The sequence below is a fragment of the Chaetura pelagica genome, unplaced genomic scaffold, assembly GCF_000747805.2.
Source record: "Chaetura pelagica isolate M959 unplaced genomic scaffold, ChaPel_1.0 scaffold150, whole genome shotgun sequence".
Taxonomy (NCBI): Eukaryota; Metazoa; Chordata; class Aves; order Apodiformes; family Apodidae; genus Chaetura; species Chaetura pelagica.
In genome coordinates, this window is record NW_009952052.1 from 1,961,510 (window position 1) to 2,062,950 (window position 101,441).

A 101,441-nucleotide genomic window follows, 5' to 3' on the forward strand; every position below is an offset into this window, starting at 1 on the left:
ATTCTGCTGTGAGCCGCTTGGCGCTTCTCCGTCCAGCTGCGGCTGCCTTGTCCTCAGGGCAGGAGTCCCCAGCCCGGGCTTTGTGCCGCGACTGGCCTAGCCCTTTCCTGAAGTTTCACTGCCGCGTCCTGTGCTGGCGCTGCCAGGTATTGATCGGGAGTGTCCCTGTGCCTTCGGGAGGGCACTGGCCGGTGCTGGGGTAGGTGCCGGAGCAGCTGAGTGTCCGAAGCAATGAGCTTTCGTGTTGACTCAGCTGTGTAAATGCCAGGCGCCTTGAGCCTGGATGTCTGTGTCTAATTAAACGTATCACAGACGAGTGGTGATGAGTGGCATTTTTAAGATTATATTGGTGTCAGGTCTTACCTCTGTTTAGTCTAATAGTTTTATTCCATGCAGGAGTAGATATATACTTGGATTTGTGTTTACTTTGGTTCTGTAGCTTTGAAATGGGAAAATATAGCATGTCCCTCTTTCATCATCTAGAGTCGATTCATGAAGGTGTTACCCTATATGGGATGATTACACAGCAAGTTTTTAAGTGTAATACTTTCTGGATAACAACCAGGTCTTCACAGCGTACGATTAGCTCCAGAGCTGCCTGGCTCAGCCCTCTTCCACCTCAGGTGGATGTGGTGGTGAGCTAGTTCCAGCAGCTGTGAGTGCCCTGTCTTTGTGATTTTCCTCTCCAATCCGCGCATGATGCTTTTTTCGCCTTGGACATAAATTGTGCAGTGCCTTGCACAGTGCTGTTGTTTGATACATTAGAATCACAGAAATGAGACTTTATTTTCCTCATATATAACCCTAGGAAATACATAATATGGATTACACCAAAGATAATAGATCTTTGCTATTTTGCAGGTAACTCTTGGCCATTTTCGAGCGCAGCTATTTGTACCCCCAGACTTATGTAAAAGACTGGTCTTTTACGTAAAAAGACTGGTCATAAACAGTGGTTTTCTGGAAAAATCATGCTTGTTTTGTGCATTATTGGCACTTGGTATTTCCATGATGAATACTGCTCCGAGTTGCTTGCTGATGGAATCCGATATGAGTGTTGTTCCATAATGTAGGCCTTGGGCCTGGGTTACTCAAGATCAGTCAGGAATTCTCAAAAAAACTGTTGTTCTGTCATCTGAGTTCCCTCTTTCTAACCATCACCTGGTCAAGGTATTTATAGGTATCCATAGTCCACAACTGAAACTGTGTGGATTTCTTTCCTTAAGTTGAGAAAGTTTCCTTCTAGGAAGAAGAGTTGTGTGAACCATGTTGAGATGCTTCCACTATACCCTGCAGTCTATATTTCCATATACTTCCAGAAGACAAGTGGCTCAGAAGTAAAAACAAGATTTGTTCTCTGCTGAAAAATTAAGCTTGCCATGAGTACAAAATGCCACTGTTTAACTCTTCCTTGTCATGTCAGTCTTTGTTGAAGCTTCTTTACCAAAAGAAGTTGCAGTTCTGATAGTCCTGGTATGCAGAGATGTCTGAGGCAGCAGTTTTTACCATGGCACTATTAGCAAAGCAGAGTCTGTGAGCTATCTGCTTGGCTTTCCCCAGACTGAGACAGTCTTCTTCACCTCTTGCATCACTAATAGCATCCCTTTCATCTCTAGATGTGTTTGTCTCTACAATCTGGAGATCCCTATTGCCAGTTCCACTAGATAATATCTTCATCCTGGTTCTGTGGACCTGAACATGACAAAATATGTTGGATTTCTCTGATGTCACCCTAGTTCAGGATGTGTGTATTTTGTTTTGCTGTGTGATTGATACTTCTTTCTTTGAAATACTGTCCGCTTCAGTTTCTGTTACTTTCTGCTTTTGTGGGAGCTTTCCTCCTTCATCTGTGATCCTCCTTTCTGCTGTTCAGTAGGATCCCTTGAGTTCTATTTTTTTGCTTTTTTCCTGCATGTAATTGTTGGGTAACATCATCTTCCTTATTAACTCTGGGTGTGTTAACTGAGTTGTAGTTGTATATTGGGTCTTATTTTGGCAATACTTTAAACCGTTGTTTTCAGTATAGTCTTTCAGATAGCTGGCACCAGCCCAAGTTCAGCATGGGTTCTTAATTGAAGCTAAGAGGCTGTCATCACTAATTCCTTACTCTCAATGTGGATGTCATAGTCTCTCTTAAACCTTAGGTATTGTATTTACCCTAGGCTTCTGTTCAGATGGTCACATCCAAGGGATTTAGAAATGTTGCAGGCTGTCCTTGTTTATCTGTTAACTGCTAGTCATTGAGGCTCTGAGAGTTCTTAGGTAGCTAAGAACATCCTTTTGACCCTGAAAAATGTAATGTCTTTTTTGTATTTTTATCACCAATCGCTTTGATTGTATCTTCTGTAATGTTACTTTTGATTTCTTCCTTCATATCATTAAGGCTTCTCTGCTGGCTTTTACTTCTTGCATCAAAAAGATGATCATCAGAATTTATTGCTGTCTACTGCTGATTCACACCTAAATTACTGGATTAGCTCTCTTTGCTCTCATTGTATGACCAACATCTGCATTGCTTATGTTTGAAGTTTCAAGTATGCACCTTTCCTATATTGCTGCGTGCTTGCTCTGTGTAATAATTAAAAAAGCTGCGTCTTGATCTTCCTCAGAGTAATCTTGCTATCATTAGTAGTGGTATTGTATCAAGAACAAACCCATCCTTTGGTTTCTGGCCCACTTTGTCAAGTACGAGGTATGCAGCTTTGTTCTGCAAGTCTTTTGGAAGGTAGAGAGTACAGCTGAGGACACATCTGCCAAAGTAAGCATTAAGCAAAAATTAGGATTGCTGACTCTGGCAACAGTTTTTGGAAGTGCTTTTTATTCTGTAGTTGCCTTTTGCTTGTAGAAATAGCTGCTGTGAATCTGACTGTCACTGCTAAAATGTGTTGGAAACTACATGCTGTAGGGCCATACTGTAGTCACCATATGTCACTTTCAAACTGTAAGTCTACAGCTGCTGGAAGAACCAGGTAATGCCTCTGTGGGTAAGAAGCCTAAAAATCAAAGGTTATGGAATTGTCTTTGCAATCACAGAGATTTATGAAAGAGAGAGGAGTTTGGTATGACTTTTGACAAGGCAGTGTTTGTGTCCTGACTTTTTTTTTCATCCTTATATGAACAGCCATCTATGTAAGGCAGTAGATGTCTTCCCAGTGTTACACTACTGTTTCTAACATTTGTAGGAAATAGACATGTCGATAGTAACTTAAGTCATCCTGAATTTTTTGAAAGAGAAACTGAACTTCCCTTGTGATCCATTTGTGTATATAACTAGGTAAAGCTAGCAGGAACTGGAAGGATCTAGGAGACAGAAATAGCTGTAGATCTGTCCATCTGTTTCATGTGTAGACTATGCTAGAAGCTGCTGTAAAGCATGTGATTATTTTTTTTTCCTTTCACTGTAGAGGGAGACTAAATGCCTTTTTATTGTTGCAGTGATGATATTTGAATCTCATATAACAACTCTTAGAGATCTGTGAAATGGAGCTAAAATCAAAAGCTGTTAACTTCAGTCAGCAGCTTGTACAGGCCATAATTTGCTATTTCTATGTACTTAGTACATAGTTGTAACATGCCAGAAGACTTCTAGGCTTGTGTTATTGCTTGGCAGCAAGGCTGGTATTATTTGGGTGCTGATATTAACACTGAATTTGAAGAGTGTGATGAAGCACAAGAGATGTTTCTGAGAAGGGAGCAGGATACTCAGCAGTATGAATCTAAGCAGACAGGCCTGTAAAGTAAACCAAAGGCAATCAGTCTTGCTCTAGCGTGACCATCTCTGTAAATGTGGACCATAAGTCTCTGATTACTGTTCCTAACAATGTTTGAACAAAAGATGTATGTTTGAAACCCATGTGAATGTTCTCTAACACACCTTTTCTGTTTGTTATGCTTGCATTGGATGTCACATTTAGTACCAATGAACTGACTACTGAAGTCTGCTTGTAAATTAATCTGTTAAGAAGGCAATTACTTGAGCTGTCAACTGCTTTAGAACTTTAACTGTAGCAAAATTAAAATAACATAATTGAAAGCTTGCAGATCTTTGTATAGACAATTGCAGATGTCTTGAGCCTCCGGAAGAGGTGAATAAAATCCTTCATCAGAGGAAGTGTTTGGTTGTGGTGGTTTTTTTAATGTTTGCTTACTTAATGCCTGATAGTGCTCGAAGCCTTTTTGGATGATTTCATGATCTCTCAGCAGAACCCTAGTACAGAATGTCACATTGTCGTGATTGCTTTTTCAACCAGAATTAAGTTTATTTCCTTTTATTATTATATGAATCAAATGCTTTTCAGTATTTACAGTTGTACTGTACAGTCCTTGAGTACCTGTATATGACTGAGGATTTGTTCTTTTATGTGTGAAAAGTAGCAGGTACACGCATGGTCTTAGGAGTGCGGGGAGAGATTGAACAGGAAAGATTAAATTCTGAAATTTGTGTAGCCAGAACAAATTTATATTTCTGGCTTCAAGTAAGCCTAACTTCCCTATCAACTTGCCAGTGTCAAACACAAAGTCTCTTAGCAGTGGGGAAGAAAAAAAATCTAGTTAAAGTTGAGGTGGGCAAACTATGTATCAAAACAAATCAGGAATACTGCAGATATGTTTATAGCTGTTCAGACTGTTGTTTTTTTTTGTAGACAGTTAAGTTTTGCATATGATCTCTTCTGTGATTGGGAGACCAACTTCAAGGTGAATAATAAACCTTATTTTTTGTGAAGCTGCTTTTTTTGTTGTTTGTTTTGATGCCTGGTCTTCTCGCTGTCTTAATCTTGCCTGTAGACTTTAATAAGTAGTTTAATTCTTCCTCCACAATGAACCCAAAGCAAACGGCTAACTCTGGTAGCTGACTGCCTTCAGCCTGAACAAGGCTTCAGCTTTTACCTCTGACTGTCAGTGTAAAAATGCCTTGGGGTCAGCTCATCAACAGTATTAGGATTCTCTAGGTCAGGGCACTGTCTGTTACACCTCCTCAGGTGAAGACCTTCCCTGCCTGTCCTACGGTGGAGGAACTGCTGAAGTGGGATTCTAGGGTAGATTGAACAGAGTTAGATTATGTTGAGGTCAGTTCCATGCATCAGCTTATGTGCAACTTCTAGCCCTATACTGAACTTCAAACGCAGAGTGGTAACCAAGAAGTAGCTGATTACTGCTCTGTTATCTTGTACCAGTGAATATAGTTGCAAATGTAAGATATAACTTCGGATTACTGGGATCAAAATATTGCTAGTAATTTTCTGTGATCCTGTTGCCAAGTTGGTGTGTGAGGTTGGATTGGTGAACTTCATACAAACATAACAGACTGGAGTATGAATTGGCAGATACAACTTGATTCTCATAGCTTCCTAGTGAGGCTTCACAATATCCTTCCACAAGGAATAATGAAGGCAAACCACTTTGATTCAAGGTGGGTGTCCTGGTTTCAGCTGAGATGGAGTTAATTTTCTTTCTAGTAGCTGGTATAATGCATTGGTTTGGTTTTAGGATTATAATAATGTTAACACGCTGATATGTTAGTTGTTTTTGAGCAGCGCTTAGTCTGTCAAGGACTTGTCAGCTTCTCTTACTGCCCTGCCACTCTGGGGCTGGGGGTGCACAAGGGGCTGGGAGGGGACACAACTATGACAGCTGACCCAAACTGGCCAGGGGGTATTCCATAACATAGGATGTAATTCTGAATAATAAAACCCGGGAGTAGCTGGCTAGGAGAGCAGTGGTGACGGCTGCATGAGGACTGGCTGGGCATCTGTCAGCAGGTGATGAGCAGTTGCACTGGGCATAACTTATTTTGTATATTCTTTTATTGTTGTTTTCAATCCCTTTCCTGCCCTATAAAATTGTCTTTATCGCAACCTATGAGTTTTACCATTTTCTCAGATTCACTCCCCCATCCTTCTGAAGAGTTGGGGGGGGAATAAGTGAGCAACTGTGTGAGCTAGCTGCCTGCTGGGTTAACCCCCAACAGTGGGTCTTGATTAAGCTTAGCAACTGGAATGATACATCTTCATAATAGTAAGGAACTGTGTCGCTAGAAATAGTGATCATCTGGTACTTACACTGTTATTTTTCTGGCTTCCTTGTGAAAGGTAGCACCTTCCAAGACCTTAGGGGATCAGAGACTCCAGTCTCTCCTGGCACTATCTCCAGGACTTTTTTCCCTGCTACTCAGCTACCATGATGCTCTGTTTTTATACTATACCCTTTTTTCTGTTGCTTAAACTGGTTGCATGAGATTGAAACCTTTTAGGAAATAGTTGCTGTTGTAGCCCTGAGAGCTGCAATTAGTTGTCTCACCTGAGAAAAGCACTCTTTAGAAGACAGCTCTCTTGCTGGGAGGAGCGTGACAGCTTTTGCTTAAAACTTCTTAGTGGGCAGAGTGCTGCATTATTAGGTGACTCTAGTGGTAATTTTTCTGTAAGCAAGGGATTCCATTCCATCTCCTCGCTCTTATAGTGCAGAAAAACGTTCTGGAATAAGTCACAGGAAATCTGTTTAGCTTCTAATATAACTGGGTTGTTTGCAAATACAGGTTCCTGCTATTGTTGAAACTGTGTGCACACCCTGAAGGCATTTTACCAAAGTCCTAAAAAAGGTTTTTGTGGGTGCAGTCTCTGTTCTTCAGGGTTTACCTGAACTTGATTGGATGACATCTAAAGTGGCATGATGTGAAGTTAGCATTGCTCCAGAGGCTAGATGACCTCTGAAGGTTCCTTTCAACCTGATTTTTTTTTTCTGTGTCTGGTAATAAAAATATTTATGAAACTTGTTTTGTTGGTTTTTTTTCACTGCACTGTAACTTTTTAGGTTCTCTGGAGTGGATTATGCAGATGCAGAAATTCTTATGTCCTTAGTTTGCTGCCCTACATTTAGTATAGGCCATGGCAGTCTAAGCTGTTTCCTTTTTGTGGACCATAATGGTGGGACAGTTCCTGAAAAACTGGTTATTGGTATTGATAGTATTATTAGTATTGATAAGACAGTCTAGTTCTTTTTAGTTAGGGGCTACTGGTGTGTGTCTGCTGATGGTACCTAAGCTGTGGTTCTGCTGTTCGTTAGTGACATGAGAGATATGCCACTGCAGGATGCCCTTAATACCAGCTGTTGACCTTTGCTTTGTTCCTAAATTTCCTTTTGCGGAGCTGAAACTGATGCTGTCATGTGAATCTTCCCTCTTTGGTCTGAATGGTGCGAAGAAAGCACAGCTGTACTGCAGCCCTCAGAAGTCCTTGTCAACAATACAGAGGAAGCAGTTAGTTATGTTCATGTGATAAGCAGACTTTTTGGGAGGTACCTTGTCCTTGGAGGGGTGGCTCCCTCTGTAATCCATGCCACTTGCAGGATTTGGGAGTCAATTATCAGCCATTACTCTGGGTAGTCAGTAGTTAATTTAGCTCAGGTGTTACATTGTCCTAGGTGGACTCACTAAAGTTCAGTTCAGTACATTACCAATTTAGATGCTTTGTATTGTTCTCTTATGGCCGCAACTAAATTCCACAAGGCTTAATGACTTGGCTTTGTGAACAGGTAAAGTTGTCCTGTGATAACTTGCTTTCCTGTTTAGGTTCTTGAAGAGTAATGCTTTTGAACCCATGACTAGTTGAATCTATCTTCACTGAACTGTCAAGAAAAAATTGCTTTCTGATGTTACGGAAGAGCTATGATTTTTTTTACTGGCATCACAGAGGGAGATAGTTTACACAACTGGAGAAATGCAATGCATAGGTATAGGTTCTTTAGGGAGAGTAGGCTGGGATGGTGATATGGGGCACTGCTGTTTCTGTGTGAGCAGTGAAGCTGCATGCAGCTTTGCCTCAAGCTGGCTCCCCAGCCACCTCTAGAGTTTATGGGTCAGGATTAGAGGACAGACTATCATGGGTGTTGATGTGAGTGTCTGCTTTAGACCACCTGATCAGGAAAGGTGTAATGAGGCCTTTCTCAGATAACTCAAGCCTGATGTTCGTGGGGTTTGGTGATCATGGGGGAATTGAACCACCTTGATATTGCTGGAGAGAGAGAGAGTAGAAGGGAACAAGTTATGTAGGAGGCTTCCAGCATTCATTGATTACCACTTCTCAATACAAGCAATTAAGGACAATGGAAGATGCTCAGATAGACCTGTTCCAAAAAAAAAAAAAAGGCAAGACAGGTTTGGAATGTAAAGGTTAGGAGTACTCTTGACTGCAGTGACCATGAGATAGAAAAGAGGTCAGGAGAGAACTAAGCAAAGAGTAGAATCATAACCATGATCATGATGAAAGAATACTTTTTTTCTGTTCAGACCTCTGCTTGGAAGAATCACTTGGGAGTTGGTTCTGCAGGATAGAGAGGTCCAGGAGAGCTGGTTGACTGTTTCCTGAAGCTGTAGTGTGTAACATCCCAGTAAGTAGGAAAATGCACAAAGGTAGCAGAGGTCCTGCTTGAATGAACAAGGAGCTCCTGACAAAACTCAGACATAAAAAGGAAGCATATAAGAGGTGGAGGCAGAGACAGGTGACTCAGGGGGAGCATGGAGACACTGTCTAAACATATAAGAATGTTTTTAGGTGAGAAAGCAAATGTTCCCCATGGAGTTGAGGCTGTGAAAGCATACATGAATGGCAACAAGAGGGGCTTTTACAGATAATCAGCAGCAAAAAGGGAGATGGAGAAAATGTGGGCCTATTGCTGAATGGGACAGGGACCAAGTCATAAAGAATGTGGGAGAGGCTGAGACATTCTATGCCTTCTTTACCTTGGTCTTTACTAGTAAAACTTGCCTTCAGGAATTCCAAGCAAGGAACACTTAGTGGTAGAGAAGGATGAAGGTTGAGAGTGCTTAGAGCAACTGGATTAGCACAACTGGGTGGGGTCTAATGGGATGCACTCATGAGTGCAGACAGCTGGCCAATGTAATTTTGAGACCACTCATGATCACTGTAAGGTTGTGGTGACTAGGGGGAGTCTGGAAGACTGGAAGAAAGTAAATGTACTTCCTGTGTCTGAAAAGGGCAAGAAGGAACACTTAGGGACCTTTGCCTGGGTCCCTGGGCAGGTCACAGAGCAAATAATACTGAAACTATATGAATAATATATCTTTATTATATATAAGGAGATATATATATATAATCCTTATATAATATATCCTTATGAAGTGCAATTTGGATACAAAGAAATGGTGAGGTGGGTTGAAAATGGCTGAAATGCAGGGCTTGGAGTTGTGATCAGCAGCTTAAAGTTAACCTGGAGACCAGTCACTAGCGGCTGTTACGGATTTACACAAGCCAGCAACCATAACAGGGTCTGACCCCAGGGTCCTGCTGATTAATGCAAGCTCTGAGTGAAGGTTTCAAATTCCTCTTTTATTAATATACAGCTTGAGCTAGATACCTTCAGAGAGGGACCCTTACCACAGATCACACCTCTCAATTATATCCATACTACCCAGCACTTGATCCCCAAGTCCAGGTGCTTAATTCTAATCTGTGGCCTCTTGATTTCTGATTGGTTTTCACTATCACTGGGTTGGCCTTCTTCTGAAGTTACCTCATTCTTTTGGAATTCTTTCTTTGGTCCTCATGTTCTTCATTCCATTCACATCTGCTGGATTAAGATCTGTTTTAGTGGCATTAGTTTTATTAAAAAGTTTTCTCTTGGTCAGTTCTTGCAGCCTAAGGCTTCAACTACTTTAGCTGCTAGTGCTAAGCTACTAGTGCTAAACCAGACTATTCAGAGAGAACACAGTTAATCAAACTTGCTCTGTACCATTGGTGTACCTCAGGGGTTGATACTGGAGGCAGTGCTGTTTAACATCTTCATTAATGACCTGTGTGATAGGACAGATAGCACATTTGGCAAGCTTGAGGGCATGCAGAACTGGGAGGAGTGGTTAATAAACCAGATGGATGTGCTGCTACTGGGAGCAGAAAAATTGTCAGGCTGATGAAAGTGCTAACAGAAACCCAGTGGATTTAAAGAGAAATGCAAAGCCCTACCCCTAGGAAGAGGGTGCTGGGAATGCAGAAGAGGTGCTGGGGGTCCTGTACATCACAAATGGGTCATTAGCCCATGATGCACCTTTGCCATGAAGAAGGCAAACAACATCTTGGACTGAATTTCAGGAAGAGCATCACCAGTAATTGGAAATAAATGATCCTTCTCCTTTCCTCAGCACTGTTGAGACTGCATCTGTAGTGCTGTGTCCAGTTTTGGGCTCCACATGACAAGAGAAACATGGACAGACTGGAGCAAGTCCAGAAAAGGGAGCTAAAATTAAGAGGTTAGTGTGCCTGGCATAGAACGAGAGGCTGAGACAGCTGGGATTGTTCAGCCTGAAGGAGAGAAGGCTATTGGGGAGATCTTATGAATATGTGTAAATACCTGGTGACTGAGAGCAAAGATGATAGAGGCAAAATTGTCTGTCGTATCCAGTGATAGGACTAAGTGGCAATGAACACAAACACAAAATTCCACTGAAACATAAGAATAAATGTTATTTTTGCTGGTTGAAAGGTTGAAAATTGGAGCAAGATAACCACAGAAGTTGTGGAGTCTCCATCTCTGGAGATAGTGAAAACTTGACTGGGAAGAGACCTAAGCACTCTGCTGCATTTTTTCTCTGGGCAGAGGGATTGAACTAGATGATCTCCAGGAGTCCCTTCCAGGGTCAGCTACTTCAGATCCAATTCAGCTGTTACAACACTGGCAATGGTATCTCTGGTGTCTCACTGCAGATACCCTGTAAGTTTTGTGTTTTGTTGGGTTTTTTTTCCACCCCCAGTGCCTGCTGACATAGATTAAAACTACGTTCTTTGTTTAAAGTTGTGGTCTGTTATGCAAAAGGGTAGTCATTAAACAACAGTAAATACACACTAGTATTGACTTTTCTTGAAATAACTGCTAACACAAATCTTCCTTTTGGTTTACACATGCATAGGTAAAAGGGACCAAATGTAGCCATTTGAAGCAAGTGGGAATTGAAAGACTGTGTGTAGAAAGGTTACTGATGTCTTCTGTTTGGCTGAAATGCTGTTCAGGTCTAGCTAGGAGAATACCTTCACAACCTAAACTGCCTCATAGAGCTGGTAGAAAGTTGCTTAGAACTTTTGTCAGAAATCTCCTGGGATTTTAAAACTGTTAATTCAAACTCTTTGGTGGGACTACAAATTATGTTCCTTGGAAGACTGAGGCAAAACAGAAACTACTGCAGATTCCTGGTCTCCTTTGGTACTGGCCTATTATCTGATGTTTGCCGAGAGATTGAGCAATATTACTCATGTTACATATTTTCTCTTTTTTGGCTTTTGTGTGAAGCTATTCACACAAAACTGCTTTATTTTCTTTCTGAAAACTTGACTAACTTGGATTTGGATGGATATCTACTTCATATTTATCTTTGTTCACAATAGACTGTTGCTATATGATGTAATGCTAATCTTTATTATCTTTTCCTCTCGTCTTGATCACTTGTTGCTTTCCAGTAGGTGATAAACTTGCATGTCTGAGAACATACTGTGAAGGAGTGAGTTTCTGCTTGGTGCGGTGAAACTCAATTCAGTCAAGAGAACATGACTTCCCACTTTGTTTCTAATTTATCTAAAATGCTTCCATGAGCATATCTATACTGCTCTGACCAGAGAAGCCAGATGCTTTTTTGTTCTGTGGTCATCATCTGAAGAGGAGAAAGAACTTGGAGGTTCAGAGAACATCCTAGTGCTGCAGGTCTGTGGTAGAGAGCATGAATTCTGTAGCTTAAGGAGATGATAGCATTTTTTTGGGGAAAATGAAAGCTGCATAGATCAACATGCTGCCTATGTCAGTAAAACTAGACTGTCAGTTGCCCCTGCCCTCTTGGAAAGATACTTGCTTTCCATAGACAATGGAGGACAAAGAGGTAGAGGTTGTAGCTCAGTCCCTGTCAGTGGAGCTGTGGACAGCAATGCGGGTTACTTAGAGGCAGTGTTGCCAAGCAACTAACTTTGCAGCTGTGATTTGTTAAAAGAGCAGATCTGTTTCTCAGAGCTATGCCTGGCTATGATTTTTTTGTAAGAAAACTGGTATGTTGAGGAGTAGGGATCTGTCCCACTTACCAAGGATGAGAAAAATTATACATTTGGCCATCAATTGCTGTACTCTTCTTGTGTACTGACTCTTTGGTAGAGAGCAGGGAACAAGAATCTGCAATTTTACTAAAGTGCTTGAATGAAAATGGGTAAATCTTCATAGTACAGGACTTCCTTAGTAGGATTAATGGCACTAGTAATCTTGTAGGAATTTCTGCAAAAGATGATGGAAGTGATTCATTGTATGTAACCTGCTGTTCCTGAATGCAGCTGGACTTGCAGGTGGATTCAAAACATGACAAAGTGGCAACTGAAACTGAGTGATCATTTTAAATCTCTTTGTAATATGTGGTCAGATAATTTACATTTGTAATTTATAACAATTTCTAGAAGCAGCCAGTGCATTGATAAGTAATGATGCTTTTAAGTATACAGCCTGATTTTTCCCTGTAGAGTATGTACCTATGGGGCAGTTGGTCCTGTAGATGGTGGGAAAAACATCCCTTCAAACATGGCAAACGCCAGATGTTCACGCTTGACATCTTCAGCAGAACTGTCCTTCTGCATTTGAGTTCCCCTCCCAAGCAGTGGTTAAACCAGATAGGAATGCTAGTAACGAGTGTAGGTTTTTTGGTCTTTCACTGTCAAGTGGTATGTAGGTGGGTTATTCTCAATTCTAAATGTACTGAGGCCCTGTTTCCCAGGACGTGAACATAACCTGCCGATAGAAGTAGAGAATGAATCTTTTTCTTTTGCTTCTGTTCGTAGTCTTTGTTTTTCTGTATTATCTTAACCTGTGGGTTTTTTAATCTTATTTTTCCCCCCTTGGTGGGCATGTGGTGGCCAACCAAGGTTAACCCACCACAACTGCTGAGGGTTTCATCTTTGTTCTAAGTAAAAAGTAACTATCATTCCCCTTAAAGATTGTGAAACCTTGATTCACTTTTCTGGGTGTTGTTTAACCCATAGCAAGGAGCCTCTGAAAAAAGTGATGGTTACTGACCCTTCACATTTGTCTAGTTCTCTACAATTTCCATGGAGTTGGAGTGTTCATGGAACTCCTGTTTAAAAAGGTTACTCCAAAAATATGTTTAAACAGCAAAAAAAATCTGTCAAGTGTTTTTTCTTAAATGAAACTTTAAAAATACAGTAGATTAAAGATGACATGCTAGAGAAGCCTCAAGGTTTTTAGAAGTACCTTTTGAGAAGCGATGCTTCTCAAGCAATTCCACTCTGAGTCACAGAATCGTCATGGTTGGAAAGGATCTCTGAGATCAGAGTCCAACCATCAACACAAAAAACCCACAAACAACTGCACACTGCACCAAAAAACACCCACCCTGAAGTGCCATATCACATTTCTGGAATACCTCCAAGGATGGTGACTCAATCACCTCCCTGGGCAGGCTGTTCCAGTGCCTGACCCCTCCTTCAGTATAGAAATTGTTCCCAATACCCAATCTGAACTTCCCCTGCCACTTCAGGCAATTTCTTCTGGTCCTATCATTATTTACATGGGAGGAGAGGCCAACACCCACCTCCCTACAACCTCCTTTCAGGTAGTTGTAAAGGGTGATGACATCTCCCTTCAGCTTCCTCTGCTTCAAACTAAACATCCTCAGTTCCCTCAGCTGCTCCTCATATGACTTGTTCTCTAGACCCTTCACCAGCTTGGCTGCTGTCCTCCAGACATTCTCCAGCATCTTAATGTCCTTCCTGTAGGGAGGGGCCCAGAACTGAACACAGTACTCAAGGTGTGGCCTCACCAATGCCAAATACAGGGGCACAGTGACTTTCTGCTCCTGCTGTCCACACTATCTCTGATACAGACCAGGATGCTGTTGGCCTTCTTGGTCACTTACCTGCAGGCTCATGTTAAGATAGCTGTCTACCAATACCTCCAGGCCTTTTTCTGCTGTACAGCTTTTCAGCCACTCCTTTCCAAGCCTGTGTGGGGGTTGTTGTGACCGAAGTGCAGGACCTGGCACTTAGAAAATTATTTTGTAAGAGCTTAATGTTGCCCATTTTCCTTTTATTTCTGTATATGGAAGGAATATCATTTGTATACTTAAAACAGTAAGCCTTTTAGCAGTTCCTTGCTAACAAGGGTAAATTCACAGCCAAGGCCAGCTCCAGAAGCTTCCTACTGATACTGTAATATCCTATGTAACCTTATCTTTTTTAGAAAGTACCAAATGCTGCTAACAGGAAATGACAGCTTGCACACCTTATTCCTGTAGCTTGAACTCTGACACAAGCTGTGCTTCTCTTTATGAGTGAACAGACAGGATAAAATTAGAGCATCACTCCTTAGCCAAATCCAAATTTGATTTCTGAAGCTGTTAGGTAACAGCTTCACTGAATGTGTTAGGGTTGGCACCTCTGACATTTCTGATTTGTAGAGCAGTGACTTGACTTTACACAGGAAGTGCTGTAGTGGGCTGGTATCCCACAAGGCTGATAGGAGTGCTGTGGTAATGTCCCATGGACTCTGCATATGCTCTCCTTAATTATACACTCTGCATTCATATACATGTGCTCTGAGTGAGTGTGCTTGCAATATGCATGTTTGCAAGCCAAGGATCAGGAGCTGGTCTCTGACAGTTCAGCAGCTGGTTATGATCCTGCCTATGTGGGCAGTGTAAGGATGGTTGGGGAAATCTGTGGTGTGAAATACTTCTAAGTCAGGAATAGAAACTTTCAAACTGTTTTAAAGGAAGTTTCAGTACAAACTACTGAGTTTAACTGATACTGTGTTAGAAATTAAGTGTTAATGAAGGTGTTTTATTTAAGTCCTGTCACCTTAGAAATAAGATTAATAGGAGGACTTGGAGATATCTTGACAAACAAATCCCCCAAAACCATTCTTGATCTTTCTCTTGATATTACTTTACATGAATCATGATCAACCATGTATGTATATAGCTTTACAGAGAACTCTAAATACTGTATTTTTATTTAAGAACTTAGCATTTGCATCATAGCATCATCACCTAATGTTTAGTCAAATTATTTTTTTAGTTTGGAAAAACAAACTTGGCTTCTCAAAATCTTAGTCAAAATTCAGATTTTTAGTAACTGGCTGTTTCTTAATAAGTCCAAAAGACTTGAATTCTTTCACTTTGTCACTCTACAAGACTGTTTTTGCCAAATGGGTACATTACATGAAAAAGTCTTTATCTAAAAAATAAACTGACATTACCTGTATATCTCCAACAGCTGTAACTAATCAGCCCTCTGATTTACAAACTCCAGTTTTTCATATTCCTAACTCTGTTTCCTGTACAAGGCTTTTGATGTTTGAAATGTTGTGTGACTTGAATGTATTCCAGAATTATAGTAGTAGCCAGCCATTTAATTGTGTAAACATAAAACTGAATAAATGTTATTTTCTCTGTGCTTCCTTTCTAGTTGAGGCTTTATACAGGCCTTGAAATAGGGATCCTGTAATAATTTCCTTGAAAGACTTTTAATAATTATTTATGCTATTGAAGCAGAGGGGTCAGCTGGAGTAATGGTTGATAGGTATTTCTTTCTGATTTCTAGAGGTGGGACAGATGGTGCAGGGGAAGTTTCATTCAAAATACTTCTGCACAGCCCCGTTGAGGTTATGAATAGAACTGAGCTGAATAGATTATTATTATTATTATTATTATTATTACAATGACAAATAGTTATACAGATAGAAGAGAGAAACTTGGAGGAATTCTGTTCCTGGAATTCTACCACTTACCAGGCATGGGCCAGAAGTAGCCAAGTAACTCTTTTAAGACTTGTCTTCCCAGTGTTGTTCCTGTAATACACTTTGAACCACATGTATCTCAGTTGTAATAGAGTTGGGCTCTAAAACAACATGTTTGGTTGCTTAAATTGTCTGCCTTCAGTGCAACTTCATGCTGTTAAGTTCGATTTTATTTAAAACTACTCAAACACCTCCTCTTGTTTGAACTCCCCCCACACTTTTTTTAATGTGGTAAATTTTTAGTTCTCAAGTTCTGGCCTTGATCATCAAAACACAAGCTTGCTCAGCTAGCTATAAGGGACCTCTAAAAACTAGAGAACTGTACTTGTGTGGCTTACCTAGTCTTTGGGTATGGAAGTAAAGGAAGCGTCTACTACTGTAGAGGAAAAAAAATCAAGCTTAATGTGGGAAAGATGTGACACAAGAACTTGCTTCTGGCTATTTGTTTTCCTTAATGAGAAACTATTTCAGTAGATCAAGTGAGTAAATAGTCTCACATCAGTAGTCTCAAAAGACTAAAGGTTTAAGGTCTCTGAAGAACATTTTGATTGAGAATAAAGATATGTGTACTGTTGCATAGTTTCCTTTGCTTCAAGTTCTTTATGCATGTTCTGCAAAATCTTTTATTCTGAGAAGATTTCTTTAATTCACCAAGTCTGATTCAGTGGACATGATTAACATTGTAGTTAACCTTTTTGTGTTGTAGGGTGTGCATATGTGTTGGATTTTTTTCTTTCTCTTTCCACCCCCCCTTTGAGAGTCTATGAATTAAAAATGGTTGGAGATGGTGGGTGTAGTCCTACCTTTTTGGAGGAGAACTAAGCAGCCTCCAGTTAAGTTGAAATGGTCTTTGAAGCAGCAGGATTAGACTGAAAATGACCAATAGTAATTGTATTGCTTTGAGCAATCCCTGTTTAATCCCTGTTTCTAGTGTCGTGTTGCATGAAGAGGAACTTGGAGAAGGCGCTGTAATTCTGCCGTGTTCTTTTGTTCTTCCCTGGCTACTCACTGGAGGAGGGACTATTTTGTGTTACCTGGCTGTTCTTGTGTTGAATTACACAAAATACAACAGCTTCTTTCTTGTTTTCCTTCTGTTCTTTGTATCTGATATATAAAAGTACTTGTCTTCTGTTTGTGATCTTTACCTGTATCTCAGCTTCAAGAAATTATAGGTGTTTCTGGAAAATACACATGCACAACTTGACTGAAATCTTCAGTAGCAAGACCACTTGTGCACTATGAATTGCACAGGGGAATAATGCAGAGAGAGTGAGCACTGCATGGGCGTGCTTACACTGAAGTATCCGCTGAGGTTTTTTGGTAAGTTTTTATCCTGAAAGTGATGTTCTTTCAGGAACTGGCCAGCAACCATTCAGGATGAGTCAGAAGAGGTGTAGATTTTCTTGCAGTAATTCGCTATTCCACAAGATGGAGCCAGTTATTTGACAAATAAAACCTATCAACGGGCAGCAGAGAAACAGAAGAGAACTGAAGTCACCTCACAGTGCTTTGTGGTCAAAGGAGACAGGCAGGGTTCAATTGAGTGAAAGGAAGAACTGTAGTCTGTCAGAAGTCTTTGAAGATCTTGGCCCAAGATAAATTTGCTACAGACTGTATTGAGATGCAAAGCAGTTAGTGCTCTGTTACTTTAAATACTTGGCATCCTTTCTTGTAGAATTGTTAAGTGGTAACTGCAAGAATTCAGAATGAAAACTTTGGTTTTAAGTGCTTCTGTAATACAAACCCTATTTAAACTTCGTCTTGACAATCTGTTCATTGTTTCTTCATTTAAAACTTTGTCTCAGACTTACTCTTATGGCTAACTGGTTTTATGCACATGGTGAAGGGTTCAGAGTAGTTTGCTGAGATGTAAAAGTCATAATTTCCTTTGATAACAAATCAAAATTGAAAGGCTGTGTGTTTACTTCTTTTATCCCACTTCTGACCTCTGTTTGCTCTCTGTAAGTTGAGAAGTTTAGTACAAGTGTTGTTTAGTACAAGCACCTGTGTTGCAGCAAAAGAAGTGTTTCCGTTTTAACCAGCATTTACACTAAGCTGAGCATACAGTAGTGGACTGATGGAGGGAAGGAAACTGAGCTATTGTGGGTAAGAGAGGCAGCCATCATCATTCTCCTACTTTGTAGTCATATCTGCACTAAACATATGCTTCCTTCATTGTGGACATCTCCCAGTTCTGTCATATCCAACTACTTTTGTTTCATTCTGCCTCTTTTTAGTTTGTTCTAGTCTTCACTGCTTTACTTTTTTGTTTAAACTTGTGCAGGACATACACCTACTCCTGCCCAGTCTTGTCTAGTAGTTTACAACCTTTCTCACAAGCTGCTTTCTCCAGCTAGAAGCTGAGTAGAGGATGGAGTGTTGACTGAGAGGTTCAAAGCAGTACTTTCATACAGACTAATCAAAATAGAGCTAAAGTAATGTTTCACGCTGTACTGACTGCTTGAATTCATATACAGTTCAGATATGAGGCTTCCATGTTTTTCATAATGCAGGTAAAAGCACTTTTCCCCTGAGCATGTTAAGTGGTATCTTATAAGTCTTTTTTGTGTGTAGGGTACAGGCCTGTGCCTCCACTGATACAGAGTGAAACTCGAGGGCTTTTTAATAAACCTTAGACCTTGGACTTCTAGAAAAGAACATACTTTGGCTGTATCAGCTTTAGCTTTATCCATTCTTGTCGTCCCTCTTGCTGTAGATCAGCTGTACTCGTTAAAAATTTATTGTATCCGCTGTAATTTCTTCAGTAGGATGCATGAGCAATGCTGTGCAAGTTTACTGAAGCTTCAGTCAGCTTTCTGATATAATGGAGTAGAACATAGGGTCCAAACTGCGTGAGTTATGGGGGTGGGGAAGAAAGGGATATAAGGGAGTATATGGACACACATTAAATATGTGCTGTGTACTAGTCCAGTTGAAATAATACAGAGAAGAGCTATACTAAAAAACTTAGGTCCTGAAGAGAAGTGTGTGGAAAAGTGGGAAAATTTTTGAAGTTGGGAGAAAAGCTTTCAGCTAGCCAGAAAATATATTAAAAGGATGTGTTTTCACAAAATTCATACTTGGAAATACATTTTAGAATAGAAGAATGCTATGTGAAGATGGATGGCTTTTTCAGTGTTTTAAAAATTGGCTTGAAATCAACCTATGTAAAGATTTATGTCTAAAATTGTGTACATTATTTTCAAGCTCTTCATTACTTCAGTTTTAAACAGCTGAAGTCAGTTTTTGAAATGTTCTGAGTTTTTTGACAGTCACATTTCTGCAGCTAGGGAGAATGTTCTGTAGAGTAGCTATACTGGTATGGAAGTTTACTGTTACTGGAAAAAACTCTTTAGGTTGCTTCTTAAATTCGCAAGTTATCTAGCAATTCTAAAAACTGAAACGACATACCAGGAAATGTTGTCTCGTGGCTACATATTTCTTTTGCTCTTACATTCTAGATGGTCTCTAATAAGAGACTTCTTAAATACTCTTAAATATGTCACAGTTAGTGTTGTTTCTACACATCTAATTGCGTTCTAGTTTCTGTTCAAAACTTGACACACAATTCCTGAACACAATCTAATGTAGTACTGGGTGTGGTGGGTTGACCCTGCTGAGCAGCCGAACACTGACCACCCACCACTGCCCTCTTTTGTGCTCTCTTCTCCTGTGGAATGGGAGAAAATGGAAGGAGCAAAGACTTGTGGCTTCAGATTGTGACTGCTTAATAAGGAGAGCAAAAACTGCACATGCAAGAGAAGCGAAAAGAGAAATTAATTCACTACCCATCAGCATCTAGATGTGCACCTATGTCTTGGAAAGCAGGAGCTTGGTGTTCTTAATGGCTGTTAGGCAGGCAGATGCCATAACCAGAAATTTCTCCCTTTCCTCTGCCTTCTTCCCTGCACCTTTTGTTTCTGAGGATAGTGTCATATAGTTCGGGATGTTCCTTTTGACGGCTGGGGTCTGGTGTCCCTGACTGTTATACCCTCCTGGCCTCTTACCCACCCACTGCCTACTAGGTGGGAGTGGGAAAGCCTTGACTGTACAAACACTGTGCAGCTGTAGCCAAAATAGCAATGTTATCAATGCTGTTTTAGTCACAAATCCAGAGCACAGCTCAGTATGAGCTGCTCTGAAGCAAGTTAACTAAATTCCAGCCAGGCCCAGTACAGTGGGAAATGTTGGTTGATATTCTCTGTTTAACATGTAATAGCCAAGACTCTTGAGTTTTTCTGAAGCCATATGGCAGCTCAAATCCATCCTTCTCTTTAGCTCTTAACAAGAACTTTGAGCTTGTGCAGTGTTTAAATTTCAAATAAAAACTTAGTTACCTTCATAAAAGGCAGTGATTAAGTTACACTTGCCAATAATACTGAATATGCATAATAAAGCTTGTGGGGTTTTATTCAAGATTATTTTAAGGGTTACTTAAATTGTTAATGTCACACCATCCTAAGAAAGACTGTCAGGTCTTCACAAGAATGATCTAGCACATTCAAGATCTTGTCTAGAAAATAGCACGCACCTTCCCAGATGACCTCACCTAACTACCTGTTAAGAACTGAAAGGAAATTTAAGTGTAATCAGTAGGAAAATATAGGAAAGAAAGAAATTTAGATTGAAGAAAAGATAAATAAATCAGATTCTCATCTTGGAAGCACCAATCTGTTTCAGTATTGCTGAAGCTTTTTCCTTGATTCATCCAGGCAGTGTTTCAAGGGCTTCATACTATAGTAATATATAGTCTAGTATAAACATTGGTCATTTTCAGGACAGTACAAATCCTATGGTGCTTTTCCTTAAGTTAACTCTAGCAAAAGCTGAAAGAGGAAGGCAATATTTTTAAGCAGTTACCTGTATCTTAAATGACTGAAGAAATTACTGGAAACATATTTTTACATCTGAGTGATGCATTGATAGTGAGTGCGGCAAGCGGCTGAAGTGCATCTCAGCTCTTCTAGTAAAAGGCTTGCATTGAAATGCCTTCCAAAAGAATAAAATTACAGCTGTATTAAAACTTAGTCAGACAGTCTTTCATGTTAATATTGGCTGATAAATAAAGCTGGGGGACTTTTCATAAGGGTGTGTGTAGCAACAGGACAAGGGGTAATGGCTTTAATCTGGAAGAGTAGATTTAGTTTAGATATTAGGAAGACATTCTTGATTGGGAGGGTGGTGAGACACTGGAGCAGGTTGCCCTGAGAGGTTGTGGATTCCCCCTCCCTTCAAGTGTTCAAGGCCAGGTTGGATGGAGCTTTGATCAGCTTGGTCTAGTGGGAGATGTCCCTGCCCATGCAGGCGGGGTCAAACTAGATCTTTCGGGTCCCTTCCAACCCAAACCATTCATGATGCTATAAATAAAATAAAATAACAGTCATCAAGATTCTTCACATTCAGTCTTCATTTCTGAAGCCAAATGTCTGTTTCTTAACTGGTTGGCAAAATATGTACAGCCGATAAGCTAGGTTACTTTTGTTAATTTTGCTGAAGAAAAACAAATGTATCTCTAAGGACTCCATGAGAAAAAAGCTGTGAATAGTTCTAATAAGTACAAAATGTTTCCTGTATACAGAAATAAGAATCCTGACTTCATACAGAGTTGAGATAACTGTGAATTGCTTATTGAATCAGGCCAAATTATTGTTAAGTATTTATTGCACAGGAAGGTTTGCAGACTAAGCTTTAATTGACTGTTTAGCAAAGTCAAGCACAGCAGAAAACATTTTGTATCTTCTTTTGTGTACTGTTTTAACTGTGGCTGTAATTGATCAATTTGTATTAACACATTTTTCATTTGGAGTGTTCAATATTGAATATTGTCATTATTCTGAAATAAATTGAGATACTATATGTGAACATTTTTGCCTGGCATCAGGTTTCTGTTATTCCACTGTTTAATTTGTTTCTTTATTGCTTAAACATTTGAATTCCCAAAGTTATTTCAGAAGTACAAATTAATGAAATCTGAGCTTCCGTGAAAATGTAAAACTGTTCTGTTCCAGGAGAAAACCAACTAATCCACAAGTTGTTATGATCTTTCTTTTTGTTAAGAAAATTTTAAGTTAAAATGTTAAACTATGAGGTTACTCTTTTTCCTTTAGGTTTATTAGGATGGAATTTAGTCATGAGAAGTCCTCATCCCAGACTTATCTCATTAATCTAGAATTTGCCTATTTGGGATGTTATAGCTGAGGAAGAACTGTAAGAATAGGAAACACAGTGGATGTGTAGTTGTACAAATTCTGTGGTAAAAAGTTTATAGTGGCTGTGTAAACACCCATATAGGATAAAAATAGGGACAGCATATAGATGCTACAGATAAACACCTCTCGTCCCTATTGTAACCTGACCAAAACTAGGGGAAAAAAACTGAGCAAGCTGTTAGGCATGCAAGACCTTGCCTTACCTTTTTGTTTCCAAACTATCATGGGCTACATTAAGCAATTGCAAATGCTGAAGTACTTGATCTACATGGAGTGGCTAAGGAGGATTTTGGATTAAGCTTCTTCTGGTGTACTACTTCAACTGAAACTTCATTAGTATGTTGAGGCAACTGGTCTGGAAAACTGCACATGGTGGAGCATTAATTTTGAAGTGTGTAAACTGTAAGCAGGCTCTTCCTGTACTATAATTCTATGCAGACTGTAAGTACAGGATGAGTATATTGCGTCTCTAGTGTTTCATGGGGCCAAGGGGCAGGAAAGGCAGGTCAGCAGGTTGCTAGTTGTTGAACTATTTAAGACACACATTGTAAACAGGTTGACTGTTTGTTCTTACCTGACAAGTAGTCATTTTAACTTACAAGTGCCATGTGAGAAATTATGTGTTTGTTTCACTGAATAACTATTAGATCTTTTGACCTGTGAAATCTAATTTTATGATGGTAGCAGTTATTTTGAAAACTGCCAGTCATCTTAAAAATTTTGGTCTTAAAGGTCAAGCAGTGGACATTAGGTGGTCTGACTTCTTGAGATCTTGAATGAAGCAAATTGAAAGCAAGGTGGTGACCCAAAATATAAACCGTATTTCCAGTAAGAAGAGGAAAGTTTCTTGCAAGAAGGCTGGGAAGCCTTGAACATGTCTTGGGATTTTCAAATACCAGCTCAAAGGAATGGAGTCTTCTTTCCTGTTCTGTCTGTTGCTGAACAGTGCTAGCACACTACTTTTTTCTTCTTCTTCTTCTTCTTCCTCCTCCTCACAGAGGAGTAGGCTGGGGTTAGGTGGGCAAGAAATTGGGATGAGGCATGGATAGGACTCTTAATTGATCATAATAAATAAACCTAATGATCTTAAAGGTTTTTTCCAACTGATGTGAATCTGTCATTCCATACCATATGATGATGTGCTCAGTGGCAAATGCTAAAAAAAAAAAAAGAGGGAAAAAGGACATTTCTGGTTATGCAGTTGTCTTCCAAAGTGTTGTGTGTGCTTGCTAAGGCCCAGCTTTCTTGAAAGTGGCTGGACACCTGCCTGCCAATGGGTAGTAGTGAAGAAGTCTTTTTTTTCTCTCTCTCTGTTGGTTCTGTGCGGTTCTTGCTTCTTTTATTAAAACTTGCTATTTCAGTCTGCCTGTCTTTTCTCACCTTCCTTCTGTTCTCTCCCTGTCCTGTGGGAGAGGAGAGTGAGTGAGCATCTCTGTAGGTGTTTGGCTGGGATCAACCCAACACAGTCCTAAGATAAAGATCAGGAGAGGGAGGCATAAAATTGCTTTTTAGGCCCCAAGAAAGCATCCGTACAATATATTAATACTGAAATGCAAACTGCTGCAGTTGCATGAGTGGTCTAGATGCACACCTGTCATACAAAGGCAGAAAAAAATTGTTTGAAATGTATTTCAACTCTTCAATGCATCTTCTTGCTTTTGATTGTTAGTATATGAATACCTTAGAGCTCAGAACTAGATGGACTTTAAAATAGAGTGCCTTTAACAGTGATGGTGTCCAGAGCTCTAATGATATAAGTAAGAGTTTTTATTTTTATTTATGTGATAACTTCAAGACAAACATCCCAAGTGTCACTATGGGAATTTAGGCCAGTGTCCTTTAGATCTGCCTCATTATGCCAACACAGCAAAGAAACAGTGCTAAGGTTCATAAATCAACCCAAATCTGTATGAAAATTTTGTTGTGAATGGCAAACCATACTGTAGCTTTGGAATCAAAGGCATTGAACACATTCAGTTTTCCACCATTCTTAGTCATTAATATCTTAATCAGTTGGTTTTGCAAATCTCTGTGTAATCAATCTCTAAGAGCTTGCATGCTACTGTTGTGAAGTCTGTGCTGCATGAGGTATTAAAGGATTTGTTGTATTAATATAAGATTGCCCTACATTTAATTTCAAGCTAGGTGCAGATACATGTCTTAGGAAGCTTTTAATTGGAGAAAGGTGCAATTTCCGATTTCTGCTGATGCTTGCATCTGATGCATAGCTGTAAGGATTATTCACATTGTAATCAAAGTCCTGTTGTTACTACTAAGCCAGCTTCCTAAAATATGTTAGGAGTTTTTTTACCAGGGGGAAGGTGATGTACACAACGTATGACTTCCTAGCTTAATCTGGCTAACTCAAATATTATGTGAGTTTTGAAAATACTTTTTATCTATTCCCCTTAGGTCCAAGATGGGCCTCTTGGAACACCGGTGTTTTTATTTGCATCAGATGTGCTGGAATACATAGAAATCTTGGGGTCCATATATCAAGGGTCAAGTCTGTCAACTTGGACCAATGGACACCAGAGCAAATACAGGTAAAATATCATACAATGCCTTTTCAATTTGAAGGGAATACTAGGAATCCTTTTGAAATTATTTTAGTTTGTCATGGTGCCCCAACATAAATGTTTTACAATCAGAGTGGTTCTTGACGTGTTACAATTCTACTGTAATGAGTTTGAGTTTGGAAAACTCACTTCAGAAATTGTTCTAGCTATCTTTATAGTTTTAGACGCATTGTACCTTGCCACAGAAACTCTGAAAGCTGCTTCTTTGTTGTATCTGTAGAAAATGTGTTGTAAGGCATTTCCTTTTCAGCAAGGTAGCATTCACACATCTGTCTGATGCTTGATTATACTCTTTTGGTGTACTAAGCACCGACTTTTCCAGGTATGCTCTAGTCTGAGACATCTTTCTGCTGTCAGACAAATGTTCCTTCTGTTCTGAAGAGCAATCCTGAGAGAGGAAAGCTTGTATTTCACTGGAGGGGCTAGTTTACATTGTAAGCAGCAATCGTGGTGTTAGTTTTTGTCCAGCAAGTCTTGGCAGGCAGCCTTTCTATGTCATGGGGGCATTTCCCAAGACACATATGCCAGCAGAGAGATCTCCAAGTTAAAAATCTGCTGTGTCATTTAAGCACAGCAATAGCATTCTGACTGTTTCAGTATTTAAAGTATTGGTGGACTGATGAGCTAACTGTTTGCTACCACTTTCTCAGTGCATGCAGGAAATGGGAAATACTAAAGCAAGACTACTCTATGAAGCTAACCTACCAGAGAACTTCCGAAGACCTCAAACAGATCAGTATCCTTTTTGGTTTAGTTTTCACATTGAAATGACTTTTAATGCAATTTTTGTGTTATGACTGTTTCAAGGAACTGCTACATTTGGCAACTCACGTTATTTCTGTCATTGATATTGTTGTATAAGAAGTGACAGTGGAAGTTGGGAATGGTTCAGAAAAAATTTAAATTACTTCAGAGATAGAGAATCTACCTAGTAATGAGATTTGGCAAGCCCCATTTATTTTTGCATTCAGAAGTGACTTCACAAATTCCCTATATGTAGGAAGTTAGTGATACTAGAGAGCTCTTGAATATTCTGTCTTTATCTTGAGTAACTGCCAGCTAAAATTAGAAGCATTTGAGAAGGAAATAATGAGATGGATTGTAAAGTAAAATAAGCCATTGGATCTTACTGAAGTATGGATGTCCTCTAGATTAAGTCTTCTGTAATTTTTTGTATTTTTAAATATTAAGTTGGCACTTCAGTATTTTTTGGTGTTAAAGGGTATATGTTCTGTGCAGTGTGCAGCACAGATGACTAGCATGGGAATATCTAAAGAAACCAAACTTCCTGATGGCCATGACTTATGCTGATGTGAGGTTATCACCACATATTTGGAAGGATAGGGTTTGAAGAGAAACCACCAATAAATAGCTTCCCTCAAAAAATATGCTTTTCAAATGTACTGATTTCTTAGCATAAGGTATAATGTAATTAATTTAGATTTTTATTAACTCCTTGTTTAGTGATGTTATTCCACAGGTAGGTTTTGCTTCTCTTGATCTTAGTGAAGCTCTAACTATAATGAGATCTCTTAGCATGATACAGGCTATGGAGGCTGATAAACAGACTTAGTTGTAACAGGATCTGAATTTCCTCCTATATCCAAAAGTGATTGTGGTTGTTCTGTTGTTAGATGCCGTGATCAATGTGCTGCGTGAAGGGTTAAACTCATTATAAAATGCACTTGAGCAAAACAGATACATTTCTTCAGGTTCCAGTACCTTTTAAATGAAACATACATACACATAAGAAAAAAGCAACTGGAACCAAGTAGCACTGTAATATTCCAGCTGTAATATTCTAGAACTTTATTTTTGCCATAAGACTGAAATACTTTGACTAAAACTTACTCAAAAGTGAATCTTAAAGGTGTATATTTTGTTATTCTGTTGACAGTGTATACCTTGAAATAATTATATTGCTTTTTGAACCGTTGTCAATTTTGTAAGTGGTGGACTTGGTCAATTGAGTATATTTCATTGCATGTGTTCTTTTTACTAAAAACACAGTGCCAGGGGAGAGGAAGCCAGCATTTTCTGTTTTATTTCTTAATTTCCCCACAACTTTTGCAACTACTTACCTATTTGGCATTCATTACAAGCTGTTGTGTTACAGGCTTTTTTTGCCTTTTCTCTTTGCCCTTTATATCACTACAAAATAAGGATTGTGTCTCATCAGCATTCTGGTTCTGAATATTCTCAAGATACTGATATTCTTTTGGATGAACTTCTGCACATAATGATCACTTTTGTATGTTAGTATACTCTGTTGGTGTTTAACTTCCTGTGGCACTTTAATACACTTATTTCTGCTTTTTAGATAGTTGAATGGAGTCATGGGAGAAACATGTGTATGGAATCTGTTCAAACTCTCCAGTTGAAGATCCCCCATCACTTAATCACAAGACTGACCTTTCTGGGCAGTTTTTTATTCTTCTCTTTTACTTGGCAAGGATGTTCTGGCAAAGAGCCTAACTTTGAGAATAATCTTTGTGGTTTTGTATATGTCAACTTTAGTTTTCTGTTTGAAAGTTGTTTGTTTTTTTCCAAGAATAGATTAAATCTTTTTCTGTCTCTTCATTTTACTTCCTAAAACAGTTTTGACATCTGTTCAGGTTGACTTGAATTCACACAGAATCACAGAGAATCTTGGGGGTTGGAAGGGACCTCAAAAGATCACCTAGTCCAACCCCCAGTTCTTTTGTTAACAGGACACAGTAGGTTACTGATCTAAAGAAAAGTAGATGCAATCAAAAAATTCACACATATTGAAGTGGACTCTTTTTGGACACTGCTGTTGTTCTGTATAGAGCAGTTTGTTCTGTAGTTTTTAAAACTGCCAAAGGAGGTGGAGCAAGAATCTGGTGCAGTTCTTTAATTTGAATAATCTGTCAGCTTTTTAGGGCAATGTTGCTATTTATCTGAATGCATATTTTCCTTTAACTAGCTAATTCCAGAGCTGTGGAATTTTTCATCAGGGATAAGTATGAAAAGAAGAAGTATTACGATAAAAATGCAATTAATGCCTTCAATGTAAGTAAACAGTTTCACCAAGAATTTTGTCACTTTACTTTTTTGAAAGCTACATAAGAGAAATGTGGAAAATTATATATATGGAAATATCTTTTTGGTACCAAGCTAAATTCTATCTTTTGTATATCTTGAAAGCTATTCCTAGGTTCTGTAAGTTCAGCATACATTGTATATTACATTTATAACAGCAAAGTATTATGATCCAGCAAATAGCTTGCTTCTGACTCATAATCTTGTGTTTTTCTCTTTCAGTGAGGGGTAGTTCTTCAACAACTCACTTTGAGCCCTTTTTGAGTATCTTTTTCCATGTTCCAGGGAAAAGATAGGATTACTGTTCCTGGTGATTTTGTCTTCCCCCATTCTGTGTAATGCCTTGAGAGGAAGCCTAGAAATTCTAGACCTCTTCTGCAGGTCTTACTCCTGTGCTGAATTCCAGACTATGCTTGCTGCAAGGTGGACTGTTAAAGGAGGACAGGGGCAGTATGACAAACCAGATGTTTAATCATGTAGCTACATGTTCACTGCTGGTGAGATCATTCTTGGCAAAGCACTTTTAACAATGTCAGCCTTTACTGAAGCCTATTAGGTTATTTGAATGCAGCTATTTTGGGGACATACAGTCTGATTATATATGTATTTATATGGGTATGTGTATTCTTAAACACTTGCTACTCTATACCTACATTATTTAAGTAACTTCCTCTGACTGGACAGTGAACTTTGACACGGAAACATGTGCAAGGGGGGACATAAAGAGTAGGAATTTATGCTGCCTTTGCTGTTATTAAAACTTGTGAAGATAAGAACTATGGGGCAGCTGTGAAGAAAGGGGGAGATTGCTGCTTGTAACCTGCAGCCCTCTGCTGTGAAAGCTCTTGCTAGCATGATACTTTCATCAGTAGTAGTCTTGTGAACTATTTTCCTGGGATGTCTGTGCTATGTCATGGCAAAATCTTTTCTTCTGGAAAATTTCTTCACTTTTGTGGAGCACTGCCTGTGTCCTGTTTTTAATGGAAATCAGCTTTGCTGGGTGGTCTGAGCTTTTAACACGCTTTTTGTTGCTACTTTTAAAGCAGCACTGCCTTCTGCACAGATCACAGAAATGCAGAAACAGGCTTGCTGTTCCCTAAGGGTCGCTTTCCTTAACCAGTAATTTTGCTGAGGTGGCATGAGAGGATTTCCCACGTTTGGTCTGCTGTCTGTGGTAAAAGCTCCCTGTAATATAAAGTTGTTTTGAATAGATTATCTTAAAATATGCAGTACTATATTTCTTTTAGCCTAATTTTGGCAAGATCATAGTGTTTTCAGGTTTGTTTGACAGGACAACATCTGTGTAATGTATCCTGTCTGTTGGAGCCCAGGAGTAGGAGCACCTCTCCTATGAAGACAGGCTGAGAGAGTTGGGGCTGTTCAGCCTGGAGAGGAGCCTTAGAGCAGCCTTCCAGTGCCTGAAGGGCCTACAGAAAAGCTGGGGAGGGGCTTTCTTAAAGGCTTGTAGTGAGAGGACGAGGGGTAATGGCTCAAAACTGGAAGTGGGGAGATTCAGGTTAGACATTGGGAAGAAATTCTTTAGTGTGGGGATGGTGAGACACTGGATCAAATTGCCCAGGGAAGGTGTGGAAGCCCCCATCCCTGGAAGTGTTCAAGGGCAAGTTGGATGGGGCTCTGAGCAACCTGATCTAGTGGGTGATGTCCCTGCCCATGCAGGGGTGGTTGGAACTAGATGATCTTTAAAGTCCCTTCCAACCCAAGCCATTCTATGATTCTATATGATAGAATATATGATATATGTCAAAGTTTAGTTCTTGGTTCTGTGATGCTCATACAAATTATTTATAGCGGTTGATTATGAGTAGTTTTGTTTTCTGACACACTATAATAACAAAATTAGCTAGTGTGGAGCCCTGTATTGTTATCAAGTGTGCAGAATTTAAAAAGGCAAATATGAAAAATTAAAACCTTTTTCCCACAGTTTACTGAAAAGCAATGCAGGGTAAAGCTATGGGCAAAAAAAAACAACATCTGCAGTTTAATTGGCTAGTTACATTTTGAATAGAGTAATGCATTTAAATAGAAATAAAATATACATTACAAAAATCTGATTCTGACTGAAAGCAGCCTGACTTTAAGAAACAATTAAAATTATTAAAATTCATAGATCTTAAAGTTTTCTCATGCATCACTTTTGGGAAAATGTGAAGTGCTGGTTCTGTATCAGTGTTCAGGCCTAAATGAATGATAAAATTTACTCAGCTGTTACAAGGCAGCATCAGTAAATAGCTGCCCTCTTGTTTTCTTGCTCAGACTCAGAACAGGCTTGTGACTTGTGTATAGAAAGACCTGAGTGGCTGACACCCTTGAATAGTGGTGTGTTTGGTTTGGATTTGGTGAGGGGTTTTTGTGGTTTGGTTTTGTTTGGTATTGGGGAAACATTTTGAAATCAGTTAAGACTAATTCTTAACTACAATCTTAGGCTTTAGCCTTGAGAAAAATTATTCTGGAATGTAGCATCAGTGGTAGCCCCAGGAAGGAAAACTACAGTGCTCTTGGTCAGGTTACCAGATGTAGGTAGGGAATTTCTTAAAAAGATCACACTATACTTGTCTCTTTTTTTTGTAGATGTACTTCCACATGTACTTCAGGTGAAACAAAAAGCAGGAACTCCAAATCAGAACAAGCAACATAGCTGTCAAGGAGCCTTGGTATAAAGTATCAATGGAAATGATGTGTTTGTTGGGTTTTTTTACTAGCTCTGTGGAAGTGTTCAAGGGCAAGTTGGATGGGGCTCTGAGCAACCTGATCTAGTGGGTGATGTCCCTGCCCATGCAGGGGTGGTTGGAACTAGATGATCTTTAAAGTCCCTTCCAACCCAAGCCATTCTATGATTCTATATGATAGAATATATGATATATGTCAAAGTTTAGTTCTTGGTTCTGTGATGCTCATACAAATTATTTATAGCGGTTGATTATGAGTAGTTTTGTTTTCTGACACACTATAATAACAAAATTAGCTAGTGTGGAGCCCTGTATTGTTATCAAGTGTGCAGAATTTAAAAAGGCAAATATGAAAAATTAAAACCTTTTTCCCACAGTTTACTGAAAAGCAATGCAGGGTAAAGCTATGGGCAAAAAAAAACAACATCTGCAGTTTAATTGGCTAGTTACATTTTGAATAGAGTAATGCATTTAAATAGAAATAAAATATACATTACAAAAATCTGATTCTGACTGAAAGCAGCCTGACTTTAAGAAACAATTAAAATTATTAAAATTCATAGATCTTAAAGTTTTCTCATGCATCACTTTTGGGAAAATGTGAAGTGCTGGTTCTGTATCAGTGTTCAGGCCTAAATGAATGATAAAATTTACTCAGCTGTTACAAGGCAGCATCAGTAAATAGCTGCCCTCTTGTTTTCTTGCTCAGACTCAGAACAGGCTTGTGACTTGTGTATAGAAAGACCTGAGTGGCTGACACCCTTGAATAGTGGTGTGTTTGGTTTGGATTTGGTGAGGGGTTTTTGTGGTTTGGTTTTGTTTGGTATTGGGGAAACATTTTGAAATCAGTTAAGACTAATTCTTAACTACAATCTTAGGCTTTAGCCTTGAGAAAAATTATTCTGGAATGTAGCATCAGTGGTAGCCCCAGGAAGGAAAACTACAGTGCTCTTGGTCAGGTTACCAGATGTAGGTAGGGAATTTCTTAAAAAGATCACACTATACTTGTCTCTTTTTTTTGTAGATGTACTTCCACATGTACTTCAGGTGAAACAAAAAGCAGGAACTCCAAATCAGAACAAGCAACATAGCTGTCAAGGAGCCTTGGTATAAAGTATCAATGGAAATGATGTGTTTGTTGGGTTTTTTTACTAGCTCTGATAACAGAGTTAAAATCAATCTGGTATTTTAAGGAAGATGTTATGATAATGTGGATGGTGCCTTTAGATCTTACTTGGAACATAAACCTTTTTCAAATAATATATTTTTTAACAGTTACATATGCAATTGGTTCTTCATAATGTTGTAAGACAAGGACAAATAGTTTTAGAAAAATGTGCAACAAAGTGTTTATAGAAATACTTTATTTCGAAAGTACTGGAATACTTGAGGTTTTTTATATCTGTTTAGCTGCTGTTTAAGTAGTATTATTTTAAAGGTTTATTCTGATCAATGTAAACAGGAGAATTTTTGCCTACCTAGGGAGGCAAACTGGGTTTTTTTGTACCCCATGGAAGTATCTGCAGATATGTCATCTCTGAAAAACTCCTATAGTTGAAGTGAACTGTAAATGTTCAGACACAGTTATGGGGTTGTGATATTATGACTAAAACTTGTGAAGATGGTTGTGTATTCTTCACAGTATTTGGGAAAATATGTCCTTATTATCCAAGTATATGGGTAATGTATTCCAACAGAATGGATTGAGAACAGCCTTGAGGAGAAGGACCTGGGGGTTTTGATTAATGAATAGCTCAACAAGAGCCACCAATGTGGGGTTGCAGCCTGGAAAGCCATCCGTGTCCTGGGTTGCATCAAAAGAAGTGTGATCAGCAGGTCAAAGGAAGTGATTCTGCCTGTCTACTCTGCATTTGTGAGACCCCACCTGGAGCACTTTGTCCCGTTCTGGAGCCCTCAACAGAGGAGGGACATGGAGCTCTTGGCATGACCCCACAGGAGGGCCATGAAGATGATTCAAGGCCTGGAGCACCTCTGCTGGGAGACAAGCTGAGACAGTTGGGTCTGTTCAGCCTGCAGAAGAGAAGGCTCCAAGGAGACCTCATAGTGGCCTTCCAGTACCTGAAGAGGCCTACGGGAAAGCTGGGGAGGAACTTTTTTACAAGAGTGTATAGTGATAGGACAAGTGTAGTAATGGTTTTAAGGTGGAAGAGGGTAGATTTAGGTTAAGACATTAGAAAGAAATTCTTTAGTGTGAGGGTGGAGAGACACTGGAACAGATTGCCCAGGGAGGTTTTGGATGCCCCCTCCCTGGAAGTGTTCATGGCCAGGTTGGATGGGGCTTGTAGCAACCTGATCTAGTGGGAGGTGTCCCTGCCTATACATAGGGGTTGGAACTAGATGATCCATCCCTAGCCATTCTGTGATTCTATAAAGGTATATTCAGTTTAAACAGTGTAGCCCATGATGGAGTTGGAAGTATTATTTCTCAAGCCAGTGTCTATTGTAATTCTCTACCAGCATTAACAAGAACTACTGGTCTATAGTCTTCTTGGCAAGACTTCGGTTGGTCAAGACTTCTAAAAGACCAGTCTATCTGGCCAGCTATTGTTTTCCTTTGGTATGATGCAATTTTGAAACTTTCAGGACTATGGGTTTTTTATTTATGCATGTTTATTAGGTTAAGACATTAGAAAGAAATTCTTTAGTGTGAGGGTGGAGAGACACTGGAACAGATTGCCCAGGGAGGTTTTGGATGCCCCCTCCCTGGAAGTGTTCATGGCCAGGTTGGATGGGGCTTGTAGCAACCTGATCTAGTGGGAGGTGTCCCTGCCTATACATAGGGGTTGGAACTAGATGATCCATCCCTAGCCATTCTGTGATTCTATAAAGGTATATTCAGTTTAAACAGTGTAGCCCATGATGGAGTTGGAAGTATTATTTCTCAAGCCAGTGTCTATTGTAATTCTCTACCAGCATTAACAAGAACTACTGGTCTATAGTCTTCTTGGCAAGACTTCGGTTGGTCAAGACTTCTAAAAGACCAGTCTATCTGGCCAGCTATTGTTTTCCTTTGGTATGATGCAATTTTGAAACTTTCAGGACTATGGGTTTTTTATTTATGCATGTTTATATTAAAAAAGAGGAATAATACAAGTAAAAACACTTGAAAGTGACAGGATGTTACTTGGGAATATATATGTAAACTGTGAATAAGACCTGATTTGGTATTGTTTTTGGCAGAAACATTTTTTAACCTTGGAGTAATCAATTAGGAGGAGCAGTAGCTGTTACCAAGTCCATTTATTTTAAGTATCTTCAGCATAATACTGGCTTCCTAGAATTAACATTCTGCCAAGGCCCCTTCTCAATTTTTAGGCATACCTAAGCTATGAATGATGCCAAGGATAGCATAGAATCCAATGAAACAGATTTCACACAGTAGTGAAACCATTAAGCCATCTTTATGAATGTGGTGCATCCAAGATATGGTAACATGAGCAATTTACTGTGCAATCCTCTGTGCTGTTTTACTTGATTTATCCCTGAAAACTTGTACAATACAATCAAGAGCTTGCATCACTTCTGTAGTTAACTACCACAGTTACCTTTGGTCAAGTGGTGTCGAGGTAATTTTGTATGTTAAAACTCTCCTTCAGGTAAGATCTGACATGAGACTGTTACGGAGTATCATTCCACTTCAGTCTGACACCTGTTTATCACTTTCAAGCACAGGCAAATCCTTTCATATTCATCATAGGGTTTTTTTCTACACAACAATCCTAGAACTATAAAGTATACAAAGCAGTTTCTTCTCTACCTTAGTTCTGAAGGTTGTTACATGTTGAATATATTGTTTGCTTTGGGCTGTCATTAAACTCTTTGTGCTCCTCAGCTTATGCACTAGTTTACTACCTCCTAGAGCACTCTTAGAAGAGCACAGCTTACAGTTAAACACCTTTCCTCAAGAATCTGAACTTGCATGCTTAAATAAATGACTGGGGGGTTTTCAGAATTGTTGCAGTAAATAACTTATAACAATGCATATGGAAATTGCCTTACTCAGGGTGGATGGTGAATCAAGTTAAGCTTATTCCAGATACTTTCCATAATATGTTTACCACACTTAAAATATGCCACATGGGCACCTTAAGATAGATGAATTTGGAGTATGATAGGATACATGAACAGTAAGTTTTTATCAGCTAGCATTGAGAAGCTTTCAGTCATTGGCTTGGAGAGAGGTTACCAGTCATCCCTCCTAGAATTAGACACCGACTGAAAAATGTACTTTTAATTTCACAAAGTGCAGTTACTTAGGAGAGACTTAACTGAAAAGTAAAATTACTAGAAAGAAAACGCTTTTGTCCTGTCTCAAACCATAGCACTAGAACAGGTTACATCCATGTGCAGTTTCATTTTTAATATCTCCAGGGCTGGAGACTCCACAACCTCTCTGGGTAACCTGTTCCAGCATTTATCCAGCCTTGCAGATGAATAAATATTCTTATGTTTCAGTGGAATTTCCCTTGTTTCAATTTACGTTTACCATAGGCAACAGCCTGTGTCAGTTGTTGCTCCATCCCTGCCCCAGCCATTAGCTTTCTCTCCTCCAGGCTGAACAGTCTCAGCTCACTAAGCCTGTCCTTGTCTGAAAGATGTTCCAATCCTTTAATCATCTTGGAATCCCTTTGCTGGACTTGCTCCAGTCTGCCCATGTTGCTCTCATACTTGTGAGCCTAGAATTGTCCACATGGATAGTTAATGTCCAGCTTGTCTGCCAGGACTTCCAGCTCCACTTCTGCAAATCTGCTTTCCAGCCAGTTGACACCCAGCCAGTACTGGTGCATGGGGGGTTATTCCTTCCCAGGTGCAGGGTTTGACACTTCTCTTTGAATTTCATGTGGTTCTTGTTGGCCCATCCCTTCAGCAGTGCTCTGAACATCAGCACACCTATCTAGTGTATCACATAATCCTCATTTTTTTTATCATATACAAGCTTGATGATGATATGCTCTGTCCCATTGTGTTTGGGTATAAGTGAAGAAGTTAAATAGTTGGTCCTACTATCAGTGCCTGAATGTACCACTAATGACTGTCTTGAGCTGGACTTTGCCCACCAGTGGTGAAATGAAGAAGTTAAAGAAACCAGGGTGTGGATTTTCACTCTGCTGCTTGCATTCCCAGTAGCTCCCATATGCAGGGCCTGGCTTTCCCCTCTTCCTTAAGTACCTTAATTTGAGTAGTAGTTCGCACAGCTCGACTGCCTAGCTACAATTTACCATGTAAACAACTTCTTTCAGCCAAAGCTGAAATCTGCAGTGACTGTGTTGCCAGTTTAACATGAATCATGAAAATGGAATTGATCCTACATGCAGCAGGGCAAGCCACTTAAGATGAAAAAAGGTGTTGTTTTGAAGTGTTGGAAAGTTCTCATTAAAGCAAATTTTCCCAGGAGCAAATACAGAAAGTAACGGTTAGGTTGGACAGGGGAAATGGAGAGCACTCCAGTGAGAGATTAAAAGCATCTGTTTTGTTTATCCTGTGTCTGCCTTTAATTAAGCCATGGTGACTCACTGTAATATGTCAAGAGGTGATTATCTAAAGGAGAAGCTAAATAATTTATAGACCTCTATACCTCTGCGCATACCCAGAACTATTGCTAGCTTGTGCACAAGCTTTGCTTTGTTTCTGGAACGAGATATGGGCACTCTGGAGGGATGGGGGAGTGGTGACTGTGTTCAGAATACGGAGAGAAAAGCACTACTAGCTTCTTTGAAAAGCCAACTACTGCTGCGTTTTGTGAAACACAGGACACTCAGTCTTATTAATGTGATGGTCAGTGGTTAGAGCAGTGAATGGGGGAGACTTGATAAAACGCCTTGCTAGTTAGCCTCAAGAACTTCTGCAAAAATTCAGAGATAAGTGTTATTAATAGTATATTAATATTCTTACACTATTTTCAATATTTCAAGAATAGGCCTTTTTAAAAACTGAAAAGCAGTTGGTTGTGTTTTATGCAAATGATAGCAGTCTGTAGTTGCTGCTGCTTTAAAAAAAATTACTAATTTTAGTGTTGTCAATGTTTCTTGGAGATGTGCAGTCATAAATTCAAAAGTCTGCTGAAAGAAGAAAAACACATATAGTAGCTTAACATAAAACTTGTAAAATAATGTAGACTGGTGCTCTTTGTTTAGGTTAATCCCTGAATATTGTGTGCGTGTAAAACAGCCACTCGGGGGCACCTTTGTATTTGGTTCAGCTGTTAATATCCTGAGTATATTGACATGGTTTGCTAACGCACTCATTTTTTAATCTCTTGAATCTTTTGAGTGACACCCCGCATTTCGTAGTTAAATACAAGCTTGATACAGGTTTCTCTGTTGAGCATTCATTTGAACCCTTTCTAATGAAAGGCTAAATAACAGCACACCTTACATCAAGAACAGAATTTTGGAAAAGCTACAAATAGAAGATGAGAAAAGCTTTAGCTTAATGACCATAAGTGTTTGTATGACTTACTTACCATCAGAAAATTGTTTGTACAAACTGTACTGAAGTAAAATAATTCTTAGTTTTTATATGTTATGTTCTCTGATAACTTTGTTTAGTCATTCACTTTTTTCACTTCAAATCATAGTCTGGTACACAGACTACTTCAGAGCCATGGGGTCAAATACTGTTTGTATTTATGCTTTTACCTGAACTATTAACATAGCATTTATTTGGATAGTGCTACTACTAAGTAATGACTTACTAAATACTATAGAAGTTTGTGATGGGCAAAATAGGGACAGCTAACACATGGCCACGTAAGAGGGGCAGGGCACTGGAGTAATACTGTAAACCTCGAGATCTTTTCACTTGTGATCTTAATTTTTCTGTGAACCTGAGTGTCTCACAGAGCTTAGGTGAAAATGAAATCTTGCAGCACTATTGTATGTGTAAGCATTTTCTTGCTCAGCACTGAATGTACATGATGCTTTAAAGACAGTATTGATTTTTTACTATGCAAAATGGTTATTTTTAATTTACTAGATTTCTAAAAACAAGTCTCAAAACACAAACAATGGAAAGAGATTCAAGAACTGGTAAAAATTAAATTACTACAAGTCTTTGTTCTGAAATGCAATTGAAATTGTATGGGTATATGAGTATAAATCTGGAAACTTAAGAAACCGCTCCTTGTTTTCATTCCTTCATTTAGGCAATTCTGAATTAGCTTCTGAAGACTGGTTGGGTCTTTTGATTAAATTTAAAACTAAAATGAAATATTCACATGCTCATTGTCAGTTTGCAATAAGTTCTTAGTGCACACAAGCACCTCAACTTTATTCTCTCCTAACAGCATGTATGGTGGGTTGCTGCTGGTTTCATTGGGTACTTTCAAGTGCCAGTAATCAAGGATGACTTAGTTCACAAGTTTCCGGAGTGCAATGCTAACATATATTTTTAAAAGTCTGCTTCTTTATCTGAGTTCTGGAAAATGACTGGAAATAGCTTTTTGGATTTTGATTATTTTATTGCTTTACATATGTGGCCAAAAGTGGGGGAGGTTTTGATTGCTTGTCTAGTGGTTTTGATGACAAATCTTACTATCTTCTTGCTTAAATGCCTTTTTCCATTGGATCTAAATTAAGAAAAGTTATTATCTTCTGTCTGCTCTTTGGACTTTGTAATGTATGTCAGTATTGGGCAGTTTTTCTAGAAACTGATTTTTTAGCTTTTTTCTTTGTTTCCACTGAAATATAACAATTGGATTAAAATTGACAAGTTAGAAAAGTTATGAGGACAATTAATGCTATGAAACAGTGTTTTAATGCAAAACTGTTTGTTTATTTTAATCTACACTAAAGAGGGAATGTCTGCTGGTAAACAGTATTTTCAGGTACTCAGACTTGGACCCAAGCATGGAGTAATCTTCCTTTACTTAAGCTCCTGATCAAGCTTATAGGAACCAGTTATTATTAATAAAGGCTGACAAATACCATATAGAAAACCCATGTGTTACTTTGACGTACAAATGCATAACAGCTTTTCAGAGATCTCAATCTCCTAAAAAATAGTTTTAAGATTATTACTAAAATCTTGCTTGGCAGTCCTGAGTAGTGGTCAGGATTCTGCCATAAATATTTAAAGTGCATTTGTGGCTTTCAACTAATTAAAGGCAGTTTCACCAGGACTGAGAGCAGCACTTACTCTGAGAGAGTGGGATGCATTTACCTGTCATGGGTGAGTGGTTTGATGGGGGGTTAGTCTAACCTCAGCCCTCCCACTGCTGGCCACCAGTGTAGAAGTAGGTCACTGAGCAGATGCTGTCTCATTTGCCATTTGTTCGGAAACTAATGAATCTCTTTTGACTACAGACGGGAACAGCTCTGTCAGCCGCTTTATCACTGTAGTAGTTTTAAAATCAAAGATTTACTGGAAATAAAAGCCAGGAGCACACTTGTTGTCAGCAACTGTTTCTTATTGGTGTTTTGTCTATTCAACAACTAATGTCTCCCATAGCTGTTGGTATTTCTGCTCTGTAAACAGGACGTAGAATGTGTATTAATACGAACTTCGAATAGTCTAACCTGGCTTTTGGCAACAAAGTAATCAGAATAGCATCAAAATAATTTAGGGCTGACTTGTACTAATAAGAATAATTATTTGTTGAGGTATTCTACGCTTTGAAAATATGAACATACCACAACCTTTCAGAGTAATAGTTGAGGGAAGGTGCAAGGCAGAACAAAAACAGTAAGGTTTTATTGGCATTTGAGAATATTAAACAACTTCACTGGTTTGCTAAAATATGGGGTTAGTTCAAATTAAAAATGAACGCTGAAATGTCCTGAAAACCAAGCACTTGATGAGACTAAGGTGTTTATTTTCTCTTTGTGCTTGGGGAAGGTATTAGTATCCATAGTGATGTCTTGGATATTTGTGAAAATTCAGTCTTCTGACTGAAAAAGTCCCCAGATAATAAGAAAATACCCTTACATTGTAGTGTTATTATAGATTTTAGTTTTATTTGGTGCTAGTTCTGGTATATGGATGTGATGATGAGCAGAGCAGTTGGCACTGCAAGGACTGGATTCTAGCTGGAGAGCTCTATGTCTCTCTGAGGCTCCTCTGCTCTGAGCATGGGCCATGCTAGATTGCTCTGAGTTTGGGAGGCAGCTAGGAACCTTAGCAGGGTTAACAGGTCACCTGTCTGTTACATATCAGTTTTTCTCAATGGCAAGTAATTTCAATATTCCCTGATACCCTGATCAGCTCTTGATATGCTGCCTGCTTAACCAGTCTCTCTTCCAATCCTATTTTATGTTTAGCTTTATCCAGCCATTCAATTTGACTTGATTGGATTTTTTCATTCTGATTTCCTTATCTGGCACAGCATAGCTGATAAAAATTGAACACGATGGAGCGGTGATAAAGCTGTTCAGCAGCCCATACTCATGCTATTGCTTTCATTATATAAACTTAATCAGTTCTTTATGCATTGTAATGTGTCTTCTCTTAAAGATTAGCTCTAGTTATGCCTTTTGTACTCCTGCTTGGTTGAATATTTGCATATGTGAAGTGTGCTTTCAAGTGCTGTTTTTTAGCCTGAAGTGAAGGTAGTGCTGCTGTTTATTTTTAAACATTACCTTGGGCATGTCTCAGCTTTTCACTCTGTTACCTGCTTATAGCTTGCCTAACACTTTGTAGGTTCTATGATTCCATTACTTGATTGACAAAACTATAATAAATATTTTCATGCCTTCATAAATTTACCATATCCTAGCTTAGATAATAATTTAATTTATGAATATGATATGCTAATTGAGAAGAACTATTACGGAAGGATGGAAATATGATGCAAACATCTACAGTACTATTCTCCCCAAGCCCCCAGATGAAATTCTGCTTACCTGGTTCTGTGTGTTGGGTAGCTGTTACCTGCTGCTCACCTGTGAGAGCTATCAAGTTTAAATTCTCTTAAAGTCTGAAGCATACAAAAGAATGAGAAAAACCACAAACCCCAACAAATTAAAATCCCACTTTATCCTCAGAAACTTGAAAGTATAATTGCATTTAATTGAAGTCTTTGTAAGGAACATGGTGTTAGCGCTCAAAGGTTAATACATGCAGTTACCTAATAATTTTTTCTGATGCCTTTATTTGGTTACAATGTCATGTAAGTAGAATAAACAGGATCCCTGTGTTCCTATAGCAACAGAATGCTACAGTTTGAGAAGCAGCTTCATTGCAGCAGATGTATCCATAACTCTTCTAATAACCGGAGGATTTTAAAACAGTAAATTTAAAAATGCAGGTTCTGTTTCATATTTCTGCAGGTAAAATATGGTTTAAAAATTTGCATCTTTCTTGAAGCTCTCCACCACCTTCCAGGATATGACAGTTTCTGAGTTTGTAAAAATACAGAATTTATATGTTCTATGAATATTCCAGCTATATTAGCTATGGTACTGGCAGGATTTTCTGCAAGAAATATGGGGTATCGAGAAGTGAGGTAGGAGGTTTTTTTTCAGCTTTCAATTTCATTTTAGTGTAAGCTGGTTTGGGTTTTGTTAAACTAAGTAAACACATGTCATCTGTATTGGTTATTTTGTTCCAATGTAATGACCTGCACTGTAATAGCTTCATCTGGTTTTATATTTTCCTTTTAGGTAGCAGAGGTGATACAGACTGTAGAAGTGTCAGCTTTATAGCTCTGATGATCTTATACATACTTGTTAAATGTAATTCAGTTGTATTTCTGTAGTAATGGGAACAGAAAGATAATGTTTCCATTAAAGTGATCAAGTATGCATAAAGATATAGGATAAGAAGATATATGAAAATTGCATTTAGAGGAATGCTGTTTTCTTGAGCATACGGCATCTGTTGTGTATGTAACTTATACCTTTTGGTTAATTCTGGAAGACTAGTGGTGCTAGTAGCAATTTTACATACTGATTCCTAGCAAAGAAGTATAACCTGTCTGGAAGGTCTGGCATCCTGCTGCTAGTTTGAAGCTATATGTTGACCCTAAGCTCTTTACTCATTTGAACTGCTCGTAGAGAACAGTTAATTAGAACTTTCAGAGTTATTTTGCATTCCTCTTAAAAATGCTCTGTTACAGTGAACAAGAACAAAGGCACTCTCTTCTCTGCCTCTCCTCTGGGACAGTGTGCCTCCCTTGCTTCAGGACATAAATATTTCAAGTCACACTGGATAAAATTGAACAATGGATGGAACCTAATTATTTTTCTTAGGCTGTGATATGATCTTATCCAGGTTCATTTTGTTATATCCTACTCTACTGAATTTCGTTATAAGTCACTCATTTCTACCTGACAGGTTTCCTTTAAAAACAAACAAGAAACAACAAACAAATAAAAAACCCCCAACAAAACCAAAACAAAAAAAACAAACCTAAGAGGAAATACTTTGTGTCCTCTTTTTGTTTTTTTCTATGTTGTACTTTTTTCCTCCATCCTCAAAATTATTGAAAAAAATAATGAAAATCATGTTTCTCATCTGCCTCTGCTCCCTCCCTTCCCAGCTTTTCTTGCTTATTTTCTTTCTCATTTCTTTCCTTTGTTTCTACAGATATCCTCTTCTGATGCTGCTCAGCCTTTGGCATCCTCTCCTTCTCTGCAAGCTGCTGCTGAGAAGAGCAAAGCAGAGGTATATTTTTTGGGGGTGTAACTCTTGCCAGGTTACTGCTTTGCACAAGTGCTTAGTTTTCTGTAGAATTATTTCACTGAGCTAACCAGGGAATTTGAGTTGCTTGTAATACTTCAGGCATTTAAACTGCTTCTCTCCTTGCTTTCTGGAATAGATAAATGAAAAGAACTGGCAGGACAAAGCACACACATGGTGATTGTTACCTCCTGCGTGTTTGTATGTCAGAATTCTGGTTCTGCTCTGGTTTAATGTGACAAAACAGTAGAAACACCATTTCATTCTCAGCTAATGGGCATGAGTGACATTGTCCTGTCTTCTCAGGAATAATTTTTGGTATTGTTTTTTTATAACGCTTGCTTGTTTCAGAATCTAAATTATCAGTACTGTTCCAACCATTTAGTTCAGTCTTCTTGGAGATAAATATAGAATTAATTTGGTGATACTTGTGTTAACTCATGGCTGTTTTTAGTATCCCTTCTGGCTGGCATGTATGTGTATGTACTGATGTTATGTTTACTGTTTAGAACATCCTTTGCAAAACATAAACTAACAAACAAATAGCAGATGAGGCATTGTTTCTATGAACTTTAAGTAAGTGTCACAATTTGCAACAATAATGAAATACTTTGGTTTTTAGAATGTGTTTGCTTAATAATAGGCTCTTTTGGATACTTCACTGTGAATTGAGACTGTATACAGTATATGAAATAGCTTATTATTTAAACATAAATCATGTTTTTTCTTTTAATTACGCAAAATGTGGAGAGATGCTATAAATTATTTTAGTTCAGCTATACTTAAACATTAATAAAAATGTAAGCGACAGTGTCATGGACTAGACCACAGCCCTTGGTGAATTTGACATGTATTTTAAATTGTACCAGGAATAGCAGCAGCCACTTGGAATGACTTGCTTTTCTTTTCTTACTCATCTCTCTTGATCCATTCAAATTTGAAAGTTCCTCTGTGTAACTGGTATGATATGTTGTTGGAAATGAATCTTGGAGAAACAACTGAATAATTTTTGCTTAGAACTGAAAACCAATATGAAGCCAATTTCATTTTATTATCTTCATAGTGCTTTTTGACTGCTTTTGCAAGTAATGAAGCACTTGAGTTGAAGTTCTGGCATGAATATACAGCATCCAAGAAATGTTTTTATTTAGTCTGAATTCATTTTTATCTAATGGAGCTGAAGCAGAAAGCTTGTATATTGAAATTGTGAAGTGTGAAGATGAAGGAGTTAGGGTTTTTAAGTCCACAGTGAAAATGAAGTGAATGAAAATGAAGTCACTGGGATTCAAGAGAGTTCCTGTGCGCTTTATGAGGTGTGGAGGCAGAAACACTGGTCAACCATTTAAGTGCTTATATTTTCACTATGAAGGTGCTCTCAGGGATTTGTTAAGGGAAATGAGAGGCATTTATGTATATTTGGTAACCTTATGGAGTATTCACCATATGAATCTTACTTGAAGCCCTTCTCATTCTTGAAGTCCTGAAGTATAAAAGTTTCCAGATACCTTTTCCTCTAGAAGCAAGATTTCTCTAATGGAACATGTTTTTTAAAAAGTAGTAGACAAACTGGAAATCATAGAATCATAGAATCCTAGGGGTTGGAAGGGACCTCAAAAGATCATCTAGTCCAACCCCCCTGCCAGAGCAGGGTCACCTAGATTACATCACACAGGAACGCATCCAGGTGGGTTTTGAATGTCTCCAATGAAAGAGACTCCACAACCTCCCTGGGCAGCCTGTTCCAGTGCTCTGTCACTCACAGTAAAAAAATTTTTTCGGATATTCACCTTGAACCTCCTATGCTCCAGTTTGCACCCATTACCCCTTGTCCTATCACTGGTCATCACTGAGAAAAGCATAACTCCATCTCCCTGACACTCACCCCTTACATATTTGTAAACATTGATGAGGTCACCCCTCAGTCTCCTTTTCTCCAAGCTAAAGAGACCCAGCTCCCTCAGCCTTTCCTCATAAGGGAGATGTTCCACTCCCTTAATCATCTTCGTAGCTCTGCGCTGGACTCTTTTGAGCAGTTCCCTGTCCTTCTTGAACTGAGGGGCCCAGAACTGGACACAATATTCCTGATGTGGCCTCACCAATGCAGAATAGAGGGGGAGGAGAACCTCTCTTGACTGACTAACCACACCCTTTCTAATGCACCCCAGGATGCCATTGGCCTTCTTGGCCACAAGAGCACATTGCTGGCTCATGGTCATCCTCCTGTCTACCAGGACCCCCAGGTCTCTTTCACCTACACTGCTCTCCAGCAGGTCAGCCCCCCAACCTGTACTGGTACATGGTGTTTCTCTTCCCCAAATGCAAAACTCTGCACTTCCCCTTGTTGAACTTCATCAGGTTTCTCCCCGCCCAACTCTCCAGGCTGTCCAGGTCTCTCTGAATGGCAGCACAGCCTTCTGGTGTGTCAGCCACTCCTCCCAGTTTAGTGTCATCAGCAAACTTGCTGAGGGTACATTCTATACCCTCATCCAGGTCATTGATGAAAATGTTGAACAACACTGGTCCCAGTACTGACCCCTGAGGAACTCCACTAGTCACACACCTCCAATCAGATTCTGCCCCATTGACTACAACTCTCTGACTCCTTCCTTTCAACCAGTTCTTGATCCACCTTAATCAGGGCATACTGAACGTGATTATATTCAAAAACTTTACTTTCACTTAAACATATGCAAGTAAACTTAAGGTACTGTATTTGAAGAGTAAGTGTACTGCTATGACACTTCCAACAATTTTTCCCAGAAGAGTAAACAAACACAGCTGTCTAAGATATAGAAAAGTTTCCACAGGAGAAGAGTTTAGGTTTATTTTAATTATTCAACTTCAGAAGGTTGGAGTGGAGACAGGGAATGAAAGACACTTGGAAAACTTGTTGCTCTGACCATATATTTGTGTGCAGTACCTGATTATGGTCACAGGATTTTGAGAGTTTTAAAATGCAGCTTAATGTCAGGATCCAGGACACAGTAATGAAAGGTTAAGCTTCACTTAAAAGGCATGGCTATGCATTTGGAGTCTTAGTTCAGTAAGCCTGCAAGTGTTAGGTTATGATGGCCTCTTAATAGAATGTTACTCTCTATACTTGTCCCGGTCATGCAGACTGTTTCTTGAACACTTGGCACTGCCACAGGTGAGATACTGTTTTGGCTGGACCTCTGCTTTGGACTACTAAGCTCATTTTTGTGTTCCTGATGTTCACTTAAATTTAAGTTGGTCTCTGTTTCTTTACTTCGAAACAGACGTTCCAAATTCCCCTTTACTGCAATTTTGTAACTGTGGTCGTTGCTTCCTGTGACACCCACATCTAAGAAGGTGCTTGGTGTGGTAGTCTCACTTTGCAGGACCCGAATATTCAGGTTAATGCCTGATGAAATTTTTCAGAGGGGTTAGTTTGGTCTTGAGTAACCTCAGTTGAGTAACCCCAATCCATCTGGTAAATATGGTGAAAGTTTTGAAAGTAGATTATTTGAAGTTGTAAAGAATGTGCTACTTGGGCCCCCTGTGCCCAGTGCCCTTCCCAAAAACCCAGAAAACCCTTCATCTTAGTGTTAAAACTGATTTAATCAAAGGTCATATTACAGAGATAAAAAATTATATATATTGGATGTTAAGAAGGAAGATAAAATAACCCTTCTTGGCACAAACCTGAAGCTTAGTAAGCTGTATAATACTGGAAGTGCACAAACAGTTACCTCATCTCTCAGCCTTCCTCATGATATTGGGAAAGTTGCTAAAAAATTGTGTTTTGTGGAAAAAAGCTGTTTAGAAGCTTTGAACAAAGGGATCCAAATCTAATGACTGGAATAATATTTAGGAGCTACTGTCTTATCTCCTTGATTACAGATGGTAAGTTCTTGTTCCACCAATTTTACAGGTCAGGTATACTCACAAGTACTGTAGTGTACAAGGTAAATGCAGACAGATGACTAGGTCTAAAAATCACTACTAACATTGTCAAAGCAGTTAATGATGTAGAAAGTCCATATCCTCTGTATGTTATGATGCTTTAAGGAATATTTTATGCTTTTCTTCAGTCAGACTGGGTCTCTAATATTGCACCATTTATTCATTCAAAACTAAAATGAAAAAAATTTCTGTAATGTCATTAAGTTGCATTCAAAGTAAAGGGATCTCTTATGTTTTCTCTTTCTGGAACAACTTAATTCTCATGACTCAGCAGTTCTGTTATATGGCCCAAGTCAAATTTTTTATATTCAGGAGTATGTTTTAAGACTACTAGATTAGCTTTTAAAAATTAGTAACTCTCTGCGGAAAGCTGTCAAAGAAACTGGTGTCTGTCCTAATGACAGAGGTTATCAGAGTTAATGGGGTACTCGTAGATGCTTTTCTTTTCAGATCTGCTTAGCTTAGAAGCAACACTAGTTCTTTCTCCTTATGCTTATAAGCAGAAATGCAGACAAACAGGTGAAATAGTGAATATCTTGAATTCTCAAAGTTACTATATTTTTAGAAGTTCTGTTGGAGCAAAATGAGTCACCTCTGGGAGCAGAACAGATAGAAGCATAAACTCCAAATTGGAAGGGAGTAACTGAAAATCTCTATCTTCTATATGGCTTCGGACATTCAGTAACTTGCAGATGTGTTGATCTTGAGGACTAGCAAAATGCCTTTTTTTTTTTTTCTTTTCAGAAGGAGAAAGAAAAAAAGAAAGAAGAGAAAAAGAGAGAGAAAGAATCAGAAAAACCGTCAAAGCAATTGGCAGTTGAAAAGGTGAGAATAGTATTTTTTCCCTTTATTTAAAAATTATACATAGTATTAAAAGTGTACAAAGATCTGAAAAAAATGGTATTTTTTATGTGTATGTATGTATATGTGAATAATAATCCAGGTAATCTACATGAATTATTTACTTGTTACGTTGTTTGCATACAGAGGTTGATTTACCACAGCAGAAGCTGAGATGGTTAAGGTTTTTGAGATGTACAGTTGCTATTCTTGCACACAAAATTTTCAATTTTATTGAGTGCTGTATGATCACTTAATGCTGTTTGTCATAAATTAATCCATTTTAAACAGAAGCTTGTAATTTATGAAACTAAATTAACCCTATTCTGGGTAATTTGAAAATACTCAACTAGATCATGTCACAAAACATGACAGACAAACCGGTTGTTTCTTTACACAGCTATATTAAAGCATAATGAACAGCTTTAGCAACATAGGTGTGATTAAAATATCTCATGCACTGCTATATAGAGTTAATATTAAGCACAAATTGAATGAGTAGTTTAAGTATTAAATGCAATAATTTCATCTTAGACAGATGTCCTCTGTCAGATTATGTGAATCCAATAGTATGTTCTGATCTGCAGTGTAGTCCACAGAATGCATTGGAGTCTCCATCTGTCAGTTGATTCCTCAGTGGTGCTGTGTGACAATTATGAAAAATGTTGTTTATTCATACATTATAATTGCAGATGTATTTCTATTTCAGTTTTCAAATAGAAGTGGTTTTTTTTGCATAATAAAACAAGATACAAAAATATATGCGCACTTGGATGGGAAAAAAGCCCCTTCCCCCCACCCTGAACAAATAAATTTTTCTGACACTGGAAAGCAATTTTGGAATATGTTAGCACAGAAGAAAACTTTGTTATGAAAATTTGTGTAGCTTCACTGAGCTATTGAAAAAGGATGTCCTTATTCATATGATAGGAGATTAAAGCATATTTATGGGTGACTAAAATGTAAAAATCTTTGATTATTTAAGTTTTACAACCATTCAGGCTAAAAACATTGCTGTGGTTTGGAAGCCTTAATGTTCTAAAGCCCAAAGGTCTAGTTTTTGGGAGAGAGGGTTTCCCTTTGCAAGGAAGTCTGGGAATGCTTGGATAAGTGAGAAGGAAAGATGGCAGGGCATAATTACACTGAGGGATTACCCTAACACTTGAAATAAAAAACAATTCAAATGCCACTGATCAGATTTACATTTGAAGTATCAATAGATTACCAGTTAATGATTAAGCAAGTAATAAAGAAGTATTTTGATTTTAAATGCTTATACTACAAAATGTGGAATTTGATAAATACATCATCTTTAGATAATAGGGCTGTTGTAACAGCTGCAAAATGTTTGAAATACTGCACTGTATTTTATTTCATTATTAATGTGTCAGCACTGATTGCTCAAATTGAACTCATCTATGTGTCATCTTTTTAATTGAAGAGGTTTTTTCAAGCTCAGGCTTTTCATGACTGTTAGGCATCATTCCAAATAAACTGTAAACTTGACATATTAAAAAATCACAGTTGCTTTCTAGAATCCAAATGAAGGATACCTGTATCAGATGTCTGTATTTCCATTGGAAAGTAATGGTGAGATAGAGGATCAAAAGTTTTATTTTTATATATGGAGTAATATATTGCTGCTTTTTTTGGTGTGATTCTGCTTCAGGGAGCTGATAAACATTAATATTCTTCTTGGTTTCATGGATAATGGGTACACTTCACATTGTTTTAGAGACTTGTTTATTGAATATTTAAAATATTGCGTGTTGAGTCCATAGGGTAATGCTGGTATCTTGACCATATCATGTTTTCAGCAACCACGTCAAGCAGTAGATAGCTATTTATGCCAGTTCCCAGCTGTCTGGAGAGGGAAACAGAACACAGGAATACTTTTGACACTTCATGTATGAAGTCACTGGTTACCTTCATTGCAGGCATGATTTATCTCCAGTCTAGACATTCCAGGCTTGGGAAGTTAATCAGTTAAAAATACGTGACCAAGTAATTGGCTGTTCTACCACATTTTTCAGACTTCTTTTTTATTAAGGTAATTCAAACGATGTTTTAGCCATCATGTGGGAGAATCAATATTAAGATGTAAAAAATGGCAGGCTTTAAACCAGGGAAAAAGTTGAAGCTGTAGAAAATTTCAGATCTCTACAGGTGTCATGTACTCCTGCGAATCTTAAGTTCATAAGGTCTTTCTTTTTTATATCTTGTATTAAGTTTCTTGGCTCTTAAAACAAGAAGTGCATCCAAAGAGATTAAAATGTTCACATTCAGTTATCATGTTCTGATCTCTGCTTCACAGAACTGACTGATCTGCTCCTACATCCATGTAAGAGCTTTTTCTCTGGTGACTGATCTTTAGCCTTCAACAGGCTGAATGTCTGGCATGATTTCTGTTGCATTTTGAAACATTGCTGAAAGCTTGTAGCATTGATTTAGTAAGAGCAATATTCCAATATTGTGTTAATGTGTCACATAATTATGGCAGAAAAGATATTTTTTTAATTAGCATGCTTTCATAAGTAAAAGAACAGATACTAATCTTTTAACTTATTAAACAATACTGGGCTTTCCTACTGAAATTGCTTTTCAGTAAGAAACGTCTTGTCCTTCAAGTGAGTTTCGTGGGAAACATTTTTTAATGAGCTTTTGAGTTGGAGACAGTGATTTTGATGTAGAGTAGAATTTCCTCAAGATCAAAGAAATTTACTACAAAAGAATGAGTAGCAGGGATACTTGTTAGACTTTTTTTTGTTTGTTTGTTTAGGCTGTTCTACTTTCTTTGACAAAACTACTGAGTAAGGTGTAATATAACAAGATCTTACTATGTCAGCTCCAAGTTTAGTCTAGTTCAGTGATTAGCATTTTACTGGAAACAGCCAACAAGTGTTTCACATCAGATCTGCAGAATTCTTAGTAAAATAAAGTAAGTGACATTGTCAAGCTACTAGCAGCCTGTAACATTTTTTTTAGACTTATTGAAGAAAGGTGAGAAACTTGCAAAACTTACTCAGGGTCCTTCCTCCTCTTTTCCCTGTGCCATTTCCGCAGTTACAGTCCTCAAGTTTCCCCAGTGCTCATGCTTAAAATAACCTTATCCTTACAGTTACTTTGGAGAAAAACAAAAAAAATTGCAAGAAAAATACAGAAACAATGATACAGTTCTCCATGATGTGAGAACTGGAGCCTGGTTGTGTGGAGGTAAGATGCCTGAAACTCAGCTTTTTTGCAAGCAACAGAAATGCTAATTTTAGCAATACAAAACGTGTTGGATTGCAAGAAAAAGTGATCAAACTGAGCTAATTGCATCTTCTTATGGCCCAATAGCAAGAGTAACAGCACAAGCCAGACTGTAATGCAATGAAAGCAATTTTTACATGTTCTGTACACACAATTAAGAGAGTTTATATTCATTAAAAAAATAAATCTGATACTTTAAGAGCCTTTTTCAGTAGTGAGGAGGGAAGAAAGTTGGTAATTCAATCACCAAACTTATCTGTTCTGTTGAAGGCAACATATGAAAAATTTTAATTTGTAGGTGAGGAAGACCAGCTGGGCTTTTAAGAGCCATTTTTTAAACTTCATCATACTGTACACCCTCTCATCAACTGCTGAGGAACTTTCCTTTCTTACTGTTTACTCCCTTTGCATGGATGAAATTGGTGAAATTTCCCAAGTCGGTCATGATTTTCTTTTGGAACAGAATAAAATGCTGAATTCCTTCTTGTTTCTGGTATGTGTACTGAGGTTTTTTTGTTCATTCTTAAGTAAATTAATGTGCTCAATTTACAGTCATTTGATGACTTTAAAGAGAATATGTAGCCTGCATATTCTCACCAATGTATGAGGGAGGTCCCAAAACCTCAGTAGTTTTCTGAACTGAAATTTAAACTACCTACAATTAAAGTTTTAGGTAGAGTTTCTGCTCATAGCACAGAGGAGCACTTAAGGTAAGCTCCATGCTGCTGCTTCACACAGCATGTTGGAGCAGGCTCTGTGTGCACCCCATCCACCTTGTATCTGTTTCCCACTGAAAGGAAACATGGAAAGAGAAAGAGATGGGATGCGGTCCCATCTAGGCTGAGGCATCAGGACTGTGAGGGAAATGGCCAGTGTGTGAGCTGTAAAGTTTAGGTACCCGAAGAATGAATCAGGCCATTAGAGCTGCAAAGAATGGAGTGAGGAAAACTGTTTGGGGACCATCAAATGGTCTGTCTACAGACTGGGCAGGAAACTCTTCCTGCATTTGGCAAGACTGTTAATAAAAGTGGATTGCATTAAGTTCTTAATTTAGTGAAGTAGTCACATTGCACAATATTTGATTTAAAAAAGAACTTGGATTGAGTTGTATGAATGAGACTTCTTGAATTTCAGAGCAACTAGGACAACTGTAGGTTTTTTCAAAATGTATGTTTTTATGTCCACCTGCAGTCCAAATTCTGATTAAAGAAGGCATAACTAGGTATGACATCTTGTGACTTTGATGTACTCCAAAAGTAAAGAGGGAGAGAATTCATTTGCCTGAAACTCAGATTTTGTATACTCTCTGTATAGTTTTAATTTTTAAATAAAGAAAATCTTGACATGCTTTGGTGCTAGTAATCCAGAATTAAGCACAAATTATTTTGAAAAATTGTCTCTGGAAAACTTGACAAGTATTCCTGATATCCAAAGTTATAAGTCTATGACAATGGATGCTTTCATAGTGATTTGATTCAGCACTGTGTAGCTTGGTGTGGTGTTTGCTTTAAAAGTTTTGCATCACTTGAAGAGATTAATGAAGCATTGTGATAGTTTCACTGTAAAGTGCTGAATATTGAAGGCTGTAGATATCATGAAAACACATCTAATTTATTGAAAATAAGTATTTTTAAGACTGATTGTGTTGCATTGGTACAGTAAAGTAAAATGGTTAGGATGTAAAGAGGAAACTTACTTTTTCTTCACACTTTTGCACAGTAATACTGACATTCAAAGTTAAGACTTTTTTCATTCTGCTGAACATACCAGGATGATGAATGTTTCTGAAGGATTGCAGCAGTTAAACTTGATTAACTGTTTGACTTTGTAAGTTTAGTTTGTTTTGTTATATTGCATTTTGAGTTTGAAAATGGCTCTTTTTTGTGTATGGAGTTGATCTAAGTGACAGGAATGGGTCAGTTAGAGGTTATCTTTGATGGTAGTATATAAAATGCTGCTTTTCTTCCACATGCTGTACATTAAATTGCCATTTTAAACTCAGCAATAATAGTGAGCTGCTGCCTCTCAGCCAGCATGTACCAACGAGTACCAGATGGCCAACATTATGGAGGTCCTGACATAAGTTTATTTGCATTTAAAAAGTGTAGAGAGCCCCTCAAATAAAAGCGAGGGCAAATCATATTAGCAGCTTTTCCCCTTCATATAGGAAAAACAATGTAAAATGCTCATCCAACCAAACAGTAAAAACTTACTGTAGTTTCTTAGGGTGAAACAGCTAAAACTCCCACAGAAATCAACCTGTCTGGGCAAGGGAAACGAGGAAAGAGTATCATAGAATCATAGAATGGGTAAAGTTGGAAGAGACCTTAAAGATCGTCAGGTTCCAACCTCCCTGCAATGAGCAGGAACACCTCACACTAGACCAGGCTGCACAAGCCTCATCCAGCCTGGCCTTGAACACCTCCAGGGAAGGGGCATCGACAACCTCCGTGGGTAACCTATCCCAGTGCCTTAGTACCCTCATGGTGAAGAATTTTGTCCTTATGTCTAACCTAAATATATAGCAAGTGAATTGGTAACAATTCAACCCAAACCTTTGGCTATCAGCTTCAGGCTCAAGAAAAGACCTACTAAACTGCATGGCCAGAGGACTGTCAGATCTCCCTTCTGCCAAAACAGAGAGGGAGAGGGCAGGCTGTGCAGCCAAGAGTCCCTTGACCAAACTGGGATTTCAGATTGCCTGGAGACTCCTCTGAAACACACTGAAGTCGTAGCTTCTTGTGCAGATCTCTCCTAGCACATTGTGGCCTAAGGAAAGTGATGAGCATCATGTCTTGTGAATGTGAAGCTGCTCCTACCTGTAGAGTGCCTTGTCTATACTGTCCTCCTGATCAGGCCTGTAGCAGACCCCCATTGTAATATCCCCTGTGCCTGCCTTCCCCTTCATCTCAACCCATAAACTCTTGTTGGCTCCTAATTTGTCCCCAGGGAGAGCTCCATGCACTCCAGCTGGTCTTTGACATAAAGGGCAACACCCCCACCTTATCACCCCTGCCTGTCCTTCCTGAAGAGTCAATAGCACTCCACTCTTAACAACCCAGTCGTAGGAGCCATTACTAGTCCCTGTTAGTTCTCTGGGGATGTTTTTTACCTACCCAGGGTATTTCAAATTATTGTCCTAATAATTTTGTACAAGGAGAAGTTAAGTTGGAGCAAGTAGTGCTCTAGTGTTCTCTAAAACTGGGTAGTCTTGTGAAAATGTGTGGAAGAATGAAAGCATGCAAAATTATTGGTGTCCACTGAAACACCAGTTTGGTGGAAGTGATGCATTTAGGTATTTACTTTTAAGTTGCAGCAATACGTTGACTCACAAATACTGACTTGAATGATAATTTAAATTCAGAATGATGTAATACGCATCCTAACTGTAATCTTTATTTTGATGCCATATTGATGATTTAGTTGCTAAATCAATTGAACAGCTGTTAATGATGTTTCCCTAGACTTCCAAACACTATTTGCCTTTTTGAGTTCTTTCCTTTTCAAATGTTTCTCTCTTTATATATTTGTAGAAAATGTGATATAAATTAAAATTGTAATGCATAAGCAACCAAATGTTTATCACAGGAACAGAATAATAAACATGGCTTGCCCTCTGGTTGAAAACATTTTCTTATTTACACTCTTAGTCCTTGTTTTCCCAAATTCAGAATAAGTAGATATGAGTTAAAGCTCAAGATTTCAGACTATGTGATAAGACATAGGACAACCTGTTTCCCTGTCTCCTACCCCCACAGAGGGTGAAGGATTTTAAGGCTTCTTCTTTTCTCAGTCTGCATTTTAGGGACCTGTCCCAGCCTGGTTTTACATTTCTAATCATACCTTTTCAGTCTTATGGAAGAGATCAGATTATTTTGGGTTCTTCAGTTGCTTCTAATGCTAATCTGCAGAACGACAAATCAAATTAGATTCTTCACGAAACTCTGTGATTCATTCCCTCAGCAGGTAACAAAGGACTCCTTATGTTTAAGGATTGCCTTGAAAAATAGTCTTACTTAATGAAATTAATCTGTCGTGGCTCTTATTACGTATTGGGAGTTGTAGACAAAGCAATTAAGAAACAGATATTGCAGTTAGAAGCAATGGAAAGAAAACCTTTTTTTGTCAGATGGGAAGAAAGGTATTTATCTTCTTAGTGTTGGAAAAGGAGTCAAACTACAGGAAAGGTATCCTGTTTTTTTTTCCTCATCCTCAGTGTGTTCTCTGTATTGGCTTGATCCTCTCAACTCTGGTCTGCACCAGAACAGTATTTTAATGTTGCTATTTTTTTAAAATGTTACAGAAGTGGAATCTTAAAACTATGAGAACAAGCTTGGGTTTGAGCTGATTTGGTTGAATTGGCCTTTGTTGAACTTGCCAAGCTATTTTTTTTAAAAAAGCATTATTAAGTGTGCTTAGTTTGAATTGATGCTCGGTTATTTGTTTGCTCAATGCAGGGTTAAAACCTGCAACTGCCATGGGTTTCCAGTTGCTAATACTTATTTTAGCAGATGGCATTGACTTTGAGGCAATTAGGAAGGCAACATCTACGTACACTTATACATGAACAGAACAAAAAAAAATGGGCATGTCTAAATGAGCATGAACTTAATCAACCTTATTCATGGATGAATGATGTCCTTAGGTAAAAACATTTATATGGCCAAGACTTACCCATTCTGAGACATTTGAAACCACAGGAGCATGCATGACTGGAAGTGTAAATTAAAATCACAGTATTGGTTAGGAGACTGTGCACAATGAAATATGCAAGAACAAAAGGCAAGACCTTTTTACAGAAGTGATACTTGTTTGAAAGTATCACTTTACAGAAGCGATACACGGATCTGAATGTCCAGAAGGGTAAGCATTGGAAGAGATGAAGTTGATAACAGGAAAAAGACATTTAATTTAAATAATGTCACTCAAAATAATAAACTTATATTGTTTTGAATACTAGGCTTCCTTTGCTTTACTAAAATAAAGCAAGTATTGATGCATGAGCAAAGCAATTAAGTTTCTTTGTATGTTGTGTTTCATATTACTGTTCTTAAGGCAGAATGTGCTTGAATTCCTCAGGAGAGATGGTCTCACTTCAGAGTGTGACCATCCATGTAGGGCAATTAGGGCAGTGGGAGGCACTGTCAGATGTGCAAATTTTAAAGATGGTAACTTTTTTCCATTAAAATTATTTTAGGTGCAGTGACAATACTAAAAGCTCCAACATTAGCTAATGCTTTTGATTGCTTAAAAAAAAAGCACCTTGTTTCAACAAATTTCGACAGTGTCATGCAACTTTCAGTGTCTTCCAGTTTAAATCAGTAGTTGACTTAGATATTAATTTCATGGTTTTTTATTGAAAGGAATAGGCATTTCTTTGGACTTTTAAATTTATTATGCTTTGATAGTTGCTCATGGCACTAGAACAGTTGCACAGAAAATGCTACTGCACTGGTGTTCATCCTGTTATGTCATTTTGTCTTCACAAAATTAACTCAAACTTAATTCAAAGGTATTTGGAAGATAGCACTGTAGCTGTGGCAGAGGCATGATCTTTTAACACAATTCAAATAAAATGGACAAAGTTTCTCTCTCTAGAAAAGAGATTATATGTATAGTACAAATCACATCACCAGTTACCTACTTGTTCAAATAACTAGTATTTAATGCTAAATTGTTTTCATAGCAATCGACACTGTTAACCCATCTGCAATCAGTTGCCTCCTTTCTCTGTTGAAAAAAGGGTTGCAACTGGATGAGCTTATCTTTCAATTTTATTTTAAATCTTTCTTTTATAAAATTGACACCTGCAGCTAGAAAATGGCAATTCTGAGGTTGGTCCCTGTGCTAGCTGTCAGTGTACTATTGCAAACTAAATCTGTCCACCTCTGTGCTCAGTAAGTAGGATGTCTCTCAACTTGAGAGTATTGTACTTCATGTCATAGTAAGTTACTGCAGGCTTGTCTGCTAGACAGATAGTGTAAACTTCTGCTGAAGACAACTTTGTCTTTCATACTTAATCCTCAGTTTACACTGTAGATATCAATGTATCTTTTTCCTTTGTTGAAACAGTCTATTTTAGTAGTGTAAGAGAAGTTGGTTTGGTTGAATATCAGCATAAATGCTGAAATGGGTGCCTGAACAAGCAAGTCAAAGCCCTTGCAATATTGCTTTGAAGTGTCAGCATGTCTAAGATCACCAGGTACTGGAGACACCCATATTGTGCTCACACACTTGTGTAATGGTTAGCAAATTTCACAATGGACTATCCAGTGAGTAGGATATCAGCATGTGGAAAGGTCATAGAGTCACAGAAGACAGAGGGAAAAACTTATTTATATACCCTTTTCCTATTTTGTATTATCCTGTCATGGAACTTCATTTAGATAAAATGCAAGCATTCTACTTTTAATCCTGGACAGCTGATGGATCAGATGTTTGACAGTGACTGATACCTCACTTCAAAGTAGAAGAGATAGTTACAGTAGTAACTTATGAGTGCTCTGAAGAAGTTTTTCTACTTCAGAGCCATTAGTCACATGGCTTCTGTCTTACACCATGGATGCTGCCCCTTCTAATGCTCTCAGGTAGTTTAACTAAGAATAAGGTAAATGTTAATCCTAAACTCTGATGCTGAAATGTGCTACATTATTTGCGTTAATATATTGTAGTAGGGAATTCTGCAAAAGTTCCACTTGCATTTAAAGTATTTGGAGGTGGGGAGGGTCATATTTCTGTTGGTTGTCATGTCTTTTAGAACTGTTAAACTCTTAAAGTTTGTACATGTGAAGATAATTGGCATAAGGTTACAGACGCAGAAAAGGGAAACTTGAATTGCATAAGATTATTTTTTTTTCTCCAAGTCACTCACTTACAATGAAAAACAACCACAGTGTTTTCATTGCATGCTGGCACTTTTGAACCAGGCCTCACCAAACAAGCTTGTTTCTCCATTGTCAACTCCAGTGCAAAATGCCCTCAGCTCCTTCTGTCAGAGGAGAGTAATGTGGTGAAGAGCAGTGTGCAGAAGAGTAGTCCATAAACGCAGTTTAGACTGTCCATAGGCTCTGGAGTGTATGGTCATATTAAAAAAATGTTCTGAAAGGATTGCAGTGTCCTTAATAATTCACAGACTTGTATTATTTTCCTTTTTTGCTACAATAATAATTAAAAAGGAAAATGGGGTTAACTGAAGAATAATATGGTTGCTACTAGATATGAATTTTCTGATCTTTTTCTCCTTCAAAGTCTAACACTTGTCAGAAGACCTCAAGTTTGTTGTCTGTTCTTGTCAATCGAGTCAGCTGATGTAAAGCCTTCCACTTCCCTCTTGTCTTCCCCTACCCATCTTCTTCTGAACTTGGAAGCCAAACGTGTGTATGGGCACAGTGCTGAGAGTCAGGGAGAGGGCAAGCTGTTGTTTCACAGAAAAAGGGAGCATGAGTAACACCAGCAATAGATCTCATAGCATCCTCTTTTGAATGTGAATTTAACAGGCTTGTGACTGTCAGTCATGTGGTACTGACCCTCCTTTTTGTCTTGCCTTGGTAGACAGCACTGTGTGTGCTGTGCTGTAATCTTTGTACAGAGGAACGAGGAGGATTGACTTGGCAATGCTCTCCATATTTTTTCTATTTTTCTGAGGCAGAATGAGTTACTCATTTAATGGGTATCTCCAAAAATAGCTGGCAGAACAAAATTGGATTAAATGCCTGGCTGACACTGGACTGCCTGCAATATGCAGCTTATGCTTCAGGTGTTGGTGAAAGTTCTTCACACTTCCATCTCCTGCAGACTTCCTAAGTCTCTGGGAGAAAACCTAGCTACCCATTCTAGGGAGTAGGAGTTTACCTTTAGATGACTCTACTGCAAAACTATAATGCTTAAGTTCAGGGCTTCGAAGCTTGTGTACACTGACCCTCAATGGGAAGACAGAGATTTGTAGGGTGAGGTCCCTAAATAGGTTGATTCAGCTGGCTGATGTGCTCCTTTTATCTGCTTGGCAAAGTCTGTAGAGCATAAGAGAAAGGGAAGAGAAGGTGGATATGAAGATGGACCAACAATAGTGTTGTATTGCTGTCTGTATGTGTGTGTCTAGTCCTTGAATTTACTAAACAAGAGATGCTTAAAGGTTGGCTTTTTCTAACTAGCAAAACAAAGGCTGATGGATTATCTTAAGTATTATATCAGTATTGCTTATGTTGATAGGATGTGTTCATGAGGCACAACATGATGTGGTATGAGACATCCCTCTGCTCATTTCAGGCCAGCTGTCTGGGTATATTCCCTCCTAACTTCTTACTCAACCCATCCTACTCACTGTGGGGACAAAGTGGGAGAAAAAGAATAAGCCTTGATGCTGTGCAAACTGCTGAGCAAGAGCCAAAATACTGGTGTGTTACCACCACGGTTTTATACACAAATCAAAACCATAGCAACTGCTGTGAATAAAGCTTGACTCCATCCCATCCAGACCCACACAAGCAATTAATTTGCAAAATATGTGATATAAAGGAGATTTCACTTTTCTTGTCCTTGTCAAGGAAACGTACTTATATACTAAAATTTTATTTAGAGTAACACTTAAGAGAGAAACAAATCTGTAAAATGGACCCGAGAACTTGATGTGTGCCTAGAGTAATTGTTAGTTGCTGATTTATTTTGTTTCAGCTAACTCAAGAAAAGTGTTTCACATAAATTAGATTGAACTAGAATGATGTTATTAGTGGCATATTGAGAGTAATGCATTGCGAGTGTTCAATAAAAGATAATATTGATTTGTAGAAAACTGATCTTTGTTTTTTAAATTGAGACCTAGTCGGAACAATTTTTTTTTTGCTTACCTAAACTAGTGTTCTCACCTTATTTTTCAAATTAAACCTCAGGTAACTTTTATTGTTGCACAAAATTGAATAAAGAAAGAATAACAGACGAAAAACAGCAATACAGTGTTAAAGGTACGTCATTGAATTACAAGTTACTCTTTTATGATGGAATAGAAGACTTTCGTGGTTTAGGTAAATTGGAAGTTTCCTACAATTACAGTCTAGTGATCTTGTAAGGATGTAGTCAGAATTTGAGCAAAATAAAACTTTGGTAGAAATTTTTGCAATTTTTTCTACCAAACCTGACATAATGGAAAATATTTCAGAATCTTAGAGGTGAAATCACAAGATTGATGAGTGATTAATCCTACAGTTCCCTAATGGTAAGAAAGTGAACAAGATTGATTACATCATAGCCAGTATCTCTGAATTACAAGCAGACAGGCTGGTACAGCTTCCACTAAAAAAGGCATCAGCTCAATTTGAGTCTTAAGAAAATTGCATTACATAAAATTGTTAAAGCAGGCTCATGCACTTGGTTGCTATAAAATTGTTATAAATTACAGATGGCCTGATCTCCACGGTTGTCTGCTTTTGAATTTTGTTTGTGATGGTTTCTTAGCACAAAACATTAAAGTTGACCAAGATATAGTGTAGAGATATATGCAGATTACCAGCAGATACCTAGTTCTATCTGCAAGTTTCAGGCCAATTGACTTACAGTGAAAGTGTTGGAAATTAAGTGAGGATCCAAACACACACTTCTATATTACCACTTTTTTTTTTGTTTTAAATAGGAAAGAGATTATTCTTACCTATAGACATAATTTCTCAGCTCTGAATTTTGCTAGATGTAAAGTTATGGAAGTTCCTAACTATTTTTTAAACATTTGCTCTGTAGATACTGAAAGGTGGTTTATCTTGTTACCTAAAGGCTACTTATGGATAAAGTGTTAGTGTCATGTTGTCATGGTATGTTTTAATTTTATTATAAATGTACAGCAGGCAGGATTTACATGCAACTTGACTAGGGTATAAAATGCACTGGATACTGAGTAGAGAATTGAATCAGAGCAGAAAATTTGAGGGAATTGGTTCCATGATAGCAACTCTCAATTTTTAGTGCACAGCCACATACGTTTATCTTTCATATTTGTAATAAAATGCAGTCAATACAGGTCTTAGGAAACCATTACCCACATGATTATCTAATATTTTGAGAATTAGTCTACTTCAATTCACAGAGTAAAAATTCAGCTATTCTATGAAGGAGTAGCACTTCTGTTAGTGTCCTGTGTATCACACAGTCTTTTCAGAAGAATAAAAATAGAAATTCTGATCAGACAACAGAATAAAAACTATTCTTTCTTGACTCCTGTTAAGTACTCACCTTCCCATACTATTAGCATGACATGCCTGTCGGGATCCTGAGAGCACCTGTTACCTCTCCTGCAGTAGAACTTGATGGTATTTCCATGTTTCCTTTCATTAAGTATGGAGTATGAATATTGCATAAAATTCCTGCAGAAGATACTCATGCTGAGCTGCTGAAGCACTCTGAAGAGCTGCCAGTAAAATAATCTCTCAGGGCTTCAGGAATCGGTTATGGCAGATACAGACGAGACAAAACCCAGTAAGAAGTCATGATGACTCATAAAGGAAAGTTTTTGCTAGGAAACCAATCCTGAAACAGTGTTTCTATGCATTAGACATCCCACCAGCAAAACTGGATGAGCCCCCGAGAAATTACAGTAGTCCAGACAATATTGCTTTTAGCTCCTTCCACTGGGAAAAGTAAGAGATTATTAGTTAGGGTACATGCAAGTGTGGAGGACCTTCAGCCTTAGCAAAAACATCTGCCAAGAGTGGATAAAATAGCTGACAATTTCTGTGCACTTGGTCATTTGAGAATCACAGAATTGCAGAATGGCAGAGGCTGGAAAGGAGTTCTGGAGGTCATCTTGTCCTACTCCCTGCTTAAGCAGGGGTCACAGTGCAAATTGTCCAGCCCACATCCAGACGGCTTTTAAGTATCTTTAGGCAATCTGTGCCAGTGCTTAGTCACCCGCACAGTGAAAAAGTGTTTCCTGATGTCTAGGTGGATCCTCCTGTATTTCAGTGTGTGCTCCCTGCCTTCTTCTGGGCACCACTGGAAAGAGCCTGGATCCAGCTTCTTCACACTATCCCTCCATAGAATCATAGAATGGTAGGGGTTGGAAGGGACCTCTAGAGACCATCTAGTCTAACCTCCCTGCCAAAGTAAGATCACCTAGAGCAGGCCATACATGAACACATTCAGGTGGGTTTTGAAAGTCTCCAGGGAAGGAGACTCCACACCCTCTCTGGGCAGCCTGTTCCAGTGCTCCATTACCCTAATGTTGAGGTGGAACTTCCTGTGCTCTAGCTTATACCCATTGTTCCTTGTCCTATTACTGAGCACCACTGAAAAGAGACTGGCCCCTTCCTCTTGACACCCACCCCTCAGATGTTTAGTTACATTAGTAAGATCCCCTCTCAGCCTTCTCTTCTCAAGACAGAACAGCCCCAGTTCTCTCAGCCTTTCTTCATAGGAGAGGTGTTCAAGTACCTCTGTATACATCGTATGCACCATATACATTGATGTGACTTCACTGAGCCTTCTCTTCACCAAGCTGAACAGTACTAGATCTCAGCCATATGAGACAAGCTCCAGTGCTTTAATCATCTTTGTGGCCTGTTGTTGAGTTTCCACCAGTAAGTCAGTGTTTCTCTTCTACTGGGTAGCCCAGAATTCGATTATAACATTCTAGATGTAGCCTTAACAGTCCTGAGTAGAGGGGAAGGATCACCCCCCCCCTTGACTTGAAGGTCATTCTGACCTCAATTTAATTCAATGATATTTGCAAATAAACTGTTTGCAATATTGTCAGAATAATTTAAGGCAGAGGTTGTTGCAATACATAGTCCAAAATGAGAGCAATCTTGAAATATAGTGTAGTGGCTGTTGGTCACAACTGTGCAAAATGGAAATGTAAGGCTTGCATATCAAAGATGCTTTCATGCTTTGCTGTTTGCAGGGACAGTGTTTCAGAAGAATGTACTAGTACCAGAGCAGAAAGCCAGTTGTGTCCTGGGCTGCATCAAAAGAAGTGTGACCAGCACATCAAGGGAGGTGATTCTTCCCCTCTGCTCTTGTGAGACTCCACCTGGGCTATTGTGTTAAGTTCTGGAGTCCCCAACATAAGAATGACATGGAGCTCCTGGAATGAGTCCAGAGAAGGGCCACGAAGATGATCGGAGGGCTGAAGGACCTCTCCTGTGAGGACAGGCTGAAAGAGTTGGGGTTGTTCAGCCTGGAGAAGAGAAGCCTCTAGGGGGGACCTCATAGTGGCCTTCCAGCATCTGAAGGGGCTACAGGAAAGCTGGGGAGGGACTTTTTACGAGGGCTTGTAGTGATAGGACAAGAGGGAACTGTTTTAAGCAAAAAGAAGGTAGATTTAGATTAGATATTAAGAAGAAATTATTAACTGTGAATGTGGTGGGACCCTGGAATACGTTGCTCAGAGGAGCTGTGGGTGCCCCCTCCCTGGAAGTGTTCAAGGCCAGGTTGGATGGGGATTTGAGCAGCCTCATCTAGTTCAATATATCCCTTCCCATGGCAGGGGGTTTGGAACTAGATTATGCTTAAGGTCCCTTTCAACTCAAATGATTCTGTGATTCTAGCGCAAAGATTATTTTGAATGAGAAGCTGTTAATATGTGACCTGAAGTAAATGTATCAAGGAATTGCTGTAATCACACAATTTAACAAAACCATGGAAGTTGCTAAGCCAGTGTTGCATGTTGTAGGAACTAGCCCCAGTAATCTTGAAGGCTCCACTTGAAAATAAATGCACAAAATTGTATACCTGTTCCCTTCAACTTGGCTTTCTCATAGCAGTTTTTAAATGCTATTTTTATTTCATGCTGCTTAGTTTTCTCTTTTAAGCAGCCTTTTTCCAAAGGACTCAACAAATAATAGTGCTATTTATCTAGTACTGGTGTCAATACTTAAAAATAATTGCTGTGGGAGTCATACAGATTAGGAATAGAAACTGAGATGATCCTGCTGCAGCAGGATTCCCAAGTATTTGTCATGCTATGTTTCACCACTACAAAATATGGCACTTTTTAGATAAAGCAAAACACCAAATTAAACATTAACAAATGTCTCTGCCTTCCCATGCAGTTTTTGCCTGTTGCACACTTCTGTGCTCACTGTGCACCATATTTAGCTTTAACATCTCAAAAGGCCTCTCACCACATAAAGCTCAGTCATGTATGAGTCCTGTTGGAGCAAAACTACTCAGAAGAAATAAAGCATCACAATTTGTGTTTAGGATTTGGAATACAATTTTCCAGCGGCTCCCAGCGTGACTTCCCCTTTCATTCTTTTCTGAAAGTTTCAACATCTTGTTTGTGCCAGAATTATATAGTCTGGCAGGGACCTCTGGAGGTCACCCAGAAATATGGCATGATCTCTACTACAGAATGCTTTTGTAAGGCATTGCTTTTCATTTTACCTTCTTCAGGTATATCTCAGGACAATCAGGTAGCCCAAGATGCATGAGTCCAAAGAGAGGACAAGGCTGACCTGAAAAATAGTGTGGTTAAGGGGGGGGTTGCTTAGGTATTCTTAAATTAAGAATAATTGTGTGTGTGCAAGTCTCTTGTTCTAACTGATCTGATTAGTGCCAGCCTCTCTTAATGTATGCCTAAGTGTAGGTGACTTTGGAGAAGTCACTGTCCATCTCTGAATCATGACAGACCTTAAATACCAAGTGTCTTCTAAATTTGCACAAAAATCCTCCTATGTGGCATGCAACATCTTAACCAGAAGTGAAGCCATACCAAATTTTATAATTGTTTGAAGTCTTAGACAGGAGGATAGGAAATTTCAGCAACTGATGTTTGTTATGGTGAGAAAATGGAGCGAGCAACATAGTATTGCAGGTAAAATTAAGAGTAAGAGGAAGGTTGGTTGGTTGTTTTTATTCCAGATAGCTGCTGGATGTTGCTTCGTGTGACTGATATTGTATCAATGAAGTATTGGTAAATTGTGGGTGGCTAATAGCCTTTTTTCTTTTCAGAGAATGAAGGATTGGCATGCTGCTGAAAACTGTAGCTGTAAAGCAGCTGAATAGTGCTTTAAGAACAAAGATCTCTGTCAAGGAAATGAATGCAGTTTTAATGTCTAGAAATATTTGCTGTACTATCAAGCTTGAAAATAACTTTTCAATCTTTCTTAAAGTAACTAACCTTAAAGCATATTAGTTTACATACTGGCAAGGGAGCAAAATGGGAAAGAAACTGCAAATCAAGAAATACAGTAATGGTGTTGGAAAAGAGTATCTTAAAGCATCTTGTTTCTATAGAAATTCATAACTTTATACCTTTTATCTTCATTGCCTTATTTAGAGAGTGATGAACCAGAAATATGAATTGAATAAATATTGAAAATAATTATTGAAAATGGTCATTTGACAAAGCAGAGGCCCTAAGTGGATTATCCATCCTGTATTCTTTGCTGTTAGGCAAAAAAAAATAAGTCAGTTTCATGAAATCAAGCAACGTGTCAGAAATGCTTCTTTTCACAGCTTCTGTGAGCCGTGGTGTTCCTTACAGAGTTGGAGAAGAGCCAGATATACAGATTTTTATGATAAATTCTATTCTGAAATACTCTTAATTCTGATGGATGTTCATAATGATAAATTAACTTTTATGGCATACTTGCTGAGCTATGGTCAGTTGTAGAAAACTTTATGTTGAATGGTCACTTAAAAAAAAAAAATATTTTATGCAACAATTTAGTTTCAAAACCTATCCTTTTTTCTCATACCAAAAATAAGAGATTTTTTTTCTCTGCAGTGTTGAGTAGCATTTGGAATCAGTGTGTGGTTTTTCAGATCACATACTCAAAGACGAAAATTTTAATACAATATAGAATCAGGGAATCCATAGAAAATTTTTCTAGCAGGTGGTTTCCCAAATAATTCTGGTCTTGAACATGCTGTGTAAAGTCAACATAAGGATTTTTGGCAAGGGGAAGCAAGTATTTCTGTGAGAGGTTAGCAAGGATCTGTTTGAATGCGAAAATACCTGTTCCCTGTAGCTGCAGAAATGGAGTTCAGTTCGTTGCACCTCTTTCCTGGAGGTTTTTAGTGGGGGCCTGCTCAGGTAAGAGGAGTGTCAGTATGATGAGCGTCTGTTCACTTGGGCTGTAGTTTGGTTTGAATAGTCTTGAGTTTTCTCACTGCTCTTTACAAACACCAGGCTTGTCACTCTTTATCTCCAGTTTGCAGAGAGGAAAATAAAGGATTACTGAAATAAACAGAACTTTGTATCCATGTTTTGAACTATAAAGTTCTCCTAATACTAATACTAAGATTTAATGGCTTTAGCAACATGAGTAGCTTCAATGACTCTGTCAAAGCTGAGTAATGGGAGTGATAATGATAGGATTGAAGCAGGTTCTGTTTGTATTAGCCCAGCCTGGCAGCACTCTACCACTGGTACTCAGAAATCTGGTCTAGTTAAGGGCTGTACTCATTGGTCAACTAATCCAGTTCATAGTTTTGTGATGGGGATGGAGTAAGTGCATGCAAGAGATGCGTTCATCATGTCACTGCTATAAGGCAGTTTGTGTTCATTTTAAAAATTGATGTTGTGATGGATTTGGGTGATCAGCCTGATATTGGTATGAGAAGAACTATAAACAGATTTATGAAGTCATTTTCATAATCAAACTTACTATCAATACCATCTTACATTTTGAAGTCTCTAAGGAAAGAAAAGACTGGGAGTTCTCTTTTCCAGAGGTGAAGAATGCTGCTGTGTGCCTTCAGGTTTAAAAAGGAAAAGGTCATTAGTACAAGTTGTGTCCATTGGTGCTTAGCATCTGTAAAGTCTGCATGTTCTGCAGGTGCTCTTTCCAGGAGGCTAAATAATGTCAATAGTCTGCCTCTACTTTTTAAATTTAACCTTTTAAATACTTGAAGATTTTTCTTTTTAATGCTGCAGAATTGTTTAACTTGGATGCTGAAATTAGTTGATAAATCAAATTATAGAGAGCTTTTTGCCTAGTTCACAATACACAGTGGTTCAGTTTAAGATTTCATCTTATTTTTAGTCTGCATGTCTGCAGGTGCTCTTTCCAGGAGGCTAAATAATGTCAATAGTCTGCCTCTACTTTTTAAATTTAACCTTTTAAATACTTGAAGATTTTTCTTTTTAATGCTGCAGAATTGTTTAACTTGGATGCTGAAATTAGTTGATAAATCAAATTATAGAGAGCTTTTTGCCTAGTTCACAATACACAGTGGTTCAGTTTAAGATTTCATCTTATTTTTAACCTATGCTGGAACATAGATTTATTTAAAAATTGATTACCTACCAGTGAAGGTATAAGGATAATTTTTTACAGTCATTTGCCACATCCCTTATGACCATAATGACAATTTTATTTCATTACAAATCACATTAATTATGATAAATATAGAAAATTGTTTTTACTGCTCATACTGGAGCAGCATCTTTAATGAGAATTTTTAAAGCACTATATCTTTTTCAGAAAGGTTATTTGTGTTCCTTTTTTTTTCCTTCAAAGCCACAGAAGAAGGAGGATCAGCAGGCAGAAGCTAAAGCAAGTCCGAAAAAGTCATCAGAACCCACTATTGACCTTTTAGGACTTGGTAAGCCATACATAATTACCTGGTTTTTAATCAAGCACAGATAGTATTTTATATTTTAATAGATATACTTCTGTTTTCTCTGTGTTTACTGATAATTAGCTGAATTTGAAAACCATAAGATTGAGTCTATGAATTTGAAATTGTAAAGGAGAATGCCATAGGGATCTGGGTATATCAATACTTGTGTTTTGCTAAGGACGGTAATGAGCTCCTATGGGAAGGGGAAGCTACCAAAGTGATCTTCAAAGGGCTTGTGGATTGTGTCTAAAAACTTGGCTTAGAAGAAAAATGTTTTGTTGTTTTTCGATTTTTGGTTTTAAGGTATGAATAATGTTACAATAAAACAGTAAACGTCCTCTCTGTTTTAGAATTCACACTATCTTACAAAATGTATATTATTTTCCCCCTGAAGGTAGACTGGCTATAAAATACTATTTTTGTACCAGTGTGTGTTGTGGTACATATGTCATTCCAAGTAATCTGCTACCATAGGGAAGCAAATTTTAATTAATAGAGCATAAGTTAGATTACAGATGTAGAATGAACCTATTAAAATGAGAAGTAATTTAGAATTTGATGGAAAGCTCGTTCTCCTTTATTTTCCTTTAGCAGATCAACAACCTAATTTAAGAACTAGAACTTAATCAATATGTAGTTTTGAGATTGCTAGGCTTCTGTATCTTTTTAGTCATGATTTGAAAAGGATCTTGGTAATGCTGTTTTATAATAGAATAATGAACTTGTATTACATAGACTGACTTGAAATGTAATATGCAATAGAAAGGGTATTATAATTGGTGTTCAACAGCTGTGCTTCTTCAGTGAGATATACAAAGGGCAAGGTTTATAATTTGTATGTCAAAACTCCGTAATTTTAGAGGAGGAGGGTGTGTTTAAAGATCTTTCAAATAACAAATTGAAAGGCAGTGTAATAAGCTAGTAGTACTTGGAATCCAGTGAGCTGCAAATGAGATATGTGTTAATGATGGTATAAGGCATATTTCATTTGGAGAGTTGTCTTTTAATTAATGTCTGAAGTAGACTAGTTCAGATAATATTAAGAGAAGGATCACTTCAACCCAGTATGTTATAGAAACATAGAATAGCCCAGGCTGGAGGGGACCTCAAAGACCTTCTGGTCCAACCCATGGGTGGGGGAGCCTAGATTAAATTATCTAGCATCCTGTCCTTTTGTGTCTTGATTGTCCCCTTCCAGTGATGAGGACTCTACCGCATCCATGGGGAGGTTGTTCAAGTAATTGTTCTCACTGTAAAGAATTCCTTATGTTGAGATGAAACCTCTCTGTTGCCCCTTGTCTTCTCTATGTGGCACCTTGTGAAGAGAGAGCCTTTGTCCCCTTTGTAGCTACCCTTGAAGTACTGGCATACTGGGGTGAGATCCCACCTTAAGTCTTCTGTTCTCTTGGGAGAAAGAGCCCAACTCCTTCAGTCTTTCCTCACAGGGCAGGTTCTGCAGCCCTTCAACTATCTTCATGGCCCTCCTTTGCACCCTGTCCAGTCTGTCTGGGTCTCTCTTAAATTGTGAGGACCACAGCTGGGCACAGACTCCTGGTGTGGCCAAACTAACACTGAGTAGAGTGGGATGATCACATCTCTATCTTAACTAGTGATGCCCCTGTGGATATAGCCCAGAATCCCATTTGCCTTTGTTGCTGCAGTGGCTTACTGCTGATTAAGATGTTTGATACGACATATCAAACAGCATTACAATTAATATGATTGCATAGCTTATTTTTCATACTGAGTGGACATGTTTCTAGTGAGAATTCATTCTCATAGGACTTCATTTCTGCAAGTGAAGAACAGTAGCAGGTTTTACTAGGGCAGATCAGAATCACTTGTGATAGCAGACTAAGTAATTTTAATAGATCACAAGTCTTGCTAGAATAATTTTGGCTTTCAAAGCAGCCTGGCTTCTTGCAAAGCTTCTCAAGCAAGCCTTAGTGCTGGCTTTGGGTATGAGGTTAAACTGTGGGGTCATTGCCCTTTTTATCTTAATTTGGGTAAGCATCTTGTGAGACAAGACTTACCCAGTGAAAACTATAGGTAGATAAGACAATTTTCTAAAAATTATATTGTTTTTTTGTTTTAATTTACAAATGGCAAATTTCTCAAGAAAATATGCCTAGGCAAATTGTATTTTCAAATCTTGTAATACCAGAAGAGGCGTAATATCCTCAGTCACTGAACTATCATGTTTGTGTTTCTTCTGAGCCTTTTAAAATAGATTCATACGGTCCTTTGAATTCGTATTCAACGCATTTATTATTGAGATGCGGTTTGGATATTCAGTTTTTAATAATCCAACAACATTCATGGCTCTTGGCATTTTGATTCAGAGAAGGTTTTTGTTCAGAACTCCACATGCAGAAAGCTGGGGAAATGGACAAGTACTTGCTATAACATTCTATGTTGTCCACAGGCAATAGTGTTAGTGTTCTTGCTGTGACACCCCAAATTCCTTCTCTTTTCCCAAGCTGTGAGAAATCACAGGCTGTGTCTGTAAGTTAAAACTGAAGCTGCTTTTTTAGTGATCTCTAAAATTATTTGGATCTTGTCAACACTGGAAGAGTGACCTATTGAACCTGCAGGGACTGAAAATTGATGCTAAAATCAATAATATGGAATTTTATAACATTGATTTTTAATAGGAGAAGTACTGGAAACATTTTTCAGTTTGAAAGCCACAACGTGTAGAACAGAGTTCTTCAGCACCTGAGTCTTTGGCAGTGCTGTACTTTGGTATTTCTGGTATTAACTTTGTGCTCCTTTTTGGAGTTTTGTGTTAAAAAGGTAGATCTCTCCACTTACACCCAGCTGGTGTAAATAGAATTTTTTAAAATACTTGTAAAAAAATATATGATAACTATGTACAATAGTGGGAATCTTTGCTTGGAATCTTACCCAGGCAATTTTGGATCTGTTTGCCAAGTATATTACTTAGAAATTACTCCAACATACAAAAAAAAGAAAAATTAATATTTTCAAAGTATATTACCTTACAGAATTATCAGAAAGAAGGAAAGACCACTTTATATATTCTGCATCATTTACTGTGTTTAGATGTGTCCTTCCTAAAATGACGGTTGCACATTCTGGAATAACCATTGCAGTAAGTTACAGTGAATGACAAGAAAACAGATGTACTATGTTATTGTTGTTAACTGAAGTGTGGGGCACTTATCCAGCATGCTTGGAGGTAAAGTATGATATGCTAAAAGCTGCTTATCTGCTTGTGTGGGAAAAATATTATCTGAAGGAACACTGTGAAGTTTTGAGCTTCATCATGGTATGAAAAGTAGCTGAATCTTGCATAACTGGGAAATGCATTTTTGTCAGTACTGTTGGTCAGTGCCAGAGCAGCACGGTTAGTCCTAAACAGAACAGCTTAAGTACATAATACATAAGTATCATATATGCATATATAGATAATAGACTTATAGTTTCATAGAATACTTTGGCTGGGAAGGGACCTTTAAAGGTTATTCTAGTCCAGCCTTCCCTGCAGGGAGCAGAGACATCTTCAACTACATCAGGCCCCAGCAAACCTGACCCTGAATGTTTCCAGGGATAAAGCATCTACTAGCTCTCTGGGCAACCTGTCCTCCCTGTCTCAGCACTCTCACAGGAAAGAATTTCTTCCTTATATCGAGCCTAAATCTACCCTCTCTTAACTTAAAACCATTACCCCATTTCCTGTCACTGCAGGCCCTGCTAAAAAGTTTGTCCCCATCTTTCTTATAAGCCCCCTTTAAGTATTGGGAGGCTGCTATAAGGTCTCTATGGACTCTTCTCCAGGCTGTCTTCACAGGAAGGTGCTCCAGCCTGCAGATTGTGCTCCATGAGGTCCATCTTTCCTTTGCTGGACACAGTATTTCAGGTGAGGTCTCACAAGAGCTGAGTGGAAGGGAAGAATCACCTCCCCTGACCTGCTGGTCAAGCTGCTTCTGATGCAGCCCAGGACACGATTGGTCCTCTGGGCTGCAAGTGCACATTCATAGAGTCATACAATCATGTCTTTTCATCCACCCCCAAGCCCTTCTCCTCAGAGCTGCTCTCAATCCCTTCATCCCCCAACCTATATTGAGACCAGGATTTGCCCTGACCCATGTGCAGGACCTTGCACTTGTTCTTGTTGAACCTAGTGGGGTTTGCATAGGCACAGTGCTTGAGCCTTGTAAGCATGCTAAGGCTTAATGGTGTTGATGCTGTGTTACATGTGTGCTTAGATAAGCAATGTATCTACTTGAAAAGGATACATGTAGAATTACTTCAGGCAAACAGCATTTTTAGTTTTCTGGCTTTTCACATTTTATACCATTAAGTATTATATAGAAATGACCTTCCTATGAATGCTTTTTCACTTCTGCTGAGGTTTTAGCAGTAAATAAAACTTTATCGATGCAGTAAATAACTCCACAATGAATTCAGACAGATGAGCCTTGTTTCTATTTTTGCCCCACATTTTGTTTAAAGTATTGAACTATTTATCTCAGTTCTGCCTTTCTAGTAATACAGTGTAATAAGTAATCATGTGCATATTCTCCCTCTATTGCAAGTCTTGGAATGGCTGTCATAAATGCTTATATATAAAAAAATGCATGGCAGCTTAGTAACAAAGTTCTTATAAATAGTTTTCCCCTGTAGAAAATTAGTTTCAAAAGCATAATGTAAACTACAAGAGTGGATCTTCTTTCTTGGTGTTTCCTTTCCTTGCTGTCCCTTTGACACTTTTGCTGGTCACTCTTACTGTTGGCACAAATCAATATACCAAGGATTAATGGTGTTGCTCTCACTTCCCTCTCTCCTCTGCCCTGAGGGGTTTGTTTCCCCTTCTTGAAGATGTTAATCACGGAGGCACATCCCTTGTCTCTCTGATGGCTCAGCCTTAGCCAGAGGTGTGGCCAGATTTTTGGAGCAGGTGGAACTTTCAGCAGCTTCTCACAGGAGCCACCCCCAGGGCCCCTCCCCTGCTACCAAAACTGAGCCACAGCAACTCAACACAACCACCTCTTCTAATCAGTTTGGAATGGTAGGCAGCCCAAGTTAAATAAAAAGTAATATACTTAGAGTAAATCAGAACTCCATTGGACTATCTTTCTTATACAGCACATATATTTTAAAATTAGGATGAAAGGAGGAGGTGCTTCCTAAACCATGGTTTAGTGTGTTGAAGTTGGGAATATCCCTATTCTCTATATGAGAAGTGTGAACTATTATTTTGAAATAAAAGTCTGCGTATGCCTTCATGCATATGTATGTGTGTATATATATATATAAATGAAGATGGTAATTTTGCTACAGGTAATGAACTAGACTGCAAACACGTTTTTTCTGTATTCTGAAATGCAGTTCTTTATGGGACCTTTTGGTTTCATTGCGGGTGAAGTGTTTTTCAAGTTGGTTTCTAGTAGATATAAATGTTTCAAGTACTACATTTTTGAGAAATCAGTAAGACAGGATCATCTGTTAATAGTATTCATACAGGCTTAAAGCTGCGTGGTAAACAGTAATTCAAAATATCTGGTTTCTGCTCTGATACTGATGGGGAGATACTTATTTTAAATGTAAAATTCAGTAAGAGGTAAAAGGTATGTACACTGCCAAATAACTACACTTACAGAAGTGATGTAGCAAAACCCTGGATTTTCACAGTATTCATTTCTAAGCAGCATTTTAAATACTTGAAAAATACGGTGTTCTTGAAGATGTGTTCTCTCATGAATGTTGCAAATATGCAAAATGCTTGTTTTAGTAAATTATTACATTTAAATTTTCCATCTTCTATGTTGAAGTTTTTTACATTCAGGGAAACTGAACCACACTGGAATATGATGAGAATTATTTTTTAATACATGTGACTCACTGAGAAAATGAGAACATTAAAATATTAATTCCAGACAATCCTTTTGCATTAAAATTATGCACAGTTCATTCCTAAATTTATCTGAAACAGTGAACCTTTAGGGAGATGGTTTTGGAGCTGCCTGTTTGCAGCATGAATTCAAAAGAAGCTTGTTCCTTAACTTGCCAGTGTATTTATTTGCACACATCTTAGAGCACTGGTGTGGGTGGAATGGTGGAGCAGATTATCTGTGTGGTCATTTTGCTGTCCACTGACTTGCATTCATCAGAAAAGAAATAAGGGAAGGAGGAGACCCTTGTGCTAAGATATAACTGGTTTTGTCATAATTATAGGTGAGTTTGTGACTTCGTTTTTCAGAGTTGCTGGAACAGCAATCATCCTCAATGAATCTCAACATAGTAATAAAATCGGCTGAGGTGGCTACTTCACTCCTATGATCATCGTTCAAGCCACTCACTGTTTACTCAGCATAGAAGATCCAATATTGCCAAGCCATTCCTATGGCCATTTTGCCTTTGGATGTCTCTTAGTTCTTGCAGTCAGCACAGTTATCCTCACTAACTGTCTGCATTAGGGTTCTAGAAGCTTTGAAGTGCTTAAACCTCACATCTGCCATCAGACTCACATGTTTCTCTGGGATGTGTTTCATGAGTTATCACTAAACTGTTTATGCTGATATCCAGTGATTGACTTCTGCTCTTGAAATGGACTTTTTCACTCAAGCAGATAACTGTCATGGTTGTAGGACTTGTTACAGTTAATAAGAGGATGAAGTGACATTTTCTGAAATATATAACAACTATTTTTAGTGTCCTTGATGCTTTTTAAAGGTGGTAATCTCTATACTCTGTTGTGGTTAAAATTTGGAGTATATTGCTATGTTAGTTTGTAAGTCCATGTCTGAAGTTTCTAATGGATATATTAGAACTTAGTTACATATGTGTAGTTGTGTGACTTTAAAACAAGCAACCAGCCCAAATCCTTTAATGAGGATGTTAGAGAAGTTAAAGTTTGCTTCACAGAACCTTACTGTGAATAATGAGAACAGTGGATACAACACATGCAGCTAGAAGGAAGTTTTTTATTGAAACATGCTAAGGCATCAGGAGGAAGTTGTTTTATGATGTTAGCAGTAGTTTCTTCAGTGTACTATGATCTAGGGATTTTAGAATACTGAACTTCCTGTGATACATTAACAGCCATGCTAGTTGTCATAGTGATGTTTCATTTGGAGAGGATGTTTTGACTTAATTCAACTAGTTTGTAATGCCAGAGAAGTTTGACTTCTGCAGTAGGTATTGGATACTTTGAGACTTGACTTCTTATTTTGCCTGAAAAAGCTTTTCTTAAATTTGCTGTTAACAATATGCAGTCATCATAGTGTTCAGGCAAATCTAGACTCACCTTTTGTTTGTCAAGTCTGTGTGATGACTACTGAATTTTGATATGCTTAGTGATTGAATTAATTATCCAGTTTTTTCTACTTGTTTTCCACAGCTTAAAATTGAATGAGAAATAGTTGCTCTGCTCCTTAAAAGCATTTTGTGATATTTTTGTCCCTACATCCTTTAAAGTATTTTCTTGCAGTTCTCCTTAAAGCATAATTCTTCAGCCCTGTTTTTGTCCTGCACAGATGCACTTTCATATCAATCACTAAATGTGTTCTTGTATTGAAGTGGTTACAAGTATCAGAGCTGTAGAAGGTTAAGTCTGGACAGAGCAAGAGCTCTAGGTTCTTCTGGATAATTACCCCAATGTACCAGGCAGGGGTGTTCGTATGGAGCTATAGAATAAAGTCAGTGCAAAGTACTTTTAAAGAAGAGGTAAGGATGGACTTTCCTAATGCAAAGTTTACTTATATAACCTTGAGCAAATCAGCATATCAGTAATAAATTTATGAATGCTAAAATACAAATCTTCATTGAAGAGCATAGATCAGTGTATTTGTCTGATGGATGGCTACCAAGTTTGAGTGTTCTCATTGAGACATCTATTTTCAGTTCTCACTAAAAATGTTGGTGTGCTTGAAAAAGATACTTGAAAAGTGAGTAATATGTACTGATATGTTGACATAGCAGTCCTTGGGGAAGTCTTTAAGTGTTTTGTTTTGGTGGTGTTTGGTTGTTTTTCTGAAGCACAATAGAATACCATCTTTTTACAAAATCTGAACAATATCACAGTCTGAAAAATATCTCAGAAATTTAATCCATCTTTGATAGGGGTGGGGTAGGAGACAATGGGCATATTTAATTATTTTCATGCTGTTAAAATATTAAGAGTTTTCTCTTTAAATGTGGTTCTTTTGTCTTTTTAAGATGGTCCAGCTGAAACCTCTGTTACAAATGGAGGCACTGCTGCTGTCACAGCCCTGAATGATGACCTGGATATCTTTGGTCCAATGATCTCTAATCCTTTACCAGCAGCTGCTGTACCTCCTGCTCAGGTAAAATTTATTTACTTACATGTGTGTGTAAATATGTGTTTGCACGTACACATTTTCCTTCAGGGAATTGTTCATTCACACAGAAGGAATGCAAACTTCTCAACACTCACGGCTGGAGACTGTTCAGCTGTAATGGCTGTATCCTTCTTGCCCCTTCAAGCTTCTGTACTACTTAGATACAGAATTAGAAGATATTGTGGTCTTCCATTCTGATTCCCCCTGTTTACCCAGCTGAATTGGGTTCTGCCTTACCCTGGTGAATGGTAGTTGTGTGTTCTTTTAATTTATGTCTTGTTCTTTTTTTTTAATAGGTATTGCTGAATATATTTGTATTTTATATTATCAGGATGTACTTTTACAGATCTCTTACTGCTTGTGGTGCTGATATTTAGGAAAGGCTACAGCAGATGCTTCTGTCTTAGAGATGCTAAAAATGTAAGGTCTCAAGCTTCATACTCAGAATCAAGAATGGATAAAAAGAAAAACTAAAATTGCTACCTGGGCTAATCTTGGAATCTCATCTTGGAACATGTATGCCTTTCTTTCCTCAAGGGGAGGGTAGCATAACCCTTGCACCTAGTTTGCTCCCTCTGTTATAGCCGTCGTAATTTGGAAGCAACCCCATTGCCATGCCTGCTGTAGCTCAGAAAGGCAGCTTTGGGACACACAAAGAAACTACCTACAGCTGCAGCTCTCTTTAAGTAGATGTCAGCATCAAAGAACAAGGTGTTGGTGATACAGGTGGCTGGTGCAGATCTGAATGCCTGTGTGCAGGCTTCCTTACCCAGGCTGGCTTCTAAAGAGACAGTCTTTGGACTCTGCTAACCACCCCATCTGTGGGGCCCTTTTATTGTAATTTTGAAGCTTACTTTTGCAGAAGGCTTTGTCTCACTCAGCTGAACTGGGAAGAACTGTATGTGTTCTTGAACTTATGGCCTGGTATCTGTGATTTGTACTTGTTTCTCTTTATCCAGTAGTTATTTGTAACATGTAAAATGGAGGGCATTATGATGGAAGGGAATTCTGATTGAATTGGCATATCATAATTTAGTTGCCAAATGTTCTGTTGTTGGTCATTGTGGTCACCTCAAAGCATATCCATGTTGTTCAGCAGATTTGATTGTAATTTTTATTCTTTATGCTTTATTCTCCCTCCCCCTACCTGCTGCTGAGGGTTGACTTTGTGCAGCATGCTAGGTAGCCACATTTTTTTAAATAAATAAAACTACAGTTAGAGCAAGCTTCCCTCCCTGCCTTATGCCACCTGTAAATGGTCAGGGAAATGAGCTGTATGCATTTAGCTTTGGATGTGTTAGCCAACATTGCAAAGAAAAGCATTGGTATAGATTTTATCATCCTTGTGGAAGTCTCTGTTCAAATTATCAGAAAGGACAGCATCTGAGTGCTTGTTGTCTGCCTTCTACCACCTTATGTCAAAATTGATCTAGATGAACCTACCTGCAGAGCTAGATGTGAAAAGCAGCAGCCCATTTCCAGCCTCACTGAGTTTTTTAATGTATCCAGTTTGGAGGTTGAGCAAATTCAAATCTAGAATCTAGAATTCACTTACAAAATGAATGAGCCTGTGGTAGTAACACATGTAATGAATAAGGTTGAATTCTGTTTTTCCCCCTTTCCTGCTTTTTGTGAAGCTGGAAGTGACTTGTATATGTAGTTACTATCTGCTCAGGAGAAGAGAGCTGCCAGGGAAACAAGAGAAAAGCTTTATCTTGTTTTTATTCCCGGAACAAGTGACATGAGCTTCTGGTTTAACCAAGTGATTCAGCTGTAGACTGCAGGAAATCCAAATGAAGACTGAGTATTTAGGAGTGAGAAGCAAAGTGAAGGGTGATTCCTTGGATGGTGATGATTTGTGATGGGTTAAATAATGGAGTGGCTGCTAAAGCATATTCAATGATATGTGTTAGCAGTTAAAGAACATAGATTATTTAAAGTGCGTTTCTATGATAAAGATTTTGTTATTGGACCTTCTGTTAGAGTAATGTTTTGAAAAGTAGTTTGTCTTTCATTGTGCTAGTTTCTAGAAAAAGTATGACACTAAATGGATTAAAAAGTGATAGAAAGGATAACTATTTTCAATAAAAATAATGTAATGGTACTCCTCAAACTGATTTGTAGAAGCAGTGTATGGCTGTTGGTTTTCACGGGATTGCTTTTCTTTTCCAGCTTAACCTGAAAGGCGGCATTTAGCGCTAGAGGCACATTTTTATGGCACTGTGTAGCACAGAAGTGTCTGCTTGAATGTTTTATTATGAGACTGAAACAATAAGATGTCTGCAAACCTTAGGATCTATGACCATTGAAATAGCCAAGACATGATTTTCAAATTAAAACAAAATAATTTGTTTTTCCTTTTTCAAACATGACTTGAGCATTCAAGATCATATGCAGTTTTACTCTGCTTTCAGATCTGTATCTTTATTACAGTTTTCAAAACCACTAAGAATATTTCTTCTTAGTGTTCTGTATAGCTGGATGCTAATAAAAACTTGAATTTGTAACGGACCAGTAAGGAATAATATGTGAATGAGTAACTTTTTTTCCTAGAGTTTTGCCTATTAGCAAACTCAAGTGAGTTTAAGAAGAGTTGACTTAAACAACCCCTATTATAATAAGGTATAAATGTACCAGTTACGGAGAATTCATGGACAGAAAGAATGGAAAAAAATACATTTTCTGTGTTTAGGGATGCTTTTCCATGTGAAGTGAGCTAAATTATATATGGCCAAATAGCTAAACTATAGCTATTAGAACAGATTTTTTGTTAGCAAACATTGTATAGGAACTGAGCAAAGGTCCATCATTCATAGCTATACTGAAAGCAATTTCCTAAATTCTTTTAGCCAGATTTTAATTTCAGATTTTTTATGGGTATATCTTCCAGCAAAAATGTGATCTGCATTGAAACCTGCAGGGAGCAGAAGAGGGGAGAACTGTGAAGTATCAAGTTTGAAAGTATAAATTCACTGAAACATTTAATACAAGTCTTTTTCCAAGTAGGATACAAAAATCCAGTAAGGAAGTTGATAGTTGAAGTGTACATTGGCCAGAGAGGTGGGAGTTGTGACAGGTTTTAAACTTGCTTTTCGTGGCTTGCTAACGTCTCCTGGCTTTGGCCCAAATCAGCTGTTGTATAAATGCAGGTTTTCAGTTGCCCAGAGAGTTCCCTTTTCTTGTTCTTTTTCTCTTCCCTTTCCACAGCAGTTCTGGAAATTTTTCACCATCAACCATGGGAACCTGCACTTGATGATTTCTGGCCAATTTAGAGAAGTGTTTCGTAGTTATTCTTTCCCTCATTGACAGGACTGCCTTATTTGAGAGCTTTTAGCACCTCAGGAGTCAGGTGTGTGTTTCTGAAGCTGCACATTGAGGGTTTGTATTGTGGTGCTGTACAAATCCAGTGTAAGCACAGTGGGCATTTCAGGGCCTAGTCAACAGCCTGCCTGCAGAAGCAGAAGTTTGGAGGTGTGTTACTGTATCTCTGTATGTTGTGGTGGCCTCTTGTCTGATAAACTTTGGCATATGGTAGTCAACAGGCAGACCTGGTTGCAGACACAGCCTGTTGATCGTGGTTGTACAAGGAGGATTTTCCTTCTGTGTGGGAAAAATTTGAAAGTCGCATGTGCTGTGGGATTAGGCAGGTGTATGCTGAGAAGCTGGGGATCATTTAGCTGGACTAAAATAAGGCCATAATTTAATTATGCATTGCAATTCTGGCTTTTTCAGTGCATATACAACAGATTTGTATTAAAAGTTCCCATTGGTAACAGGAGGAGTTGTGTGTGTTCAGAAATACAAGAAGGCAGTGTATTGCCTAGTTACCTAAGCAAGCTGCCATATGGAACTGTATTAGCTCTGAAAGGCACCCGGATGTAGTTCGTTTACAAAACATTTTGGTGAAGTAGCAATAAAAAGCTGGAAAGCCTGTGTGTGTTTTAAGTTTTTCAGTGGTGCAGTAAATTTTAGGTAATTATTCCAACTCAATAAATGCATATGTGCATAAATGAAATGTGCTTAAAGAATTCTAAGCCAATTACAAACAGTGTATTTTAGAAATTTTATTACTTTAAGTAGATGAACCAAAATTTTACTTTTGCTTTTTCTCCAAAATTAGTGTTCATCTTGGTTGTAGTAATATATTCCAAAGCACCTAATCTTTTGTTTTAGCTCTTCCCTAATATGTTTTGTTTATGAGAGGATTAATGAGATGTGAATTGTAATCTCCTTATTGATTTCCTAATTATTTTTTATAATCTAACTACAGTGCATGATGTATGCTGCTCACTGAGGAAAAATGTAGAAGCAACAGGAATGAATAATCTGTATGTGTATGCCCTGGAGCTGGTCAGGGATTCAGTCTTCCTTGTTTTGTAACCACTGTCTGGTCATCTTTCCCCATCATAAGTACTGCTTTTTCATCTTCTGTCAAACCACATCTTTTAAAATCCTCAGTTACCTAAAATTAATGTACGTAAATGAGCTGGGTTTTCTTTGGCTCAGGAGTGAGGATGTGCAGTAAATATTAAACATAACATCTTTTGCTGGTTTCACTCAGTTGTCTGTCTCGACCTTTATTTCTCAGAGCGCTTCCACTAAACCAGCTGCTGCCACCTTGTCTGCAGCATCCGGGGATCTTGATCTGTTCACTGAGCAAACAACAAAATCTGAAGAGTCAGCAAAGAAACAACTCTCCAAAGACTCCATCTTATCGCTGTATGGCACAGGAACCATGCAGCAGCAAAATGCCCCGGGTAAGTAATTTTGTAGAAGTTTCCATGCCATCCTATTTTAAAGCTTTACCTAGAACAGTTATCTCCTACACGTGCAAATCTAAGGTTGGGTACCCTGCTACCTCTATGGAAATGAAGATTGTTATTATTACCATTTATAAAAATGAGAAAAATAACTGAAATGTAATACAGAAGCTAAGGAAAAAAACAGTATGTTAATTTATTTATAACTGTTCAAATTACCAAGTGTACAATTGACTGAAAGATTTGTGAATTCAGCTTCTGCCATCTAGTTCATCCCTCTGGGTCCGAGTCTCCGCTGTGCGAACAGCGACAGCCGGGAGCAGCATGGAGCTGTCCTGTCTGGAGTTCTAGCTGTGTTTGTTTGAAAGCAAAGACCTCCAATACAGCCGTTCAGAGGTTCTTGTTCACCACAGGGATCTGCCAGACTTTTTGGCAAGTAACCTCTGGTGGTGAGTCCCTTTCCTTCAAGAGGTTTTAAGCAGTTTACCTTTACCAGACCCTAAATTAACAGCGCTGACATACAACTGGACAAAGTTGTCCTTTAAAATTATTTTGGTGCACTTCTGCCTTATGGAGATGAGGGAGAAAAATCACAAAACACTTTTGCTGAAATCTTCCCTTCTCTGGTACAGGTATGTTCATGGGATCAACTTCTATGCCATTTACCACACAACCATCAACTCATTTTCAAGGCTTTCCAGCCATGGGAGTTCCTGTGCCTGCAGCAACTGGGATGATGGGAAACATGATGGGACAGTCAGTGCCAGTCATGGGACAGAGCACAGGTGTGATGGTAGGAATGGGAATGCCCAATGGATTTACTGGTGCTACACAAACTGGTGTGATGGGACTTCCTCAAAATGTCGTTGGACCTCAAGGTGGAATGGTGGGACAGATGGTCACACCACAAAATAAGTATGGATTGCAACAAAACCAGCAGGCTCAGTGGAACCTCTCTCAGGTAAAGATCTGCTGTTCCCAGACAAGAGTGCTTTAGAGAGATGCTACTTTCAGATACCAAAACTGGCTGTGGGAGGAAAGCTGTGGTGTAGCCAAGCTACAGATGGCTGGGCCATGAACTGCTTAGAGGCACATGGTGAATAATTCAATAAAATAACTGATACATAAGCAGAGAATAAATTTTGCCAAGGTAGACCAAACTCAGTTCTCTGCTTTGGTAACTACTCTTATCCAGGTGTCTGAACTAGATTAGCTGAAGTTACAAAATACTAAAATGTAAACCCAGCCTCATAACTAAAAGCAGAATTTAATTGGTTTGAGGATAGCCATTAACAATTAATACTATAATTTACAGGCCTCGAGATGAATTTCAGTGTAATGTGCAGTGCTTTGTGCTCTAACATTCTCCTGTAGGTGATTGGCATAGCTTTTATTTTCTGTGTTGGTTTTTTTTTTTTAATTTCTTAAACATGTTTGAAAAGTTCCTTAAAGGTGTTATTGTACATTTGGTACTACAGTTGTACATTACCCAGTGAAACAGCTTAAAATCAGGTATTTGAAAGGTTATTTGGGGGCAGCAGAACAAACCTAAATTATTCCCTTGGAGTTCAGTATAGATGATAAGTGACTATTTCTTTCATAATGTTGTATAAATTATAAGAACAATATAATAATTCCATGCTGCTTACTCTAGTAATTCAGGAAGTGAAACTCAGTGACTTATTTAGATTTTGCTATATTATTTTTTACTGTTGTGTCCTGTGGTGTGGATATTTATGAAGTGAAGCAGCATTTCTTACATAAATAAAACAGTCCCGGTTTGAAAATACAGGCTGTCGTTCTCCTTTGAAAAGTAACTTTTAAAAGGTGAGAATTTCAAAATGTCAAACCAAAAAAATCCATGGATTTACTGCTAACAGTCCTATTTTAGGTATCTAAATTTAAAAAGACCTGTATCAGTTTTGAAATTAAAATCATGCTTCTTATCAAAAATATATATTAAGTTGGCTCACAGAACAAGCTCTTAACATGTTTCCATACCCCTTGCATATCAGATGGTATCAGTGTGCAGATACCACACAGTTTGTAGGGGAACTGTGATTTAATCCCTGGCACCAGTTGAAAGGGGAGGTAGCTTGCTTTAATTAGCTGAATAGCATGCTTTGTATGTATAGTCTATTTCTTAAGAATTCTACCCCAGAAGAGATGAACTAGGTTTTCATTAGATTTTTAAAAATATCCACATTCAGTGACGGATTGTTTTTGGCGATGTACATGTGAAAACACACACTACTGAATTCTACTCTGAAATACTTGTTTGCAATTTACTTCACAATTTTTTTCATCAGTGTTTCAGTCTCATTTTGCAAGCCAGTAATGTTTGCTCCTATTTGTGTGACCTCTGATTTTTACCTAATGCTGTCTCTAACTTGGATCTACTCTTGCTTGTCCAACATCCCTGTTCATGGGTTCTGATCAGTAGTTGCTCCAAATGCTCTTCTGCTCTCCAGCTTACAAGAGGGGACATGAGTTTAATCTGTCTATGAAGCTACGTTTAAGGCTTGTCACTAAGCGTTCACTTTTCAGAAGGACAGAGAGAGTAACCTAAAGAACGTTTTTACATGGAGCACTGAAAATTAGTGACTAGACAGTATTTGTAGAGTAGAAATATTTTTGTACCATCCCTGAAGTGAATGTGCTGAATTTTGAACTCTTTCCCACCTTTAACTAGGTGTTGTCTTCCATTTCATGCAAGTTATTTTGCTTGCTTTTAACAAATTATAGTATCTTGAGTAGATTCTTTCACAAGAAGGGTTAGATTTCGATCAATACTCAAGTTTACACATCTGCCTCATTCTTTCTTGATTGCTACCTAAATGCACAATTTCTATAAAAACTTGTGTGTTCAAGATTTGGAGACCTCCAAAGAAATACTGATGGAACAAAAAAACATTTTGAGCTGCAACTGTAAACAAGCCTGCGTTACTTGCTTTGGTGTTTCTTTATCACAGTTGCTACAATTCTGTTGGTTAGGTTTGAACCTTGGAAAGCAAGCTCTTATCAGCTGACACACACCGGACTCCATTGTGATGTGCTCTATGAATTCCCTAGTGCAGCATTTATACAGGCTTGACATGGAAGCCCAGCCAGGCAGCTGACATGAAACAGTGACTGAATTCTTACAGAAAAGCTGCTGTCTCGGAAAATTCTGAGAAACTTATACTGAGGCAGTATTTTTATTTAGTAAGAAATCCTAACTTTAGGGAAACGTACTTTAACAGGGTTGCTAGGTCAGGAAGTGTGGCTGCTCTTTGGCCAGCAGTGTGTTGTGTTCCAGCAGTAACCAGGCTCGTGTGTGTGCTTCACAGATGAACCAGCAAATGGCTGGAATGAACCTCAGCAGTTCCAGCAACACGATGGGCTTTGGCCAGCCCCCCAGCACAGCAGCAGGATGGACTGGAAGCTCCTCTGGTCAGACTCTCAGCACACAACTGTGGAAATGAAAGTTGCGATGGAGGTCGCGCCCAGAACAGCCACCTAACATTCCTTGTTCAAATTCATTTACTTTTGCTGTTCCTTCCATGTACATATTCTTTTTCTTTTTCCCCAGCTGTTCAGATGAAGAATATGACTGACTGACCGTGTTGTGGTCTTATATTGATTTAAATTTGATGTAGTGAAAAGCAGATCAAGAATACATTTATACGTCATTGGCAGCATTTTCATAAAATACATATGATTTCATAGACCATCTATTTAAGAAGCTGCTTAAAAACATACTGATTTTTCCCCTCAGAATTCTAGATCAAATGTTTGCATATAAGGGATGTAGCTATCATGTTAGTAATATCCAAAAATATGAACCCTGACCCCCCCAAATTACCCAGTAATCCTGTAGAAGGTACTGTATGAACAAATGTTTAATCATATATAAATAGAATGTAAATGTATCACTGAGCAATGTTTTCTAGTGTATCAAACAAATTTTCTTTCATCATACATTTCACTGTGATGTTATTATGGTGTGCATAACAGGGAATATGATTATTGAACGAAAGATAAACCTGGATGTTACTGTAGTTCTACAAATCAATAGTTTATTTTAAAAATGAGCATTTGATCCATTTGAGTTTCCTGTGATTAGGTATCCAGTGTGGCTCATGAGGCACGTAGACAGTATTAATGCTCAGAACTATCTACACAAGGTAACTCGATGCCAACAGATATATTTTTCCTTGCAGAGATATCCAGGTTTATGACAGTGATTGTGTTTACATTTTATGGTGCCTCGTAATGATAAAATGTTATTTCCCTATATTAAAAGGATAAATCCAGAAATGATTGTGAGTTTTTATTTCATCATTGTATGACCTATTTGACCACTATTTCTTCAAGAAGTCTACTTCTAATGAAGGAAAACAGGTTCCATTTGGAGGATCCAGTTATGCAAATATTTAGATCAACAGCTTGTGATTTAAAATCAGTTTATAATCACACCATTAAGCTGGATAAATACAAAAAGTATATACATAAATGATGATTTTTGAAAGTACTCCACTGCAGCCATGTTTCTGCTGATTGTTTTTACAATGTGGAAACAGCCTTACAACAAAGGTCAGTTTATTAAGAAGGGAGTTCAGAAATGCATGCAAACAAGCTAGAACAAAGCACACCCACTTGATTTGCTTATTAGAGTATCTGACAGCTTCCTTTTGCTTCCACAGAAGTCCATCAGATGACTATTAAAAGGTCTCATGCAGAAGGAGACCTTTCTGACACATCCATTGTACTGAACATCCTGTGTAACTGTCTCCACATCATACCTCAATATTGACTGTGTCCAGGTGGTATTTTGGCTCATTAGCTAGGTTTACTTTTTCTGTTCGTGTGTGCCATACAAGAACCTATAAGAAACACTTGTGTTAGTACAGTCACCGACAGAAGTGATTCGAAAGCTTTTTAGTAAGTGCAGAAATCAATACCTTTGTGCAGTTGTTGGCTTTTGGTTCCAGTTCCTCCACTGTTGTTATCTGCTTCAGGAAATCAGATTCTTGCATTCCTGGTTGAGAACCACGACGCTTGAACACGGCTTTTGGATGTGACAGAATCACTTGGAGACTCACAGCAAATCCTTGGAGAAAGGGGGGAAAAATGTTAGAAAAACCTTCAGGTTTTGTGCAAGTTACACTTACGCCAAGAGATCTCCCATGTTTGTTTGTTGTTTTTTTTTAAAATGTGCAAATTTGATTGTATGGATAGACAACACTTTATAGGGCTGTATTTCCTCCTCATCGTGTGCCCTGAGGGAACAATCAATCAGATTTTTTAAATTGCACTATATTTTCAAAATAAATTTCCCTTTCTCATACAGAATATATGCTTTTTGCCTGAAAAATCAAGTATTGCTAAGATCTTGGACTGTCCCTCCTTTCTACTTCTAATTAAGAAATAAAACCAATTTTAAGTAAAATAAAATATATTAAATGTATACTGTACAAACACTTGTAGGTTTAAAGGTGAGAGCCAAAAAAAGTTACAATATGTTACCTAGGTAACTGTGGTCTTCAAGAGATTTTTAGCCACTATTGTTGATGAGAGACAAAGCCATATTAGTGTTTTGCCTTGCAGACAATGGAGTTCTTGTGGGTTTGTGAATCATTTTCATGAATGGGGTTCTGCAAGGCAGCCTGCACAGCACAACTAGAAGGACTTCACCAGTGCACATGGCTCTCTGCAATGCATTCCTCTGATAACACGTATTTGGTCCCTCAAAAGGAGATCACAAACTGGGAAATCAGTGGTTTGAACAACTTGCCCTTTCTGAAGCAGCTCTCAGGAATCTCCAATTTGCCATTATTTACAAAACTCCAGTTTTCATTCAGCAAGGTTCAGTCGTGTCTACTTCTCTGACTCAAAACCTGACTGATGCACTTGTAAAGGACAATAATTTTTGTAACTCCTTATGCCTGATTGCCAAGCCTACCAAAGAAATCCTTTTTCATCAGTTCAGAGTGGTTCCAGCTGCCCCTTGTAACAGCAGCAGTAACAGCTTTGACAACTACTCTGGAAAACGGCAAGAATGTTTCATTCTAAAGCCAGTATTAATTTTTTCTCATTTTTAAAGAATCATAACTTTCTATAATGAAATATAAATCTGTCTCCTTTTGACTAGAATTATCTTGCTACTTTATTTTCCTTGAAAGGCTCCTATAAAAGCCACAGGGACTTTCAAAGAGAAAAATACAAGGAAGCAATTACTACATTACATGTAAAAAGGCACACTGAAACTACTTTTATTGTGCTCTTTCTTGTAGCACAGCACAGAAGACACCAGAAAGTGTGGTTTGGGGTTGTTGGGGTTTTTTTCAAATAAATATTTGGGTACTGCAGATGAGGACTATGAATTGAATGTAAACTGAGGTTCCAGTTCACTGACAGAGTTGAAGAAGGCATGTTTAACTTAATGCATTATATCTTGCCTAAGCTAAAGAAGAACAGGTGTCTAAATGGAAAGACCTTGTCCACAACTTGCAGAGTAGTCAGGGAATGAGAAACTTCCAGGAGGTGTGAGACTCTGGCTGTAGCCTGTCCTTGCTCTATGCTATGAAGCTTTGCTGTTCCTGCTCCGCAGACTGCAGCAATGCTGGGATCCAGCTGTTCTCTGCTGCAGCTGCTGGGTTTAGGGAAGCAGTGCCAGGGAAGGACTGGTAGTTTGGACTCTTCTTCACAGGTAGAGGTTTGTTTTCAGCAGGCAACAGGCATTTACTGCTTCAGCTGTCTTGTAGCCTGGCTGTGATGGAGAACAAGGTGGGTCCCATCCGAGTGCTGTTTGTAGCCAAGTGTAAGCACTTGTGAAGAGCCAAGGTTGAGCATTTCAGCTCCCTCAGCAAGAGAGAGCTGCAGAATAAACAATGTAAATTAATTTTTAAGCTGGTCATCCATGAAGGAGGAATTGAAGTAAACACCAAAATTAGTGTAGTGTCCTAGTTTTTAGAGTGGTGATGGAATCCACTGTAAGCAGAAGCAACACATTTTTTTGCTCTTATCTTGGCATGTCCCAGCTTGGCTCACTGGCCTCCACAGCCTATACTTATTCATGTTCAGTCCTCCCAGGTTCTCTGTTGCAAAGCTTTCTCCTCTGCTGAGAAAACTGCAGTCAGTTCTGAGGATGGATTTCTCCCATGGACAGGTCTTCAGATGTGCCAAACCCCTGCGTGTCACAGGTGTCCTTTTTGCCATGATGATGCAGAACACCATGTTAGGTCCCTTTTGTTTTCAGGCATTAATAGAAGTCAAATTACTAAGCTGAGTGTTGTATATGGCAAGGACATGGACTACTGTGCAATGACTGGACTGAGGTTTGTTTCCTTGGCCAGTGGTTATTGTCTTTGCTTCTTAAAAGAATCCAATAAAGCAGCAGCTTAAAGAGCTAAAACAATTCAAGGCAACTTATCTCCTGCCTCTCTAGCTCTTCAGCTCTGCTTTGTAATTGCTTTAATTTTTATGTGTGACATTTTGTATTTATGTAGATAGACTTTGGATGCACTTGAGGGAAAACCATTTTCTAGTGACAACTTTCAGTTGATTTGTTATCATAGATGGATGATTTTTGGCATCAAAAAGAAAGGAGATAGCTCAGGTTTTATCCAGACTGGCACTAGTTATTTCTCTCACTAGATAATGATCCTGTGGTAATAGATGAAAATACACTTATATTTAATTCTATCCCTAAGAGGGGTTTAATCTGGGATTACTGTCCCCAGCATAGCATAACTGGGGACACATATAATTATTTTCTTAACCATTATTCCTACAAGGTCATATAGATTGAAATGCCACGTGACAATTTCATAGCTGAAGGGGGTTGTTTGTTGTTTTGTTGGTTGTTTTTTTTTAATGCAAGACTGTCAATGAAATCTAATTGGCTGTAGAGCCACCTAGATAAGAATTAATTTGTTGGAGCAGAAGATACCTGGGAGACATTGCAAAGATTACATCCATGCTTCTTTATACGGAAGCTGTTTTTGTTAATTCCCACCTTGACTTGCTAGATCAATGGCTTCTGTGAAAAGGCAGAACCATTTTTCTTCATCCGTTTAGACTGAGATGGTCTTAAAAGATTTTGTTGCTGTGATTAATGCCTTTGCTTGCTGAAGGCTGTAGACAGGATAGTAGCTGAAGGCAAGCTAGAAACTGAGAGTGTTTATCATTTCCAGAGTGTATAAATGCTAATGCTCAGAGCTGATGTTGAAAGAGATACACTGGTTTCCATATGGTTCAAGGTGCTGCCTTTCGATTGTTGAAAGTGCCACGGTTTGGGCTCCACATCTTACAAACAGCTTCTCCCCATGACATATGAGTTTGGGTTGCAATAAGGCACAGGGGCTCAACCAGGAGTCTTTATAGATCATACCAAAGGCATCTGCTGACAGTTAATTTACCACGAAAGAGGCCATCTATTTGAAACGGTTGTTACCCTTAGATGGAGAGGTGGTCTTGGAGGTTTTTGATTTTTGTGTCTGCCACAGCCAGTCAAAATCTTTTGTAGTTCTGGATCTCAGCAGTGGCTCTTTCAGAACGAGGCAAAATATGTTTTTGACAGTGTGACACTGCCATGCTTTGCAGTGTCACCAGACTAGTGTTTTTCTCAGGGAACCATAAGAAAGACAATATGTACTAAAGACCTCATATTATGGCAAAATTCAAACAAACAAACAAGTTACTCAGGCCCTAGCAGAGGGACTTAGGGCACTAGATGAGCTCTGGATCACAAGTCCAAAATCTGCCCCAGTGATTCACAGGCATAGATCTCTATGACTGAAGGAAGCATCTCCTGAAATGCTAAGTACAGAACACACCTGTTTTCTCTGACTTAACAGTATTTTTACCAGCCTACACAGCATCCATTTCTTTCATTGCTGAAATTAAAAATGTGATTTACTTTTTCAGTTATTTTAGAAGACTAATAAAAGTTCTCTTACAAAGCAGTTAGCTCCTTGTTTGTTGCAATCACTTCCTATACTCTCACTGCCTGTATCTTTGCCTCTATAACCCTCCCTTCCATGGCTTTGATCCAAGTAGGAGCAGATTACATTCCTGATGGAGCTGCTTTTGCTGCATGCCAGTGCTTCAGCCAACAACTGCAAAGTGTGAACAATGACTTGTGAACTTTCCATCCATGTCTTCATGTCTGGGTTAGCATCCCTTAGCCAATGTTGTGGTAATGGCTTTCTGCCTGCTGCTAATGAATGAGGAACCATACAATCACCCTTATAATGCCCTTAAGTAACCACTTTTACAACACAGTATCAATATACTTATCTATAAATCCACAGGCTCCACAGTCCTCAACACACTACACAGTGGGGTGATTGACATGCCTAGTTTTCCCAAGTTATCCCTCTATTTGGACACTAAAATATTTATACTCATGCAGGATGATAATACTAACTTGAAATGCTTCCACAGTACAGAAAAAAAAATAAAAATCACCTGTTGGTGTTTCTATCTTTGAGGTGTTAACAACTGTTAGTTCTGCTATTACTCTTTCTAACCAATTATACTGTACATATTTTTCATCAAACATTTCAATTCATATAAAAATACTCAAGATGAGAAAGCACTGTCCTTTTCCCACTCACAAAACATTAGGGTTTCAGAAGAAAAGAAAATGGGTGGCTATTTTTACCTTGTTCTTGCCTTCATATCTCTACTTTTCCCCTTCTTTCTCTTTCCTGAACACAGACCATGCTTAAGTGCAAATGTATCATTTACTGGGAAACCAACTGTTGCTGCATCAGAAATCTGACCTCTGCACTGTGGTGATTCATGTAGCAGTTGTGAATATGTACAAAAGATTGTTTAAAGCTGGACTAGCAGCAAGATAGAGCTTTATGCTGTGCCAACCTCACAGTAGAAGGTTGATTAGATCCATTTTTAAGCTTTTCTGCCTTCATCTACTAAGCTCTAGCTGTCAGTGATTTTTCCCCTAATTCCAGTGTTTCAAACTATATCTATCTACAATTATCACAGCCATTTCAAATAACCAATAAAAAAATGAATAATTTAGTTACAAAGTAGCATTTTACAACATCTAAGAATGTCTGCATTTATAGAATCGTTTTGGTTGGAAAAGACCTTTAAGACCATCAAGTCCAACTGTAATCCCAGCACTGCCAAGTCCACCACTAAACTATGTCCCTAAGAACCACATCTACACAGCTTTTAAATAGTACCAGGGATGGTGACTCCACCACTTGCCTAGGCATACTGTGCCAGTGCTTGACAACCCTTTCAATGAAGAATTTTTTCCTAATATTCAATCTAAACCTCCCCAGCAGAGCTTGAGGCCATTTCCTCTTGTTCTATTGCTTGTTATTTGGGAAGGGGCCAGGCCTCACTTCACTACAACCTCCTGCAGGCAGCTGCAGGAAGCAATAAGCTCTCCCCCTCAGACTCCGTTTCTCCAGACTACACAACCCCATTTCCCTCAGCTGCTCCTTTTAAGACTTGTTCTCCCAACCATCCAACAGCTTGATTATCCTTCTCTGGACTCGCTCCAGCACCAAAATCTCCTTCTTGTAGCAGTGCAGCCCAAAACTGAACAGTGTACTTCAGCTGTGGCCTCACTGGTGCCAAGTACAGGCAGACAAACACTTCCCCACTCCTGCTGGCCACACTATTCCTGATGCAAGCCAGGATGTTGTTGGCCTTCTTGGCCACCTGGACACACTGCTGGCTCATATTCAGCTGGCTTTCAACCAACACCCCCAGGTCCTTTTCCACATGGCAGCTTTCAAGTCACACTTCCCCAAGCCTGTAGTATCACAAACTGCCTGGTAGAGACTGATGACACAATCAAAGGCAGGGTCTCCTTGAAAAAATTAGGATTCATTTACAATTAACTTGTTTCAGACAAACAATCTGTACAATATAAAAGCCAAGTTGCCACATAAAATTAAAAAAAGTAAGAGTAAGTTCAGATATCAGCAAAGAGCAACTTAATGAGATGAGGTGCAAGCTAAGACTCCCAGGACACTTAGTGCAGAAGTGCTACATACAGCAGCTGCACTGCAGGAGCTTAAAAAACTGCTCATGTTCTTGTCCAACTCATAAAAAAAACGGCAGAACAGTTACAAGAAACATTCACACATCATGAAACGTGGTTACTTACCTGCCATGTCAATAGCAAAGGGCCTGTCAGCTCTCCAGCCAGTGTACCAGCCAACCACTTTGCCGTTCTCCACCACCGGGCGCTCATAGCGTCGTCCTCCCACCAGCCCCACGGGCCACACCGACACCTTGCGGGTCGTGCGCATCTGCAAGAGGCAGGCACGGCGTGACTGCACGTACGTGTCCTAGCAGGCTCTTTGGGTGACTCTTAGTGGAAAGCCTACACCTCAGTCATCAAGACTAGGTATTTAAAAGCAATTCTAGCTTGCAGGCTTCAGCCCAACAGAGTAAGTGCCTGAAAGCTGCACCTGCCCACTCGTTTTCTGTGAAATCACCAGCTCTCTACCCTGTAGACACCACAATCCTACTGAAAATATCCTATTTGTATTATTTTTTTGGAACAAAAAAAATTAAAGCCATGAAAAAACAGTATTTGTTTTCTTGTTTGTTTGGCTTTTCAAAGGTGTACTGGACCTTCTTCATCTCCAACACTAGCACTGTTGCAGTAGGCTTATTTCTACAGACTGCTTACAGACTGTACAAGCCCAGCGAGAGAGAGTATTATAATAATTATTAACAAATACCCATTGGAGACAAGTACAATTAGTTTGAGACTGGCAGCAAATACACTGAGTACAGGAAATTGCAACGCACAACTCCTCCACTACCAGGTTTGTACGACAGATGCAGCTCAGATCTATTCAAGGCTCACAGAAAATTATTAGGTTTGGGCTAAGCCTTTTTCAATTCTACATTCTCTCTGAAAAATCTCTACTAAGTTTCTGAGAAGGACAGAAAGTAGGTTGGGCAGGATGCTGCTTCTGGTTTGTGTATCGGTAACAGGAGTTTTTCCCACTAATGTACATGTAACTAAATGTACTTCTGGAAATGCAATCCTCATCTAACCTAGAGGGATCTACAGATACTAAAAAATTACTCTTTCTTTAGCAAAAAGTGGGCATGGCTGGAATTCAGTTCACTGAATTAGTAAACTGGTTCACTGGTTAGTAAACAGGAGTTTACTGCAGGAAACAGGAGATAACATGACACGAACCTGATGTCCTGCTCCCCATGGGAAAAATCACTGACGGTCTGGTGTGAGAACTCGAGAAGATGAGTGCACAGACACAGCAACTTGCACAATTTCACCACACCGATGCAAAAGCCACTGTTTTAACTTACTGTGCTTAAATATAGCTGTATTTACACAAGTATCAAACTATTTCAGTGTAAGCCTGGCTTAATCTGATAATTTTAAAAAACAACCCCTTGTCTTTAGTGTAGTTGAGGCCTATTCCTGAGGGAAAGGTTACCCCTTTCTCCTTCCAAGCACTCCTCTTAGCAAAACCAAACAGTTTTACATATTTTAACTGCACTCCTCTATAGATGGATATTCAAGTAAAAGACAACCTTGGTTAAATATTAAACACTTCCCTCTCTTTGTGGCAAGGTGAAAGTTTCATCATGCATATCATCTAGACTCCCAGGAGACGCACCAGAAAAAACAAAGACATCACGTCACTCTGGTTCACATTTCTAAGCTAGAAGCACTAGTGGATTCTCAGGATAACTTTCACATAGGGAAGCCATGAAAAACATATTTTAAAATCCACAAATGCATGTGTACACACAGAATAGAGGCATGCACCTTCCGTCCCTCCGATTCTTTAAGTTTAGCAAGAATTTCTCACTTCCACCCTAAGAACTGCAGCGGCGAGTCAGATGACTCTACTCAGCAGCAGCTCATACTGGGTAAGAACAAGGTCTGTGTACAATTAGCAATATAATGATTTATCTTGATAAGGGCTCTATACAAACCATTGATTGATTTTGAGTGAGAGACTGTCATGAATGTCTCTAAAGGTTACTGTTAAATGTGTCTGTAACTGCTCTTCCTGCTTAAGATTATTCTTCCAATCTCTCCCACACCTCCATTTAGAAAACACAGAGTTAGCAATTAGCTATTTGGATATGGAAATCTGTCAAACCCTCTCAGGAAGGTCTTTTAGCTCTGGTTTTAATTACACATCCCTTTTTCAAATTTTTCTAAGTGTCTTTACATTAACATCCAAACACATCAGACCAGCACACAGGGCATCATCCTGTTGGACTTGTCTACAAAGCCAGGTTTCCAATAGATTTCCAAGAGCACGACCAAGCCACGTACATCCAACTGTGCTACACCAGTATTAACCACAGAATGAACAGAGCCACTCACTTTTTTGTGCTGCCATTAATATCTTCTGGAGGGAATGGATACCTGAACAAATCACCAGTGCTCTGATTGACAGCATTTTAGCCACCCTGTGCCAACTGCCTGTACCCACAGTAAGGACAGGACAGTAAGTAGGACAAACTTGTCCATGAAAAGTATTGTACCAATCTCATCAAACCAGAACAAAACTACCCAAGACGTTCAATTATTGCAGTGTTCGGTCCATCTCAGTGTCTATGAGTTGAGTCAGTAAAGCCCTCACACATCAGAAATAAGCAACCCTTTACAGAGTTCTTTATTTTTTCCTTGGGTTGCTTCTTTATTCTCACAGGTTACATTTTTGGAGAATAAACTAAGCAAGTGTCAATAATACTGCAATCCCTTTAAGAACAAACAGAGTGCATGTAAACCAGTATTTATGCTAATTCTGAAATAACTTACAACCTTGGGATGTGCCAGGCAGATGACTGTATGAATATTTCTTCTAATTGTCTGAGAACAGCATTACTGCATTTAACATACTGATACATTAGGGCTGTATTTATGAATGATGGGGAGAAAGCTATCACTTGGATTAAAAGGCCAGCTTGCATCTGAAATTTGATGCTGCTAATCATTGAGACTCATAAACATAATTCAAAAACATGTTAATTCTAAATAGTTTTATTCCACTGGGTTAAACAACTGCCAAAATCCTCTAACTTACAAACAGCTTTCCAAATTACTCTTCTCTCAGTACTTTTAATGTCCAGTAGCACATGCTGTCTTAATGCTCAGCATTTTAAATCCTAGTAGCTTACATGAGTGTTATTCATCTTACTTACACTTAACTCTCTGCAAGTTAGGCATCTGGTCTATCCTAGTTAGACTTCAGTAGTTAATGAACAGCAATAGGAACCAACTGGTGGGGTTCATCTTGCCTGGCTTAATCAGCTATCTGAAGGTAGCATGAATCTCCCTCTGGAAATACTTTTGTGCTCCAGTGAGTTTTTGATTATTTCAAAAAAGATCTTGGGCACAGGAGGAGAGCGATGTACTGGATGGGGGAAGATGAGAAAAGAAGGATAGAACAAACCCAAATGAAGCAGGGGAGTCCCAACTGGGAAGAAGTGGGCAAGGAAACAACAGGACAGAGGAGTAACGCCTGACCAAAGAAATCCCAGTGAGGTGATGGGCATACAACAGTAAACACAAGAGCAACAGAGGAAACACTGAAGATTAACAAGTGAAAATGCAGAAAATGTAGCCGAGCAATGAAAGAGCTAATGATAAAAGCATTGCCAAAAATAGCACCTCATTAGTCAGTCAGGAAAAGCAGCTTAACAAGATGCACCCGACTGATGGATAGGGAAGATACCAAGCCAATAACAAAACATAAAACCCCAAGGGGAATGAAGGTAGATGACAGACAGAGGAAAACATGGCCATACTTCCTGCAGTGAAAAGGCTTCCAGGCTGGCACAACCATCCTAGTGTTTTTGCAGCATGATGTTGATGCTTTTCTACTTGGGATTACAAGCTCTCAGCAAACACTAACCTGGCTGCCTCACATGGTATGCTTTTTTCCTCCTCCAGTTCTCTCTCATTTCAACTCCTGTGTACTGCTCAGGCTACAGATTACCATCCAGGCTCTCTCTTCACTTCCTCCATCCCCCATTCCAGTGAGACTCAAGCAGATTTCTATGCAAAATTCTGATTTATTATTACTAAAGACAGGATCTAGAGCTCCTTGACTACACCACTTCCACAGGGGCAAATGTTACAGGTTAAAGCACAAGCACAACCAGGTTCCCTATCAGTTCTCAGACAGGAATCCTGCATTACTCACAAGGCATTTAAAGCCAAATTCTGCTTCAACAGATTTTTACTTGACCACACTCCAAGCCAGAAGGACAGCTCAGCTGCAGTGAAGCTATGCCTGTTTACTTGAGCATTACATGGATCCTCTGCCCCTACTTACCACTACTTCAAAGGAGGTACTGAGTCATAGAAAATCTGTGCTGCTGTTTTTTCTGCTTCAGGGACTCTGATGCTTAGGGGATAGTAACATCCAAAAGCAAGATAGTTTTAAGAAAACTTGACAGTAAAATGTATGTCTCCATGTGAAAACTTATGGGAAGGGTCTATAAATAAAAAAACCCTGTCAGTTATTGCTCTAGCCTGCTCTACAAGTCTCACAAATGATCTGGTTGAGTATTCCACCATTCTCATTATTAGAAAGCTTTTTTTCCAAACATCTGCCTTAAACCTACTCTGCTGATTCATACCCCATCTACACTGCAGAGGGAGGATAAATTAATCCCCCATTTTCTCAAGCAATATTTTACATATTGGATGTATGATTAATGCTTCTAAGTTGTGCCAGCATCCTTGGGCACAAATATCAATATTGCTTCCCTACAGAAAACTACTAAATTTAACTCAAGCCGTTAGAAGCCAATTTCCCTGGATTGGGAAGACTTCCAAAACATTTGCCATTCATGTCTCTTTTTCGCCCTTCCTCTTATTAATTCTTCTTCTCATCTTTCTTTCTGTTATTCTACTAGTTTGAGCTCACTGTACCTCTGAAAAGCTGCTGACCATTCATACAAATATTATAGAAATAGCATCAGTTTCACAGGTAAAAACAAAAAAGCTGATGCCAAAGTGCAGAAATAGACAAGTGATTGATACTTTGTAGCCCAGAGTCCCTTGCTTACATAAATCTGTTTCAAGTAGCTTTTTTTTTTGCCATTGTTGCCTCTAATTTTTCAGCTATTTCATTGCTACTCTACCAGTCTTTTCTAAACCAACCTCTTTAGCCTAGGTATTACATGTCTCCATGCCAGGGAAATGTCAGTGTGCATTTAAAATCTGTCATGTATTCTTAAATAATTTACATACAAGAAAGGTATTTAATGCACTGCTAACTCATATTTAGGTATTTTTTATTATGCAGAAAATATCTAATGACAGCCAGCTAATATTTAATTCTGTCTAGACTACTGAATGTTATTTTCAAGAACAGAGCAAAAATTTCATTTTTTCCAACCAAATCCAAGAGACACAATAAAAGATCTCCATGTTTTCAAAGATAAACAGATTCACTTATACTACTTCTAAACCTTTTGCATAAATAAATCCATTAAAAATACACAGAAGTTAACTTAATACAGTGTATATAGAGCAAGACAGCTATGTGAAAGCTATTGAAAGCATGCTAACCCTTCCCTAGTCAAAGCTGGAATAAATACTAAATATTCACCTCTTCTGTAATGTCTTTTTTGAGTTTCTCCCATAACATTTTATAAAGATGATGGGAAAACTGAAGCCTGTGTGACAAGCAATGCCAAGCATGTATTTCTGTTCTCTATTTAATAAGAACTATTTACTTTTTCAGGCTACAAACTGTTAATAGCCATTACAGTATCTGCTGCCTTTGTACATAACTTTTGGGAGAGTGAAAGGCAGAAGAACAGAAAATGTTTTCAGTCTGAATCATTCACACAACTTGCCCTCTGCTCTGCAGTGCTGCCGTGAAAATGACCAGAGTTGGACAGCCCTAACCTTCAGTGAGGTCACATCCATTAGCCAAGACAAAATGTTTCCTATTTTCCCTCTGTTCTTCATGAATCTTTGTTTCCATCTGGCTGATTTGAGGATGATCCTACCTGGTCAATTTAGACCATTACAAAAGCAATAACTTCAAAATATCAGGGAATTTTTCTTTAATTTGATGCGTAAGTTACTCCTGCGAAGAACAATCCAGCTGGACTGTCCTCTTCACTGATCAGATTCTTACCTTCTCTCTTACTCCATGTATCTTGAGTTACCTGTAAAGACCACTTCAACTTCAGGAGAAGGAGTTGAGCTATCTCTCCTCCTACCTCCTTTCTAGCTTCAACTCTACAATCATAGTCAGGACACTCTTGTGCAGGCCACAGCTACAGCAAATTGAATCTGGTCCCCAGTTCATTAGGTAAGGTGTCTACTTGCTACTGTATTAAATAAAAGTTTTGGAGTTTTTTTCCTTAGAAATGACAATTAGTGCTGTGATTTACTTTGTGCAAGGTTGTATTCAGATCACACTTTATAGCATGGATCCAGATACAACCCAGACAAGAATCTTTAAAGATCAATGCATTTCTGAAGGCAGCAATCTCACTTTCTCACAAATGTTGAAGACCTTTATTCCTGTTCTTTGTATTCCTTAAGCAGCTCACCTCTCACCCTCAGAGGGTTCAGGGGAGTCTGCACAATCAACAGCAGAGCAGACCTCCAACACTAATTCCTCCAACCCACATCCATACTCATACACAGACCAAGGAAGCGGCACCTTCGGCCAACTACTTGAAATACAGAAAGGGCACGGAAAATTACTGAGACATAGAAACACATGATGGATGTGAAGAGTTAAGGGAAGTGGAACTTAGCTATGTCTATCTTCATTTTCCAGTACTTAGGCTAATCTTGTTTTTAAAATATCTCTATGAAAGTGGAATGCCAGATTTATCTATGGTTTTCTTTCTGGAAGTCTAAAAATATGAAATTGGCAGTTGCTAGGCATCAGTCACAATAATACAATAACTTGCATTCAGGAATAAGATGAAGCACAAATGTATCAGAAACTGTAACAGAGTCACTCCAAAAAGAAAATACTATAATAAAAAATAGTTATGATGATTCATGTAGAAACATCTTTAAAGCCTATAAAATACAGCAGCTGGAATTTCAGGCCTCTCAATGGCTTTGCTATGAACACAGGCTGATGTTCAACTGATAGAAGATACTTTCAGAAAGGATACTGCTTTGAGGTGTTTTTCTTTAATGGACAGATGCAGATGGACACCTTCAGGTAAACAAATCTGAGCAGAAATCTAATTATTTTTTGAGGTCTGAATCCCAAAATAATAAATGACAAAACACAATATGCCAGAACCACCAGCATTAAAGTAAAAGCATGATTTTTCATCTGACCACTGTTATACTCTCAAGTGGAAAGAGATGGGCATTACTTAAAGGCCACACCTTCACTACTGGCAATTTCTTCATCACTGCTACAGCCCCACTTAGTACTCTAAAGAATTTCACAATCACTGAACCAATTGGTCCTTCCCGTGAAGTCTTTCCAGGGAAGCTGAGCCTTTCCTAATATAACGTAACACCCGGCTGAACGGATGCAGAATACACTGTAGCAGGAGAAAGACAAACCAAGCTCTCCACCTTATTCTGAAGTGACAACTAAACCTGCTCAGACTGCCCAGTTTGACTTTGAGGATATTGTTTTGCCAGTCAAAAACTAAGCTATAGACTCACATGCCATCACACATTTTTGGAAAAAAGACAACTATAAACAGCACCAGAAGATTCCAGATTTGCTACAGATGGTGACATTTTCCAGCAAAACACTACTGTAAACTGGGTTGGTTTGTCTTTTTTTTCCTGATTTCCATGAAACATTTTCTTCAGGTCATCTCAAGCCATATCAAATATAAGGTACTCATTCCTAGTAGTTCCAGACAGAAGTACTCCTGGACAGAGATCAGAATCTCCCCACCAAAAGCTCTCAGAAGTATCCCATAGCATCTCATGTCAAAGCACACTCCTTTTTGATCCTGCCCTCACGGTTTATGCGCCTTCACTCGCACCAAAACCTTTGCAGGTTTTGCTTTGTTAAAAAGGCTCCGTCTTCTTTAAGGACACCAGGGAAACCCACAGCAAAGCAGCTACCTTAAAACATAATCCTGCACTGACGTGCGGCTTGCTGGCATGCCTTCTCCTCTGTAGCAATGCTTTTTTGACCTCTGAACACACCCCTAATGCCAATGCTTCTCTCATGTTGGTTTTACAGTCCTAACTAGCACTACCAGCCACCCCTCACTGTTGTTACTGACTCAGAAGAAAGCCATTACAAAGAAAGCACACCTACTATTTGCAGATGACACTAAGCCAAGCAGTGCAGTTGACATGCATGAGGGACAGGATGCCATCCAGAGGGACCTGGACAAGCTCAGGAACTTGGCCCATGTAAACCTCATGAAGTTCAACATGGCTAAGTGCAAGGTCCTGCACCTGTGTCAGGACAAGCCCTGGTATCAATACAGGCTGGGGTTGAAGGGATTGAGAGCAGCCCTGAGGAGAAGGACTTTGGGATACTGCTGGATGAAAAGCTGGACATGAGCTGGCAATGAGCACTTGCAGCCTAGAAGAAATTCTTCACAATGAGAGTGGTGAAAGAGTGAAACAGGTTGCTCAGAGAGGTAGGTAGGCAACCCATTTCCAGAAAAATTGAAGATTATGTTGGACAGGGCTCTGACCAACCTGATCTGGTTGAAGATGTCCCTGCTTACTGCACAGGGGTTGGACCAGATGACCTTTAAAGGACCCTTCCAACCAAGACTATTCTGTGGGTCCATTTCACAAGCCAGCAAATGCACACATCTGCTGGTGGGCAGATGCTAGCAGACACTGCTGCCGGCAGTTTGGGGCCCACACGCCCATGGAACTGCACCAGTGACAGACTGAAGGTCACCCAGCTACCACAGGATGGTGGTAGGAACAGAATTCAGATCTTCTGTCCCCACTAGACTACAGCTTAGCAGACCTTCTTTGGGATTTTGAAACTGCAGGTCTGGAGAATTGTTCCTGACAGAGTAACAAAAAAAACCTCTCTTGACTGAAAAGACAAATACTGTCTCTCTCTAAACACAACCCCACATTTGTTGTGAAGGCACATCCCTTTGGCAAAGCACATCCTGTTAATTTTGCCAAGGCAACAAGGAACTCCCCATGTCACTACCAGTAGCATCCCAGAGACCCTACATACATCTTACTAGTGATCCCAGAAAAGAGCATGGGAACTTGCAGTGATAACTGAAGCAAAAGCTCCTTCTCCACTCCTGTAACAACCACCACACTTCACAGAGGAAACTCATTTGTGTACATGTTTGCCTGCAAACACCAGGCTCAGAATAAACACCTCTTCCCCAGCAGCTGAACCCTGGTGAAGGGGAAGTCTTAGGACTAAGTCTCTGCATGCTGGAAATTATCATTCTTGTTAGCAAAAGAAAACACAGATTGCAAGTTGTGCTTGCAATTTTCAAGGTTAATCCTCCAGACAGATTTATCCTCTTGCTTTCCTGCATTTCCTAGCTGATTAGAAAGGTAATTTCTACCTTTTTGTTTCACCATTCACAGCAATGAGAAGAAAAATAAAGGATGAAAGAATAAACCTGACTCGACCCTGTTTCAGCATATGCCTACCAATACTGTTTCTTCAGCTTATCCCTAAAGTTTTACTAACAATAACAAAAGAGGTAAGTCTCCAAATACCTTTTCCCCCCACACTACTCATTGTGGCATTTTCTGTATCAATTTATGGACTCCCTAATATTGAATCAGATTAGTTTTACATCCCAGAGCAGAGGTGAATCCTCCCATCACATCAAAGATCGGTAGGTAGAATCACTCTGCATTATAATGCGCTAATCACAGCCAGGAGACTTTAAGAAAATCAATTACAACAAAGGTTTAGCCTCCAGGCAAAGGTCTTCAAATCAGCAGCTTCGATGCTGAATGCCAACCAGGCAATGGCAGTAGGGCATCCCAGCTGAACGGGCACCCCGCACCTGCCCACACGCTGGAAAGGGAAAGGGAAGCACTGCCAATCGAAACACAAACGAACACAAGCATCTATGAATCAACTTGCTCTAGGGAATCCCATGCGCTTCATATTTTCGTGTACCACGTTAAATTTTAACCTACTGACTGTAAGGCATCTGAGGAAGCACAACGCTTCCTAACTGCGGGATACGGATGCACAAGCCGAACGCCCCTCCCTCCTGCCAGGAATCCAGAAACTCTCTCCCAAGCGCCTGCCAATTCCCACCGGAAAGCAGCAAAGCCCTTCACCAAGGGGCTGCAAGAAAGACAAAACAGGTCCCTTCACAAAAGAAACTCCTGAAAGGGTGTTTAGTCGTGACACAAATGATTCGCTGCTTTTAAGAGCAAAAGGCTTCAAATAGATTGGCCAACTCCGGGCGAAGGAACCGGCTCTGGATTAATTCACTCGCGCCAAGAAAACAACAACTCCGCAGCACTGAGGACTCTTGAGGCGAGTTTGCCCTGCGGGGAGAAGGACGCAGCCCGGAAAGCGGAGCATCAACGAGCGCCCTTCATCCCGCTTTTAACACCGACACAGCAAAACCTGTGTTTCCTACAAACCTTAAACTATAAATCCTATAAACCTTAAACTTGCCTCGCTCGGCAGCAAAACGAGACAACAGCAGTAACAAGTTGGGGGGGACAAGAAACTGTTAAAACAAAGAGAACGGGGGGGTCACACGCAGGCAGCGGAGGGCGCTGCGAGGTGCGGGGTTTGACCCCTCCGTGCCCGGGTTTCGGGCGAGGGACACGGAGCGGGGACGGGGCACGGCCCCGGGCAGCGAGGGGACACGGGCTGGGCTGGCGGGACGCCCGAGGGGAGGCGGGAAGCGGCGGGGC

The 101,441-nt window shown here is 38.8% G+C and overlaps 2 protein-coding genes across 2 annotated transcripts; one reads left to right on the plus strand and one right to left on the minus strand.

Moving 5' to 3' along the window:
* Window positions 1-10,212: 10,212 nt before the first annotated feature.
* Window positions 10,213-83,911, plus strand: SMAP1 (small ArfGAP 1). The gene is made up of 11 exons (XM_010003482.1): window positions 10,213-10,258; window positions 24,405-24,538; window positions 25,222-25,307; window positions 27,529-27,604; window positions 41,866-41,943; window positions 46,627-46,707; window positions 66,423-66,507; window positions 74,710-74,837; window positions 79,441-79,609; window positions 80,245-80,573; window positions 82,942-83,911. Exons 1-11 carry the CDS (start codon window positions 10,213-10,215, stop codon window positions 83,074-83,076), a joined length of 1,347 nt encoding a protein of 448 aa, XP_010001784.1. The 3' UTR covers window positions 83,077-83,911.
* Window positions 83,912-84,390: 479 nt separating this feature from the next.
* Window positions 84,391-90,891, minus strand: B3GAT2 (beta-1,3-glucuronyltransferase 2). Its single transcript, XM_010003326.1, has 3 exons — window positions 90,747-90,891; window positions 84,556-84,704; window positions 84,391-84,477 (listed from the first exon to the last, which is right to left on the minus strand). The coding sequence occupies exons 1-3, from the start codon at window positions 90,889-90,891 to the stop codon at window positions 84,391-84,393; spliced, it is 381 nt and encodes a 126-aa protein (XP_010001628.1).
* Between the last annotated feature and the right edge of the window lie 10,550 nt (window positions 90,892-101,441).

Excerpts from the sequence above, each read along its gene's own strand:
- B3GAT2 (XM_010003326.1), bottom strand. The coding sequence starts at position 90,891 with ATGCGCACGACCCGCAAGGTGTCGGTGTGGCCCGTGGGGCTGGTGGGA. Across the intron at positions 84,705-90,746 it reads CTTTGCTATTGACATGGCAG|GATTTGCTGTGAGTCTCCAA; the intron begins GTAAGTAACCAC and ends CCTTTCTCCAAG. Across the intron at positions 84,478-84,555 it reads AAGCCAACAACTGCACAAAG|GTTCTTGTATGGCACACACG; the intron begins GTATTGATTTCT and ends TGTTTCTTATAG.
- SMAP1 (XM_010003482.1), top strand. The coding sequence starts at position 10,213 with ATGGACAGACTGGAGCAAGTCCAGAAAAGGGAGCTAAAATTAAGAG. Across the intron at positions 27,605-41,865 it reads ATGCAATTAATGCCTTCAAT|ATATCCTCTTCTGATGCTGC; the intron begins GTAAGTAAACAG and ends TTGTTTCTACAG. Across the intron at positions 46,708-66,422 it reads AGCAATTGGCAGTTGAAAAG|CCACAGAAGAAGGAGGATCA; the intron begins GTGAGAATAGTA and ends TTTCCTTCAAAG.